This window comes from Pholcus phalangioides, unplaced genomic scaffold (genome assembly GCF_987345545.1).
Source record: "Pholcus phalangioides strain wild (caught in Gottingen) unplaced genomic scaffold, Ppha-v1.0 ptg000017l_1, whole genome shotgun sequence".
In the NCBI taxonomy this organism is placed as follows: domain Eukaryota; kingdom Metazoa; phylum Arthropoda; class Arachnida; order Araneae; family Pholcidae; genus Pholcus; species Pholcus phalangioides.
The window spans coordinates 5,504,431-5,616,208 of NW_028301610.1; the positions used below are offsets into that span (position 1 = coordinate 5,504,431).

At 35.9% G+C, this 111,778-nt stretch overlaps 5 protein-coding genes across 8 annotated transcripts; 2 read left to right on the forward strand and 3 right to left on the reverse strand.

Annotated features, from left to right (window-relative positions):
* Positions 1–3,942: 3,942 nt before the first annotated feature.
* LOC149072146 (uncharacterized) lies at positions 3,943–15,964 on the forward strand. The gene is made up of 5 exons (XM_089246726.1): positions 3,943–4,146; positions 9,513–9,654; positions 11,093–11,138; positions 13,074–13,160; positions 15,765–15,964. The coding sequence occupies exons 1-5, from the start codon at positions 4,009–4,011 to the stop codon at positions 15,862–15,864; spliced, it is 513 nt and encodes a 170-aa protein (XP_089102852.1). The 5' UTR covers positions 3,943–4,008; the 3' UTR covers positions 15,865–15,964.
* A 33,909-nt stretch (positions 15,965–49,873) lies between these two features.
* On the reverse strand, positions 49,874–67,503 carry LOC149072147 (uncharacterized). 3 transcript variants are annotated; one of them, XR_016194340.1, is made up of 8 exons: positions 67,324–67,495; positions 66,523–66,666; positions 63,113–63,296; positions 61,952–62,088; positions 58,707–58,832; positions 54,909–54,987; positions 54,164–54,276; positions 49,874–50,772 (listed from the first exon to the last, which is right to left on the reverse strand). XR_016194340.1 is itself a non-coding variant. In XM_089246214.1 (7 exons), exons 2-6 carry the CDS (start codon positions 66,634–66,636, stop codon positions 54,910–54,912), a joined length of 639 nt encoding a protein of 212 aa, XP_089102340.1. In that variant the 5' UTR covers positions 66,637–66,666; positions 67,324–67,495; the 3' UTR covers positions 50,365–50,772; position 54,909. The 3 variants fall into 3 exon arrangements, 1 of the variants encoding a protein (XP_089102340.1); XR_016194341.1 differs by having other exon boundaries at positions 50,365–50,772; positions 67,402–67,503; XM_089246214.1 differs by lacking the exon at positions 54,164–54,276 and having other exon boundaries at positions 50,365–50,772.
* Positions 67,504–68,981: 1,478 nt separating this feature from the next.
* LOC149072148 (uncharacterized) lies at positions 68,982–85,986 on the forward strand. The gene is made up of 2 exons (XM_089246499.1): positions 68,982–69,119; positions 82,126–85,986. Exon 2 carries the CDS (start codon positions 82,207–82,209, stop codon positions 85,474–85,476), a length of 3,270 nt encoding a protein of 1,089 aa, XP_089102625.1. The 5' UTR covers positions 68,982–69,119; positions 82,126–82,206; the 3' UTR covers positions 85,477–85,986.
* Positions 71,628–72,179, reverse strand: LOC149072149 (uncharacterized). The gene has a single exon (XM_089246759.1). It carries the CDS (start codon positions 72,177–72,179, stop codon positions 71,628–71,630), a length of 552 nt encoding a protein of 183 aa, XP_089102885.1.
* A 722-nt stretch (positions 85,987–86,708) lies between the features above and the next one.
* On the reverse strand, positions 86,709–104,066 carry LOC149072150 (uncharacterized). 2 transcript variants are annotated; one of them, XM_089247171.1, is made up of 2 exons: positions 99,248–104,066; positions 86,709–92,934 (listed from the first exon to the last, which is right to left on the reverse strand). In XM_089247171.1, exon 1 carries the CDS (start codon positions 103,989–103,991, stop codon positions 99,273–99,275), a length of 4,719 nt encoding a protein of 1,572 aa, XP_089103297.1. In that variant the 5' UTR covers positions 103,992–104,066; the 3' UTR covers positions 86,709–92,934; positions 99,248–99,272. The 2 variants fall into 2 exon arrangements, with proteins under 2 accessions (XP_089103297.1, XP_089103298.1); XM_089247172.1 differs by lacking the exon at positions 86,709–92,934 and adding an exon at positions 92,953–93,426.
* Positions 104,067–111,778: the final 7,712 nt, after the last annotated feature.

Consider the following 111,778-nt stretch of genomic DNA (forward strand, 5'->3'; position numbering starts at 1 on the left):
CACGGTGATACGATAAGTCATCCATCCAGTTTTTCAAACATTTTTTAAGTATGCGAGTAAACAAATAAAGAACGAAATTTTGCAATTTTTTACTATTTCAGAAATTCGTTTCATTCCTTAGACAACATTCATGAGCTGAAATGAATAGGGATGGTGCTGGAAGCAGTGCCGTCTTAACGCATGGGCTCACCCGGGCACGGCCCGGGGGCCTCAAGAGAAGAGGGGCCTCACAAAAATGGGAACTAATTGGAATTTTCGAGAGTTTTCCAAGTAGGGCCACAGAAAAATTATTGGCCCGGGGGCCCATGACGTTCTTAAGACGGCTCCAGCTGGAAGTTGTCAAAAGTTTAATCAAATTTCATTGTGTGATTTTCAAAAACCTCCATTAATGTTTCCTTTCTAAGCAAAATGGCTGTTTTGAGAAAAAAATGGTTAATCTTATTGCGAGGGAAATTTCAGCTTAACATGCAAATGATCTTATACATCTTACCTATATATATAAAGCAATACAGTATACACGTGTTTCTGGTTAAAAATCTTGAACCTGTGAGATGCCTCCAAAACTGGAGAATTCAACAAAAGAGCGAATAGTGGCATTATAAAACGCTGGATATTCAATGGCTCAGATTTCCAGTATGCTGAATATCAGTAAGTCGACGGTGCATTTATGGATTTGTCGGTAAGCATATATACTTTTTTTAAAAATGATTTAAACTTATTTTAATGCGTGATATGTTGTGGCGAAAATCAAAATTTAAAAGCAGTAATACGTGTGTTTTTTTAATCTTTTAGACATCGAGATACTGGTTCTTTGGGAAGACGGGGTGGTGTCGGCCGATTACATGCATTGAGTCATCAAGAGGCTCAGGCTGTGGTCGCTACAGTTGCTGTTGAGAGCTGAATCTGCCGGTATGATTATTCTAGATTTTCAAAAGAAGAAACTGCTACTTTAATAAAGTATATACAATACAGGAGTAGTATACTTAATGTGTGCGTCATAAATGCTTTCTAATTTTAATATTTTCCATAATCCAGCAGTGGTTAGAAAAATTGATATTGTATAGCCAATCACTAAAATGTTTTAAAAAATGAAAAATAATGCAGATGGAGTGCTTACCGTTTTCATTTAATACGGGAAATTTATTTCTTTTTTTAGATTTAAAAATATAACGCGCTAATTGTAAAATAACAATATGCGTTAAAAAAATATACCGTATTTTTTAAAATAGTAAAATTAAAACTGATTTAAAAGTTAAAAGAAATACGAATTCCAGAAATGGTATTTAAATATTTGAAGAATCATAATCTACAATAAACCCTTGTGACGACAAACATCATTTCAAACAAAGAACATTGGCTACAATAGTCTAGTTTTGCTTTAGAAGTGGTTGTTGATTGAAAAGAATTTCTGAATGAAAATTAAGCGAATAGTCTAGGCTACATTTTACTTTCTCTTACAGGTGTATCCAAACCGTAAGGAATACTTTGAAGGAGGCATCTCTCCATAGTTACGTTTCTGCCTGTACGCCTGCGTTGTCAACTAATCAAATACAGCAAAGGCTTTTGTTTGCCCAAAGTCACATCCAATGGACTGCAGCAGAATGGGAATCAGTTCTTTTTACTGACGAAAGCTGCATCCAGTCTTTCTATAGTAATAAGCAGAGAGTACGTCCAAAGTTTGGGACGTAGTGGCAGAAAATCTTTATCTGTATGGTCTTGTTTTTGTGCCCACAACATCGGCCCTCTGCGTCTTATTTCAGAACGACTGAATGCATATTCATATTGTGACATTCTAGCGCACAGTATGATTCCCGAAGTATTGGATATCGCTGGTGCGACCGAGCCTGGTCATGCTCGGTTCATTTAGTTTAGTCTAGACAGCGTTTTCTATAAAATTTTATTTGCATAGTATTTATTTTGATCAAATTTCTAAAACAAATACCATTTACCGAAAATTTTCTTATTTAGAGAAGAAAAAAAACCTCGAATTTCAGTTTTTGTTACTTCTGAGGTATGGTAAATACGGGGTGATTATAAAAAAACTATCCCGACATATGGGCCCCTAACTATCATACCGTTCACAGAAACTGAATGAAATTTTGGCATAAGGTATTTTGAGGTATGCGCTCAAGGATGATATGGAAAACAACAGTGTGACTCTAACAGTTACGGTTACAGTGAGAAAATTTCGAAAATATCAAATGGCAACACCAAGTTTTTTGTATTGAAATGCGATCTCCATACTGAAAAACACTAAATAGCGTTGGAATGGCAGCTGTAGCACGAAAATCCCCGGAGCTAGGCAAGGAAAAAGTAAAAAGGACTTTGCCGTGCACCAGAGCATTAATGTTCGTTTCATTCGGCTGAGATCCCAGCCTGATTAGTCCTCCACAAGGTCATGTGGAAAATTTGTGAAACACAATAAAATGCTTTATTTTATGCTGCTTCTCTGTCCTTATTGGTTGTCCTCACTTTTAGCCTATCTACCGCCGGTGATTTTCATGCTACAGTTGCCGTTCGAACGCTATTTAGGGTTTTTCACAGTGGAGATCGCATTCCAATACAAAAAACTTGGCGTTGCCATTTGATATTTTCGAAATTTTCTCGCTGTAACCGTAACTGTTAGAGTGACACTGTTGTTTTCCATATCATTCTTGAGCGCATACATCAAAATACCTTATGCCAAAATTTCATTCAGTTTCTGTGAATGGTATGATAGTTAGGGGCCCATATGTCGGGATAGTTTTTTTATAATCACCCTGTATAATAAATGTGCAAAGAATTCATAAATTAATATCATACAATTAGATTGATGTTAATGTTTATGGAGATGATAATCAATAAATAACTGTTCTCCCAATAGCATAGTGAGCGCCAAGTTTAGGGTAGTGGCTATTGGTGGAGTCGTCTCTGCTAAAACCACGGCATTTCGTTTCCTCCGAATTTTTTTTTTTAGTATTATTAAAAATTGGGGAATCGCAAAATAAAACAAAATTATGATATAAAATAGTGCAATGTTCGACGGAAAATTCTTATACATTTTTTCTAAATTGATGAAATTGTCACAAACAATTGCTTTATGACACATCATTTCAAATAATTATGGTAATCGAATATTCGTTCAATCACGGAAGTCACCAAAATGAAGAGTAATAAAAAAGTTTGTTTTTAACCTCCATATAAAATAAAAACGATTTATTTTTAACAGCACTAAATCCAAACATTCGCGTAGCATATGGAGTATTTATCGTTCGAAACTTGTTTAGTGTGTGTTTTTCCCCCTGCAATCAACCTTCAAATTCAGTTTCTCAATGTTTAAAGTGTCCCCAAACACATTTTCAGTCATATCTCTCTCATTTTTATACTTAGAGCGATGAATTTTAGGGTAAATGCAATGCGATAAATCAGATAAGATGGAAAAAAATAAGGGTTTACATTGAAGACTTTGAAGTTTGAACAATACTAAATATGTAGATGACCCTCATCAAGACGAATTGCACATAGTCGGGCAGAAAATCACAAACCATAATTTTTGGTGAAAACCGCTTCATTCTACAACTTTTAGTAGAACCCAAGATATCGCCATCCGTTCGGTTAAAAGTTGCGCGTACTGTACATTTAGTTTTTATAGTTACATTTTTAATTGCGGGTTGCTGTATTTTAGAAATATATGACATCCATATTTGTTATGGGCATCTTTTTCTCAACCACCTCGTTGGGTATTTTGCCTGTTGTGGCCTTGTATTTGTATTTGTTTGTATTTGTTATAACGAGATATATTCACTGTATTTATACTATAATTCCATTTCACTTCGTGGGGTTGGAGATTAATCGGATGGCAATATCTTGATCATTATTAGACTACATGACCTCATAAAGCGTTGCGAAGTTACCAACACGAAAACTTGAAAGCTCTAACAGAGCGTGTCCAGTTGCTGCCGTTCGCGAAAACAGTTATTAGGTTTTTTCTTTTGGAACTTCTTGATTTTGGTTTGTTGTTTCGCAACTATGACAACGATCAGGCGTAAGACTAAACGCTATGTCCCCAGCACAGATGCCGGCTACGACGAAAATTTACCATATGGAGGTAAAGTTGTTTTGGCTAAGCGTAAGAAACCACCATCAGCTTTTATAATCTTTGCAGAGGTAAAATAATTTTCTCTCAATTTTCTTCGGGATGATAACAAATTTCCATTTTTATGCGCAATATTACCTATATACAGTGCCGTCTTAAGACATGGACCCTCCCGGGCACGACCGTGTGGCCTCGAGTGCAGAGGGGCCTCCTGATAATGAGATCTAGTTACAGTTTTCGAGAGTAAGTACGTAAAAAGTTGGCAGTTATTCCTAGCCAGGTTGGGGGGCTTCCAAAAAATCGATTTGCCCGGGACCCTATGATACCCTTAAGACGGCCCTGCCTATATATAAAAGATACTGTGTAACTATTTATGAATTCAATATCATGGTATTACACGACAAGAGTTTGTATTATAAATTCGGGGTATGATTTTTGGTGACTAACGTTAATTGGCAGTTTTGTTGCATTTTATTTACAAACTGAAAAATCATTTCATATTTTGATGTAGCTTTGTTATCAAAATGTTACATGTCACGTGTGTGATTGCAACAGTTACATTTAAATCAATTTTCAAACTAGTTCAAAGTAAATGCGCAGAAACGCCGGTATCATAATTAATAATTATTAGTCACGATATCCGTTATAACGGAGGCTTCGTAGGTTTATATACCAAAAATAGTACTTTTCTACACATTAAAAAAACCAGGTCTTTCAGTCTCAAATGTATGACAGCATTAGAGCAGATGTCTTCAACCCTTTCCAGTCGCGAGCACTGCCTGTACCCATCATAAAAGAAAGATTACCCTTACGGCAAGTTTGACATATGAATGCATGAAATCGGGATAATTTCAATCCTTAAATGCAATGTGTACGAGGTGTTTAATTGGGAAGGCTGATCAAGTGCTCGTGAGCACGAAATAGGACACTCGTATCGAGCACTCTGGGTACTTTAGGGAGCAGCACCGTGGTGCTAGCGAGCAACGGGTTGAAGATGCCTGCCTTAGAGAAACCTGCCATTTGCCCTCCCCCTAATTTTCAACTAGGCTCACACTATGAGTAGAATATCAGGCCATATCCGGGCCCTCACGAAATATTATAAAATGATTGTTTCCTATGGAATCACATGGTTAGTCTATTGTACTTTGAGTCATTTCATCTTGATAAACTTTCGAAGAATGACGGATTTTTTTAGGGATCTTTAAAAATACGTTTTGATTTACGTTAATGTTTATTTTTACGTTACATTTTATTCAATTTTTTTCTTTTAAATCTTGGCACTAGTTATGTTGAGTTGTGTATGATTGCTCCGTAAAATTGCCGCAACTTGGTATGAAAACAGCAGCAACAAAAACCACCAAAATCATTTGATTTCGTGACTAATGTGAAATGGTCGTAAATTGGCCGATTTCCGGGTTAACCGTAAATGAACCAACCGCAACTGATCTATCATTCAATTATTTTTTATCATTTAAATTGTATCAGTTATTTGTTGCTGCAGTTTATAGCTCTGACTGATTCCGAATCTTCTGTGGGGTACTGATTGTAAAAACGGACATTTTTTTAAAATTAATTTTGAAATAAACCTTTTATTTTAATTTCATTGATTTAAGAAAAAAAACAAGAAGTTGATCACTCGATAAATTGACCGTTTTAAAAAAACCGATACTCGTGATGGAAGGTCCTTTTATCCTTTTTTATAACGTTTATTTTTAATTATTTTTGTTAATGCGGAGACAATCAGACTGCTTATTTTATGATTATGAAATTGAAATTTTATCAACACTCATGCAGACGAAAGGAAAAAATAGCACTCACAAAATAAGAAGCAATACAACGAATACGATATTTTAACATCACTACAATCAATATACAGTATTTTTCTAATTGAAACCAAGCCTCCTTGGTCCGAGTTTTTGCAGTTACATTTTGTTGTTCTTTGTGTGATTTTTCATTACGTTCATTATTCGGTTTCGTTTAAACACTTTATATACAGGCTGCCCCAAATTTTTTGAACAGCAGATATCTCTTAACCGTTGACTTAAAAAAAACATACTTTCAATTATAAAAAGTTTTCAAATGACGGGCAGTTATTCAAAATCTGAAAATTTATTTTAGGGGTCGTACACATAAGAAAATGATGGAATTAACTTTTTACACAGTTCCCTCGTGTGCTCAAAAACCCAATGAGAAAGTTGTTGCCCGGTCTCTTCTGATGACAACAAAAAAAAACCGCGTTTCCAAGTGCAATATTCACTGAGATATTCGAATTAAAAAATGGGAAAAACAGCGTTAAATGCGGGTAAAACGATTTTTCCACATTTAAAGCTGTTTTTTTTTTCCAAATTTCCTCCGTTTTTCGAATTCGAATATATCAGTGAATAGTACGCTTAGAAATGGGAAAAATTTTCTGTTGGCATCAGAAGAGACAGGGCAACAATTTTATAATCGGGTTCTTCAGCACACGGGGACGGTATAGAAAGTTAATTCCTTTATTTTCTTATGTGCACGACCCCTAAAATAAATTTTGAGATTATTGAAATTAAATAAATTTGATATTGTGTAACTGCACATCATTTGAAAACTTTTTCTAAAGTTGAAAGTATGTTTGTAAAGTTAACGGTTACAGAGATATCCACTGTGCAAACAATGTGCGACAGCCTGTATAATACAGTCGATATATAACGATACTCTGCGGACGAAGAAAAAATATCGTTGTAGAGGGACTATCGCTGTATCGAGAGGCAAAATTATCATCACGTCATAAAATTTATGCTGTTGCCATCTTTTTGAAATCGGCATTGTTAGTACCACTAGAAAATACGCTTTTATGAATTTATTCGCCTCAAAAAATTGTAATTTATTAGTTGATTAATAAGGGATTCAGTTCGATGTACAGCAATTTCGTGTCATACACAGAAAGTTGCAATACCTATAACTTCCTTCAACTTTCGGTGATCCTGTGGCGCAAAATATCGTAATAAGACGTATTCAGAAGAACGAAAACAAATGACGAAGTTAAAATAAAATTCAAAACGATTTCGTGCAAATTATTAAAAAATATCGTGGTAGCGATTTTCAAAAAAATCTCAAAAAATATCGTTACAGAGGGATTTATCGTTGTAAAGTATATCGTTGTATCGAGAGGAGTTTAACATTAGACTAAAGGCAATTCCAAACAAGATTTGAAAAAACATCGTTGTAGAGGGGATTTATCGTTATATCGATAATCGTTGTAGCGAGGTTTCACAGTATATGCAGTCAACGTTCGTTGGGGCCATTCGAGTATTACGTCAGCATCGATACGGGGGGGTTTCCGATTTGCTGACTTTTGATGACAAGGGGGATGGGGGTTTGGGTAATGCTTACGTCATTAACCACCCTTTACAAAAATATGAAATATTCTGAATTGCATCTTATACTCGTTGCACCAAAAACGAGAAAAACCTCTCGCTAGTTTGTGGGCACCTGAACTAACATTCTCCCTATTGATAAGTCCTCTACAGAGCCACTTAAGTGATCTCTGAATGTTTCGTGGATCCTAATGATCTGGAAATGTGTCCGGGCCGCTTAAGTGCTCTGGAACTGTGCCACGCATCACTCAAGTGACCCATAATTATGCCATTTAAGTAATCTAGGAGGGCATCACTGTCCCCACGGGGACTCGAACCCCGTGGGGACAGAGATGAATTTTCTTCGTTGTACCACAAATAACCAGTCTTTCACAATGAATCTTGTATTAACAAGTGCGGAGGACATTTCTATATGCAAAGGTTATATTGCACAAATTTAACTGATGAACCTTGTCAGTTTTGCAACCAACTAAATAGCCACAATGATCTTTATCACCTGCTTAAGGAATGCACATTTTTTGCCCTTCAAAGACATACATTTCTAAATACCTCCGCCGTACCCATTCCCGATCAAACTTTTATTTCAGTTTTAACAACCCCTCTTATCCTCTGTGTGAATTTTTTCCGATTTATCGAGGACATATCGAAAATTATATTTTTCTTGCAACCGCGGTTTTGTGACCCCCCCCCCCCCTCCTCCTTCCCGTCTGTTTTCATTTGCTCTTCATTTCTGCCCGTGCGCCCAGGCAATATTCTTTTTTATGTAGCATTATATTTATTTAGGTAACATTTTATTTATTCATCAATTGTTGTGAAAGGCCTTGCAAGGCTCTAATATAATCTGGAACATGCATGGGAAGAAATTTATTTGGGTGTGTGTGCGAGAGTGTGTATATTATATATGTATATCCTCTGTGTTTAAACTTCATTGTATTTATATCTGTTTTGTGTGTGTGTATATCTCCAAAAATTCAATTACTAAAAAATATTTGTACTTGCCATCCACTTGATGTATTGATAGGCATGATTGTTCAGTTTTAGTTTCAGTTTCCATGCCCCCCCCCCCCGAGCGTACGTCTCTGCTGATCCTATCAATATGCGTTAAGAGGTAGGGGACAGAGCTGACGAAATTTTTCTGACGGGGGGGGGGGGGGAGGGGGGTCAGAGTTTTGCTGACTTTTACTGACAAGGGGGTCAAAAATGTCTAAAATTTGCTGACGTTATACTTGAACGCCCCTTAATATCGACCCCGAGTTATAACGACCATTCCATTATAACGACTGGTAAGCTAAGTCCCAAATGTTTTGATAGAACGACAATCATTTATGTTTTACTTTCGATATAACGGCCCTCCCAATATAACGTCCGTTTTCGACGGAACGAAGAGGGTCGTTATATCTAGCGTCAACTGTACATATAAAATAACATAACATGTCCTGACTGACTGATTCATCATCGCCGAGCCGATACCGCTGAAACTATAAATATGAAATTTGGTCAATAGTTCCATTTTATGTTGTAAGTACTCACTAGGAAGGAGTTTTTCTAAATTCGACCCCTTAAGTGGTCATGGGGGGGGGGGGGGTTCAAAGGTTATACGGAGCAATCATCGCTGAGCCGAAATCGCTGGAGCTATAAATATGAAATTTGGTCAGTAGTTTTATCTTTTAATACAGAAACTCGCACTATAAGGAGGGATATTTAAAAATTCAGCCTTTAAGGGGGCTCATGGGGGGGGGGGGTTTCAAAGGTTACATGGAAAAATCATCGCTGAGATCACACTGCTGAAGCTATAAATATGAAATTTTAGCAGTAGTTTGTTTTATTTTATAATACGTATATAGACTCCCACTCTAAAATGGGATTTCTGGCAATTCAACCTCCAAGAGCGATGTTATGAGGGGTTTAAATGTTATACTGGGGAAAATCAACGCCGAGCGATTTTCAGATTACCAAATCCCCGCTAGCGAAGCCGCGGGTGAATGCTAGTATATATGTACATAATTTTCCATTATATTTATTCAACTTTTTTTTTTAATCTTTCCCATAATTTTTGCTCATACTCAATTATGATTCATACTCAGTTAATAGGTTTCGCTGTGACGATCATCATTCTATACTGGGCTTATTTTCATTTCGACCATTTCCATTTCCACGTTACTAGTATCTATGCTCATCTTGGACATCCTCATGCACAGCACGCAATCGGAAATCGGTACTTGAAAGGTGAGACACAGTTATCATATTGAATTCATGAGACATGAGAGACAGGTTTAGGGTAATTAGACGTCCAGTCAATACCTTCTAGAGCAGCTCTACTCTAGAAGGTATTGGTCCAGTGCACATATGTTGCGCTTGAATGGCGTGGTGGTAAGATGCTCGTCTACCACCGTGAAGGTTGCTGTCACGATCCCAGGTTCAAGCGCGAGGAAGGATATATAGATCGAAATTTCTCGGAAACGAAGTTTCCCCCCCCCCCAACCTCTGGTGCCCCCTCCAAAGGTCAATCCTGCGTATACCCCTGATGGTCCCGTATTTTAATATTTGTGAGAAGGAATCAACGAAATAAAATTTTTAATTCGTTAACCGTTTAGAAGATCTAAGCATTTTTAATGCTAGAATTGGTCACACTGTTATACAGGGTGATCAGCGAATAAGCCCTTATTTCAAAATTAAATATATCTACAACAAAGATCAATAGAATTATGGGGTAAACGGTACGTTTATTAGCAAAAATGTAAGAATGTTGTACAGAAATTTCGAAAATTTAGATATTGGGGCTCCGAAAATCCTCATTTGTGTGAAGAGAAACCACTGCATTCGCCTAAAGTTACTGCATGGGCTGCGGTATGTGCCAGAGGCATTATCGGCCCCTTCTTCGTGCGAGAAACGATTACTACTGAACGTTACGTTACAATTTTGGAACAATTTGTCAGCACACATGGCGCATACCGCAGCCCATGCCCCAGTAACTTTAGGCGAATGCAGTGGTTTCTCTTCACACAAATGAGGATTTTCGGAAAACCAAAATCTCCAGTTTTGTTTGTTTTTTTTAAATTTTAAAAAATTAAAAAAAAAACTAAATTTTCGAAATTTCTGTACAACATTTTTACAGTTTTGCTAATAAACGTACCGTTTACCGCATAATTCTATTGATCTTTGTTGTAGAGATATTTAATTTTGAAATAAAGGCTTATTCGCTGATCACCCTGTATATGTCAAGTGTTATATACGTTACTCGTGCTTCGTTTTCAAATGAAAAACTCATTTTTAATTTATGAATAGCTTAGAATAGCTTACCCCCGGAGGTAGTGAATTGTAACACAATTGACACGTTTAAAAAGAAATACGATAAACATGTTGGGGTAAATCGAGAAGCTATCCATTCTTAGAATAAGACAACCATAAGTATTCTTTATGGGCATTGTATAATATTTTATCATGTGTATATATTGTTTATAATTTGTGTTAATTGCATTTTTAATTGGGTTGCTGTATTTTTGAAATATATGACATCCATATTTTTATGGGCATCTTTTTATCAGCCACCTCGTTGGGCATTTTGCCTGTTGTGGCGTTGTATTTGTATTTGTATTTGTATTTATCCAAATTCAAATTTTTTGCAAAATTTCTTTTTGCTCATAATAAAATTTATTTCTTGTAGGAGTTGGAGTAAAACGGAATGACACGGCAGCCTTCATTTGGTTCAGGTCTGTGCGCTTTTTTTTTACGGTGGTATTTACTTAACTTTTGATGAGTATCCATGTGTATATTGTATCTATGCTAAATTTCAAGATTTACGAATTTATCACGAAAACTTGAAACGTCTTTGTACATTGTGATGCTTTATAGAGAGGCCTTCTCGTGTTCGACTGATAGTAGGTAAAAATGAGGGCGTATCCTCTTTTCAGATGCAACTTGAAGTAGAATTTCAGTAGTTTTTAACATTGTTCTATTTTTGTAGTTTAAACAATGTTTAAACTACAAGAGTATATAACTATAACTGTACAAACTATATTCTTGTAGTTTAAATATATATATATATTGATGAAACTGAATATATACAGATGTTTATAAATAAACTGACACTACTCACACTACTGACACTACGAAGTGTTACGATAAATCATTCAATCATAACACTTCACTCATAGTTAGAAAAACTGGTGGCAGATGGCAGCACTACACATAACGGGCATTACAGAGAAACAAAAAAACTTCACGTCAGGTTTCACTACACGTACACGCACATTCCCGCATGTACCGATTCGTTGGGGGTTCCGCGGGGAGGGGTGTGTGGGCGGGGTGCATGTGTGGTGTAGCAGTAGTAGGTAGGGCTCGGGGATCCATGATGTTCTTAAGTCAGCCACCTCGTTGGGCAATTTGCCTGTTGTGGCGTTGTATTTGTATTTGTATTTGTACTTAGACGTATGTAGCACCATATATAGACCATGGGGGAACAAAAAGATAGGAAGATTCAATAAAAAAAATAGTTCAATTTTTGACCATCAGATGAAAAAGTGGCGCTTTTTATCGCAGTTATCTTTTTCTCATGGTCGAAATACCGTATATACATACCAAGTTTCAATGAGATACTTCCACCACAACGGGCACTACATAGGTCGGAGTTGTATCAGTTTAAATATACTGAGTTTTAGCTATATATATACAAAGTGGTGCAAAATGAACGTTATGGTTTATATGCTTTATAATTTTTCATTCAATATTGAATTTTTTCTTTTGCTTCAGAATTTTGTAAAGAAGGCTTGGGGAATTTGAAATGGAACAGTACACAATAGAACAACGAACAAAAATCATTGGATTTTATTTTTCAAACGGAAACTCAGTTATTCTGACGCAGCGTGCATATATATATCGTCGATATTTTAAATCAATAACTGCAAGGAACACAATGGTTCTGTTACGGGAGATCTTCGGCGAACACATTACTTCGCGTAGGAGCGATTTCAATTCGCCGTCGCGTTCGCCAGATTTGACCGCTCCAGACTTTTCTTTGGGGCTATTTGAAAGAGAGAGTATACGTCAATAAACCACAGACCATACCTGAACTGAAAAACTATATTCGCAATGAAATCCGTGCCATAACCCCTGAAATTTTGCAAAAAGTCATGCAACATGTGTTGGAAAGAGCACGACTTTGTGAAGCGGAAAATGGGCGACACGTGCGAGACGTACTTTTTCACGTTTAAGTTAACAATATTCTCCATTCATATTCTCCATTTTTGACAAAATAATGTTAAAAATTTATTCAAAATAAAAAAGTTATAAAGCATTTAAACCATTCATTTTGCACCACCCTGTATATACTGAACTTAGTTTAGTTATACTGACACTACTCCGACCTATGTAGCTCCCGTTGTGATGGACGTATTTTATCGAAACTTGAATAAGTTATTTGGACCATTTGAAAAAGATAAATGCAATAAAAAGCGCCACTTTTTCACCTAGTGATCAAAAATTTAACTATTTTTTTTATTGAATCATTCCTTTCCCCCATATGGTCCATACATCCTATATACCAAGTTTCATCAAAATACCTCCATCAGAATGAGAGCTACATGCGCTTGAGTAGTGTCAGTTTAATTATAACAACCCCCTGTTTATATTCATTTTGTTTTCAACAGGAAAGCTGCTGATCAAGGACATCCACATTCAGCGTACAACCTAGCTGTCGGCCATATGCAAGGGTACAAGACAGATGTGAAACACGGGTACGTTCATCGTCGTGTCGTGATTAAGAAATTCGATAAATAAACGAGAAAGTTCGAATCAAGTTTTATTAGATTATGAAAAATTTTAACGTAACTAATTATTTCAGGTATCAAACTTTTGATAAATTACGGATGAAGTTCATTTTATTTATGAAAGTTTTTTTACATGATAATATTGATTCTTAATCTCATTCATCATTAATCTCAGTTCCATCTCATTAACTGATAAATTAATTTTAGGCTAAAATACTGTTTTGAATGGATAACATTTTTGGTTTTAAGGATTTCCGACATGAAACTGTAATTTTATCATAACAATGTGTGTCCTCCAATTGCTGGGAAGCTTTATATACCTCATCTTAGACGCTGGACGTATAGGAATCTGGCAATTAATGGCGTCGACATGAAGAAAACATTGGGGAGGGGGTGAAAGTTGCTGGTCGTCCCGTATATGGGACTCAAGCGCGTACGCAGGAGAGAGAGGGTGCATTGCATTGCTTTTTCAGAAATTATGAGGCATTTTGGATAGCGTGATATTTTCCTCTTTCTTTGAGGGACATACAAACCATATCCAAGGCAACCAACATGGCGACTTCCTCGGCATCTCATGAAAGATTGAAAGAACAAATAAACGAGAAATGTAAAAAATTAAAGAAAATTACGAGAAATTAAAGAAATGTAGAAATGAAATAGATTTTTTTTCATTAATGGGTGCTAAATATTCCGAATTTTTTTTTTTTTGAGATTCAAGTTATCTATCTGCCTGCCCAATTATCTCAATTGCTGCGGAATTATTTCAATGTAATTTATGAGCCATTATTAACTTCCATAAAAAACTTGAATTGATGCAGTTGAATATTAAAAGGCAATAAGAGGACATAAACTTCAATTTTCCCACTCAAGAAGATATAAATAAAAAGTGAAATCAATGTTATTTCACGGATATCCAACTCAAAAGTAGGTCCGGCCAATTACTTTATATTTAATTTTCTGGGATTCGTATCTCTAAGAGAACTCAATGTTGCGAAAATAAAAAAATTCAATTCAATTTTTAAACTTATTGACGTGGCGGAAATCCCCACTAAATTTCCGCATTTCTACAGTAAAATCGACAGTTTTAACATTGATTTCTTTGGGGATCATCCTATGGAGGAAAGATAATATTCTTTCCTCCATGGGATCATCCAGTGCCTTTCCCTCAAAGTGATGCTGATGATGATTATGACCAGGGGCGGCTCAAGCTTACCTGCCGCCCAGGTACCATACGTCCTGCTTTTGAAGTAGACTTTTCTGGGTTTTTTTTTTTTGTTCCAGAACTATTTTACTATTCTTAATAATTCCAGATAACTTAATCCTTGAAACAGCACTTATTTTTGTGAGCCATCCTCACTTATCCTGTATAGATGATACATATAACGAGGTTATTTTTATTAAGAAATTTTTTCAAATTTGTTTTCCGGTACGCCAGGGACCGGAAAAGTGGAGAAGCCGAATTTTTCCTTTGCTTTTATTTGACTATTCCGGGTGAGGGAACCAAAATGCATACTTGCCCCTTGTAATAGAGTACAGGGGCAGCTCTTGGGCATGCGACCCATTGCGGCCGCACAAGAGGGGTGCTAAATCTGAGTCGAATAGGTAAAAAAAGTTCCATTGGCGAAAAAAAACAAAGAAAATGTTTTCTCTCTGCTCTGGAGGCGCAAAATCCGAGATTGAAATGGCGAATTTTTTTTAATAGTTTTTTGTTAGGAATTGTTTGGATAAGTTGAGAGGGAGGGGCATGACCCCCAAGAGTAGGGCTGAGAGGGATCCAGCTGGGGGGCTCAGGACTAAATCATTATCATTTTTCTTTTTTTCGCACTATAAATTAACTGTAGAAGATGCCCCCATGAAAAATCTGGCTTGGGTCCCGCGAAAGATTCCAACCTAGGGGGCAGACAGGATGTAGGGCTATGGGAGAGGGAAATAGGTAGGAAGTGCAAAAAATAAGTCCCACGAGGGTACAGATTTTGCCTCGAGCCGTCCCGATATCTCACCCTCAAGTTTCCTCAACGTTTCTGTTGTCGAGGTATGACTCAAAAACATGATGTGTGTCATGTGAATTTTTACCGTGTTAAATTTTGGGGTCTTTACTAAAGTCTACGCTGCCACCCCTTACAACTTGCCGCCTGGATGCGCCGCACCCCTTGCATCGTCGCTTAAGCCGCCCCTGATTATAACGTCTATTCAAAAAGCCTCATGGGGGGGAAGGAGGCTCAGCCCCCTTACAAAATTTATTAGGGGGGGGCACAATGGCCTCAGCCTCTAGGTTCCAGCATCGATGCTATCAATATTTAAAAACATCCAGTGTTTGGACTATTCATAACAAACAATGGCAAAACAATTAATGGTAATGCATTTTAATTATTCAACTCTATAATAAATTCTCTCAAGATATTGCCCGTGACGTTCAAAACGAGACATACTTTCGAGCATAAAATGGATTCAGGTTCTTAGTAATATTTTGACTATTTTCTAATGCTATTTATTTTTTTAATAATTTACTCGCATTGATTGAAAATTTTTCTGATTTTTTAAATACTTGGCATGTAATGATCTATTTCACAGAGAAGCTCAAGAACTGATCCAATTTGCAGTGGATAATGGGGTAGAAGAAGCACATCATATTCTACACAGTGTCTGCTCTAAAGGACACTGTCATCATTAGAAGAAAATCAAAAACAACCTTTAATTTATGAATACATTCGGTATGTGTAAGCCTCCTAGGGAATGTGTGTATCGTAATGTAGATGAATAAAATTAGATATAATGCGATGTATAGTGAGTGTTTCTTTGTGCAGAAAACATTTCATTTATAAACAAAATACCGAACAAGTGCCGGGTGTAACGTAATTTTTGCTCAATTCCTTCGTTGAATTAAGATTTCTTCGTAATAATTTTCATACTACATAGAATCTAATTTTCTTTCAAATAATTGAGTTGTAGCCAACTACTGATTGTACAAGGCACAAGGTCGAACTCTGTCTTCCGGAATCGGCAATAAATTATAGGTCCTGATCTAATAAGCCCTCGGATGCAGAAAATGACCGTGATGCGACAAAAATTATTAACAAGTTAAGGGATGTACGCTTTTGATAAAATTGGGATTAAGAGAACTTTCTACAATAGTCTAAAAGCGTACGCGCGCCTACTGCAGAAAGTTCCAGCAGACAGCGTTTATGACGCAAATGGGAAATAGAGAACCTTCTGGAACAGCCGAGGAGTCTACCTCGAATAAAAGGGAACCGTATGTGCATCCGCGTAGTTAGTCTAGTATAGGTGTTCAGTCTGCACGGTACTGTGGTATATCGAAGACGTTTCTATTGCAGTAGAAACTCAGATGAAAAACATGAAAACGGTTTTAGGTTTGGCCATTTTCTTCGTTAGCGTTTTAGCCATTGTTGGTTGCGAAAACTGTAAGTACTAGGCCTAATTTTGTTTTCAAATTACGTTCATGATTCATTATTAGCATCTTGTCCCTTGTCGGCCTTCGTCATGTGAACGTTGAATTTCCCGATATATATGGCAGGTGTTCACGTTAAAGTCTGGCGAATATTTTTTATTATCAATTCAGTGATTGAGTATTATGTTTATATGAAGACTCAGCAATGTGCACACGTCATACATAGGTTGTAATGGAACTCACAGAACTCAAACGAGTTACTTTTCTAGAAGAATAGAAGTTTTCTTATTGATTGCAATTATTAAATTTTGTGTTCTAAATGGCGGACATTTAAAAATTACTTTCGCGTTAGTAATGCAAGATGATATTGAATTAGTAAGTTACCATATCTAAAAACGGTGATTTTTTTAAGGTGAGTTACTATTGCTGACCATGAGCGATGTGTTGTAATTGGTATACCTATTTAATTCAAGTTTCATCTAAAATCACGGTCATTTAAAATTAGGAGATTTCTTAATTAATTTGATTTGTTCAGTCACTAAATATTCCAATTTCATTATATTACATAAATTATATAAATCATATTGATTTTTTTTATTTAATTATGCCAAAATAATAGTAATAAAGTATGGCACAAAAAATGAAAAATGTACGCAAAATGAAAAAAAAAATTCATTTGAAACCTGACCTGTGCCTATTTCGGCGGTGCCGTTGCATCTAGGCAACTCTGCCTCACTTAACTAGTGGGCCAATGTGGTGGTCATTTAAAAGTGCCGAAAAAATAACAAATATTGTAAAAATATGCATTTAAAAATGCCGAAATATGCATGAAGTAAAGAATAGGCCTTGAAAACTCTTCAATATATATGCCTTACATTATATATATAATGTGTATGTATATATATATACACACACATATATATATACAAAGTGGGTAAAAAGTCCGTAGAAACTTTAAAGATGAATAAAAACCGGAAAAATAACCGAAATAAAAAACGGTTTGCGGGGTTAGCATTGCTAGGTCACAAGAATTTTTTTGACAGGGGAAAAATAACTTAAAAAAAGCCGATAGGTGGCGCTGGTACGAACGACCTCGGTGGAAATATGCAAATGAGACAGTTATGAGAACTTAACACACATACACACACACTCCTAATCCACAATCAGTTCACCGTTGTAAACCGTGTATGTGGACCTGCTGCACTCTGCCGTTGTTGGATTTGTGACTCGCCTGCAATGTGCTATCCCCTGTGGTGGTGGTCATGTGGAACAAATACTGCTGTAATAAACGATTTGGAGGCATTCTGTTCGTTATTTGCGTATCTTTTCTTTGACTTGTGTACGTCAGCGCCACCTATCGGCTGTTTTTTGAGTTTTTTTTCCTGTCTTAAAAAATTCTAGTGACCTAGCGATGCTAACCCTGCAAAGTTTTTGTTTCGGTTATTTTTCCCGTTTTTATGAATTTTTAAAGTTCCTACAAACTTTTTACCCACCCTGTATTTTGATAGTACACATGTTAAAAAAACAACCCAAAAGAATATATCTTAAAATGTGATATATAATATATCATAAATTAATTATTAATTATTTTAAGAATTTTAAGTTTCTACGGACGTTTTGGCCACCATATATATATAATATACATATGTGCATACGTCCCATACAACATACATATATTGAAAACTATACGTGAAAAAAAGTTAGAAAAATTTACATTTAAAAATTCCCAAAAATATGCCCTAAAATGAATACTACTCAATGGCAAAATATTTTCTTGAAAAAATTAAAGAAATTTGATTAAATTTGAAGAATGGGAAGATAAAAATAATTTTGCAAACATTATAAGTGCAATGCCATCAATAGAAAAAGTGATAAAAATATGCACTTATTCTAAAATGTCGATTATTTTATGCACTACTATAAAAATTGCTAAAATATGCTTTTACATATACGCCTATTGCGTATAATCATACGCATATAATAATCCAGGCTATACTAATTACTTTATTTTCGTGGAATCCCTCATCCCACGTGTCTTCGGTAGTCCCCTAACCAAATTTCGTGTCTTCCCGCATTTTAGATCGAGCTATATAGGACTTGAAAGTGCTAGTGTCAATATAAATTATGAAAATTGTGAATTACGGAAGTACACATTGGAATTTGAATCTTTCACATCATGATTGGCATCGTTGGCCGTCCTCCAATTTAAAAAAAAAATTTCTATTATCTATTACTAGTCTTACGTATACAGGGTCCTGCAAGTCCTAATGCGCCCTTTATCTCATCCACCGTTAGTCGTAGAGATATGGTTCTAATTTGAAAAATGCTCAAATTGCACTCAAAATCACCCTGTAAGAGTTTTGAGTGAAAATACAGTGTGTCACAAAATAAGAAATTTAAATTTTTATATGGACATTCTGTCCTAAAAGACCCAATTATATAGAAAGTGGTTGCCCTGCCTCTTCTGAAGCTATAAAAAAAAATTCAGTCACTGAGTGTAATATTCACTGCGATATTTGAATTCAAAAATCTGAGAAAAGTTGGGAAAGAACAGCATAAATGAGAAAATAAACGTTGCGACCGATATTTTTTATGCTGTTCTTTCCCAACTTTTCTCCCATTTTTGAATTCAAAAATAACCCAGCGAATATTACACTTTGAAGCATGGGATTTTTCTTGGCCTCTGAAGAGATAGGAAAACAACTTTCTAATAGGGATTTTGAGGACAGGAGTGTCCCTACAAAAATTTAGATTTTTTTATTTTGTGATGCACTGTATTTTCACTCTCAAACTGGTACAGGGTGATTTTTTCAACGCATTTATAGCATTTTGTTTAAATTCGAACCATTCCTCTACGACGAACGGTTGATGAGATAACGGCCGCATTAGGACTTACATGACATCCTAGCTAACAGCACGCACAGCAAATTACTGGTGAACGGTTGATCTTATAGGCATACTTCCAATTAGAATATTGCAAGGGGTTTAGAGTTCCAATAACAATGCTGCAAGGGTTTTTTTTATAGTTATTAAAATAAAAAAAAATTAGCTTCTTATACTGACACACTGTGCTCAAAATCGCGATTATAGAAAGTTTTTACCCTGTCTCTCCTGAGGCCAACAAAAAACATTCCACGTTTGTAAGTGATATTTCGCTGAGATATTTGAATTCAAAAAACGGAGAAAAATTCAGGGAGAACAGCATAAATGCGGATAAAACGCGTAAAACCCCAATTTATTTTGTTTTTATCATAACTTTTTCGCCGTCTTTTGAATTCAAATATCTCAGTGAATATTGTACTTAGAAACGTGGAATTTTTTTTTTCGTCCTCAAGAGAGACAGCGCAACAACTTTCTTATCGGGTTTTTGATCACAGGGTGTCCGTATAAACAGTTATTTTTTTTTAGTTTAATAACTATAGAACCCCTTGCAATATGAATGACTTATCTGAGCCCTACACGTTATTTGGATTCTTTTTCTAATTGTATTTGCCTGTCATACAGTTCGTCGGTAATTAACGGTGAGTGCTGTTAGCACATGCATCCTATATAATATGTAATGGAGCTCTGTAATTGATTTTTCAATGAAGTTGAGGACATTGTGTAAACCAGATGTTTTCTTTTAAAAATTCCACGAAAATATCTTGTTAATGTATCGGAAAAAGCCTTTGCAACATCTCTCTATTCGCTTTCTGATTTCTTTTATACCTTACTTGCATGCAGGGCCGCAACTGGGGAGGGGGAGCAGGTGGATCTGGTGCCCCGGGCACTGCACAGGGGAGCAAATTTCACCCTTTAACCTTTTCTTAAATATTACAAGGGGGGCGAGGCGCCAAAATACGTGCTTACCCCGGCCGACCAAGCATCTAGTTGCGGCCCTGCTTGTGTACATTTGATGAAAAAAAATGAACTCCTGTAAGTGATGATATCGCATACTAATTATCATCATTTATATAAACGTAGCGAAGGAACTGCCTGAAAGAAAACCTGACCGTAACGAACCTGGTGCTGACTTGCATATAATTGATAACGAGCAGAATTTCAAAGCATGGCTCTTCAACAGATTTCGCGTCAAGGACGTGGATTTGGGTAATTATTTTGTATTGTTACAGTTATTTATGCTGACTAAGTTTTTTGAAGTGAAACTTCTTTAGCCAGGGAGTAAGTTTTTGTGAATTAAAGGAAATTGATTACAGAAAGTGAAGCCTTTCTTTTTCCGCAAAATCCGTTCCGCAGAATAACTGATTGTGTCATGAAGTTCCAAGAAGCAGATGGGTGTGATGATGAGGGGGGATGTCAATAGAGATTCGGTATTGTAAGAAAATAAAGCTGCCGGGGTGGTTGGTTTGGACGGTTTTGGTCGGACAAAGACAGTTTACCTTTCCCTACCTCCCGTGACGCCACACCTTCTGGCCATACGAGAGTATATTTCGCATACGAAAGCAAGTTTTGTGGTGTCACAGCGCCAGCTCCTAATTGTCTGTGTTGTCATAACGCATAGCCATCTGGGTACATGTCCTTATTCCAGTTGCCTAGCACAGACTACTACTAAACCAGACATGCATCTCGGCCATATTTCTTACGAATTGATACATATTGGAACGTGTGTGTATGTATAGTGAACCTTCCGTGAAGTTTGTTTCTGTGTAATGCTTGTTATGTGTAGTGCTGCCATCTGCAATCAATTTTTTAAACTCTCTTCACTTTTTTTCTTTTTCTTACTCTTCACCGATGTTGCCGACTTGGTTATTTTCCAACTAGGTCTGGTCTTTTTCTCGGCCATTTAGTTGGAAAAAAATCCATCTAGTTGTTGTTTTTTTTTTTGTTGTACTAGTTGCTTTTCTAATCTTCAAAAAAAATTTCCTGTATACTAGTAGTCTATTATTAAATTACGTGAAAATACGGGACGTATGATCACTCCTGTACTAGACTTGCACCACTGTGTAATTGACTGTTTTTAGGAAATATTTACAATAATAAATACCATCTCAATTTATAAAAGCAGATGGGCCATGTGTTGTGTGTGTGTAGACTTTTCTTTCTTTCTTTAAAACCTAGCACAACTCTGGTCTATCGCCACGGGCAATTTACTACCGACTGAGTTGTGCCGGAAGTGTAAGTGTCTGTATACCTAACAGTCTCAGTGCGTATCTAGTGTTGTGTCTCATTTTTCAGTGCTGCCATCTATATTTCAGAGAAGTGAAGTGAGTGAATTGTAATGATTGAATCGAGTGTAATGATTGTATCATTGTAGGCCTGTTGCTCTCTGTGGCAAGATTATTACTTTTGCTCTCCTCACGGACCTGTGCCTCCGCAAAACCATTCTATCAACAATGACAACTTAACCAAATAATACAATGTCATTTGATATTTGTTTATTAAACTATTATTTTGGTGCTTGTATAATCGAAAATTTCACTTTCCTTTGTGCGTAACATTCTTTTGTAGACGTTTATTATGACATAAAAATTACAGTCCCAATAAAAAGCCCCGATCGATTTAGAGCCAACCCCAATTATCTCCAGAAATTTTTGGTGCACAAATTTGCCACAGATGGGATTTATAGCGGGTTCAATTTTGATTCCATATGACGCCAAACCAGTGCCATCTTAACGCATGGGCCTCAAGAGAAGCGGGGCCCGACAAAAATTAGATCCGGTTGAAATTTTCTAGAATTAACCAGGTGGGGCCTCAGAAACATCACTTGGCCCGGGGGGCTCATGATGCTCTTAAGACGTCCCTGCTCCAAACTCGTTAGAATTCTACAGAAAGGATGGTGTTTTGTGGATAAGGAGTCAATTAGATCAAGGGGGTCAAATTTAAGGGGAGGAAGGTTTAAGAAAGATGAAGGGTCAACAAGATCAATCTTAATTAAAATTAAATTTTTATTCAATTAAGGTGATGTCGGCCTATTTTATCAAGCAAGCTGTTTTTAATGCATTTTTGAGCTTAATTTGGTATAGGATAACACACATGGCATAGGATAGCATATACCATAAAAAATATGGGTAAAAAAATTTGAAACAAATCAATGATTAAATAGTATCTTTAATGATATTTCTACTAGAGCATAGTTTTCACCATGTTAAAAGGTGCGAGACCCCTTAGTTTAGAGCCCGGATAATATGCAAATGCTTATGCATGTGCATATTTTGCCTTTTGCAGTATTAGTGCATATAAATGCATAAATTTCAAGAATATGATGTGTGAATTCCAATACTATCGACAAATATAGTAAACTTACTAACAATTTTCGAAAATTGTCATGACCCTCTCTCGTAAATTTTCACGTTTAAAAGTTATTCACCCAGTTTACTAGAATATGCAATTGCTAATTCTGTGTTGTGTGTGACCGGTACAATATAATCCCCTATTGTCCATTTTTCTGCAGTTATTTCCTTCTCCCGCTTCACGGCCGTGAGTCCGTAGCCTTTTAGTATGATGGGTGATGCTCACAGTTTGGAAGAAAAGAAAATTGGGTTAGGGTGGAGTGGTTGTTCCGACAGACCAGTCACGACCCAGGCTCTGTCCCTCCCGGGATATAAGCCTTTTACCCTTGCGGGTTGGGTCGCGCTGGGGAGAGTCAGGGGAGCCGGACCGAGACGCCCTCCGGAGAGTGTCCGAAAGGCGCCCCTTCCCGGCACCCCCAACCCTCTGTCTAAGACCCTTGCTGCAAGCGCAAGGCCTGGTCTTTAGGGTGTTCTGCGATCTACGGCAGCGTCTCCCCCACCCAGGCAGCCATCCCGCCACCGGGAGGGGCCCACAGACCCGAGCGACAGCCCGGGGCGCCCCCACCCAAACCCCCGAGACCCGACCCCAAGAATCCCCCAGACAACTGTTTATTTGTTCCAAAAAAATACAATTTGTACAGTTTTATACATTTTTGTTTCTTCCCCCACAACCGCATTCGCGATAATTGACAACGTGGGGAGCGGTTTTTATGATGGTTTCTCTCGACAGTTTCCCGCGTCGAAGAGCGGTTTATTCCTTGTGTCCCTTTCTGGGTCTTCGTGGCCAGCCCCGGTGCTGGGCCACTGCTTCTTCCTTTGCTGAGTGGCTCTAGTGAGCCGTTGCTGCGTCTCCGTGGCCAGCCCAAGTGCTGGACCACCGCTTCTTTGGGTGGGTGTCTTCGGTGAGCCGTTGCATTCACTACTTCGGTGAGTGGTTGTTCCCGCACACATACACAACACACGCTTTGATATCTTATGACCAGATAAAAGATGTGAGGCGATGAATCTTAATCTAGTCCCATGTCAAACCTAGACGTTTCATTTCTATCGCACGAGACTCTTACGCAGAAATAAGAAACCGATAGAGTGGGTGAACAACGACTAATGGTATCTACTGTATGTCATCATTGATCACAATCTTAAATGGAAAAATCATGTCGAATATTTGCAAAAAAGACTACGGTACCCCCCCCCCCCCAACTTATAAATTTTACTATCGCAAACCTTACTTGAATCAGTCTTTTTTAGTAACTGTTTATTACTCCTTGTTTCACTCACTCCTAATATATGGCCTTACTGTTTGGGGTTCTGGCTATCTTTCAACCCTTTTCCCTATAATCAGCCTTCATAAGAGAACAATTCTAATTATCACAAATGATATGAATGTTCAATGTAGTTTTAACGCATGGGCCCACTTAAGCACGGCCCCAAGTGCGGAGGGTGTCTCAAGAAAATAAGATCTGATTAAAATTTTAGAAAGTAAGCATGTGAATTGGTAGGAAGACATTTATAGTCAGGCGAGAGAAGCCTTAGAAGAATCACTTTGCCCGATGCCCCAGGATGCTCTTAAGACGACCTTGTGGATGTTAGCCTGGCAAGGTCCTCGGTAAGGCGATGCTTGAGGGCCGTTCTCGCTAGAAATTTTCCAATTCAGATTCGGAAATAAGATTGAAGACACTATTGTTAGAGCAACCACGATTCTGTAAAAAAAAGTTAATTTTGCTCAGTTTATTTCCTGAGTGCCACAAATTAAATGACATGAAAAATAGTTAATTTTTTTCTTTTTTAGTAAAGCTATGTCTTGCCAACTTTCTGTTTCAGTAAAACTTATTTGTCGTCTCCAATTTTTATGGGGGCTTTTTCTTCTATAAAACTAGGTACTGTAACTCCTATGACGAAAATAAATGGTGACGACAGCTTCAACAACAAAGATGACTTTACTAGATATAAAGAGAGAGAAGATATCTTGGATTCGGGTAAATATTTTCAAATACATATGGAAATATGGATATGGTTTTTTATGCTGCTTTATTACGTAACTTGCAAATTGCCCAACTAAAAGTGACTGAAAAAAATAAGATTAAAGTATAAAAATAAATTAAATAAATAGAAAAGAGAGAAATAGTAATTAATTTAAGAAATGAAAGTGTTGAAAATGTTCATAATTCCATCCAAATGCTTTCATCATGTCACTCTGTTATCGTAAGTAGATATCACATACTATTAGATTGCAGACGCTCACGCAAAGGCCGCTGTGAGCCGAAAAAGTTTTAGAACTACTGTTCAGGAATATCAAACAAATTGGTGTGTGAAGGATAATGTCTTGTGTTATAAATATATGTGTGTGTGCATAATGTATTTTGGAGTGTCTGAGGCAAGTTAAGTGTTTGACGTGCTACTTACTATCCATCTTCCAAATTGAAAGTGGAAGGATGGATTGTAATAGTCCAGGCAACAACTGATTTTTTGAAAGAGTATTAAATGCATGAAATATCTCATTCCAAGATTATTTTGCTGAAATTAATGTTGAAAAAAAAAATTAAAATTTTCTGTCTTTTTTTCTTTATAGTTCTTATTTTTGTTTTTTTTAGGTAATATTTTAAACTAAAAATATGACCCTGGGCTTCAAATTATACCATAAATTGATTTTTTATAAAGCATTTTCTATTAATTTTTGTCATAAAAATCCTAGTTCTAGTTAGAAGAGTAAGATCAAACTAAAAATATTGCGGGTATTCTCTTTTTCTGATACGGTATATTTCTTCGGCTACGTTTTCGTATGATTGTCATTGTTTTTATAAGGTCTGACATAAGCGCGAGTCTAGTTTTAAAAGACCCGTGACTGTTGAAGCAGTGTTTTGCAACTTTTTTGATTTCGGGAAGTTTTTTTCTTAATTCTTCATCCGTTTGAAAACGCTTGCCAGAGAGAAGAACCTCTTCAAAAGCAGAAAGACAGTAATCTCACAGGTTCTCGGTCGTACATCTGGGCTGCATTGGTGAACGCATAGGCATACTCAGAATTTTCTCGGGGGGAATGGGTAATTTAAATTTTTTTCCTTTTGAAAGGGGGGTTTGCGTTTTTTCCTGCAAAATACCACTATAATGTCGGTTTGGGGAGGGGATTAGAACCCCGAAACCCCCCTTTGCGTAGGCCAGTGGGTGAAAGTGTTTGATTAAATTCCTGTAGGACAAAACATTTCATTTATAACAGCCGTATGGGGGATTCGCATTTGGCAAGAAACAACAGAACTTAGCAGACGGTACACCGTAGCGTTTATTTTGAACTGAGAATCTCTGCTATAGAAAAGCGATGAATAATGCAATAATATTATTTTAATTTGAATTTTTTTCAACTAATTAATGGGAAGAGGGGTGTAGGTATCACAAGTTGAAAAAGTCATCGGTCATTACCCATTCCTGGGATAATTTCCCCTTACTCACTTCACTACTGTATGGGGCAAATAGTTAATTGAGAAAACACAGTATGCAAAAAAAAAAGTTGATTCTGAGAAAGTCACTTTTTTAAAACACCAAATTAATCAATCAACCAACTGGGACTAGGCACGACCACCTAGATAACCTAGACCACCTAGATTATATAGGAGGTCGTGGACTAGGACGTTCTAATTATCGCACAATACAGATTGCTGTCATTTCTTCTTCTCATTCTCTGCATTTAAGGAGCTATTATCGCCATTATAGTTTTTTTTCACTTAACCCATCTTCAACAAAAAAAAAATCTTCCAGGTTCTAGAACCCGATTGTGTTTGATTTTGGTTGTTTTGAGCTCAAAATCTCAGAGTTACTTTCCCCTTTTCCTAGTAAGCGAAGCTGCCTAACCATACACAAGCTATAGTTCGTTTCAGGTTAACTTTGCAGTAGAGAGTGTACTCCTCCGCCGCAAAATAAAGTTCCCATAAATCGGAGTTTTATGATGATCATTTATACAGAATATTTCAATTTTTTTAATGATTTTGTGAAAAAGAAAGGAAAAATATCGTTTTGAACCGATGTTTCTTCGTTTGAAATTTTTAAATTAGAAAAAAATATTGGTTACCATTATCCAAAAATCTATAGCAATCACAACGACATTTTCGCGGTATCCTAGAAATCGTCCATACCTTACCCAGGCCGCGCATCGATACATTGGTTAAGAGGCTTTTGTTGCCATAGCAACGAGTGATGAGGTTCCCTCTTCACTGCAAAGTTAACCTGAAACGGACTATATTAGTTCTAGCTAAGGCGCCTGTGTATAAAGTGGTATTTCTAATAGATCTAACTCTGGTCAAGGCGCCTGTAGATAAGTAGGTATTTTTAGTTAGTTCAAAACTCCAGCTATCACTTTCTAAGACTGGTAGTCACAATTGGTTTCCGGTAGAGGCAGAGATGAGTTTTTTCCTTCCTTAAAAAATTAACATCTCAAATAATAAATATCTTCACAACATCCAGTCTTCCGTATATCTTGTATTTATTACTTTAGCTCGATCGCATCAATTTTATAATACATACCTTCTATTTTACGAAACTAGATACCGGCAATGCGGAAAAGATAACAAGTAAAAAGAAAAGAAAATCGTGTGAGCACGTGTTTCATGACCAACAGTATCCTGAATGGCTACAAAACATATTAGATCGTGATCCCCGAGATGCCGCTGGTGAATATTTCATAAACATTCAGTGTTTTTGTACGAATCAATAACGATCATTTTATAAGATTTTTTTTTCGCGTATGAAAACCTCAACGTGAATCAAAGGCAATGAATGAGTCATTCATTAATAGTAGGGTTACAGGTTTTTCAATCCGCAAAGTACAAACACCCGTGGGTGGTCATATTTCGTTGAGCCGAAAGGGGGACATCTTGCAAATCATCAATTAACCCACAGCACAATTGGGTTTTTATTCATTTATCTATTTATTAATTTTGTCAATCGCTATCAAATCTCGCAAAACAAATTTGGCGACACAAATTTATTTCCTTTCTCATTTTCGATTGATGTTATAACAAAATGCGGACATTTCACTTATTTTATGAAAGTACAGTATGGACATGAACAAAACTTTAAAATACGTACGTCTGATAATCCCAGTATTCGAGGATTTACATCACGCATCTTCAATTTGTTACTCGAGAGCACCCAATGGTAAGCATATGTGTGTACTCGATGTTTATGTACAATTTCCTACTCATGGGGGCATTTTTTATTGACCGGTTTCCATTCTACATATTCCAAACTCTTTAAGACCAATAACACCAATGAAACCATCATTCTATTAAAATTCAAAATTGAAGGATTAGCTATATGCTAACTTGAAAACGGGTGTTATTGCTGTAACTGTTACGGAAATAACAGTACAGCGTATCATTCATATCGTATCATAACATTCCTACTTAAAATGTTTTCCTGCTTATTACAATTCATTCTCGTAGTCCCAACTATTAGTCATACTCATTGAGGTTACCCGTTTCTCTTTGGGGCTAGGTGGGTTAAAAACTGTCCCACCTTTTGCTTAGCTTTTTATGCATGGTGGGATATATTTTAACCCACCTCGGAAAGTTGAATTTACTCATAGTCATACAGTTTTAATATTTTATTTAAAGTTTTTCATTCAGTTGTGGGGGGGGGGGGGCAATGCTATGCTGTAAAAAAGGACTTATTGAAATGTTATTATTATTATTTTCTTATTTTTAGTAATGTTTTATGTTAAATAATCGAAATGAATGGTTTTTTTTTCATTTTTTTTAATACAATATAAAAATTCTGTGCGACTAGGGTTTTTATTTTCTTTACAAATGAAGTCTTCTAAGAACTTAAAATTTCTTTTTAAGAAGTTCATCGTGGCCCTCTAATAGGGTTGTGAATAAATGGAATAGCTTACCCTAGGGTAGTAAATTCTAACACAATTTACACGTTTAAAAAAGAAATACGATAAACATATTTGGGTAAGAGAGATATAGATGGCTTTTTTCTCAGCCAGAGATATCAACGAAACAGTAATTTTCCGGATATTATGCTGAGGTGAGCTCGGAAAGAAAAGTCATCACGTCTCCGCCGGGACTCGAACCCAGGCCCTCTTGCATACCCACCCGGGGGCCATTTCCTGAAGTTAAGAGAGGCTACTAATGCCTCTACTTCAGCGCCTCACGACACAGTGCGTGAAATTTGGAAGGCAGATTCATGTGTCTCCAGGGGTGTAGATGGTAGCATGCTTGCCCGGTATGCAAGAGGGCCTGGGTTCGAGTCCCGGCGGAGACGTGATGACTTTTCTTTCCGAGCTCACCTCAGCATAATATCCGGAAAATTACTGTTTCGTTGATATTTGGGTAAATCGAGAAGCTATCCATACTTAGATAAGACAACCATAAATATTTTTATGGACATTGTATTATATTTTATTATGCATATATAGTTTTTAGTTTTTTTTAATTGCATTTTTAATTGGGGGCTGCTGTATTTTAGAAATATATGACATCCATATTTGTTATGGGTAGACTGGCCATATTTCCTCGAGAGAAATACGGGAAATTGGGATTCCAAATACGGGAAAACACGCGAGATCGCCAATTATCTCCAAAAGTAAACAAAGTTGCAAAATATTGCTGAAATTACGGAAAAATCACAATGTTGGGAAATCAAGCATTACTACAAATTGCAGTGGATAATATTAATTCCACGAAATGAAACGTTCACCAACACATATGTGGGAGATTTATATACTTATTTACAGTTGTAATTATCATAATATAATTTTTGAACTAAAAAATAATTTCAATCCTTGACTTCAATAAAGAATAGAAATTAAAGTAAGCTTCGTGTGAAAAACAGGAAAAACCGGAACACTTTTGCCAAAAAGTAGGGACGGCCAGAAGAACAAAAAACCAGGACTGTCCTGGGAAATGCGGGACGTATGGGCATCTTTTTCTCAGCAGTCTAAGAACTTAAAACTGTTGGACGTTTTTTTTTATTGTAGAAAAAAAAAAATTCAAGCATAAAAGATACATATATACAATTGAAGGAGTTATACCCAAGGAGCCACACACAGGAAAGGCTCATACTGGATATTTAATACATAGACAAATCGACTAACTTAAAGTATAAATGATACACAAAAAAATAATTATAGGACCTGTTGGGGCCTTGTATTTGTATTCATGGCATAAGTAAAACGTGAATTTATGACCTTTATATTTACGACATTGAAATACGTCATACACACACAAAATAACTTTAAATAAGTTTTTCTCTGATTGACGCAAGTTGGATAAAATTACCGAACTTCCATGTCAAATATCGCGTCAGGCTACTACTTGGGTTTCTGCCCCAATGTTACGAAGGTGCTCTATCTGTTGAGAAAACACATTAACTCATTGTTGGAGTTAACTTCATCTAGCACCAAACGGAGGAAACTTTTTTTTGAACAAGAAAGTGGACTTCAAAAAGTTGTGAATCAAAAGTTCAAAAAATGGAGCTAACCCCTTCTTGCTGTAAGCCCTTTAAATATATACCTACATGGGCCCCATCAATTCCTGCGATAAGGGGCTTTGTTCCCGTGATCATCTTGTATGGCAATATACAGTATTTCACAAACCATCGTGACCAGACCGTGCTCTGGTTGCGCCTTTGTTGTAGACGAAACTCTGGAAATTTTCTAGAAGTTAATTACAAATCGAGAGAAAATCGTAAAAATTAACCACGAAAAATAGATTTTCATCCACAAAATTCCAATCGAAAACTTGTTTTTCTTCCAGTCAGGTTTACCTTACTGTGCAACCCGATCTTAAATGGAAGAAACGAAAGTAAGTTTAGGTTTTTTTTTTGTCTTGAAGTCGGTTCCGTGTTTTTTTTAAATAAATTTAAATTATAATTAAAACTTGAATTTTTTTGTTTTATTTTACAGATGGCCGTTGTGTGAAAATTAGACGGAAGCAGCTAGAAATTGACGATTTTTGGGATGCATGGTTTAAGGTGAGGGTATGAAATTTTATACTTAATAATTAAGAGTATGAGTTGTAATTATTATAAGATTTCATTCTCACCCTAGATTATTTTTGCTTTGCAACAAATTAGTACAAATTACTAATATCTATAATATATATTCACGATTTCGGTTATGAAACGTGATAATGAATTCTGGAATTAGAATATAGTGCATATAAACTGCTTATAATCCAGACTCATAATATAGGCACATTTGTCGCGCAGGCTATGCTCCTGTTTTTTCTTCTCTTTGATAATTTTTTTAAACATTTGATAATTTTTTAAACCCAAGATCAGTTTCATCTGTTTTTGTAAGCTCATTTTCATTCTTGTACCTATTGTTTCTTATTTGAACGAAAACAATGAGAAAATATTTTTAAAATTCTTCATTCTTGTTTTCGTTCGTAACTTAACGGCAATCCTGTTGCAGCCCATGATTACAGGCATTCTCCGATCAACGCAATTTTGTTAAGAGCACTTTCCTTAACAGAATACTGACTCTCGTCAATCACGCTGAAAATAAGCAAGATAACGTCAAACTGGTGAATATGAAATACTGGAGCGTTGCTCAGGCTTTTTTGGGAAAGTGTCACTTCAAGGAATAAATACATAATATACTGACATAATGTATGTAAGGTGTATATATACATGTATATACGACTTCATCACTTGGAAACAACCACGTTGATGCCAATTTTGATGTTTCCACCGAAGGTGAAACGTGTAATGAATACCGAAATTTCAATATTTCGTCAGCAGTGAAATAAACTTGAATTTAGAATATGATGGTGTCAGAGAAATAAGGACATCGATAATAACGAGCAGGTTTTTAAAAATAACAGGACATGAAAACAATGTGACAAATGGTTTGAAATCTAGAAGTGATTAATTTAGGAAGTGGCGAAACATGGAAGTGATAAAGAATGCTTTGGTGCATCGAAATTATGTGGATCTCGTGACTTACCGACCTCATATTGTGTCATTTAGTCAACATTACGGCATCGCGAAAATCCGGGTTCGAACCCCACCGTCGACACAGTGGTGGTCGGCTGAAGTTGGTTTTCTGTGATTCCCAACTTCGAGGCGCAAATGCGAGCCGATCTCCCTGTTAAAAAGTTTTGCCACAGAAAGCAACAGGCCCACAACGGTACAATTATTCAATCATTACACTTTACTCATGAGTAGAAAAATGTATGGCAAATGGTAGCACTACAAATGACAAGCATTACACGGAAACAAATTTCACGTTAGGTTCAAAACACGTACACGCACATTTGAACATGCACCGATTCGTTAGAATTTCCGCAGAGGAATATAAACGAGGTGCATGTGTGATTTGTATAGTAGTAGTCAACATTACGTTAGAGCTCTGAATATCACTCTAGCACCCTTATTTTCAACGTAGGACCCCCAAGGGGTCAGGTTGCCCCTTTTTTAGGGGGCAATTTGATTTTTTAGTGGGTGTAATCAGGTTTAACGAGAATTCATGAGGAAAGATTCATATTTCATAAGGAAATAGTTTACGAATGAACGAAAATTCATATTTAATGAAACATATTTTCAGAATTAATGGAAATTCATATGTAATGAAAATACATTCAGAATTAATGAAAATTAATATTTAATGAGAAAATACTTTTTCAGAATTAATGAAAATTAATATTTAATGAGAAAATACTTTTTCAGAATTAATGAAAATTAATATTTAATGAGAAAATACTTTTTCAGAATTAATGAAAGTTCATATTTAATGATCTCAGAATAAATAAAATTCTCTCCAAAATATAGGGCTCACTATTTGACTCGTAACCCTTGGGCAAACCTGATAAAATGCCACTGTGTCAATAGAGATACCACAGTATGATTTATTAGTCATTGGGCTTCATGGAATTTTTTTTTTGCCTCGCACTGTCTCAAAAGTTCAAACCACTGCTCTGGACCAGGTTGATGAATTTTTTACTTTCTTCACGTGTGTGTGGATAGGAGATCACTTTTCAAATAATAAACCTACAATAAAACCTCCCTCAACAATCAACAAGCACTCTTACTTTAGCGGACACCTGATAACGGATGCTTTTTCTTAATTGTGTCTACGGACCGCAGTGTATATTTTGCTATTCATTAATAAGCACTCAATAAAATTGGGTGTCTAGGACAAAACCTATTTGTCCCTAACCCTAGGACAAAACATGTTTCAGCGACAGAGTAATAAAATTGGAAATTTTTTAAATAGTTTTTAGTGACTGCAGTGCGTAAAATGAAGCATAGCTCTATTGACATTTCTTAATAAAAATTAAGATTTAAAAAAAAAAAAACTCCTCTATCCTTCAACAGCAAAACATTTATGAAACTGGACTGCATTTTCTTTATTTGTAGGACGATGATAGGTATCCTGAAGATGAAGAGGACGAGGTTGATTAGGTATCAAAATCGGAGTGAGTCAGCACAGTTTTTGTTCTGTTGAGTAAAATTTAAAGAAATATTTTTTATTGAAGTTTATTGAATTTTTCTTGAAAAATCCAATAAACTTAATTTAGTTCCAATTTCAATGCTATTTTTAAATATCAAGAGCATTAGTCATGAAATTCCTTTACACCCTTTAGCTTTTAGAGACTAGCTAGAGGCATTTTATGTACTAGACACGTGATCATATAACCCAGTGTTTCTCTAACTTTTGAAATCAGCGGCACCTTCGTGAAAATAATGATAGTGTAAATCTAGTTAACTCTGGTTACATCTAACTACTCCAATAGGACATACATCAATATCTTCGACACGACGTATACATTGAGAATCACTACCTTAAGAGCTTAACCCTTTAAGCGGCATAGCAGAAGTCACTGAAACCGCTTCAAAATGCCATTATCTATTTTTAATAAAGTGGGTTTTCTTCCGATTTTCATCAGGTGCAAACTAAGTAGCATAGGAAAAAGTGTTTCAGAAATCAACTCTAAAAAAATATCTGGGCTTGTCAATTCTAAGATGAGGACATTCAATGAGGACATGTCAATTCTAGTGCTTTTAAGGAGGCGAGATATCTCGTCAATGTGCCTCTTAAAGGGTTAACTCAGGCACGAAGAAATAAAAATTTCAAAACGTGATGAATTCGATAAATGCATAAGAATTTCGCTTGATCGGGAATTTAAGGGAACATGTCAGAAACAGGTACTTCGGAAATTTACATAGAAACAGCAATGCATAAGGAAAGTGTCAAAAATGACTATAAGTGAATCAAGTACGCTGACATAGGATTCAGAGATTTGAGAGGTGGCCTGCGATAGCAAACCTCTCAGTGCCTGGATAGCTTACAGTGTACGATCCGTTCACGTCAGTGAATACAGGAAGAAAAGCTTGCGTTAAACCTACGCAAAACGCAAATATTTACAGAATCCGAAACCAGAGATGCACCACTCTGTGTGTGTCCATAGATTGATTTCACATTGAGTGCAACGATAAGCAAGATTAATGGACTTTTACTGCGTGCAGTTGAGCATGTTTAAGACCCATGTGACAGCCATGTTGCTGCTTTTACCTAGGTTGCTGTGTATAATCCAGCTCAGAAAAAAGTTAAATTCTTAATGCCCTAATTAATCTACTGATACGGACAGTACAATGAAATTTTTTCTAATCCAGAAATTTTACTCGAAAAAATGTATTTACTTTTTACTCGCCCTTTGTACCTTAGGGTGTGAACACATGATGCGTCCGTATTTCCGATTCTGGAAACCCGCGTTGGCTCCGATTGGTTAAAAAACCCGAATTTCAAGCTAAAAAAAGTTGAAATTCAGGTTTTTAACCAATCGCAGACGACGCGGGTTTCCAGAAACGGATTTGGAAACATGATATTTAAAAAAAAATTGAAAAAAATCGCCCGTCGGGTGACGTTTTATGACGTAGCCAGAGGTCAACTCAGCGTGGGTGGACAATACATTGTGTCTTACCGTTGTTTCATTGGGTTCTAAGCCATTTACCCTTACCTCCTTATTGAAAAATTGAGGAAGAAATGGCACAAACTTGCAAATACGGACTATACAGTGATGTAGGCTATATACTGGAGAATTACGATACGTACTCTCTAAAAATTACACCAGTGCAGTAAAGTATTTTAAAGCACTAGTGCAATACGTTGTACCTTAACTGACTGATGCTCTATTGAAAATCACGGCTTTTCAAAAAATTATTAGTAAGTTTCTTAAAATTTATCTCTAATTTTATTAAAACCAGTGAGTGAAGAGAAAAATATTTTGGAAATTCACTTTTTTATGTTGTGTGAAATCTGTGCAGATTTCTGAAATTATGGGTAATTTAATGCGTAGATAATAATCATTTTTAATTTATTTATTTGTAAATTTTTATTCTATAATCCGTAATAAATGATTATAATAATTCCTTTTGCAGTCAATTTCAAGAACATCACTGGCTCGGACAAGAAATCCTAAGAATTATCGACCATGAACTTTGTTCGTGAATATTTTGTAATGTGACTAATAAAATGTTTAATGAAAAAAATACGTGCTGCTAACTAATTACTTGTCGAAGTTGAACATAACTCACGAGCAAATCTGACAAGAAAACACAAATGAGATAAAAGAAAGATGGTGGATATTCAAGGCTAGTTTCAATCTGAGACAAAAGAACAAATATCTTTTGCCACCTCTTTCTATGTAAACAGTTTTGTACAGGGGATTTATAATTATACAGAATGCATAGGTAATAGGACGTATGGCATTTTACTGGAGAATCGTTGATCCTACAGTTATACTTCCAACTAGAAAAAGGATCCAGATAACGCGCGTGTATAGTACTCAGATATATCATTCATGTTTCATGGGGTTGTATAGTTATTTTAAAGTAAAAAAATGACTTTTTATAGTCTCCGTGTGCCCAAAAACCCAGTTAGAAAGTTGTTGCCCTGACACTCCCGTTGCCAACAAAAAAAACACGTTTCCAAGTGCACTATTTGTTGAGATATTCAAATTTAAGAAACGGAGGAAAGTAGGAACAAACAGCATTAAAAATTGGTAAAACAGTTTACCTGCATTTAATGCTGTTTTTTTCCAACTTTCCTCTGATTTTGTAATTTGAATATCTCAGCTAATAATGCACTTAGAAACGTGGAATTTTTATTGTTCTTCTTGTTGGCAACAGAAAAGTCAGTGCAACAACTTTCTAACTGGGTTTTTGGGCACAGGGTGTCTGTATAAAAAGTTTACATTTTTTATTTTAATAACTATACAACCCCTTGCATAGTTGAAAAATTGGTTGCACTTACTCCATCATCTGTTTCAATTTTAGTTTAACTTGGATAATACTGCAGTTATTATAGATCGATTTCATGCCAAAAATAAAGTGCTTTTAGTCTCTGAGGATTAGGTTGATTCCAGGTCCTGTAGAGAAAATGATCGTGGACTCCTTCGAGTTGCGAATAATTCTCGTTTATTTGTCGGAATATTTATTTATTTATTTGGAATAATCAATTATAATTTTTGTAGTTGAAACACCGCTACCATGTTTTATTTTTATTAAAAAAATATGACTTTTTTCTATGTATATTACCACGTATGTGGGACTCCATCAAGCGTGGGACCTAATGTGGTCGCACCTGTCGCACACTGCCGAGGGTGGCTCTGGTGAATTTAATTGAATACTGAATATATGTATCTAAAATAGTCATAGTTGTGTATTTATGTTGTGTAAAAAATAAAATAATCAAAACAACATGAGCCCCGTCAGCTCCTACTTCACCCCCTGTGAGCCATGACAGCAGCCGATTACCTCGTGGGACAGTCATCGATCAGCTATACATATACAATGCAGCCCAATGCGAGAGCAAGACATAAATCATGAGTGACTTCTAATTTTTTCATGCATTTGTCTGAAACAAAAACATTCATGTCGAACACCATCCGGCCAAAGCAAAGTGAATACATGGCAACATCAAGTTTTCTATCTCTCTCAGGCGCTTACACTACACCTAATCGTGTTTAAATGAGGCTGGAGAAGGTGGGACTTCTGATAATAATTAATGCTACAAGTTGGAAATTTTAAAAAGTATTTTTTCAAGTCCTCAAAGCTCAAAATATCCAAGTTTTACAAAATATGGCCTATGAAACTTACGAATAAACTTAAAATAATGTTGAAATAGGCATTTATGACATGAAAAATTCAAAAAGGAGATTGTACAAAAAGAAGTTCAAAAATAGGCAAAAAAAGGGCATTTATGGCATTTCGTCTGAACTTCCGGACTCTAATTATAATTGAAGTTGGCGTGTTCTGTGAGTTGTCAACATCTTTAGCTACCCATCAGAAAGCTATAAAACTCTGGGAACGTCTCAAGAAAAGGATCGGGAAAAAATTGAGAGCAAAATAAATCAGTTCTACATTCAACACAAGAGATATTTTAGTGCAATTTTAGTGCACATGCTAATTTTTTGCAAACATGTGATCGAGTCGTTTAAACTTAGGCGGTGTATCTAAACATCTCCAGCAGAATCATTTTTCCATTCTTATCTCTTCACTAAAAACATTGAGTTCACAAGAACGTGCTTTGCTAAAGGAATTCTTTTAGGAACTCGATTATTCCGCACAAAAGCTATGCAGAGATTTTTGTGGCTTCTAAAAAAATTCTCCTCTTCTCTTCATCAAGTCCTTCCAAAAATTTCATAATTTTCTAATGAGTAGGTGAAGCTGTAGACAGTTCAGAATGTCGACTTCATTTATAGACACCCTGTACACTGCTTTTGGCGATACGATTTGCAGAAAAATCAAATTTATTCATCATTCCAAATTGCTTTCAAAACAAAGTAAAGGAATGGATTAATTAGTCAGTCCGAATGACTTTCGTACAGGAAAATGAACTACTTGAAAAATAAAGATGTTATTATTTATATTTGAATATATAACTCTCTCTCTCTTACACACACACACATATAAATCTCGGAGATTGACTAAATTAAAAAAATGTACAGCTGGTGTGTTGATTAAGAATGTGCGTACCGGCCATTTTTTTGGTGATAAATTGATGTGGCACAATTACTCCCTATTCCAACAGTTCAAAATTTGTACAGGGTGTTCACAAACTGATTAGAAAACATTGGAGGGGTGATAGTAACCCACATCCAGACGAACAATGTTTACAATGGAACCCCCATGGCCGTAATCCACTGCAGAGTGTCAGAAAAGCGGAAAGTAAATTAATTGTCGACGTTGATGTTCCGACAGTGAAAAAAAAAAGATACATAACGAAATCATAAGTTCCACAATCCCGTGCAGATCAGAGAAAAGCCGCTGTGGTGGTCGAGTGGTCATAGTGACGGACTCGCATCACGAGGTCGATGGCCGGATTAACCATTAAGCAAAATAAGCACGTGCTTAGGGCATTAGGAGAAAAGGGGCACCACGAAAAATGATCAGTGTATATATTTTTTTAATGCACATTTTTCACCCAAAGTCAACCCCCCGGTAGAAAAACCCAAAATTTTAAGAGCACTTTATTGTGTACAGTTGAAAATCGTTATCAAAAGGTTGACCAGGGCCCCACAATCAAGGAAGGGTAGGAGATGTGGTGCTCCGAGTGCTGGACCACGACCACCTAGATAACTTATATATAGGAGGAGTTATATATAGGAGTTATATAGGAGGTCGTGGCTGGACCAGGAAGGGCGCTGAGTTTACTTGATTTCCGTTAAAAATTACGGGAAGGGGAAAATATATACTCCCCCCTCTCCCCGCCACAGGTCTGAACTAAGGGGGTGCGAAAAAGGTGCGGTCGCACCGAGCCACAAAATTTCAGGAGCCGCAATTTTTCCAAAAGAAACCCTTTCCTTTCTCAGCAGATGTTTTGCAAATTTTTGATTAAAATTTAATTTTTTTTCCCCTATTTAACTATTAATGATTTAGTTTATTAGTGATTCAGTTTAAAGCTCCTATAATATCATTTTTAGTGTCATTAGGTGTGGCATTAGCTTATTTCAAAGAAGAAAAGAGTGTATATATATGCAGGTGGTCGCACACTGAAAAAAGTCGGACCTTTCTTTCTGCATTAAAGAATAACATGCTTAGGGCATCAAACGAAAAGGGACATCACAGAAAGAAATCTAGTAATTTTTCCCCTTTCGTTTTCTTCCCCTCTCGTTTTGGTTACCATCTGGTTTGGAGGGAGATACCAATAGTGCGCACAAGGTGATTCTGCGGTGCTTCCCCTATTGATAGTAGCTTGTAGCATGGGCACCTCTAGATGATGACTGCGCCGGAGCGAGGCAACTTCCACTGCCCTTCCGAGTATTAAGTATTAATTGCATGCCTTCCTGGGAATTTCTGAACGGTCATGTTTCCCTAAGGAGGCTTGAGAACTTCTTCGAAATTTTCAAACACCACCATCTGAATCACATTCTCTCATATATTCTGGAAAATGGGTTTACAATTTATAAATTCTAAATTTTGACAATTTTTACTACTGAACTTCCGAAAAAAAAAAAGAAGAAAGATATAAGACGTCTCTCTCTCAGATTTTTTTCCCCAATCTAATTACTCATTTAGCACACTACCGACATTAGAGATATTTTGTTTCATGAACAGAGATTCATGCATAAAACATTTAAGAGTGCAAAGGTCCGAAAATTTAAGATGTAAGGGCTACGTTGCTTGCAGACCCGGCAAGCAAGAAAATGTGTTTGCCAACTATTAAATAAATTATATTTGAGGTTTAGGCTGATTTTGCAGCTAGTGTTGTTAATATTCGGCAACCTATATCAGGGCGTCTTTTTGATTTTCGAATTTGAATATTCTCAAATATGAGATTGCAATCTTGAATTGTATTTGTGGCAAGAAACTCTTGGTTTTAAACAATAATATTGAAGAGCTCATATACTGTGAGTCCCACTTACAGCGTTTTCCAAAAATTCGTCATAAAAAACGTTGTAAGAGGGAAAACGCTTTAAACGGGAAATTTCGATAAGTGTTAGTAAAAGTTAGGATTACGAAAATAAGTCGTACTAAGCGAGAAAACTTTCTAAATGGGAACGTTAAGCGGAATATATTGTAGTAATTTTAAATTAATCTACATTTTCAAATACAGTTCTAACTTGTTTCAGAATGTTTTTCTTTATTTTTCTCAATTTTCGGATTGAGATTTCGCTCAATTTCCGTAAATTAAGCCCAGAGCCGTATGAGCAGCATTATAGGCGATCGGACAAAACATATTTTATTGAGGCCCCACCCCCTACCTAGTTATAAATACCTGCTTACCAATTTGCCTACTTACTCTCTCTCCAAAATTTCAACCAGATCAAATTGTCATATGGCTTCTATGTCATTTACCAACCCGTAGCATTATAGGCACCGGGAAAAATGATTTTTCTGAAACCCCCCCTAACCTAAAAAAATATCTGTTTATCACTTTACCTACCTACTCTCGAAAATTTTAAACAGATCTAATTGTCATGAGGACCAGGGTCATGCGTTAAAGGGGATGGGGACACCAAAATCATTTGCTTAGGGCCTTCATATGGATTAATCTGGCCCTGGCGAGGTCCCGGGTTCGAACTCCACCGTCGACACAGTGGTGGTCGTCTGAAGTTGGTTTTCTGTTCTTCCCAACTTCAAGGCGCTAATGCGAGCTGACCTCCCCTTTAAAATACCAATACCACACGTGGTCAAATTAGGGTCCCGCTATTGCCGCTGCAATAGCGGCCCATGCCCCCTTCATCAGGTATCGCCATCTGCTTAGAGCGTTGCATGAAGCCATAGCATTTTGTGCAGATTAAATAAAAATAAGATACTTTCCTTGTGAAAGTTGGTGCCAGCGAGGGCTTAGCATTTCCGTGTTACTCGACGCCTTTCATCATAACGTAGAGAATAGCGTAGAAAAATGACACTCGACTTTCCGTATAAATATGTTATCGTTTGTTTTCGTTATTTGTTCACTCCAGTTGTGGGGAAAGAACGAACTTATTTCGTGAAGAGGACATTGTAAAAACAGACTCTTCTCAAGGGCCAACAGTACCTTCGTACTATCATATCATTTTTTTACAATTATCATATTATTTACATAACAGTATTTATTCATTTTCCCACCACTAAAAGAAAGGAAAATGGAAGAAAGAAATTAAAGGAGAACTATAGTTATACATTGGCGATAGTGATTATGTATCCCTCCGCCGTAGATACCATTATCTACACTTGGCCAACACCAGCTGGAGCCACGACCACCTAGATACCACCTGTGATTTAGGAGGTCATGCTAGAGCCAAGGAGGTAGTATATATTCTAGAAACCTTGGGTTGTAATCCCCTTGTCATTCATTGCTCCATGGGCTCTAGCTGGTGTTGACCAAAGCTGGTTAAATCAGCTGGTTTTGACTTGGCAATGGCAGAGATATCATGTGACATCATCTTGCTCTTCTTAAGACGCCTTCATATACGTTAATAAAGGGTATAAAGGTATAAAGGGGTTCTAGCTTTTCTATCTTCCTCCCAGCTGATATTTCCACAGCTGTGTATCAGCACCTAGATCTAGTGGGCAAAAGATTTCTTACTGGTGAGTTGACAATCACGGGGCTCGTGACAATCATACATGACGACATTATCGTTGTTTCCCCCATAAACTGCGCGGCGAGGCCGGCGATGATGCAACACTTGTTTTTTAATCGAATTGCTTTTAGTTTCGTTTTTGCGATTGTGTTTCTACCTGAAGTACTTTGTGTTACTTGTCAGAATGCTAGAGATAGGATAGGTACGATGGTCTTTGCAGGTGCAAAATATTTTTCGGACGTCTGCGGGCCAGAATTTCGCTACTTTCGCTGTCTGAAATCTGGCGGAGGTGTTCTAATTCTGAGTCGCTGATTTTATCGAAAATTTTGTTCGCAAATTTTTGAATAAATACGAATATTGCTTCTGTTTGAGTGCCTTATCTCAGGTTTAGGTTTCTTATAAACCATTGTGCTTTTAGTGTTTTCCTGGTATATTTACTATTTTGTTCTCTTTCTACTTTGATCATTATGGAGTCACGGTTGTAAAACCATACAATGGCTCCATAAGTCATAGTGCGTTTTATGATCAGTTTATATAGTATAATTTTGTTCAAGGGAAGTTCCATATTGGCAAATCCTTCTCATATTGTTGGTTGCTATCACTGCTCGTCGAACTGCTTTTATGCAGTATGGGATGACAGTCAGTGTCTTATCGAGGATAACGCCAAGATATTTGCCCTTTTCTGAAGGTGCCATTCGTGCTCCGCCGACCTCAAGTTATATTTGAGGTGGAAGGTTGGCTGCCCTTACACCAGTGACCCACATGAAGATCGCTTTGTTTGCGTTCAGTTGAACTCTACTGTTCACACACCATCTCTCTTGCATTTTCTTAAAGGGCTTGCAATGCTCGCAATGGGCTATAATGACACTGGGCGACCACGCTGTCATCAGCGTAAAGTCGTTCATGTGGTAATTATGAAGTGCCGGTCCGAGAACGCTTCCTTGGGCTGTTGAGGCCCAAATTAAAGATCCGGTGTATCATTAATTTGATGTATCATTAATTTGAACTTTGAAGGTTCTTCCTTCAAGATAATTTTTGAATGATATTGTTTCTTCAAAAGCTCATTAAAAACTCTGGTCAAGATTTTTATCATGTTCGTAGGTAATTCCTAAATTGCTGTGTTGCTGAATGCATCGGAACCTGGATTATGGTTTTTTGACCTTTTAATGATATTTTTCACCTCCCCTTCACTTGTTGGATGGAAAGCCTCGCCCCCCTTTAAAAAGTCTCACCCCAGAGAAAACAGACCTACAAATGTTACAAATGCAATTCAATCATTACACTTCATTTCTGAAATATAGATGACAGCACTGAGAAAAAATCAGACAACTCTAGATATGCATTCAGACTGTTAGGTACACACACTTACACTTCCGGCACAACTCATTATGTAGTAAATTGCGCATAGATGGGGATAAACCTGAGTTGTGCTCGGTTTGAAAGAAAGAAAAGAAAGATCAACGAAAGACTCAAAGGAGAAGTTCAAAGTGGAAGACATCCAAGAGTGCCATTGTACAGTTCACATCGGCGAATGAAAGACTGACACCCACTCCAACACTCCTGGTATCGTATTGATCTTGTCCAATTGACAAGAATTCTTGGGACGAGATCTTCCGCAGAGTCTAAAAATGTCTCGTACCAATGCTTTCATGTGCCCCCCACAGTGGCGTCAGAGACGAGTTTGTTGTGGGTGCTCGAGCACCCACCTAAGTTTGTAGAACGGGTCCGAGTGCTCACAGAATTGATTCAGAAATCGAAATTTCCTACATGAAACTCAAGACGTGCACCCATAGGTTCGAAACATTTCGCCTTTGTCCCTACAAGAGGAAATTCCTCTGAGGAAGTCCAGTAGATTTAGGTCCGGTGAGTGTGGAGGATTCGCCATAGATCTACCATGTCCAATCCATGGTCCGGGATATATGACATTCAGGTCATGTTAGGCAGCGGTGCTAAAGTGTGCTAATGATTGGTGGTTATGTTCTGGACATGCGGGTTTTCCGGCAAAACGACGTTAGAAGCATAAGTGCCTTAATCTGGAAGCTGAGGCAATTTCAGCCCCGTCCCCCTCTACCCGCCAATTCTTGAATATAAAATGGAACGCACTATTCCGCCTCCTGCGTACGGGCTTGAGTCCCGCCTATACGGGACGAATGGCGATTGTCAGCTCCTTTAATGTTTCTTCATGTCGTTGCCTGTGGTTAGAAGTGAGGACTTGTACTTGTTGGACATGTTTCTAAGGTGCCTACACACACTACTCTGACCTGACTTGGTCCCACTTCATGTTAGAGTAGTGTGTAAGCACCTTTAGTTTCAAATTTTTGACACTTTGAGTGGATTGCCACCATAGGTTCCTTTGTAAATATTGTTCATCTCGATGGGTACTATCACCCTCCAATTTTTTCTAAACAGTTTACGAAAAAGGAAATAGACATTTTCTGGATATTATGCCGAGGTGAACTCGGATATAAAAGTCATCTGGTCTCCGCCGGAAGGCAACCCCAGGTCCTCTTACAAACCAGGCAAGTACGCTAAGTTTACGAATATGCTATATAAAGTATATTGTATTTCTTGCAGAACTTGTTGTAGTATGTTGTTTCAATGTTTACCCCTGAAAACATTCCACACCATAATGCCATCTCGGAGGATAACAAAACTCTGCAATCACTGAAACCGGGAGCGCACAAAAAATAAAAATTAGAGTTAACGTTGGTCATATGTGGGCCTTCCAATTGATTCTTGCCTTAGTTGGAGGATATTGAAGGAAAAAAAAATGATAAGCAAAAAATCAGTGTTCTTACAAAAGGTTAACCGGCTCCGTACCCTTTCGGGTCAATTTTTCTAAGGCCGGGATTACACTATAAAAGTTTGACAAAAGTTCTTTTATAAAACTTGAAAAATCCAACTAATAAGATTATTGGTTACATTCCGGTGACCTTATTGGCTGCCTTTTTCAAGTTTTATAAAAGGACTTTTACCAAACTTTTATAATGTAATGGCCTTAAAATAAATATCTTTTCCTCAAATGTTTATATAGAATTAACAATGTATCTTGAGAACGAAATTCGAAAGACTGAAAAATGAAACATTTTCCATATTAAAACTAGGCAGAAATATCCTTGAAAAAAAAAAAAAGGACGAATCACAAGTATCTATTTCTCACAAGGATGGTAGCGCAACCGAGTCGCTGCTTAAGAGACAAGCACGTGATAACTCGAGTCCAGGTAAATATTTTCGAATGCCTATATATTGTTTACGTATAGCTAGTACATAGTATATACTGTATAATAATTTGAAAACGTTTTCCGAGTTTAAATACGTAACAAACATAGAAATTTAAGGATGTCAGAATGCCCGTGCACGGTATAGCTATATTCGAAGAAAGTTGGGAATTGGGACACGGCCGTTTTTCGGTGCTGATTTGGGTCGCATAAAAATCCCCGAATTAAATATGAAAAGCCTCAAAAGAGATAAAACGTTGTCAATATGTGATTATTGATTCCATCTTTTTTGTGGACCATGCCAGAGGAGCTGTAACTGTAAATATCAACCCCTAATCAATGCCGTCTTAACGCATGGGCCCGCCCGGGCACGGTCCGGGGGCCTGAGAAAAACTAGAAGTAGTTGCATTTTTTGAGAATTTTCCAGGTAGGCCTAAAAAATCACTTGGCCCGGGGGCCCATGATTAAGACGGCCCTGCCCCTAATACGAAATTTTGCAAACTTTCTTCATCTCAGAATTACAGAGTAATAACCGGATACCGTTTGTTTCAAGACCTTAGTTTTCTAAGTCTTTTTTAAATCGTTTGATTTAAAGTCTGATTTCCCTCTTTGGTGACTTGACTTTCCTATTCCACTCCTCAGATTTAACAGCTCTAGATTATTCCCTGTGAGATTATCTGAATGTATGTGAGAGTCTTTGCTCTCATTTGCAATTCATTGCTAATTTAAGGAATGCTATCGCCCGTGCAAACGCATTTTTTCAGAGGGTATGTTGAAATTCTCAATATGGAAGCCTTCACACATCACCCCGAAGAGTACGTCTGAACAAGATACAGCATATGATATATACAGGGTGTCCTGTAAGTGCTAGCACGGCCTTTATCTCATCAACAGTCCGTCGTAGAGGTATGGTTTCCAATTTAAAAAATGCTCAACAGACGTTCAATAATTACCCTGTACCAAGTTTTGAGAGTGAAAATACAGTGCGTAACAAAATAAAAAAATTTAAATTTTTATACGGTCCCCACGTGCTCTAACTTCCAATTAGAAAGTTGTTTGTCCTGATGCCAACAAAAAAAAAATCCATGTTTCTAAGTGCAATATTTACTGAGATATTCGAATTCGAAAACAGGAGGAAAGTTGGGGAAAAAACAGCTTTAAGCCCCGTTTACATGTGCAAGATTGGGGGTAGCTTTGGTGATTATTACTGGCATGGCAACTTTTTTTCCTCGTGCAGAAAAAAAAGGTGGGACGGAGATCAGTCAAAAGAATTCCATCTTTGTTGCGGAATAATGGTGGGTGACTTCGACCTCACATAAATGGCATATAAATGGGTTGTAGTGAAAATCCGTTACCGGGAACTTCCCGGGATGTTTTATTGCACATGCAAACGCGGCTATAAATGCGGAAAAACCGTTTTACCCGCATGTAATGCTGTTCTTTCCCAAATTTCCTCCTTTTTTCGAATATCTCCGTGAATATTGCACTTAGAAACATGGAATTTTTTTGTTGGCATCAGGAAAGACAGGGCAACAACTTTCTAATTGGAAGTTAGAGCACAGAGGGACCGTGTAAAAATTTAGATTTTTTTATTTTGTTACGCACTGTATTTTCACTCTCAAAAAAAAAACAAAAAAAAAACAAGTACAGGATAATTTTTGAACATCTGTTGAGCATTTTATGAATTGGAATCGTACCTCTATGACTGACGGTTGATGAGATGAGGGCTGTGCTAGCACTTATAAGACATCCTGTATACTGTCTATGTGTGGAGTATGAAAATAATGTACTTTTAATTAATGATTTTTTTTTAAAATAACATAACAGATCCTGAAACGCTTCAAGTCCGATACGATCCAGATTCGGGAGTTATTCAATATATATATGGAGTTCAATTTGATGATTATGAATGGGGTAAATATTTCTTTAGGTCTATTTTTATATTTTTATATAGATCTACATTTTGCAAACAGGTCCTAAAAAATATGGACAATGTCGTTTTGAATATTTTTCCTTACTAGAAAATTATTTCTGAAAAAAAAATAAAAATATATTACGCAATTTTTTTTATACTATTTTACTTTATTACACATTAGACAGCTTTCTCACCTGTAATGCCATATTCATAATGTGCATCGTATGAGATCTTAATTTCATATTGTGTAATTATGCTTGCTTACTTGTGCTTTTTTTAAGCCTTTCTCTTAATCTCCAAACTACCATATACACTCATGTCCATAAATTAAGGATAATTGACGTGGTGGAATTATCGGCCGCGTGGAATGTGGGCGTACTCAGATGGAAGTATCCGAGGAACTTGGAATTGCCCAAAGTGTCATCTCTAGGCTTTGGCAACGATTCCAAGATAACGGAAATGTCAGTAGGCGTTACAGTACAGGTCGGCCCCGAATTACAACGCCGAATGAAGACCGGTATTTGGCAGTAACTGCCAAAAGAAGCAGACGGAGCACAGCATCCGACCTGTCTCGTCAGCTATCTGCAGCCACGGGCAATACAGTTTCAAGGTAAACCGTGTACAGACGTTTGGGAGATATTGGTCTATATGCTCGCAGGCCTGTCAGATGTGTTCCGCTCACGGCAACTCACTGTCGGCAGCGATTAGCCTGGAGTAGAGAACATGCAATGTGGACATCGTCACAGTGGGCTTGTGTGATGTTTTCCGACGAGTCCAAGTTTAGCTTGCAGTCTGATTCACGTCGGACTTTCATATGGAGAACGCCAGGTACCCGTTAACACCAAGACAACATCATTGAACGACACCGTTACGGTGGTGCAGCATTGCTCGTTTGGGGTGGAACTATACTGGGTTCCAGAACAGATCTGCATGTTCAAACCGGAACCATGAAAGCCCAAATTTATCGGGACATCATTCTGGAACAACACGTACGTTTGTTTAGGGGTGCCATGGGCGCAGAATTTGTGTTTATGGATGACAACGCCCGTCCTCACCGAGCAAACATCGTAAACGAATGCCTTGAATCTGAGGATATAGCCCGTATGGTTTGGCCAGCATTCTCACCTGCCTTGAATCTGATAGAGCATGTGTGGGACATGCTTGGCAGATGAGTTGCAGCCCGTCAACCATTTCCTACATGTGTACCGGAACTTTGGAGAGCATTGCTTGCTGAGTGCAGTGATCTTCCCCAAGATCAGATTGATAATTTGATACTCAGCATGCCTAGGCGTTGTACGGACTGTATTTCATCGCATGGGAGACATACAATGTGTTAACCATCATACCAACCATGTAATAGTAAGTTTTTGTAAAGGAGATATTTTTTACAATTGCTCCAGGGAGCAAAAATCATAGTTTTTATGAATGGTATCATACATACACCATCGTTTTTGCTCTTTATCTTTTGTTTAATAAATGGGCTTTATGAATAAATAACGTTTTTTTTTTTTTCTGAACCTTTATTTGCCGGAGCTGGCATTATCCTCAATTTATGGACATGAGTGTATATGTGGTATATATTAGTTTTCTTTATTCACTCAGATAATGATGAGGAATACAAAATAGATGAGGATTATTCACAAGATGCTTCGGAATTGGGTGAGTAGTGTTTCGGATTGCAAGGGACAAAAGTGGTTGGAATAATTTTTGTGTGATATCAGAGAAGGCACAGATATATACGAATAAAAAAAACGATTGCGTTAGGGTTGTCATACATCCCATAAAAAACAGTGTAACTGCATGCACGCGGTGAAGGGACATGCGTTTATGCACTATGCATTCACGATTGATTCCAATATAATGTATTTCAGTCGAACCTCGCTATAGTTAACCCGGGATATAGTGAAAGTTAACTCTCAGTTATAGTGAACTTTTTCAGTGGTCCCAACTGAACACCTATTTAACTAATTTATTTTAAACGCTTATAGTGAACTGAAATGTTCCTTCCGCAAATTTTTTTTTCCAGTTTTTCAAAGGTAAGTTTACACATATAAGGATCCCGAACGACAGCATTTTCCTCGACTTCCGAGTCAAATCCCACTTTTTCTTGCTTATTCTTGCAAATATTTGTCTACTTAAGAAAATAATTTATTAGTAAATTGCGTGTCATCGCAGTGAATGTTTCCACAAAACCACCATCAAATCTAAGAAATATCAATGTTTCAACAAATTTGGATATAGTGAACTTTTTATTGGGTCTGCAGATGGTTCACTATAACGGGGTTCGGCTGTACTATGATGATACAAACTTCCGAAATCAAAAAATATATTTCTTACAATGCGAACTTACACATAATTTGGAAATTTCACGTTTTGTCTTATTTGAAATTCATAACTTATTCAAAGGTTTTTTCCATCAACAGTTAATAATCAGTTTTCTTTTTCATTACAGAAAAGCCTTATTCAATGTGTAAGTCCTTCTATTCAGAAAGAGAAGGTGCAGGTAAGTTTCATTTTCAAATTATCACAAAAATTAAAAAGGAAATTTAAATTTATTAAATTAAAGTTGAAATTCTGTTTTATTTCACACTTTCAGGATATCCTTGTACTCTAATGAGAGAGAGAATCAGGCAAAAGCCTGATGGTATCAACATATTTACCAACACCTGGAAACAGAGTATGTATATTTTCCTTGTCATTCTATTACTTGTATTATCATATTACTGTGCATACAGTATAACATAGATTTTACACACTTTGATTCTACAGACTTTGTATCTAAATTTATTATTCCAGCCATTATGATTATATATATTACTAATAGACATTGAAATTTCTACATGCATTCGCAATGCATACTTGTGATTTGTGCTTAGAAATATTCTATTAACCCCTTGAACTGAAATGACGAGTCCAGCTCACCATAAAATTGTATGTCTGAGCAGTGCCGCCTGAAAATAAATTGCAGTTCAAAAATGGATTAATTTAACATAACTCTCTCTATTAGATTTTCCGGATGTGTTTCCAGATCAACTAGCACGATTGTTTGGATTCTTTGAAAGAGTACCAGATGATGCAGATTACCCATGGCTGGTTTACTATGCAAACTTCACGTAAAAGATGCACTACCATTATTTTTGCTGACAGACTATACAAGCATTTTAATCTGAAAATAAAGTTTCATGTTTTTTGTTAGCCATCTATTCTACATTTGCAAGAAAGGCTATTATAAACATTGTGAGGGAGGACACGCATAATTTTTTTTTTTTTGTGCATGAATATTTTCCTTTTCAATTACTCAAATTTAAGCTAAAATATTTCTGATTTCTTCTGTAGCATATCATTCTTTAAAATACATTATTGAAATAGAATAGGGATAACTGTAAAAACAATTAAAAAGAAACATTTTTTCTTCTTGAATATTTTAATTCCTTATTCTCACTTCTTTGGCATCAAAATCTTGTATTTTAAATGAAATCATACATATTTCAAGTCAGAAACTTCACATCATTGTTTTTTAACTACATCAGTGTTGGCAGCATTGTTTCTGCCACTGATGATCATAAAAAGGTATGTACATCATTCAGATTTTTCATTTTGAATGTGAAGAATGTATAAACTAATTAAACATTAACACACACAGGCTGTAGAAAAACCAAACTGTTGATTATAAGTTTCCCCCCCCCCCACCGCTTTCTTTTGTTTAATAGAGAAAGAAAAAAAAATTTCTGAAAAATTAACCATTAAAGACATAAATCAGCTAACTAAAAAATTAAGCAACAAATATGATTACAAAATGCATCTCTATTTAGGTCAATAAAATCATTAATAATTTGGACATCTGGATAGAACAGATTCTTTTGTAATAAACATAAAAGTAACAAACAACAATTGGTGAACACATAGAAACACAATTTTATTCCATTCTCTTTTAATAACAGAACAAACATATGTAAGAACATTTTTTGTCAACCACACACAACTTGGCAAAAAGAAACAACACAATTTATACCAAAATAAAATATGAAAATATTGAAAAACATATGGAATTCAGATATTGCATTTTATGAATTTTTTGCAAACATTTTAAACAAATTTGAAGCAAACAATTACTAATTTTCACCAATAAATTTTATTTAGTTCAAGGAACTTTTCAATTCACAAGATTGATTTTCTCCAACTTAATTTGAAAATAATTGTTTGTACTGATCAATTGTTTTGAAAAATAACTCCCAGTATATACAAAGAAATTCAAAACCCAATCAAATCCTGATCAAATAGCTGCTTCAAAAGCTTGATAAAACCTGAAAAAAATCGAAACTTTAAATGATTTTCAAATATAAACATGTATATATTATAATATATAAAAACCCCCAAAATGAAAAATATTAACTGTAATGATGCAAACATTGATACATTGCAGGAGACTAGTCCTATACTATGCTTGAGTGTAATTTAGTTAATTAGTGTAATTGTAATTTTGTTATAGTTTAGTTTAAATACACAATGCCACAAACTGAAGAATTGTTTGATTTTTTTTAATATTTTTTTTTATCGTTCATTTCGAGACATCTAGAAGAGAAAAGAGCCAGAATAAGGTGAGTGAAGATATTCTTTCTTTGTTAACCAAAAGCTATAATAAAGGCATGATTACACGCTTTGCATTTCTTGCATCAGAACATAACAATCACACCAATAACCCTATTACCATAACCCAATGCTCCAATACTAAAAGTATCCAGATGTGATCAAATTTGGTGTAGCAACATGTCAATATTACACCAAAGAGTGGGCTGAAATATACTTTCATCATCTTGTACAGAATTTTCAGTTTTTTAATATAAACAAAAATACACTTAAACATCTTATATTTCTACATAATTACACAATAATTGAAATTCAAAAAAAAAATTGATTTTATTCCTCCAAGAGATTTCCCTGGACTTCCATAGCCAAACTATATGGGTTGATTTTTTAATAGTGGCAACAGTGCTATAGCGATGCCATGAAATGCAGCCAGGCCATGTCATTTATATCAGAAGTTAAGTGTGTGCCAACCCTCTCTCAGAGCAAATGAAATTGCCCCCCTGCCCTCCATATTTAAGCACAGTGATAATAGGAACAGAGCAGTTGCGGACAAGCCAGTTATAATACTGTCACAATATTTTCAAAGCAAGAGCAGAGGAGCTGGTTAAAAATTGAATATGTTAGAGGTCGCAATACACAACCTGTCACCAATGACTACTACTAAACCACATAGGCACCTTGTCCATATGGAATTTCTAACGAATGAGCACTTTTGGAATGTGCATGTATGTATGTGTTGTGAACCTAACGTGAAGTTTGTTTCTCAAAAATTGCTTGTTGCCTGTTAAACTAGTGCTGCTAGTGAGTAATCTTCTAAATTTGGAAGCAGATAACTTGTGTCACCAAGGGCTGCAAGGGGCTTGCAATGCATCACCTCACTGAACAGTAGTAAGGTGGGCAACAGACTTCAGAGAGAAACGCGAAAGCGTGTAAGGTAATAATTCACTCTGCACAATCCAAAGATTAGGCAGTGACAAAGGAATCCAAAACTGCTAGGAACATGTTGTACTCAACACTGGTGGTTACATCGCAAAACTGTAAAACTTAGAACCTTGTATGAATACTACATATCTAGAAAATAAATAGTTGTCGCTACTAAAAATCAATCCATGTATATTCAAAGGTATGGTAATAATATGGTATAATAAATGCTGCTAATGTGGCAGCTAACATTAATTTATTTGATCATTTGATTATTTTTGTCGCACCACTGTCATTTTCTGCACATGAGAGCTAATTAGACCGGGACCTACAATTTATTGCCGATTCCGAATGGCAGGCTTGTTTCTTATACTCAAGAGATTGGTGTGCTATGGGGGACTCCCTGCGGTAGCAATTTTTATTAATTTATTAAAAACATGTATAACGTAATGCAGAACAAAACATTTAAGATTAACTAAAAACAGACATTGCTTCTCAAGTGACCAGCACTGTGAATTGAACAAAGATTGGAAACTTGAATGGAAGTAAAGAAAAAGATCTTCCTTATACACAGTGAATTACGATGATGTCAGCAGTCAATTAGCATATCAAATTACATAATATACCAATTTGCATATCAGATTGTAACACTTCCACACACACACATTTACCTACATTAATCTTAAAACCTACAACTGACGAAGAATGGGTATTAGAACAGTGTACTAAGCACGTTACTTAAGCCCGGTGCTTTGTTCATGGTCACATACACTTTTTGATGTTGTGACCATTCTTCTGTTCTAGTCATGTATATCCATCAGTCTCCAGCCAGTAGAACAAAATCTTCACATAAGCATTTTTCCTCATACTTGGACTTTTTTAGGAGCAATGGAAAAAAGTTATTGTATAAATTTAATGTCTGGAAAAATTCCACTTGTTAACCAATTCTTCGTTCACTGCTACAAAAGAGAGGCATAAACATTTCATATGAAATAATATGCATAAGCAATAAAATTTTTCCTGAATTCCATTATGGGAATGTTTTGTAGTTCGTTATGATACGAGTATTAAAATATTACAGGTTTTTTACTAAAATACAGGCATCCCTCGCTTTACAAGGTTTCATTTTACATGATTTTGAAAAGTTAATCTTAGACTCACAACATTTGGTCTGCAGTGTGATTTTAATCCTGGAAATAAGCGTGCAAATTAAAAGGTATGACATAATTAAAAATGCAAATGAAAATGCATCTACATGAACAAATCCAATTGCAAAATCAATTGGATTTGTTCATGTAGATCATAGTTTCCCAAACTTTTTTGTTCCATCGCCCCCTTCTTCAGAAACTTTTTTCTCTCAGCGTGCCCCAACTCAAGCGAACCCATAGGATCCTATGCTATATCCTTAGCTTCTATCGCCATCCTGGACCATTCCATCGCCTACCAGGGGGCGATATTGTCCACTTTGGGAAACACTGATGTAGATTATACGAATATGGAAGAAATGCTCAAATCCATCTCACCAGATCGCACTAATAAGTATATTTTGATAACACAATGAAAATGCCATCAGGATCAACAAAAGCTATCCTAATGACTCTAAAATTTGTAAGGGATTTTGAAAATTTTCTAGCTTTTGCATCTAAAGTTTTTATTGAGAGATGAAGAATGCTGCTCGCGTCAGCTGAATCTTGACTGCTATCAGATTCAGGTTAAGTATGATAAGTCTATCATATCAGGCTCTTCAGGAAAGAAAGCATCCACACTCACTAGAATCAATATTGAAGACAGAATTAAAAAGTGTTAAATTTAATCATACAGCTAAAATTGATGAGATTTATTTATATAAGTTTGTGTGAATAATTAATTCATTCAAAAAAATTTATTTTGCTGCTGGAGAAATTGGGTTTATTTTTTTTTCTTATCCTTCTGAAGAAAACCTAGGATTGATGCAAAATGTCCATAAATTACTCTTTTTTTCCAAGTTATCCCCTTTCAGAATTTCTAACTAAAACTGCATCTTTGACTATCAAAAGTGGGAGTAGCTTAGAAAAGCAAAATAATTAAATTATGGAGAATTGCAACAATGAATACAAATTAAAAAAAAAAATTTAATTAAAAAACATCTGGTCATTGCTTCATACTATGTATGTATGTGAATGAGGGCTAATTGGACCCAAGACCTACAGTTTAAAGCCAAATCCAACCAGCTGCTCATATGCCTCCATGCTCAAGCCAGGATTCAAACCAAGCCTGCTGACCATGAGGTTGGTGCTCTAACCACATGGCTGCCAGGTGGCCTATAATTTAAAATAAAAAGCTATTTTAAGCATAATTTTGAGATATTTATAGAAATAAGCTAATATAGAAGGAACAAACTGTGTTGTACATTGAATGGTGTCCATAATACAAATACAAATACAATTACAACGCCACAACAGGCAAATTGCCCATGTACCCCCCCCCCCCCGCGGAACCCCCCAACGAATCGGTACATGCGGGAATGTGCGTGTACGTGTAGTGCAACCTGACGTAAAGTTTGTTCCTGTGTAATGCTTGTTATGTGTAGTGCTGTCATCTGTCCCCAGTTTTACTAACTATGAGTGAAGTGTTATGGTTGAATGATTTACCGTTGTAGGACTGTTGCTCTCTGTGGCGAGACTTTTTAACGGGGAGATCGGCTCGCATTTGCGCCTTGAAGTTGGGAACCACAGAAAACCAACTTCAGCCGACCACCACTGTGGGGTTCGAACCCGGATCCTCGCATCACGAGTCCGGCAATATAACCACTCGACCACCACAGCGGCTATAATATGCTTTATAATGTCTTTATAAAAAAATGTTCTCATTAAAAATTTCAAATCATTTAAAATTTAAAGAAAATGATTTATTCATGAAACTATAAAGTTATTGGGAATGACAAAAACTTTACCTTAGTCGTCATCAAGATTATCATCTTCATCTAAATAATTTTCTCCATTATCAAAATAATTCTCAGCATAATCTGTTTCCTAGAAAACAATGAAGGCATTTAAATTCTTTTTAAATTAAAGTCAAGGCCATATAAGACTGAATAAAAGAAGGAAATTTGAAAGTAGAGACAGGGTTTCAATAGAATAAAAAATGTATTCCCTGAACACGGGAGAGAGAACCTCTAGTAAAAAAAAAAGCTTCACCAGGGATATAGTGTATGTAAAAAAATGAGCTGCTTCGAAACATACTTGCAAACAAAAAATATTAGTGCAAATATCCCTGAAAATTCAGTTTTGGTAAAAGTGAACAAACATTAAATAATAATGAGAAAAACATTGATTCAAATGATACAAAAAAACCAATAATTTGCAGAATTTTATAAGTGCATTAAGGCCCACCTAAAAAGTCTATGTAAAATTTTAAACAAATTGACTAATTTTATTAATGTGGATTACAAGCACATTAAGAGAGATATGTCTCTTCTCCCCCTCACATTTTTATTAAGACATATTTTGATGTAATAATCAAACTTGATTGTTTCGTTATACTGTCCATGTATAATAGAATAAATTACATTAATGGTTATCAAAGTTGTTTTTTTTTCGATTTAGTAGTTCTCCTAACATGAGCTTCCAAAACAAATACAGTAGTCTCGATAATCCAAGGTAAACAAGATTGAGACCATCTCAGATTACTTAAAACTTGTATTGTCTGAAAATGTAATAGAAAACTACTTTTTAAGTTTGGGGGGTACCTTTTCCTACTGGTTTTGCCCTAAAGGCCTGTTTACACGCGGTAAGTGATTAACTTGGTAACTAAATTTTAAGTTGCCAAGTACGTTACAATGTATGCAGACGATAAGGGCCATTTACACGGCTTTAGTTGACAAGTGCACCAGTGATTTAGTGGTTAAGTGAAATAAAAACGGTTCTATTTTTTTCGGCTAAGTAGACCTATGTGCATGTGTCAGTGGGCGTGACCTGCCGCTCTGGAGGGGTCTTTTTGCTCTCTCACAGAGGGGTTTATTTTGATCTCAAGCGTGAACCTGTTTATGCTCCGTCTTCTACCATTTCGCTAGAATTCCACAGAAATACAAAATGGTGAAGTCGCCAGAGGACATAACCTTAAAGTTTGCTGAACTATAGAAATGAAAACTACCTTAACAAACAAGCTAAAAATTGGTCGATGTTGGAAATAGTAGAAACTGGAATATTCTGTCAGCGTGCTGCCAGGAGCTGGTGTGGATTATATATTAAAAAATTAAAAACTTGACGGGGGGGGGGGGAAATATTTTTCTCATCCAGAACGAATTTGCTGTCATCTATTGCAAAAATACATAATCAAATATTTAACAAAGATAGCATCTGCATTAAATTTACAAAAATAAAATTTCAAATAATTTTTGTTTAATGGATTTTTATTATTTAATTTTTAACCCTTCGAATTTCCTACAAACGCCAAGAATCTTCTCCCATAATCTTTTCGGCGTACATAATTTATCTCCTCTATAACTTCAATTAAAATATCATAATCGATATTTACATCAGTCTATAATATGTTGTGTATTCTTTTTTCCCCTCTTGTATAAGTGAAAGCGAATAAATGTATTATTAAAAAAAAACAATGCGGCTCTGATCACAGTATTCGTTAGTTCTACCGGATCATCTTCATCCATTGTTGCGGAAGCTATGAGCTTCGAAAAAAAACACCTCTTTGAATGCCAGATATATAAAAAATCATTATTATTCTCCCGCAAGTTGCGTCTCTGTCTCTCCGTTGATTCGGAGTCGAATGTAGCGCGCATGTGCCAACTGCGCTCGCCTCCGTAAAAATTATCCAATGAGCATCTACTTACTACTTATCGTGTGGACACTTTTCTGAACAATGTGCAACTTAAAACTTAGTTACCAACTTAATCACTTACCGTGTGTAAATGGGCCTTAAATTCAACAGTTTAATCCATTATACAACTGTCAAGACCCGTCGACTCTGCATAAAGGAGGCTGGCAGGGGCTGCGGCCCACGAGGCCCAATATAAATGTTATTTTTTACACTTATAAATTTACTACAGAAGCCTGTGAAAAATTCTGGCCTGGGAAACCACCAGACCCCTGTCAAAGGATTAAGACCTCCTTTAAACTGGAATTACTTGCATTTGGGGAAAAATGACTCAAAATTAAAAATTTTCTTGGTGAAAGTTTTTTTTTCAAAAAGAATTTCGAAAAATTTGCATCTTGGATTATCAGGAACCTTGAATTATTGAGACTCTACTGTACACCACACTCCTCATATCCTACTCCTATCAAGACAATGGTTAAAAGTTCATTATCAAGTTGCTGTAAAAATTCAAAAGTTTTCACGCCTCCACAGCAAGAAGCATCTCCGTTCATGATCACTGAATTTAGATATTTTAATAACACACAAAAATGTGAGAACATAAACAAATATTTGCTTGAACAGTTGTTTTTAGTTGCTACATTCTAGAAATTTAGCAACATAAGACAGGAAAATGAGTGAAAAATAAAGGATAATGAATACAAAATTATAAGGTTTTGACAGGCCATCAAGTCTTTCATTCGACTTGTAGAGTTGTCTGTTTATTGTGATTAGTAAGACCTATATTATAATTGCCTGGTTGAAAAAATTCAATATATTATCAACCCTTCCTGGCTTTACCTGAGCTGAGCTCTGGCACAGGAGATCTCTCATTATAGCCAATATGAGGTATAACTTGAGAGCAGAGAAATCTTATATTACTCAAGTTGTCTGTCTGAAATTGTTTTGTATCTGTATTATATTCACTTTTTGTCACCTATCTAGCTAACAGATGGCAGCAACATTAACAACTCTGACATTTTAGGTGAAAATGTTTTTGTGCAGGAAGGTTGCAAACATATTTTTTAACTATTTCTTTTTTTGTTATTTTATTAGCTTTCTGTCATGACTGGTATGTAATTTTAGCAATTCTGATTTGAGTGAATGTGATTCAGATAATGTTGAAATGAATATCATTGATATTTCAGAATCATGTTTTTCAAATTGTGTGAGAATTCTGAAATGTAAAGCTACTCTAGTTCTGAAGGTTTATGTGATATGCACGCGGGTCATACCTAATTCAGCTCAATAGTTACATTTAATGATAAGGAGATTTTGTAATTATACCGGAAAGAATAAAATGTGTTCAATGTAAAACTACATATACTGTAATTTTTAAGTGGAAACTAAAATTAAATGAGGGACTTCAAGCAGTGTAGCTAGAAAGCCAACTTTACAGATGAAATTTTTTTTCTAAGTAAAAAAAAAGTTTTCACAAAAATCTATTTTTTTACCCTCAAATCCAGAATGAATTAAACCTGGAAAGGAATGGGTTAAGCGGTTCATTTTTGACACGCCACTGTCATTTAATGTACATAACAGCTATTCAACCAAGACGTAAAAGTTACTGCTGATTCTGAACTGGGTTCAAATATTATCAGCATTCTATTTTTGTTTTTTGTCTCGTAGAAAAATTAGTGCTCCAACCTCCATGGTGGAGAAACTTTTTGTAATAGCAATCTAATCTGTGGGGACCTCTTGACAGTTTTTTTTGTACCTCCATTTTTTATTGAATTAAGGACACTCCTTAAAATCTTTTGGTACAGTATGAGAGTATCTTATTGGCCTGGGCTACTGTCCCCTTCCTGAAGGGGGGGGGGGTATCTAAAAATTTCCTATAAATCACAAAACATTAATAACCACATGAATAAAGTTTTAGAACCTCTATCTCTTCTTCAGAGTCCACAGCAATTTCATTTTCTGAATCCGAATTCTCATCATCACTGCCTTCTGCTTTCTTCTTAACTTCTGTTTCTTCGTGGTCGATTTCTTTTGAGTCATCTAACACCTGAATAGGCATTTAAGGATTAACTATATATATATACTTTATAACTTTGATTTTAAAATAGTGTTTTATTGTCTGTATATACAGGTATAAAAATACAGTTGGGCTCACTCATAATGAAATCAAAAGAAATTGCAAAAATATTCATTATAAATGAACTTGGTCATATGTCATGGTAAAACCTTGAAAACTGGTAAATAAAAACCAATCCATAAAATCCCATTTTCTTCAGAAGCAATTGGACACATTTTTGCAAACCTGTTATTTATTGATGATCACCAAATTATTCTGACTTAATGCTAAATATTTATTTATCATGTCATAATTAGAACTACTGTGGCGGTAGAAAGAAGGGGGGTCGATGACGTTGACAAATATATTGAAATCTCTCCGCGAACATAATAAAATATTTATTTGAACAATTAATACGATGAAGATAAAAAAAAGGTAATGGTAATCGAGAACATACGAGCGAGCTCTACTGGCCGTGTCAGCTACACGGTTTCATATATAAAACTGCTTGGCTCAATTATACAGGTCATTCGGCTCTCTGGGCCGAAACATGCTCTTTAGTAATAATACACTGGATCCCCACACTACATCATCAGACTACCAAGTCTATCTCCGACTATGCCATAGAGTTTAAAAATACACAATTACGCCACAATAGTTTAAAAAGTGATGTGCTTAGATGAAATTAAACCTGATTTGCATGCAGGATACACTAGTTTATTTTCCAAAAAAAAAATTAAAATAAATAAACGATTTTAAAATTAGGGAATAAAAACTTAATTAGCTACATTCTTACAAAACTGAAAATACATTTTGTAACAAATGCAATAAACTATTCTTTCATTAATTCATCATTGGATAAACTCAATATCATGAATAATGAACTCTGCTGTGTCACAAATTTCTTTGGTACATCACATTTAGTTATCTCAGACATTTTCTTATACAGTGCAGCGTTAGAATTGAAAAATAAAGTCACTGGTCCCATGGGGCAAGTGAATCCAAGACCCTACTGGTCCACAGACATGAGTGGTCTGGTAAACGAAAAATCTTTGCTGGCTGAATAATATTAATTCATTTTCTGAAATATATTACCATTTAAAAGAATGATATAAGTGCAAAAAACAATTTGATCATTTTGATCATTTTTGTCGCACCACGGTCATTTTCTGCACACGAGGGCTAATTAGACTGGGACCTACAATTTATTGCCGATTCCGAACGGCAGGCTTGTTTTTCATACTCATCGAGAGGTTGGTGCGCTAACCCCTCGATGGGAGACTCCCTGCGGTAGCAATTTTTGCTGCGGTCAAGTCGCCGTTTTTTGTTGTACCCCTGTGTCAGGAAAGTTTTCTGACAAGGACGAACGAACTGGGTATCGAACTCGCGACACCTCTAAACATCCTTTGGCACTTTAGGCGAGCATCTTATCGACCAGGCTACCGCGCCCCTGCAAAAAACAATTAGAACTGCAATCAAACCTTATAAAACCACCCCTGTTGATTCTATGGCTATATTGACAAAACAATTGTGAAGATTTAAAGAGGCATTCCCCTTTCAGAAAACATCCTGCAAAAGATATTTGCTTTGAAGGCCAGATTTACACTATAAAAGTTTTATAAAAGGTCTTTTTAGAAATTTTACAAAAACAACCAATCAGCCTATTGGTTGCATATTTCAAGTTTTATAAAAGAACATTCTTAAAACTTTTATAGTGTAATGCTGGCCTAAGAAAATATATACGGAATGGTTTGCACTAAGATTCAAAGGACAAAATTAAGAAATAATTAAAACTCATAAATGCACATTTTTATTTTTATCATATTCAGCAAACAATAAGACATTTTCAGACATCGAAGCTTCCAATACAGACAAAAATAGATAGTTTATGCATCCTTTGAAATAATGGGGAAGGGAGTGGAAAGGAACCATCCCCACATTTTTGTCCCAGATAGAAAAGATAAAATTCATTAGATGGATGTCAAAAGGATTGAGAAATTATATTCTAGTACAATATTAATTTTTATACAAAAAATTCAATAAAACAAGAATAAAAAGTAATTTTGTGTTTCAAGCAAATGATGAAATTTGAATGACACAGATAAAAGAGCATATACAGGATTTTCTCGGAGGAATAATTTTTTTTTCTTTCCAGAAGTTCGTTTTTCACTTCATAAAAACACAATCTCTGCTCAGGGGTCCCACTTCCCCCTGCTGCACATGCCGGGCAAACAAATATTGGAAACATGATGATTCATCATAAGAAGACTACCTGAAATGTGTGAATGAATGCATTTTCAATCAGATATGCATTTTTGGCAAGATTAAGATCGCATGCAAATGCTGGAAAAATATTGATTCATCGAATGAATGCTGAAGGATTGAGGCACTGCTTAGTACACATACTGTATACAGGGTGATTCAAAACTGAACGTACAAACTTTTAGGAGAGGTAGAAAACAAAAACAAAACAATCACATAGGAATGTATCACAAAAGAATTTTCTTTTGTACATAACTGTGGGTGGTAAGAACTTTGAGCACTTGTTGTGGAAACTTAACATGTACACATACTGTCCTCATGTAAAGTATAGCTAAATAGTTTTTCCACTCATTATTGGCTTGTAATTTCTGCATCTTCGTTTATTATCCAGTTGATCAGGTTGGAGTTTCCTGTCATACACTCCTATGCGATTCTGTTTTGTTTTTGTTTTCTACCTCTACTAAAAGTTTGTACTTTTGAGTTTTAAATCACCTTGTATAATGCAGCATATCAAAATCAGTTGTGTTTTGAATTTGGCAGTCAATTTTTTTCAATTTCTGCAGAAATATAAAACGACAAGCGAAAATATAAAACGACTGCTTGTTGCTGATTCTCCATAGTAGATTCTTCCATGATCAATAAATCACTGTGGGGAAAGGGGGCCAAGTTTTTTGTTACTTAAGAAACCCGCTCAAAAACAATGAATTACTGAACGGATCCAACCAGCAGCACATGGCCAGATTCTCGAGTGTACTGTATAGCACAAGTAAACAACAGCTATGTTTCTCATAATTACATTAGTAAATTGTATGAAAATAATTGAATTTGTGATCATTTTTAAACCCTACCTGGATATTACTCTCCTCAGTACTTTTTGCTCTTTTTTTAACAGGAATTTTTGGAGGCACTTTCTTGATGTTTCTCCTCTTTTTTCTCTCAGTTGCATCATCATCTTCAAACAACTCAGCAGGAAAGAAACTAGGATCTAAATCAATAAAAACACCTTGCATTACACATAAGTTGAGCAAAAATAATGCACGATTCATTTTAATCCCAAGAAGAAAATTTAACATTAAAAGAACAGAATTTCAAGATTTTAATACATAAAAACAAACAATTAATACTCTCTTAGGATAGAAGTGGCATATACAGGGTGAACGCAACATGTTCTGCCAAATGAAGGGGGCCTATAACTTCTATTTGAATTTGAATCTCCAACAGTTGCCCTATTTGTCGAAAATATTTAAAAAGTAGATGGAGATATGCCATATTTTTAATATTTTAATTTGCTCTAGCATAAACTTCAGAAATAACCTTACATTTTTCTTTAATTGAAAACTGTTTCCTTTTTAGGCCATTCATTATAGAATAAATATGAAACATTTCTAATGCATAGCACTGGCTTACCATAGATCTTATTTCTTTTTCATGCATCATATTGGCTAAAGTTTCTTCCTGTACGCCCACAAGCCATAGAACAATCATTCTTTCCTAACAGTTAATTCTCTGTTAGTTAATTTGCAAGTAGAAATCACAAGTTATAAATATAATTCTTTGAAACCGATTTTACGGGATCATTTTTAGAACATTCTGTACTCTTTTGCTGATTTTCATTTCATAATATTGGAATTCGCAATGCTTTGTTCTTATGTAAACTTATTTAAGAATTGGAAAAAAGTCTTTACAATGAGATTTTTGCTATAACAGCATTTGTTAAAACAGGATCCGACTATACTAAAATATCATTTAAATTTTCAAAATCAATCAAAAAATTAGAATTTAATCAATCAAAAACTAATTTAATTTTTAAAGATGAACTAAAAGTATAAAATAAATAATTTAATTTTTTATTGAAATACTTTCTAAATTCGTGCTTAAATCCAGAACACAAAAAGGTGCCTTTCCCAATTTAGCTCTCCCACTGACATACGCTTTGCAATATTTTTGGTACAAAAACTGTATTCCATTCAAATTTATAAGAAATATTTTAGTCCCATATATGCACTCACCACATTCAATATATTTTGATTGCTTTTGTACTTTGTATTTATCTGAGTATTTTTCAATTGGATTCTTCTCGGGTATATCTATGCAGATATTCTCCCTGTTCCACTTCTGCATTCTTTCTTTGATCTTCACCATATATCTGATCTCTTCATTATCCAAAGGCTGCAAAGGTTTGACTCTCAGGGGCTAAAATTTTTCAAAATTAAACACTGGATATTATGTTTATTTATGGTAAGAATTAATACTATACAAAACAGCAATTTTAAACCGTTGCCAAATTATATACACTCATGTCCATAAATTAAGGATAATTCAGAATCACACAGAAATCGAAATCTAAAGTAAAAATTTCACCTGTAGAATTATCACACACATCTGCAAGAATGATATGCAAATTTCAGGAAGCCACCAGATGATGCGATAGTATGTCACAATGACGAGAGTGTAAGAGGGGGGTATATAAGGAATGGTGGCAAAGAAGTGAAATTGTTCACAAGAGTTCTGTAAGGCGCTCAGTGCCATAAACGAATAGTTATGACACAGAGGACGCTTGTGGATGATTTTTTACGTGGTGGAATTATCGGCCGCGTGGAATGTGGGCGTACTCAGATGGAAGTATCCGAGGAACTTGGAATTGCCCAAAGTGTCATCTCTAGGCTTTGGCAACAATTCCAAGATAACAGAAATGTCAGTAGACATTACAGTACAGGTCAATGCCGAATGAAGACCGGTATTTCGCAGTAACTGCCAAAAGAAGCAGACGGAGCACAGCATCCGACCTGTCTCGTCAGCTATCTGCAGCCACGGGTACCACAGTTTCAAGGCAAACCGTGTACAGACGTTTGGGAGATATTGGTCTATATGCTCGCAGGCCTGTCAGATGTGTTCTGCTCACGGCAACTCATTGTCGGCAGCGACTAGCCTGGAATAGAGACATGCAATGTGGACATCGTCACAGTGGGCTTGTGTGATGTTTTCCAACGAGTCCAAGTTTAGCTTGCAGTCTGATTCATGTCAGACTTTCATATGGAGAACACCAGGTACCCGTTAACACCAAGACAACATCATTGAACGACACCGTTACGGTGGTGCAGCATTGCTCGTTTGGGGTGGAACTATACTGGGTTCCAGAACAGATCTGCATGTTCAAACCGGAACCATGAAAGCCCAAATTTATCGGGACATCATTCTGGAACAACACGTACGTTTGTTTAGGGGTGCCATGGGCGCAGAATTTGTGTTTATGGATGACAACGCCCGTCCTCACCGAGCAAACATCGTAAACGAATGCCTTGAATCTGAGGATATAGCCCGTATGGTTTGGCCAGCATTCTCACCTGCCTTGAATCTGATAGAGCATGTGTGGGACATGCTTGGCAGATGAGTTGCAGCCCGTCAACCATTTCCTACATGTGTACCGGAACTTTGGAGAACATTGCTTGCTGAGTGCAGTGATCTTCCCCAAGATCAGATTGATAATTTGATACTCAGCATGCCTAGGCGTTGTACGGACTGTATTTCATCGCATGGGAGACATACAATGTGTTAACCATCATACCAACCATGTAATAGTAAGTTTTTGTAAAGGAGATATTTTTTACAATTGCTCCAGGGAGCAAAAATCATAGTTTTTATGAATGGTATCATACATACACCATCGTTTTTGCTCTTTATCTTTTGTTTAATAAATGGGCTTTATGAATAAGTAACGTTTGTTTTGTTTCTGAACCTTTATTTGACGGAGCTGGCATTATCCTCAATTTATGGACATGAGTGTATATAATTATGCTAATGTTCGAGTCAGGTCGAATATGATATGCTACCTTAAAATACCTTCGTCAGAGCAAATACCGAAATGAGTAAAAAACTGTCTTAAAATAATGCTTCTTGGGTCTTAATGACAACTTTTAGAATGTTTACTTTAGTTATTGTGGTTCCTTAACAATGCATTTCAGACATGTAGGGGAAAGTAGCCTAAATTTGACTACTTCGCACATTTTTGCTAAATTACTGTAATACTATTCGTCAAAAAATCACCAAACTGAGTAGGATGTTGGGTACTATATTTATGTTTAAAAATATGGTTATTAAAACTTTATATCTCATTTCATACTTGAACGGTATTGTGAAAACCAAAAAAAGTGAAATTGGTCCAAATTAGGAAACTAGTTTCCTAATTTGGACCCATAGTTTCTCAAGTTGGACCAGTTGTAAAAGTTTAAAATCAGTATCTTTAAACTTTGCTTTGATAAAAATACATTATTTTCACGAAGTTCATCACAATTATGGAAAATATTTAAGGGGATTAAGATAAGATTTTTCTAAAGGTATCACAAAAAATACAACTAAAATTATGAAACATTTCTGAGAAAAAAATACTGAAGAGGAGAAACATTGGGAAATTAAACACCAGAAATATTTAGAAAAACGAAAACATTAAAAAACTAAAATTTCAAATGTAAGAATTTTAAGAGGTAAAAATATTTTAGAGAAAAAAAATTGTTTTGTTTAAGATTTCAACAAATTTCAAAATTAAAATCAATTCCAAAAGACATAAAATTGTCGTTACTTTCAGTGGTGTGTCAATTTCATTTTTATGTCATCTACTGCCAAAATATCAGCCACAGCAGGAAAAATGAATAAGTTCATCACTTTTACTCTCTAGTTGACTATAAAATTTAATAATTCTGTTTGAATATTTGATGAAAGAAAATAAAATATTTTACCCAATTTTGGATTTTATAACTCAAGAGGTACATTTTATGCAGTGAACTAAAGACTGTCATTTCCAATCATTTTACATGGGCTTTTAGATTTTTTTTTAGTCACACTATGCGAGGGAGAACAGGCAACTTGACTTGCGCAAGTTCAGACGACGATGACTCAAGATCAATTTGAAAGAGTATCCTCGTGTGAGGAGGGCAAGTCACTCCAGGCAGTTTTTTGGAAATGGTGCTCAAGGGTACCTGGGCCACCTAGGCTCCTATGTTGTGATCTTGTTATAAAGACTTCTACTATATTCGTGAAAATTATGCACGAGGAAAAAGTGATGCAAGTCACATTTTCAACAATTCTGACCATAGGCGGAGATAGACTTGGAAGTCTGGGGGAGGCAGGATGATGATGTCAATTCATATAAACATATATACATTAGATCAGTCGACTCCACCTTTGATGCTGGGGGAACAATGCCTCCACCCGTATCTCCGCCCATGATTCTGACTCAAGTCTAGATATTCAATCTAGAAGTGCTAAACTGTAGAAAGAAAAAGTAAACCAAGTCACAGCTCCAATAGTTCGTTCCCCGCACAAACTTGTGACTTGGGAATTAATTTCAATATTCTGTGATGTGGTTTGTTTCTCAAAATCAGAACCCCCCCCCCCCCGCCCTTATATAATAAAGAGAATTTACCGGATACAATGGTGGAGGTTCAACAACAGTTTCTGTAAGTTCGCCTTTAGTAATTCCCAAAGACTGGAGATCGAACGTCAATGAAGGTCCACGACCTCTTCCTCTTCCGGCCATGTCATCTACTGGACACGCTCAACAGTTGAACTAGGAATAAAAATGCAAGTTTAGTTTTCACAAAATGATTACAAAAAAGAAATTAGCAGTAATTAAGATCTATTAAAGATGCCGTAACCATGCCCACCCTACATACTAGATCAGGGCCCATAGGCTAGGATCTTTGGTGGGCATGGGGGGGGGGGGGATTGCTTCCCCCAGCATCAAAGGTGCAGTCGACTGATCTAATGTATATATGAATTAACATCATCGTCGTGCCCCCAGACAAGGATGTAGCGGGGGAAGGGACTTGGGGGTCTGGTCCCCCCCCCGAAATGTGAGAAAATGACCGAAAAAAGGGAAAAATATGGAAAAATTCATTGTTCTATCACTTTGGTTCCCCCCCCCCGAACGAAATTTCTGGCTACGCCCCTGCCCCCAGACTTCCAAGTCTATCTCCGCCCATGTTGGGGGGCATGCCGCCCCCCCCGGGCTGACAGGGCTTTAGCCCTGAGGCACCGGGACGGTTATTATTTTTTTGCTTTTTCACGCGACAAATTAACTACAGAAGGGGCCCGCAAAAGATTCCAGCCTAGGGGCCATGTTGGTGGGGCCCCTTCGATATTGAATTTATAGCGTGAAAAAACAAGAAATGATGAGAATTGTCCCGGGCCATGCCGGTAATAATCAGGAATGTCAATAACTTACTCCAATGGAGAAAAAAAAATTATTGTTCGAGTTATATACTGCCAATTAGAAAACCTTTCAAATTAAAAATGTATTTGCCTTCGTTACACTCGTGCTCTATCTCTCTGTCCCTAATAATACGAAAAATACTCGTGCACGTTTCCACTCGGGGGAGCCCTATAACCCGTTCTCTAGCTACTCTTTTCGGAAAATCAAGTGACGTCACCCGATTCATCACGTGACCCTCTCCCGTTGAAACGAAGTAAAATTACTGTTTTTTGATTAATTTTTTTTTGCAATTCACAAAACTTTTATCATTTTTTCTGAGAATATGCCACAAATATACTTCTGATTATCAAAATATTTTGTTTTTCAAATTTTTTTTGAAAGTTATTTTATTTTTGACAGATTTTATTTTTTTCGACCCATGCATGCAATGTTAAATCAGTGGGAAATATCTCCGTTTGTAAAATCCGAAGGGGAAACGAAAAGGGGTCATTCAAGTATTACGTCAGCATCAAGTGGGGGGGGGAGGTTTCGGATTTACTGACTTTTGATGACAAAGGGGAAGGGGGTTTGAAGGTTGCTTACGTCATCAATCACCCCTTTCTGAAGATATGAAATATTCTAAGTAAGCTGACCATATTTGCTCGAGATAAATACGGGACATTGGGATTCCAATGCAAATTTATGCATTGAAAGTAAACTTAAATATTCAAACAGTTAAATGAAGATAACGACTTCAAATTTCTGAAAATGTGATAGAAAATCCTTGTAAATTTTAGTAAAAAATTTCTCCAATTTATCACTGCATTTTTCGATAGTAAATCGACTAAAAATAACCCGATAAATTATAGTATGAAAAAATATATCGTGCATGTTAACAATCGCAAACAACTATGAAATATTTAAACATCTATTTAAATATCAGAACTTTAGAAGAGTATAGAAAGATATGCTAAAAGGAATTACATTTTTTAGAGCATTATTATTTGTTTTAATAATTTTTTCTACATATTTTTGGTCATAATATTTAATTGATTTATTATATACCAAAGTTTTAAGATTCGTCAAAATATAAATACATTATAAATTCGGTACAAACTGAAATATTCAAAATATCATCTTTTCAAATTTTAGTAAAATATTTCTCCAATTTATCAATGCATTTTTCGACAGCAAATCGACTAAAAATAAACAGAAAAATTATTGTATAAAATATATATATATTATGCGCGTTAATTAGTCGTAAACAGCTATAAAATATTTAAAAATCGGAACTTAGGAAAAGACACTAAAAGACAACTACACTTTTCATAACATTATTGGTCTTAATTTTTTCTCCATGCTTTTGTTATTAATATTCAACTGATTTACAGTACTTGTATTTTAAGAGTCCGCAAAATATATTGTAAAATGTATTGGGTCAGCAAAAAGAGTTAAAATGTTTAAATCATTTTCTGACGAAGAGTTTAAAAAAAAAATGGATAACTTTCGCGATTCGAACCTTGGTCTTCAGGTTCGCAACCCGATACACGGTAAAGAAAGAACCACTTGCCTAAAATTTTTCGTGAAATTTTCATCGATTTTTATTTCTCCTCTAAGGAAGTTTTAGCTGTTTCAAAGGTCCTCTCTATTTGGGTTTTTTTCATAAAGATTAGTTGTTTACTTTTGGCAACACTGCAGAGCGACTGAACAGCTGTTGTGAGGTAAAAAGTCCCGTATAATTGAAGAAGAGGTAAAAAAGTAAACTGACGTTTAAAAGGACTTTTTATTCTGTTTGGTATCGTGAGAAACACATGAGTAATTGAATTCCGGTAATTATGATTTAAATTTACATTTTTATACGCTGAGACTGTCATTACCAAAATTATACCAAGATAATTCATTTCATGTTTTATGAATTATGTAATTTTTTTTCGATTATTAAATTGAATATCGATATCCGAAATGGTTTCCAGAAGCCGGAATTGCTCAATTTCTTTCTTGAATGAAAAATTCAATTAAACCAAACTATTTTTCGGTATTAAAAATGTTTTATAGTAATTTTAATTTTTGCTTAGGAACTATTGTAATTTGAGAATTTTTTTTTTTTGAAAATTTCAATTTTATTAATCCGTACCACTTTTATCTAAAAGCTAGTTATTTTCTTTACTGAGATTAAATTTCTTTGTAGATTGAAGCAGGGCCACAACTAAGGGTCAGTTTTGTTTTGCTGCCAGGGACAGTTGCCCCCTTTCCATCCCTGGGAGGAAGTAATTTAAGCGGGATTTCCTAGGAGCAGGTTTTTGTGTAGCATGTGAATTTAATACGCCTATTTCTCATTGGCAATAACTTTATCACACTATGCATATGTATTTTCCTAGCCTGGTGTATCATCTCTTCTGTCAACTGCATATCCACATATTATTGTTACTTTTTGACAATTTTTCTTAGTTTAAAAATTGAGCGAAAATTGAATTTTTCACACAAAATATGTGAGAAGAAGCTTTAATCAACCAAAATATAATCGTACACAAATATAAAAATCATTAACCTGATGCTGCATTTGTTTTTTTTCCACACACTTCACTGTATGTAAAAGAAACCAACATAGAAGTGATGTCAATTTTTAATATTGTACTATCTAATCACTATTATTTTTATTGACCACGAAGCAGCTATGTGATACATGTACAGTACCATGCACATTTTGCCATGAAAAATAATTTAAGTAAACATGAAGCATATTATAAAAATTGTCAGTCTTGTAATGTTAGCTTTACTTACATACATAATGATGACTCATTTATCGCATTAACCATGTTTGATGATTATGTATAATCTACAAATATGATAGATTTACTGTACATGAACAAAATTTATCCAACTTATTGAAATGGCCAGTGATTATTCATAATAACAGCTCTTTATCATTTTCACCGTAAGATATATAGCATAACACCCCACCCCGCCTTTCATAGAGACTGGCAGGGCTAGATCCCAGTGAACATGGAAGAAAACTTTCATAAATCATATTGGATAATTAAGTATGTATGTTTCAGTTTTCTACTGCAACATGGCTCAAAAAGCATTATGTATTTATCATTTCTTCGCAACAATATTCATATTTCCTTAAGTAAATTCCACCATTTTTTTCAGGCTAGCGTTGTTCTAAAATTTCTTTTCCTCTCCCCCATCTTATCAACAACACATTAATTTTTATCAGGGCTGATGGATCAGTGGTGAAATTCTCCGAAAGAGAAATTTTTCCGCTTGACTGTCACCACATGACCTTAAGAATTACCTTCAACAATTACATCGTGGTTGCATTCAGACCTAAATTCACTTTCACTGCCTCCATTCTGCTGAGGTGTGTATGGAGCTGTAAGTCTTTGGACAATTCCTCTCAATTTCAGGATTGCACACACATCTTCATTGTCAAACTCGCTGCCATTATCACTGACACTGTGATTTTTTTTACTGAATGTCCTGTTGTATTCGCATGGTGCAAGCATATGTTCCAACACATCTTTGACTTCTGACTTTATTTTAAGTAGGTAGCCATATCGAAACTTGGTGAAGCTGTCTTTGAACATCACCAGATACCGTTTCTTTTGGAAAGATTCCTCGAATGGGCCACAAACACCAGCGGACATAGGTTCACCTGGCTCAGAAGTTTTCTTTCTGGTTCCAAATAATAAACGGTGTGCTTTGCCATAAACACATGGCTCACACAGTTGTTTGTCGAGGCTCACTGTGATGCCTAACTCCTTCTCGTGTCTTTTTGATGTGGTGTTTGTCTTGGTGCCCCCACCTCTCAAGGTATGATTGTAACAAGGAGCTGTCTACTGCAAAAAGGAACTTCTATCTCTTTTCTGGGCAAAATCGGTTCAATAGCTGAATAAACTACCATTCACACTGTGTGATCCATGGAGCACTACTTAATTGTTAACTTTTAGCCAGCATTCTGTGGGAGTCAACACAAATACACTGTTTTGATTCCAATCTTGCGCTACGAGAACAGAAAATAAATTTCTACTAATTTGTGGAACATATCAAACATTTTTCAAAAGAATCTCTTAGCTCTTTCTGCCAACAGTTGTTTTGACTCTGATGGTGCCTTTCCCTATTGTGACTAAAGTTTCACTTCCAGCAGCTTTGATGTCACAAGGATTATCAAATTTCACGAAGTCAACAAAATACCTGGAACAGTTCATGACATGTCTCGTTGTCCCATTATTGATCCAATATGATGTTGAACTATCTGCTACATATGGATTTCTTCAGAGACAGACATCAACGCTGTATTTGCTGCAGCTTTATGCACTGGTGTATCACTTGTTTTATTCACTGGCTTTATTCTTCGGGGGTCTCCCATAAGCGATCCACAGCCTGCATTCTTTTATCCAGTGTCCTTTGCGTTTGCAGTAGTTGCATATTCCTCTTTTCCAAGGTTTCGGTTTGTTTTTACCACCATGTTTCTGACTTTCTGCTCTTGTCGCTATTAATGCCTCCTGTACACATTTGCCACTATCCTCTGCCTTGGTGAAATTTCTCTCAAACATGCACAATTGCACTGACAGCTCTTCGAATGACTTCTTGTCATCCTTAGCCAATAGCATCCAACTTGATTTGAAGGTCTCGAATTTACTTGGCAAAATGTGCAAAATCTTGCAGACTAGCATCAGGTCCGGTAATCTGGTTTCACTTCTTGCTTCAAGGACATTATTCATTTCATTCCAGAGACTCTTTAGCTTTGCTATGTGTGTGGAAACATCTGGAACCCAACCAAATGCAAAAAATTTGGTGCATATCTTGAATAACTGATCCTTTGCAGTTGCCTCAAACTGCTTCTTCAAAGCTTCCCATGTTTCATAGGCTGAATCATTGTCCATGATTTTTTTTATACACACTGTCGGTGACCGTGCTTGCAATCATTGACTTAGCATAGCTATTTGCTTTCCGGAACGAGTTACAAAGTTCTTTGTGCTTCCTAATTTCCAATCCATTTTCATTTTCACCAAGAGGCTCTGGCTTCCTCAGCTTGCCATCAATTGCACCCTCGTGATAATCGAGCAAATCTCGTATTTTCTTTTTCCATATCACCCGGTCACCCTCTCCAGTCAAAGGCTTGATGCGTCAGCTCAAATCCATTTTCTTTTCTTTTTTATGAGAAAGCTTCATAAAAAATCAGTCTCGAAACGCTGTGCCGAAATTCAATAGTAAGAAGAATTTTCACGCTATTTGAAATATGATGATGATAATATGAATGCCATTTTTCTGTAAACTTTTTCTTATAATAAATAAACTTTACTCATGCAATTTGCATTTGTTTGATAGGCACACATTAAATTTTTTTTTAAACCTTACTGTGGCAACTCATCAAAAAAAGTTATTTTTTTTCAAAATATGTATCCTTTAGTCAATCCGGAGGCAGAAGATGATAACCCATTCTTAAAAAAGTTTATGTGAGCTACAGGTATCATTTGGCACCCTTTTCGTGTTGTGCTAGATAGAAATTTAAAAAAAAAAAATTACATAGAGAACGGTGACCCACCCCCTAATGTAAAAGGACCCAGAATCTCAAATTTCACAACAGAAAGTAACTCTGTTGATAGTTTGGCGTTTAAATGATCCACTCAACCACAAAAATTAATGATCCATTCATTTTTCACATGTCAAAATAAAATTGTTTTTATTTAGTTTTAAAAAACAGTAATCATATTAATCAGTATAGTAATTATCTTATGAATTAAGAATAACATGAATAACATGAATTATTTTATTTATTAGAATTTTTTTTCAAAATAGCTGCTCTTGGAAGTCTGGGGGGCACAATCATGTCAATTCATCTATATAATATATGCATTAGATTAGTCGACTTCACCTTTGATGCTGGGGGAGAGGGGGCATGCCTCCACGCCCCCGTATCTCCACCCATGTATTGATATAATGAACAAAATTAAACAGGAAAAAAATATATTTTTGGTGTATTTTCTGTAATAAATGCCACATGTAAGGGAATTAAGTATTTTTAGCCACGTGTAGTCAGAAATTTATTTCAGAGGGGGACCAAAAGTGATAGAATAATAGATTCAACTATGTTATTCCATAAAAATCAGTCATTTTCTGAAATTTTGGGTGAGGGGGACTGGACCCCTCTGTCCCCCTTTCACTATGGCCCTGATTTTTAGAAATGAGTTTAAACCAGGTAATTAACTGACAATTAACTGACTAAAAGTCCTGAAGTTACAAGATCAGAATCAATACTCACAAATTCATCATCGATATAATCACCAAGAGCGTAGCGAGGGGGGTGGACTTGGGGTCTGGTTCCCCCCCCCAAAAATGTGAGAAAATTACCAAAAAATAGGAAAAAGATGGCCAAATCTTTCCCTATCACTTTGCCTCCCCCCCCCCCCACGAACGAAATTTCTGGCTACGCCTCTGACAATCCCCCATAGTGTTATTTATGCTTTCTTCACACTTAATCTGGGAGGAACCTTCAGGAGAAATAATCTTTTTATTTTAATTAATTTTGGTTGCAGAAATAATCATTCTCCAAAGACTCGGAACAAAAACCAACATGACGGAAGCAGTTCCGAATCATGGCACTCGTGCCTGAGTTCCATGCAGAATCAATCATTTCAACTGCATCTAAAACAGAAATTTTTGCATCCATTCTAACATCCACAAATTCACAAATTTTTTGTCTGTAATTTTCTGTAAAAAGTTTTCATACTTAGGATAATTCCTAATTTCCTTGATTGAGATTTTTTGTGAAATCTTTGGCTTTCTCTTGAATTATTGATCCTGATAATGGGATTGAGGGATTTGAACCACAAAAGAGTTGCTTCCTCTACATCGCTGCGTGAATTCTGATTTCTTATGCGTTTTCTGCTTGGTTCATAAGAAGATTCAAATGAGGAAAAAAAGTTTCCCTCAGTTTTAGCAAATGTTGAAATGGATTCCGTGCAACTCCATATTTTTCGGCGAGTTCACTCTTCAGTTTTCCCGATTCTAGTTTTTTGAAAATTTCAACTTTTGATTTTGATGTTAAAGTATGAAGCTCGCGTGGAGCCATTGCATTCACGGCCGCCGATACTCACAATGATAAGCAAACATATTCAATGATAACCAAATGACATATTCAGTCGGTTAATAATTCATAAACATGTGTCGAGTTAGAGAGTTTCCCCTTCATTGAAATTAGTATTGGGCCAACCAAAGGGAATAATAGATGTCAAATTATCTGGATAGTCGAGTTAGCCATGTGTCGAGTTACCGAGAGTCTACTGTATATTGGTAATGCAACAAATTCTTCAAAAGAGTATGGGTAAATATTCAGAGAAATAGAAGAGGGAAGAGATTCTTAAAAAGGAGGAGAGAAATATAGAAAGCTAGAGCAGCCATCTTCAACCTGTTGCTTGTGAGCTCTATGGTGCTCCCTGTAGCATCAGCAGTGGTCAATCAACACCATCCATAGCAGAAGGTCACCGAAGATCATCTCACCTATAGCCATTGGTTATATCACTACAAAAAAGGGTAAACATGGCACATGTGTCTGCCTGCTATATCCAATGGCTATAGGTGAGATGACCTTCAGTGACGTCACGAGCTTTGCATGGAGGCCTTCTGCTATAGATGGTGTTGTCCCAATGTTTGTGTCCAATTTCATATTTGCGAATATTTGATCAATGCTTGGATTAAACACCTTGTAAAAATTACATCAAAGGATTACAATTATGCAGCTTTCAAGCGTACTTATGTTGAAGTTGCCATAAAGGTGCTCGTCACTTGATTTTGGGCATAGGCAATGCATGCGACTCAAGAACAGTTAAAGACCGCTGAGCTAGAGAAACAAAAATCCATTGAAAAAGCCAGGAGAATCTGGGGGGGGGGGGGGTTCAATGTTGTGTGCTGCACCCAAAATGACTGATGTAGGCCTACATGGAATCACATTCTCAAAGGGCAAGTTTTGCTAAAACTTTCTTATAAAACAGGGTATTATGATATAAAAAATGGTTTAAAATGTATATTAAAATTGCAAATGTTTCTGTAAAATTGGCTTTGGTCAAACAGCTTCCTTCTTTTGTGTAACGGTACTTCACAGAATTCGCAAAATGATAATTTCAATTTCTTGAAAACAATGCTTATTTTCTAAAAAAGAATTTTCATTTCCAGATTCAATGTATTAAATTTACTGTGCTATCAGTTTGGTTTTATTTCCCTTTCCCATGTCCCCCCACTAGTGTGGGAGCTGATGGGCTCCAGCAGATTCTTACTATTTTGTTTTTTAACACTAGAAATTCATCATAAAAGGGGCCCATAAAAGATCCCAGCCTAGGAGTCCTACTCCAGGATGTGGGGCCATGCCCCACCCCTGGAAAATAACCGGAAAATAACTGTTTCCTTGATATCTCTGGCTGAGAAAGAAGCCATCTATATCTCTCTAAACCGTCCCACCCGGGGGCCATTTCCTGAAGTTAAGAGAGGCTACTAATGCCTCTACTTCAGCGCCTCACGACACAGTGCGTGAAATTAGGAAGGCAGATTCATGTGTCTCCAGTGGTGTAGATGGTAGCATGCTTGCCCGGTATGCAAGAGGCCTGGGTTCGAGTCCCGGCGGAGACGTGATGACTTTTCTTTCCGAGCTCACCTCAGCATAATATCCGGAAAATAACTGTTTTCTTCGTCAATTATGTTCTAATTTGATTGAAATTTCCATATACCGCACAAAAAACGACCGCACAAAAACAGGTTTGAGTGTAGTTTAAAAAATTCTGAACTTGAAAGATAATTTTAAAACTAATTTATAGAAGAAAAAATTCACACAAGTATCAATGCAACAAAATTAGAATTGTTCTACATATCGATTTTTATTAATTTGTTATAGTTTTTTTCATAACAACACTGAAATTTAGATTCTTTCTTTTAAATGGGGGGCCTACCCACATATTATCACTAACATTCAAGTGATTTGTGGTTTTTGTTTTCATCAGCTAAAGTTATTTTGTAAAGCAAACCCATTTTGTAAAGGTAGGTGGTAGCCAATGGTAAAAGTGGTTGTAAAGCCGTCTTCCCTAGTTTTGGAAATGATTTCAACTGAGCATATATATATACAAAAATTGTTCTAAATCAAAATTTCGAAATTCCATTTTAATACGTGCACTTGCTCGCATTTCAATGGAATCACCTTGCACCTCACCATCATTCATGGAATTAAGATTGAAAAATAATCTAGTACTGCAAACAGAGTAAAAAAAAAAAGAAACTTGGCAAAAGCATGTGAAAATTGCATACATGAGTATACCTTCTGAATCCCTTCAAACTACGATCATTTAGATTTCACGCATCACATTTTTGTGAGCAAAAGCTAAAAATAAGGTGTGAAAATGTAGGTATAATTCATATTTTGAATTGAAAAATTTAATTTTTTTTAAATATTATTTTGGATCTGTTGCATGGTTCGTACTCTTCCAACGAAAAAAAATTCAAGCACTTTTCAAGGTAAAACTTAAAAATTCAAGGACTTTTTTTACAAACGCATATTTTTCACATGAATAGGCGCATATTTAATTTTTATTAAAACTTTCAGAGAGATTACATTTCTACCTACTTTATTTCACATCATCTGTAATGAATAAAGGAGGCCACATACCAGGGCCGTAGCCAGAAATTTCGTTCGGGGGGGGGGGGACCAAAGTGACAGAACAATAGATTTGGCCATCTTTCTCCCTTTTTTCGGTCATTTTCTCACATTTCGGGGGGGAGGGACCAGACCCCCAAGTCCCCCCCCCCCTCGCTACGCCCTTGCCACATACACATATATATATCATACAAAACATATGACACATTGAATAAGGGCGTAACACAGGCACGAACACAGTTCCTGCCTGTCAGTTTCCTCATTGAAATGTAGTTTAGTCTCGAAATATTGCAATTAATTTTCTTTTAAAGACTACAAAAAAGAACTCTTTTAAAGATCGAAAAAGATTAGATTGTTTCTTTCATTAATTCTGAATTTATTTATTTCATCAATGCTGAAATTCTTTCTTTCATTAATGCTGAATTCTTTTATTGATTCTAAAATTATTTCATTAATTCTGGAATTCTCTCATTAATTTTGGAATTATCTTTCATTAATTCTGTAATTTTTTTCTTTCATTAATTCTGTAATTTTTTCTTTCATTAATTCTGTAATTTTTTCTTTCATTAATTCTGTAATTTTTTCTTTCATTAATTCTGGAAGGAACTATCTCTGATTAATTTTGGAATTATCTCTCATTAATTTAGGAATCATATCATCGATACTGAAATTATTTTTCATTTATTGTTTTAAACTCCTTTAAACAACTATGGATGCCATTAGAGAATAACGTAGATGCGCCGACATTCAACGCATCACGTGATCTTCCAACGAATTATGTAGACCACTGACGTCATACTAGCGCCGGTACTAGAGGGCACGGGTGGCAATTTTTAGGTGAACACCGTTATAAAATTATCGAATTCCGAATTGGTGGGGGCGGCAAGACAATACAAAAATCCTAGTTATGGCCCTGCGTCATACTCCCTCCAGTAATATAAGCTCAATTTATTTCAGCGCCGATTCACCCATTGAAGCACAGCTTGCATTTGGCGGCATTTTTGTCTGGCACACTCAGCAACCAATCTTGATAGAAGGGATTTTTTAGAAACAATCAAAAGTACACACTTGCTACTCATTTTTTGTTTTCTTTCTTTAAAGAACCTTGTACAAGCACGGAGATACGGGGGGGGGGGGGCAGCGTGAAAGGTGAAGTTGACTGATCTAATGTATATATGCATATATGAATTGGCATCATCATCATGCCCCCAGAAATAATGACCATGCCCCCACAGTAGGCTGACCATATTTCCTCGAGAGAAATACGGGACAACGCCAATTTTCACCAAAAACAACGCCAAAACCAAACAAAGTTGCCAAATATTGTTGAAATTACGGAAAAATCACAATGGCGGGAAATGATGCAAATTGCAGTGAATTACAATGTATTTCACGAAAGACAAACGTTCAAGGCAAATGTGGGAGATTAGTATTCTCATATATAGTTGTAATTATCGTAAAATAATTTATGAGTTGAAAAATAATGTCAGTCTTTGACTTCAATAAAGAATAAAAATTCAAGTTGGCTTCGTGTAAAATACGGGAAAAACCGGGACACTTTTGCCAAAAAGTCGGGACGGCCAAAAAAACAGAAAATACCGGGACTGTCCCGGGAAATACGGAACGTATGGTCACCCTACCCCACAGACTTCCAAGTCAATCTCCGCCTATGGTTGACAGTAATCAGAGGAAGCTTCGCTCCCTTACGGACTGCTGAAATTATTTCGGCAAAAATTATGAAACTTTTTTTTTTCTAAGATATTGATTTCTCAAGTCCTCCAGAAAAAATATCTAGTACAAAAGTTTAATGACTTCCAACGACGCCAAATACGTCTACATACGATCACAGGATACATGCTACCATAAAGCCGGGTTTTCCTAGAGAAGTGGGTTGTTGCAATACCTTCTAGAGCAGAAGGACTTCTACTCTAGGAGTAAGTATTGGTTGTTGGGGGCCAGAGCGTGCCGACTGAGCTGAAGAAAAAAAACAACGAACGGAAGTTCATTTTGAACTCTAGCTTTTATTCCATAAAAGTTGCAAGAAAAAAAAAAGATCATTTACGATCATAAAAAAATAAATTAATTAAACGGCCGACAAACAACAACCGGCAATCTCAGGGAGAAAAAAAACAATCCCGACATACACACGCGGAAAAAAACCAGCCTACAGTATAAAGCCGAGCTCCCGTGAGGGATAGAGCACGCCGCCGGCGATTTACATATTGCGTCGGGCCGAGCGGTTCCACGTGCACAGAAAATAAAAAGAAAAAAAACATTCCAACATAGGTTTTTGGCGCCGCATGAAACGAACTGTATCATTTCGCGTCAACAGAAACGTGTTACATAATCACACTACACGTTGCGACATCCCAGCATAACTACCCAGGATTCTGGTCTGGCGAAATTGGTGCAATCGATACACAAAGGAGAGAGACAAATGATTTTTAAGAAATTTCTAGTTTTTAACAAAAGTAAATTTATTAATTCTTTAACAATTAAATAAGTTACGAATAACAGAATTATTTCTCAATTTTCATACCGTACATCAATGCAAGTCCGTTGTCTCATCAATCTAGTCCGACTGCAGGGGTTAGGCGATCTTTATCGGATCACACGTGCCGTGAGGTCATCGACCTTCGAGGAAGGTCACGATCCGAGACGAAACCTCACGTGGCGGGAAGAGCTGCAAACAACGGCCGAGATGACGATCGGAAGCAATGATCGATGCGGAACCATTCATCGACCTTGTCGGAAGGTCACGACCCGAAGCGGGAAGAGCTGCAAACTCGACGATCGGAAGCGATGCGGAATCATAAGACGGACGGATGAACGATGACAGGAGCGACAACGATTGATTAGAGATGTGGCATGATGGGTCCGGAACCAGCCGGCGATGTAATAGCAACAGAGAGACGAATTATTTCATACTTCAGATGACTCACCCCAGGGGCGTAGCCAGAAATTTCGTTAGGGGGGGGGACCAAAGGGACAGAACAATGGATTTGGCCATCTTTTTCCCTTTTTTCTGTTATTTTCTCACATTTCGGGGGGGGGAAACCAGACCCCCCAAGTTCTCCCCCCCCCTGCTCCTACGAAAACCCGGCTTAAGAATAATGGGAAAAAACGTGATTTAAATACAATTATACAGGGTTATTGGCTGCTAAGGCTTTTTCCCTGTGCTTTGCACTTTAACGACGTCACTTACGGAGTAAAAAAAAAGTGGCGAAAACTATTTCAGAAAAAACAAATTTTTCAAGGACTCTCAAATAATTCTTAAAAAAAATTTCTTTTTCAAGGACTCTCATGGATTTTCAAGGCCTTGAAAATGAACTTTTTTTTTCAAGGACTTTTCAAGGTTTTCAAGGACCGTACAAACCATGTGTTGATATATCCTTATTACTAATGATGTGTGTGAATGTAAGTAATTATAACCAGAATATTCAATTGAAGACAGACACATATTTAATAGAGATTTAAACACTTAAAGTGAGAGACAACATCTGTTGCTGTTCAGACTTGAGCAGCCATGTTTTCTGTGCTGTTGCCAAAAACCTGAAACTAAATACTTGACTAATAATGTGTTGCCAGATACAAAAACCAGAAATAAATTGTCCATTAACATAATATTCTAACAATTTTTCTCATTTAAATTTCCCTGAATAATCAATCAGCACATTACAATTTTTTCTCCATCATACACCCCCAAAACTCTGGTTAAAACCACTGCCCTAGACCATTCCATCACCCACCCGAGCGATATTTCCCACTTCAGAAAATGGATTTAGAGGAATGAATGTGCTATTATATTAAAAGGAGTTAATGGGCTCTGCCATGTTGTCTGTAAAATTACCCACATCAAATTATATATGTATAAAATACATTGAAATAATCATTGGTATTATATAAAATGTCCATCTGACAGTGTCGTTTTGCTTAACACTACGTTGTGAGCAGGGAGGTTGATTGGCATTGCCGATTTTTGGGCTAGAAGCTGATCGCAGTTTTATTGGGTAAAGTTCAGTCACTTTGGTGGATAATATAAAAATAAAGTAAAACTTTAGGTTATACAAACATGTAACCTGAAGGGCCCAGGAGACTTCCTTGAGGAACTCCACTAGTGACGCCTGTCCAATCAGAGAATTCCCCGTTCACCATAACCCGTTGTGATTTATCTCTCAACCACGATTCTATCCAATTCAGCAAGTTGCCCCCAATCCCAATCTCGTGTAAAAACGCTTCGAGAGTTTACCATGTTGGACACAATCGAATGCCTTTTGGAAATCAAAGTAAACATGTTGCAACATCTACATTTTTGCCATTACCCAAAGCCTCAGTCACGTGATCATAAAAAAAAGAGGTGAAGGTGAGTAGGTAATTTCTCATGGTACTAAAAATGCATTCAGAATATCAAAAACAGCATAAATCTAGGTTAATATTATGATACTGCCTCTCAGTATAATGATAATCCTGCAGAATATTGTATCAAGATGTGACTGTATACAGGCTAAATAAAAAATACTATAATGATGTGTAAAAAAATAAATTATTGGGGAAAAAATTCTCTTGTGTATTTATGAAGCATTGTGTATCAATGAGAAACTGAAGAAAAAAAATTTGCTTATTTATAAATTGATAACATGTATGGCAAAAATGAGTATTTAAAATATTTCATGTATAAGAATGTGGAACAGTGTGTATAGATAAGATCAACTCACAACATGGTGCAAATTTCATTCAATTTGTAGTTTCTGTAGTGATCTATGAGTTGAGGAAAAAAAACTCAGTTTAAAAAATTGATTGTGCAGATGGTAGCACTACACATAACAAGCATTACACAGAAACAAACTTCACGGAAGGTTCACATACTTACACCCACATTCCAACATGTACCAATTCGGTAGAGGTTCCACAGAGGAATATGGATGAGGTGCGTGTCTGGTTTAGTAGTAGTTTCTGTAGTGCCAGAACCATACCTTTGTAAATTAACCTGAAAATGTTGCACTGCAGGTACTTACTTAGGTTATACTGGAATAGAGACATTTGCATGACTTATTCAGCATTTATTTGTTTCATTGCACAACATTTTATGCAGTCTGATGGGCTAAATAAAGGTGGCCTCTAAATTAGATTTAGCTGCATGATTATTGTACTTTTTGTCATGCAACTATCATAAATCTTTCATTTATTTTCAGAATACATCAAGCTGCTGCAGAGAGTTTTCTATCATCGAGATATTCTTTTTTTGTTATGAGTACAAATTAGAGTAGAAAAACATGGAATTAGATGAAGATCTTTCAGATGATAAAATTATATGTATATTAAGAGGTGATGACAGATCTGAAATACATAAATGTCTGTCTGAACTGAAGCAAAAGAAGGATAATGTTTGTGAAAAAATAAAACAACTCATTCATCGAGATATAATCAAGCTTTTATTTTCTTATTTAGATCTACCAGAACTCTGTAGAATTTCATTGAGTATCTTATGTAATTGTTGTTTAGATTCTACTCTTTGTACAGAAGTGATTCAAAATAAAGGAGTAAAACAGCTTATCCGGATTACTAAAGGGCAAGCAAGTGATGATATTGTAAATCGAGCTTGTCTTGCACTTGCAAATATATCCCTCACCAAAAGTCATGCTATAACCTATGTACAGAAATGTAAAGCAGTCCGTGCTGTTGTCAAGTTCCTTTCATCTACAGATAGTACTTCATGTCAGCAAAATGCTGTCCGCACATTAGGAATCATAGCTAAAGACACAAAAACTCATAATGCATTTTTGCGGGAAAGAGCTTACTTCCATATTTCTAAACATTTATCTTCAGATCATGTAGCTATTTCCCGTTGCTGTGTGAAAGCTCTTGCTGTTCTTACCCAAAGCTGCAGTGGTGCTGTTGCTGAACAAATAAGTGATGAAGTACTTTCAACTTTATTGCTACTTTATGACCAAAAAAATTTGGAAATAAGTGAACATGCTTTAATATGCCTTGAGAACCTAGCATATGTGCCAGAGTTAAGAATTCATTTGCTAAATGTTGGTGCTGTAAAACTGTTTGTTGACATAGCAAAAGACATTAACGCATCTCCTAAGAAAGTGAAATTAGCTATTTTGGCTATATGTCAGTGCTGTCAAGATTATAGTTGTCAAGCACTAGGTAAACCGTACCTTGTTCCATCTTTGCTTATTGCTTTATCTGATGCATGTTATCAAGATATTCATTTAAAAATATTATGTACTTTGAATAGTTTTCACTTTGTTGTAAAAGATAATGCAATGTTTAATGAAATAAGAATATTTTCAAAATTGATTGATAGATTACAATGCTTCATAGATGCAAACAGAGTTGATCATATCGTGAAGTCAAGTATTCCATTTTCCGGTGAAAACAGTAATTTATTAGATTGTGACAGCTATGGTGTTCCAATAGCAGAAATGGAAAGCAATTACAATGAGGAAAATAAATCGCAAAAAGCCATCCAGCTTCAGGTAAAAGACAACAGTGAATCAGATAATGAACATTCAGACTCAGAATCTAGTGTTTCATCTGGTCAGACGCAACCATTTTATAGTATCCATAGTCCTACTTATCAAGGTCTTCAGCTTTCTGAACTTACAGCTGCCAGCAATTCTGCATCATGCACTGGATTTACTACAAGTCCTCTTAGAGGAGCATTTCTTTCATCACCAGAGTACAGTCTGTATGATTGTTCACCTGGCTCTCCCTTTTCAAATTCAAGCATATTGAGTCCATGGTCACCCAGTTCTTCTTATGCTGATGACCCAAATGTTTGTTGGTCTCCAGTACTTAGTTCAAGATCTGCTTCTCCCGAATCTCTCTCAGAGAAGGATTATGATGATTCAGTAATTTCTACTGTGGATGTTAATGAATACGTTGTTTCAACTGACAAGTTGGCTTTCAGAATTTCAGAAACTTTAGATTGCACATCTAAAAAAACTGATCTTTCATCTGATTTCAGGCCACAAGGTGCAGCTTGCAGCACTAATGATGGTAATAATGATTCTAATGATCAACGTCTTTCAAATGAAGTGACTGCTGACTGCATTAAGGCTTCAAATAATGCAAAAAATAGTGAAAAATTGTTTCCTAAAATTTCTTGTGACCCATGCTGCTCAAAAGAGAGCAGTGATGAGTTTGGCAACACGGATAGTTTTTCCAATAAAGATGAACTATCTGATTTCTCATCTAACACCACTGGACCAAATCTGCAGAAAGTTGTAAAACACAAGCTTCCCTTGTCAGTTGATGACATTAATGAAACTGATCATTCCAAGATTGTTTCAGAAAGTGAACCACCTTCAAAACGTAAAAAAATCACTGAAGATAAAGAGATTGGTTTACTAATATTATCTCTTCTTTCAAAAATAATATCTATAATGAAAGAAATTAATGTAAATTTCATTGAAGGCAACAGACAATTCTGTATTTTAATGGAATACCTTGTAGCTATTGATGTTAAATCTGAAAAAGCAGCTAAAATCTTTGTGAGCTTGGTGAAAAACTATAATTTACTTGAAAAGTTAGTGATTTTTAATTTCTTTGGTGAAATGGACAAAATAATGGTTACCTCACATGATTTGTCATCATGTGAGCATTGTGCTAAACTTGCACGTGTTAAACATTCCATCATACTGGCTGCTAAACCTGTAGCTGAATCAGAGTACGGAATGTTCAATTTAGAACGGATCCTTTTGAAAGGAGAGATATTGCACCAACTATATTGTTTATATGCTATTAATAAAGTTCTCAATAGACCCTACAAATGCAAGATGCTTATAAAAATGAATGGACTTGCAATAATTTATAACGGTTTAAAATCAGAACAAAAAAATGTTTTTGAACTTGCAGCCAACACCCTATCCCTTTTGTATAATGGCCTTTTAGAGTATGACAAAATTCCTAGAAAATTGTTATTTCAGTGTAGTTTAAAATGTAAATATATGTCTTTTCCTTATGATGTCGAATTTCATCTCGAGGATGGCTCTAAGGTTTTAGCTTCACGTAAAACATTGATTGAAAATGCTCCATACTTTGATAGACTTTTGAGTGGTTACTACAAAGAATCTACTCAAAATATAGTAACTATAAAAGATATTGATGGGATTCATTTCCAAATAACCATGCATCTTTTGCATGGCTGTGGAAAACATGGATGCCCTCACATATTAAATCTATCATTGAATGATATACTGAAAATAATAGCTGTAATGGAACGTTTTATGATGCCTGTAAAAGAATTTGAATATTTTGAAGAACACTTGAAATCATTAGTGTATGATGCAAAAGATGCTTATCTTGTATACAAAAATACAGCAGGATTGCATTTTAGTTCTCAAGTTCATGAATTTGCATTGTCATCAATTTTATGGTTTGGTACGCAAGACAGTTGTTATTATGAGTGCTTACACAAGTTGAAAGAACTCCAGGAGTTTTTTTTTAATGACATAGAAAAACTTTTTGAGCAAAGTTGCATTCATTTTAAAATTCCAGACAATGTATCTTCTATTTCCCATAAAAAATAAAGACTTTTCAATCAAGCTACTTAACTGCTTTCATGACTTTAAATTGTGTTAAATCATTAAACAAATCATGTCATTTCATCATATCAAGTAGATATAACATTTTCACCGAGGCCACCATATTACTTGTATTCTCAACTTTAGAAGTTTACAAGAGTTGCAGTGACTGTGTTTGGTTTACATATATATATATTCATGTGTATATTCAATTAAAATTAATGTTGAATGTATCTGCTTTTCATGATCATTTTTTCCACATGATGGTAATGCATATGAAGAATTAGAAAAACTTAAAAATAAACAGATTCTGTTTTACTTTCTAATTTTCTTAACTGAATTTAAAACCATGAATGGACTTTCTTTGATCTGTTGGTTGATGTGCCTGATAATGATGTGCTACTTGGCACATTATCAATACCCATTGTTTTTTAAAAATTAATTTCTATTTTACAGAATCAAAATCATTTGAACATGTATTCTTTTACATATTCCAATAAAAAGCCTGAATCTCTACATTTGTTTTACCAGTTTTATGTCTTTCAAAATCTTTTCTGCCATTACCAATGAACAAAGTTATGATGAGATGAGGTGACCAGTAGGGAATATCTATATTTTTCCTAATGAGCTTAAGGTGACCACTGATAGATGGTGCCTTCATTTCCAACCTAACTTATTAACATTGCAGTAAAGTGCAACATAGTGATATGGCCAGAGTTGGTGTTTGGTGATGTAGTAGGGAATATCCAGAATAAAATTAAAATCGGCTTGAGTGGGGAGAGAAAATTATCTGAATACCATATACTGATTTAAAATACAAAATGTTCAGGTTTGCTTTTGATTGATTCAACATTTGGAAGTCAGATTATTTTTTTAAATATCAAAACTGAATTTTAGATCATTCCAGATTTCATTAAAAAGCAAATTTTGTTAACTCTTCAACGTAGTATGCTCTCTTTTCAATGAAATGTTATAAAAAAACCTCTGCAGAAATTTATTAAACATTGAATCTAGTTTTAAAAAAATTTATCATGATCAGATTAAAACCTTTTGTTTCATTCCATAGCTGTCAATAAGTACAACTTCTAATTTAAAGACAAGCAGAAGAAAAGGAGCTTTGAACAAAAATATTCCATTAAATCTTTCAAATTCAGTAACTGAAATCATAATATGACATGAAAACTTTATTTTCATTCAAAAAATTCTTTATTGAACATTAAAAAATATAGAGATAAAAATTAATGAAACAATACATATTAATCTTCTTTGGAAAAACACAAAATTTATGAGCACCGGGAACATCAATTAATATAAAATTTTCCTAATCACATGTTCTGGAATGAAATCTTGAATGTTTTCTAATACGAATTCTTCCACGAAAGTTAACACATTTTGTGCATTATATTTCGTGATAAATATTTAATTTAATCTATTGAATCTTTCCATTGAATTCCCATATCACTGCGCATCATTTTCTTTTCTCCCACGGTGATAAGGGACATTCGCCATTCATAGATTATCCCACTTACAGATGCAAATTGATTGAACTTTCTTGCTTATAATTAACTTGAAACAATCAGTGAGAAAAAATTGTTTAAGCAGAAGAATAATGAAAATATTTTTATATCCAAATTGACACGGCAAGATAGCTGTTCCTCTAAAGCAAATAATTAATACTGCCCAAAAATAACCTTTTAACAAGGGATAAACTGTTGAAACTAACTTTGAGCAGCAATAATTTAGTTAATGATTAGCTGCAGAAAAACTTGAAATCAAAGAGGGAAGAAAGGTCTGGAAATGATACAAAAAAAGAGAAACTTATCGGAAAGGAAAGCTAAAACAAATAATAGAGTTCTGTGTAAATACTATATAAAAATTCTGTTAAATTCCACAAAAAATTATTTCACACTTATAAATATGTTGAGTTGTGCAATCAATCCAATTGAATTTCTTTTTCTTTATGCGTACATGTATAACTCAATATTTAAGCTCTTATAATACATACACAACATAACTTGTATCAGAAATGCATCAGACATTTATATCAAAATATTTGCATATTGGGTCAGCGTAAACAAAATTTTTATCACAAAATATAGCTTCAGAGGATCCCTGCATCAATAAAACAGAAGCATATATGAGTTTAGATAAATCTGTTGAACCAGCTTAAGAAGCAATAGTACCAAACTTGGAGTTCAAAGTTATCTTTATGAATTTAAATTGGGCTCTTCTCCGCAGTTGCCACTGGAAACAAAACAGTAAAAGAGAATTTCTAACAATAATTTGAAAAGCTTTGAAGCAGAAATACCAATCTGTGTAAAATAAAATTTATTCACAGAGCTCTTGCAATTTCTGATCTGCTAAAAGTGATTGAAGCTCTAAAACAGTATTTCCCAAAGTGATCAGTCCCCGGTAGGTGGTGAAAGCTACGTATTTAACAGGATCCTATGGGTTCACTTGAGTCGAGGAGCGATGAGAGAAAAATTTCTGATGAAGGGGACGACGGAACAAAAAGTTTGGAAAACTATGCTATAAAATAGGTTGCAAGATATCAGAAGGTGTCTACAACAGTTGATCACAGTTTGACTGCACTGGGTAAGGTCAAAAAGCTGGACACTCCCCCACAAGTTATTTATACAATATTATTGGCCCCAAGTAGGCTTATACAAGAGAATTTGGTTGAATGTGACATAGATATTGTACAAAAAACTAGTGACAGTTGGGAGTCAACAATAGAGCTGAGGGGTTTGTTCCATTCACCAATGAATGGTAGGAGGAAAGAAGCTGTATTTAAAGCAGTCAGTAGAAGCAAAAATAGGTTTTATTTTAAGGGAATGGTTGAGTCTTCTGGAGATGTAGGATGATATGGCTACAATACCAAAAGTATCAAAGTTGAGATGACCATGGAAAATCTTATAAAACAGGTTTAGTCGAGAACTAAGACAGAAGGAGGAGATTAAGTTCAGAAACAAAAAGTGACCAGCAGTTGTGGATGAAATGGGTGGATTTATTTTGGACTGATTTGAGTTAGTCTATATTACTGGAGGTGTAGGAAAGTATGGGAGAGATATAAGTTTGTGGTAGCAGAGTAGTCCAATATCCTGAGTGGAATGTTTAAGGTTGCAGCGGAGAAAGAAAAGTTTGTCAAGACATTTCTGGAAGACGTAATCAACATGTTTATTCCAATGTAGAGGTCAGCTGAGATTATGGCGCCGAGGTATTTAATTTGAGAAACTTGGGATATGGTTAAATTATTGATGGAGTAAGAGTATTCAAAAGGAAGTAATTTACAGGTAACTCTCATGAGAACAGTTTTTGAAATATTGATAGGCATCTGCCATAATGAACACCAGTCAGAGATGGAAGCCAGATTATGTTGAAATTCTTGATCGGACTGTTGGTAAATGATGCAGTAAATTACGCCGTCATCTGCGAAGAAACTAGTAGTGCAGTTGAGGGATTCTGAGAGGTCATTAATGTAAATTAAGAATAATTATGGGGAGAGGACAGATTCCCTGAGGGGTACCAGACTTTATGGAGACTGTTGGGAAGTTATGATCTTTTAAATGGACAAACTGTTTGATATTTTAGGAAAACCTCCGCCCATTTAAGCAACTGTACATTGAGGCCAAGATTATAGAGTTTAAGGAAAAGTTTATCATGGGGAACTCCATCGTAAGCTTTAGAGAAATCTATGAAAATAATATCAATTTGTAGGTTCATATCTATGGTTCCCAAGAGGTCATGGATGAAGAGGGCCAGTTGAGAGGGATTGTCTGAAGCTGTGCTGATTGGGGAAAAAAGTTGGGGTGTGAGTATGGATTTCTTTTGCTACAATATGTTCGAAACAGGAGGTGGTGATCGCTATCGGCCTATACTTAAGGGAATCAGAAATTGAGATGGGATGAATATTCAGCCTTTTTGCTAAATAATGCTTAGGTATTCTGCCGAAAATTTACGTAAATCTCTAAGTACATCAAACTAATTTTTAAAAATTATATTTATTGGAATTTTTTCAAAAATTAAAAATTCACTGATTATATTTTATAGTATGGTGTGTATATCCCTTTCTCTGAAAGAGGCTATGTCAGGGTGAATTTCTAGGATAAGGAAAACATGAAACTGAAAGCAAAAACCTACTGCAATAAAGTAGAAGTGAGTAGCATGAATATACAGGGTGCATAGGTAACAGGCTGTATGACACTTTACTGGCAAACCATTGATCCTAGAGAAATACTTCCAATTAGAAAAAGTACCCAAATAACCTGTAGTACTCAGATGTAATTTATGTTTCAAGGGGTTGTATAGTTATTTTAAAATAAAAAAAATTGACTTTTTATAGTGTCCCCGTGTACACAAAAACCCAGTTAGAAAGTTGTTGCCGTGACTCTCCTGTTGTTAATGCACTTAGAAGAGTGGAATTTTTTTTTTTTTTTTGCTGGCAGATTAGGAACACCAACTGAAATGGGAACATATAGACAAGAAACATATCGAGCTACTGAAAGAAGTAAATTGCAAAGAACATCCAAAGAGGAAAAATTAAGAAAATCAAATTTTATGATGCATTACTAATTGAAAGTAAATAACAGCTGACATTTTCTTAATTAGATATAAAGTTGGTAACATGTTTTGAAAAAAAATTAAGTGATTAACATAAATATATCATTAAATTTGTCAGTATCATGGCAATAAAAAATCAATTACCAGTTTAATTAATATAAATTATATAATTTAAAATTCAATATCAATCATCTGAAATTATGAATAATTTTATTTATAATTGTGATAAATGTTAAGAAAGCTTATATATTCGGTATAATCACTATTCATCTCATCCCCTAATTGGAAAGTGGGCCTGATTTGTGGATTGGAATAATTTTATTGATTTTAGTTGTTGAGTTAGCAGTGTTTAAGGAAACACTGAACAAAATTAAAAGATAGTCGGAGACTTAATCAGCAAAAAATTTACGAATGGAATTTGGGATGTTGTCAGGGCCTACAGAATAAGAGAGGTTTTCATTTTTTCAATAATTTTATAATACCCTCTTTGGAGAAAAATATTGGGAGTGACTTGTGACGAATCAATAAATGAGTATTGAGGAGGGGAGTCTATTGAGAAAACCAAGCAGAACGCCAAACTGAATTCGGCAACCATCTTTGAAAATATATCTTTTTATTTGAACTTTTGAGGGAAGTGGGCCAACATATTTAGGTCTAAGGTAGCTTCAAAACTTTGTAGAATTTGTTTTTAAATAATGGGGTAGTGAATGAGAAAGGTATTTGGTCTTTTGGGCAGAAATTATAGATTTAAGTGAGTAGGATTTGTTTTTATATTTGAAAGCGATACAGCAGATTTTTCTCTTTAGATTAATAATAATTATCTCTGGTGATCCACAGATTAAGAGAATACTTGGAAGATACTTTTTTAATTGGAACTGTAGCTAAATATCTGTCTATAATACATTTAAAAGTGGTCCAAAAAGTGTGAATATTGTTAGAAGAGGATATGGATAGAAAATCATTGTAATGGGAGGGAAGAATATTTTGGCATTAGTGGGTAATTTGCTTTGCTAAAATTATGTGTAGGGCCGAGTTTGTAGGAAGAGATGTGGAATGGAGGAGGAAGTCAATGAATGGGATTTTATGGTTTGAGCAACTCTCGAAAATGGATGTGTTAAAGATTGGGATCCGATTGGAGGTAGCAATATGGTCTAAGGTAGAACTGGAATGAATGGTGGTTCAAAATAGCTAATTATAAGAACATGCATTTAGAAATTTGAACATTGCTACTTTTCCAGAATAAGCAAAAATGTCCATTTATCATCACCTGAGACAGAAAAATTGGTCCTGTATGAAAAACAAACAATTCTGTATAATACAGGACTGTTATAATTAAACTAACCGTATTGCCTTACTCAGCCCATTTTGGTTGACATATGTTGTTCAAATTTTGTATATACGTAATATGGACCATGGGAGAAAAGGAAAATGCATTAGAAAATAATTGTTTAAATTTCGACCATCAGCTGAAAAAAATGATACACAACAAACGCAAATTGAAAGCATAAAACTTCATTTTACTCTTTTTCAATGTGCATTCCATTTCTGCCAATCATATGTTCACAAGTGCTTTATAACATGCTCAACAATAGCACAAAGGGTTTCTTAAGAAATTGCAGCAACATGGCGCTTTATGTTTGCTTTCAATTCACAATTTGCTTCATCCATAGATACAACTTTTGTGAATCTCTGCAACCACAAGTCCGGAGAACAAGGAGGTAAAGCATTTGGGAAACTTCCCAAAATAACTTGAACATTTCCAAAGTGATCATGAAACAGTTTCTTCACTTGTTGGCCATCTTTTACGACTTTGAGAGCACTCCTTAAAGCTCTAAGTCTGAAATAAACAAGCAGACTCTGCCTGAATTAAAAACCAACATAAAATGCCATATTGCTGTAATTCCTCAAGAAACCTTTCGCGATACTGTTAAACATGCTATAATGCACTTGTGAACATGTGACTAGCACAAATGGAATGCACATTGAACACATGCTGTGATTAAATAAAGTTTTATGCTTTCAATTATTTTTTTCTTTAGTTGCAACTGGCAGTCAAAGTTTGAATAATTTTTTATTAAAGTTTTGTTTTCCCAATGGTCCATATAATGTATATACCAAGTTTCAGTGAAATCTGTCAACCAGAACGGTATGTACATAGGCCTGAGCAGGATTTGTTCAGTTATATAACAACCTTGTATATATCAAGCATAATCAAAGTCTGAGAAATGGCGAACTATATGCCCATTCACGGGAAATCATTTTAAATAGGTAAGATTTACTTTTCAGAGTTATTAACGTATAATGGTCATTTGCAGGATATTTCATTTATACTGACCCTGTACTTGGTTAAAATGTGGTGAAATCTTGCTAACAAGTTGTCAGGGTTAAAATATGCAGTCAGACCTTGATATAATGTCTATCCTTGGAGACCAAATAAAAATGGCTTCATAAGTAAGGTGACAAAGTCTCATTAAAAAGCCCAATTTGCTAATTATGCTGCAGAGATGTTTTTATGATGTTAAAAGTGGCAGATGCTATACCGAGGTCTGACTGTATGTACATATCCTTGGTATGACATAACTCAAAAACAAGAGAGCTAAAAACTTTTCCCTGTAAGAAATAAAAAAATTTTTCTTCATTTACAGTATCTTTAAAGATTTTTTTCTCTATTTACAATATCTTTAAAGACTGTCCATTTATGCATTGCCCCAGTCTCGTGGATATGATGAAATAATAAATCTGACAAGATGGAAAACAAATACATGAGTAAAGATAAGCTAAGATTATACAGACTATTTTACACACATTTGGCAAAATTTACATTTTACTCTTGCCTGCCTTGGTACCTTGCTGAGGATGTTTCTTCAAGTAATTGAGATAATAAATGGAATTTTTTTTTCAGATCTAAATATGAGAAAAAAACCAAATGTAAGGATTTTCACAATAATTCAACCAATCAGAATAAAAAGTTCTTTGCTAATTCAAAAGCATTAGGAAAAGAAAATGTAAGTTACACATCCACAATCAGCCTAAAAACTAGGCTAGTATGAAAACCATTTCCAATTCATTTACAAGAAAAAGGAAAATAATATAAGTTGAAGCCAGTGTTTCTCAACCGCCAGGTCGTGAGTGATTCACTTTTCCCCATTTACTTCCCATTAGTCGTATGATCGGGCCTTCCACTCACAAAAAAAAAAAAAACAATCAACCCAGCTGCAGGCATCCCAAGGTTGAGAACCACTGAGTAAGGCTATACTTTATGAGAAAAATACTTTAGGCATTGAAAAACCACACCATATTTACTCACATATTGGATGAGATTTTTATTGAAATTTCATTACTTCAAAAACCTAGGTCATCCTATATGAGCGAGTGAATGTATAAACAAAAATGTCACTAAAAGACAAAAGAAAAAAAAACTATGAAAATTGGGAAATAATTTAAAAAATAACTCCAGAACTGATAATATTTTGACTGATGGTGATTAAATAATGGTGAGATTCAGGATTCATTGAAAATTAAATATTGATGAAAAAATTAGAATCAGAGTAAAATCAAAAACTAATAAGTGAAATAATTTCAGAAAGTTTTCAATACTTTTAGGGGCCACCATTCGATTTAGGGCATTGGGCCAGACAGATTCCAACAGTGGTGTCAGTTCTGGGGGTACTGAAGCACCCACAGTATTTTGCAACACACACTATTGTAAGCAGCCCCCAGACTTTATTCAAAAATCCCCTGCGTGTGTGTATCCAATACGTCACATCACCCTGCATTTACATCATCTTGCCCTAAAAATCTCATATTATCTGTGAATAGATGAAATAAGGAATTAATAAATCTAGTTTACTTTATTTTGTCTCTAAAATCATACCTCTTATATGAGAATGAATATGGTATACCAAGTACATAGCAACAAAACATATTTTTTTCTCAGAAATTTATTTCCATCTAATTGTTGAAAATCTTATATAATTTTTAACCTTAAAACTATAATTTTGTTCCTGAGCCCTCAATATCAAAAACACTTTAACATGTTAAGATTCAACCTAATTGTTGAATCTTATACTATAATTTTGTTCATGAGCCCTCACTGTCAAAAACAAGTTAATAACCCAATGTGAATTTTTTTTTTTTTTGGTTCAAAACAAAAAAAAAAAACAAGGTAATATATTGTAATTGTTTTCCCACAAAAAAAAAGTTATCATTACAGCATTCAAATATGAAAGCTTATCACAGTTGAACCTTGAAGGCCGTTTACACGCAGTAAGTGATTAAGTTGCCAAGTACGTTACAACGTATGCAGACGATAAGGGCTGTTTACACGACTTTAGTTGGCAAGTGATTTAGTGGATAAGTGAACGGTTCTATTTTTTCCGATTAAGTAGACCTATGCGCATGCGCCAGTGGGCGTGACCTGCCGCTGTGGAGGGGTTTATTTTGATCTAAAGCGTGAACCTGTTCATGCTCCGTCTTCTCCTACCGTTTCGCTAGAATTCCGCGGAAATATAGGATGGGGAAGTGGCCAGAGGACACAGCCTTCAAGTTTGTTGAAGAATATCTTCACCATAAATGTTTGTTGAACTATAGAAATTAAAACTACTTTAACAAACGAGCTAAAAATTAATCGATGTTGGAAATAGTAGAAGCTGTGGAATATTTGGTCGACGTGCTGCCAGGAGTTGAAGGAAAAAAAATTGAAGATTCAAAAATATATCGGGTGTGGAAGATTTATTATATATTAAAAACTGGATGGGGAATATTTCTCTCATCCAGAAGGAATTTGCTGCCATCTATTGTAAAAATACATAATCAAATATATAACAAAGATAGCATCTGCATTAAATTTAAAAAAAAAATAAAATTTCAAATAATTTTTGTTCTTTAATTTTAACCCTTAGAATTTCCTACAAACGCCAAGAATCTTCTCCCATAATCTTTTCTCTCGGCTTACATAATAAATAATTTATCTCCTCTTTAAATTTGATTAAAATATCACATAATCGATATTTACGTCAGTCTATAATATATGTTGTATATTCTTTTTTTCCCCTCTTGTATAAGTGAAAGGGAATAAATGTATTCTTCAAAAAAAATCATATAATGTGGCTCTGATCACAGTATTTGTTAGTTCTACCAGATCATCTTCATCCATTGTTGTGGAAGCTATGAGCTTTGAAAAATAAACCCCTTTGAATGCCAGATATACAAAAAATCATTACTATTATTCTCCCGCGAGTTGCATCTCTCTCCCTCCGTTGATTCTAGTCGAATGTAGCGCGCATGTGCCAACTGCGCTCGCCTTCGTAAAAATTATCCAATGAGCATCTACTTACTACTTATCATGTGGACATCTTTCTGAAAAACTTAATCACTTACCGCTTGTAAACGGGCCTTGAGATGAAGTTCAGGAAAGAACAAAAATATAACTAACTAAAAATATTATGTAAATTATATATAATATCATATACTACAAATAGAGGGCAGGGATCTTCAACCTTTTAGACATTGCAGACCATATTCCACATATCAGAGAAGCCTGTGGGCTACCAAACTATACTCTGGTATCTAGACTGTTACTTTGACCGAGATGCTTTCCAGATTCACAATTAATGCTGTGCATTTCATAGGAGTGGTACTTAAAAGTATACCTCCCTCCCACCAGAAGAAATGTAAGGAGATGAGGCTCCCTTAAATGTATAAAATCTACCTCACGTCCATCCTTGAATTTCATACATGTGGGCTATCTAATGACCCTCCCCCCATATCAATGCCTCTGGTGAATTTTATACTTTGTATAAAATAGCATAAAAAGGAACAAACCCAGCTTTGCGCAAATAGGAGTTGGGAGTCATTCAATCAGTATGTGAGTAAGGATTATTTAATGCACAAATAATAACAATATATATTATTATTTTTACAATTTCAATAAGAGATTTGGCATTGCTTTTCCTTGACTAGCGAGTTGATGTTGGACATCACTGTGTGGCGAGTATTTTCGAGATGTTCGCCCATAATCTGAATTCTTGTGCTACACTTCGCGTATATCATGCTGGAGAAGAACTGCTCATGTAAGTACGTGCTTCCTAACAAAGTACACAACTTCAAAGCATGCTGCCAAATATTAGGGAATGCATCCTCAGTAGTCTCCGTAAATTGTGTGGATCAAGGACATATACTGAATGGGTTTTTTTTTTCAAGGAAGAATTATTTTGAAGTTTGAGAAGCCCATTTGTACTAAGGCTGGCATTTTGGCTGCATTGACACTGAAAGGCATATACAAAATAAATTTAAAAAGACTTGTTCATGAAAGTCTCAGAATCTTTCTTTGAATTCCCTTTCAACTGGGCTAATTTGGCGACGTGTTCGTCAAGAGACAAACAACTGGACTTGGCGAGAAGCTGAAAATGAGTCAGGTTCTTTATTTTGAGTTCTGCCTCCCAAAGTTTTAGCTTAACCACAAAAGCTTTGACATGATCAAACAATGTCAACATGGCCCCCACATACTGGAGCAGGGGCCCCTAGGCTGGGGTCTTTTACGGGGCTTTCTGTATAGTGAATCTATAGCATGAAAAAAACAAAAATGAAGGTAATTGTCCGATATGGAATTAGTTGTGTATGCTGTCCACCAAATTGTTGACGAGAGGTTGAAGGATTTTGTCCCTTTCATCCTTCAAGGTGATTTTGGGTTCCCGTACGGTTTGAGGAGGGTTATGTCTTTGAGTAATACGCCTGCCGGGTGTTGAGAGCTGTGGGAGGATCAGCATATCTCAAGAAGATAAATATGTCAGCCTAGTCAAAAAAATAAACAAATTCCTCACCTGGCAGATAGCCACAGACCTTGATAATGGTACTGCCACTCGCAAATTTGTGAGAACCATTTCTCAGCTATTAAATAATGTTGGCTTATATGCAAGGAAATCTTTAAAATGCATTCCGCTACACTTCAAACTGACGAACTCATATTACCTGTCCTTATTTTCAGCAGAACTAACACTTTTTTGTTAACAGTTTACAATTGCTGTGTTTAAAGAACTTGGATGCCTTCAGGATGTCTACTAAAAATGTGCCAAGTTTCATTTCTTTGAAGGATGTCTATTGTTAGGTATGATGAAAAATAACACTGTTCCTTAGCATTTGTACACTTTATGGAAAAGTAGATCAATTTTGCCAAAGAATATTAAGAAGTCACCAACAAATAAGGCAAATGAACGAAAAATACAAAAATTCCTAATGCACAATGAGTGTCGTCTTCAGAGGAAAAAATATTTTGCCACTAATCCCGCTGATTGAAGATCCCACTTGGGGTGGATACCAAATCTAAATTCTTGTTTGCTCAGCGGAAAAAAGTACATCTGTTCACTTCAAACGTTGTGGTCAGAAACAGTCGCAGTCATTCTGACCATGACGTTTGAAGTGAACATATATACTTTTCTCCGTAGCAACAGAGAGTTAAGATTCGGTATTCAGCCCATGTGGGATTCTTGGTTAGTGGTTAAATATTTTTAATAATAATATATTAGTGGTTAAATATTTTTTCCCCTGAAAATGACATCTATTGTGTGTCAAAATACATTAGGAATATTTGTATTTTTCGTATATTTGTCTTAATCATTGATGACTTCATGCAAATGTTTTGCCACCAATATGCTCAAGAGCCTCTTCGAATATGAAAATGCAAATTACAACCATACTGTTAATTTGTACTTTTCAACTCGAGCATTTCACAAACTGCTCTTGTAAATTTCTGGGGGTGTTCTAATTTTTTTAAACAAATATGTACATCACGAAAGAAACATGTTGAGCATGACCAAGATACAAGATGAATATTTACAGACATGATTATTGTAATATAATTAATAAGTTATGAAAATTATCTCAACTCTTACAGCGGCAACCCAGAGCAGTGGCGGCTCATGGTTGGATATTCCGGGGGGATGCAGATTTCAAAATATTTACTGCCATCTATCGGTGAAAATATGTAATCAAGTATTTAAAATTATATAGTACTGATTATATAGTATTGTACTGAATTCAAAAATTTAATTTTTGTTTATAGAATTTTTTTTCAAATTATCTGTATATCTATGCAGTACAAAAATAATAATACTCTATCAACGTAACATTAACGTAAATAATTTGTGCAGTGAGCCTAATCGATCAGTTGACATTGGAATGGTTTTTTGCAAATTGTGAGAATTCATACTCTTCTTTCAATATTATAATTTAAAAGGTATATTATAGTTTAATAATAAAGTTATAAATATATATTATTTTTTTATACTCAAATATATTCTAATTTAAAAGATACAACAGATTTAAAAGATAGTTGGCGGCACCAGTATCCACAGCGGTTTTTTTAGAGCAGCCAAACCGAGCATAATAACCTGTGCTAACAATCCCCTTTCTCCCTTCTCTCGTGTTTCTCAGTGCTAAAGAAGTCTCGTATCGGCGCAGGACGGGAATTGCCTAAAGTGGAAAGAACACTGAGCTATAAGGAAAGTTTCTCTATAGGGAAAGAATAATACAGAGTTCTCTCCATGGAAGGCTCTGGCAAAACTTGACCATATGGCCCGTACTTTATGAAACACTTTTCTTTAATCAAATATTTCTTTTCTAATTTATCAAATTCATTTGAAAATGAAATTCAATGGTATATTAAGTTGGTATCAAATACATTTGAAAAATTAAATTAATGACACGAAATTTTCAGGGAACGGGTGTGCCTCTTTCACAAGCCGCCCCTCACACAGATATATCTTGAGTTCTTAGAACGCTCTCATTTCGCCATTGACTTTTTTCTTCCATTGAGAAAGTTTTCTTCTTTATCATCTTTATTAGCATTTATCAGCTCTCAATGGAAAAAAATTCTTCTTGAAAATAGGTGGCAATTTCTAGAAGGGGGTTTAGTAATTTCTACTATAGCAGTTATATTACAGATCGGGAAAATTTTGAAAACCACTTAAAGGGTTAATCAACAATCTCAGTACATATTAAAAGTTAAAGTATGCTTCATCATTGGCGTGAAGTTATTAGAAATATTGGGGTAGGGGGACTCAAACCTAAATATTTTTATTGGTAGGCCATTTTTCTTGGGATAGCAGCAATATTAGGGAGGCACTCAGGCCGATAAGCCAGATACAAGTTTATGCTTATGAGCTTAGAAAAAATAGGACATTTTAATTTAAAAAACTGTTGGGATGATGCCTGATCTTACCTTGTTCTCATTACCCTGTAGACATTCAACGACGTTGTTTACCCCGCTTGAAGTATCTAACAAAGTATTTTGTGTATGGAGCATAAGGAGGTTTTGTATAATCATTAACCGTTATACAATCCACTCGATATTTATCAGGCTCACTTCGAATCATCCACAGATGACAAGACTTTAACATGTTTGGTGTGACATACCTGTCCAACCATACTTTGTGAAAAATGCCAAACTTTTCACTAGCCAGTTTACAAACTTTAGCAAGAGCTTTTCTAGCTCTAAACAGTGCTCCTTTTCTATATATGAGATCCCCCGTTCCAACCGCAAAACGTTGCTTGTAAGTAAAAGGATATAACACTGCTACAGTATTTTCCTCAATAATCATATTCTCGCATGCCATTTCATAACATATAGTCTCCCAGTAATTAGTAGTCGACATCTCTGCCAAACCAGGTTTCTTACGAGTGATATCAAGGTGAGAGTCATGTCCATTTTCTACAGTATTTGATGAAGGTCCATCTTTAGATAACTTATCAATTCCAGAGGAACAGGCCGGTGCAGCAGTTTCACTATTTGGAAAAGGTTGCTCCACACTATCAGTACTGAGTATGCTATCTTGTTTAGACGAGCTAATTTCAACAGAAGCTGCAACCTCTTGTTCTGCTGGAGCAATGCAGACAGACCCAGCCTTAATTGCAGACAGTTCTTGAAAATTGTCAGTGATATAGCGAGGCGAATCTTTACTTCCTACAACAGAATTATTAAAATCAGTAGCAAGACCATGTATATCTCTAGAAGCAACTATTCTTGGTTCATTACAAGTCCTAATTTCATCAGAGACTTGAAGCGTCTCACCGTGATTAGAAAATTCAGAATTTTTAAGTGAATTAATTACTGAAAAATGATCGTGGCTTCTAGACTCAAGTTTCTTGGATGATTTTAAACAAAAGCTTTCGGAATAATGCTCACATAAAGCCATTCCAGTTTGTTTTAAGTGAAAAAGTAAATCATCTGCTGATATTTCAATTGAGTCTTCATCTTCATCATTATTATTAGCATCATCAATGGTTTCAGCTATTTCACTTTCATTCTCTTGCTTAGACACAGTGCTAGTCTCAATAACCATTTTATTGTTGTTTACATTTGGTTGATCATCTGAAGTTTGGTGAGATGAATTTTTTTTAGGTGATTCTGTCTGATTCTTAGATGACTTGACAGCATTTCCAGCAGCATTACCTTTCTTCTTGCGTCCTCTTTTAGTCGATACTTTTTTTGTTTTCCTTGTCACTGGTATCGGAGATATGATGTTTTTAGGTTTTTTGGGGTCTCGTGTACTTTTCTCAGTTTGGGTTGGTAAACATCTCTTTCTTTCCACAGCTTTATTGTTTCCAGAATTATCTTTATCGCTGTTGCTTGCAGCATCGAGTCTATCGAGAAATCTCACTTTCTTTACCGGTTTTTCAGGCAAGTTTTTCATTGTAGGTAAGGACTTTTTCTTAGCAGTCTTTTTAGGAATAGATGATATTTCTTCAATAGTATTTTTCTCTGGAGAAGTCTCTTTGACAACCTTGGGTTTTCCTTTCAATGGAACCCCTTTAACTCTTTTGCCCTTTCCTTTACTAGAACATTTATTAGCTTCTGGTTCTCTTTTACTTCTTTCATTCTCTATGTCGTCTTTGGTTTTCATTTTCTCTTCTCCCAGCAATTCATTTTTTCTTTTTTCATATCGATTCCACCAGAATTTTTTTCCCTTCTTCAGGTTTCTGTTAAGAAAGGGAAGGCGTATTTCAACTTCAGTATCATGCACATCCACATTTATATAATTATCAACATAATCAGAAAATCTTTCTACTACAGTTGGATCGTCATACATTTCTTTAACAGGATCAAGTAGTTCAATGGTGAGCAATGTCTCTGCATTGTGCCAAACCACTTTATAACAGTTGTCATCACCAATTATTCGCATCACTCGTTTCTTGTACGATTCTTCTAGTTCTCTCAGTTTCCAAGGACATGATATTCCCTGTACAGAAACATTATAAACATGTTCAATACATTGTATGGCACACTGTTTAGAAATATCCTCTATACTCAACTGATGCATTTGTTTTATAATATTTTGAATAACTTTATCAAAGGTGTAACTGAGATATGCATGAGTACCCAACAATGTTCTAGCTGTTTCTTCAAATGAGGATGAATCCATTTTGCCTGCAAGTAATAAACTAATCTTTCCCAAAAAGAAAGGGTAAAGTGGTTGTTCACCAGGATCGGTAGAGGTGGAAGGTGAATCCAGGTTTATTATTGATCTTCTATCTTCTCCTTCTTTTTCCATCTTCTCACTATGTCTTAATAATAAAGCCAGTCTGTTAACAAGTATGAAAAACAAACGAAAGAAAATATACCATGCATTGTTCACAAAAAACAGAGAATATGGCAAATGTGTTCGAGCTGACTTTTTAAAAGCAAACTTTCTATTTCCTTGGCAAGTGTTGGTATTTTGCTCTTCAAATTTTCCATTTTCACTGTCTTTGATTATTTCCACATCATCGTCACATTGTCCATCAGTAGATTGAGAAGAAATATTGCCATCTTTCTTTATGTCAGATTCCTTTATAGAACTAACATCATAATCAATCCCAAAAACATCAAATATAAAATTTGTAAGCAAATCTCTGATTCCTTGTCTGTCATCTTTATAAATACCTGGTTGACGTTTAATATGGTGGATAAGAAAATTAATTGCATCTTTGAAAACCATTTGATTTCTCAGGCGTAAAACCATATGAGGGCCTGGAATTCCACCAACACTTCCTTCTTGTATTTTCTGTTTCTTCTCTTCGTATAAGGTTTCTATTTCATTGAGAAGTGTTTTAGCTCTAAGATTTTTACTGTCTGCTTGTTTAAAACTAATGCCTTTATTATCAAGAGCTCTAGGATAAGTGTCTGCCACCTGAGTTTTCCAAACAACATTGAACTGCTTTTTTACATCTTTCCAACCTTCCTCACGAACACGCAATCTGTTCAAAACGATAGGGACCGCAACCACTGGATTTCTTTTGAGTCCTTCGATAAGCTCTTTAGTTTTTTCCCCATAAATACGCTGAAGAAACCTTCGTACGAGTACAGCTGAACTACCGCCTAATGCATCATTCAATGAATATTTGCTTTTCTCCTCTTCAGTCATTTTTTCCATCTTTTTTTGGATTTCTTCTAGTAACTGTATGCCATAAGCATTTGTTTGAATCGCCATGTCCAGCTCAAATTGTTCATCCTCAATACGATACATTGATTCTTCATACTGGGTTTTTACAGATGGGAGGCAAGTAGATTCTTCTGACCAAGTGGGAAAAGACACCCATACATCATTTAAAACTTCCTTACACATAGGTGTACGACCAGAACATTTTTCGGGATGCATTTTAGGAATTGCTCTGTAACTAGCAACTTCTTTCCTTCCACAACAATAGTCAATCTCCATGGCAGTGTCTGGATCAATTTTCTTCAAATTTACATGTTTATGTGGAAGAGATTCAATATATTCTCCAGATTCTGGAATCCCTAAAATGTCTCTGAACTCCTTCAACAATGTAGGAAATTTCCCAAGAAATGGGGTTATACTCTTCACTAGCTCAGTACGAGTTATAACATCCTCATTAAACAAATTCAAACATTTCATAAAATTGTCATAAACTTCTTGATATCCTAATGCATCCTTAACTTTATCGAAAAACCTCAGCTGTTTGAATGAACCATATTTAGAAATTGATGCAATAGAATGATCTCTGAAATGTTTAAATTTCAGATCATCTTTTTTTTCTGCGTTATAACATCCTGTAGTGGTAACTGGAATGCCTTCAATGTTTTGTTCCATCTCAGCATGAAGAACGTTCTCTTCAGTTTCGTTTATGGTTTTACCAGTTTCTACTCTAGATGTTTCACTTTGATTTGTAGCAATAGTAAAAGTTTGTAATTCAGCCGAACCCAAAGAGGTTGAAAGGCCTTTACTGGAACTAGAAGCTAAAGAAGATGACCCAAGGTTGGATCTTGAAGTTTCTTGAGATGGTCCAGGGTTGGATCTTGAAGTTTCTTGAGATGGCCCAGGATTGGATCTTGAAGTTTCTTGAGATGGCCCAGGATTGGATCTTGAAGGTCCTTGAAATGGTTCATTGTTGTGTCTAGAATATTCTTGAGAAGATTTACTGGCATTTCTCCAGCCAGATGGTCCTGGAAAAGACGATCCAGTGTATCTGGATGTACTAGCACACTCCAAAGTAGAATTTCCTTCCATGTTGATGATTTCATTGGCATTTGGAGTCTCTGTACTAGTAGAGTATTGTTTTTCTATGGCATTGTTCAATCTATTCCTTAAATCATCTGAATGAAGAAGGTATATTAGCGAGGGAGGTACAAGCATCTCAAAGCCTTTCTTCAGATCAGGGTATGCATGGAACAATCGATTGATTCTGACTAGCTTGATAGGTATATTTTCGCTTCCCTCTAGCTTCATGATCGCTTGAAATTCATCCCAGTAGCTTGGTAGGTGGCCAATTTTCGCCTTTACCGTACAATAATATGCGATTAGGGCTTTCACTGAAGGTGGTGTGCGTTTCTTATTCTGCAAAGCATATAATTTTGCTTTCACCTGTTCCTCAGCTATTCGAAAATGTTCCCTCTGTTGTTGGTAGAAAAGTTGTGCCAACTTTTCTTGATCTTTACATGCCCAGATTTCATAATCTGACATCTCCATCTTGAAATATTTTAATAAACCATCACATATTAAATAGTTATTATAGAATTTTTTTTTTCTTGTCACAGTTCCAATATTATCGAGGACCACTAGTCAACAAACGCACGTGAACAGCGTTTGTCAAAACAGCTAACGGAACGTTATAGTGAGACTGACCATATTTGCTAGAGAAAAATACGGAAAATTGAGCTTCGAAATAAGGAAAAATACGGAACATTGCCAATTACTGCCAAAAATAAGCAAAGTTGTCAACTCGTGCTAAAATCGCGGAAAAGTCGCTAATCGTGGGAAATGAAGCTCCACTTCAAATTGCAGTGAATTAAAAAAAAAGACAAATGTATATGAGATGAATATTTTTGTTCGTAGTCATAATTATCGTAATGTAATTTCTGAGTTGGGAAGATAATTTCAATGGTTTATTTGAAAAATAAAAAGTCAAGTTGGCTTTTGAAAATACGCGAAAAACCGAGACATTTTTGCAAAAAAGTCGGGACAGCGAAAAAACAGAGAAAAAAACTGGGACTGCCCCGGGAAGCATAATTCGACATGCGTCTGCACAGCACTCTCTCTGGGAGGTGCTGGTCTGCAGCCTGCGGTAGACCCAAAACCAGCAACCAATGAAAAAGCAGCATTTTATGACGTCACCGAAAGTGCAGGTCCCCCTCCCTTCTTCGCTTAACTGTGACTTGTCCTGCTTAGGCGACTTGTATCGTTTCTAGAATATATAAAGGACTTGTATGTCATATTGGCGAGAGCAATTTGTGGCGTCTATGAAAAGGATTTCAAAAATAAATTCTCCTATTAAGGAAACACGTGAGAAATGTCCACAAAATTTCATGTGAAGGTTTTATTTCTTGCGTTGAAGAGAACTGTTCTGCAAAGTTTAGAACATTTTTTTAGTGATTACAGAGAACATTTGAAAGAAGTGCATTCTGTTAGTAAGGATATAAATACGGGGTGATTATAAAAAAACTATCCCGATATATGGGCCCCTAACTATCACACCATTCACAGAAACTGAATGAAATTTTGGCATAAGGTATTTTGATGTATGCGCTCAAGAATGATATGGAAAACAACAGTGTCACTCTAACAGTTACGGTTACAGTGAGAAAATTTCGAAAATATCAAATGGCAACACCAAGTTTTTTGTATTGGAATGTGATCTCCATTGTGAAAAACCCTAAATAGCGTTCGAACGGCAACTGTAGCATGAAAATCACCGGCGGTAGATAGGCTAAAAGTGAGGACAACCAATAAGGACAGAGAAGCAGCATAAAATAAAGCATTTTATTGTGTTTCACAAATTTTCCACATGACTTCCTTCACACACGATGACACTTTGCATGCGGCAGATGGTGGATAGCACTGCAGCAAGTACCATGGCAATAGGAATCTCTTGAATCGCAGTTCTGATGGCATCTTTCAAATCAGATGCAGTTTGCGGACGAAACTGATACACTTTGGATTTCAGATATCCCCACAGCCAGAAATCCATTAGTGTGAGATCAGGAGACCTTGGTGGCCACGGAAACGGGAAATGACGGGAGATAACTCTGTCACCAAACTGTTGACTTAAGACACGTTTGACTGAAGACCCTACATGTGGAGGAGCGCCATCTTGCATCCACACAATTTCAGATAGAGCATTTTGCCGTTGCAATGCGGGAATCGCGTAACGAGTTAACATGTCCAGATAGCGAGCACTCGTTACTGTACATGTTTGCAGATCACCGGCAGTAACCTCTTCAAAAAAGTAATGGCCGAGGATGAACGTACTCGTTATACCACACCACACAGCCACTTTTTCCTCGTGTAATGGACGTGCAAGCACATCATGTGGATTATTGTCTGCCCAGTGCACACAATTTTTCGAATTCACGTTACCAGTTAACGAGAAATGCGCCTCATCTGTCCACAGAATGCGTAAAGGCCAGCTGCTATCTTCATCGTACCGGATAAGGAATTGATTCGCAAAATCCAGCCGTAATTGATAGTCTCCCGCTTCCAACATCTGGACACGCTGGAATCGATACGGAAACATGTTTAGAACAGAGCGCAGAATCTTGCGGACAGTTGAATTCGGCAGATTCAGAACACGTGAAACACCGCGTGCACTTGCGGGACGAACTGTGCTTATCGTCTGATGAACTTCTGCAACAGCTTCCACGGGAACGGAAGGTCGTCCAGACCGAGGTCGATCGCATGTGCAACCAGTTTCTTCAAATTTATGAATCAAGTCCCGTACAGCTTTGACAGTGCACGGGCCTCACCGTAATCCATGGTTTCTGCGGTAAACACGCAATGTCTCTGCGGCATTTTGTCCACTCAGGTAATAAATCTTTACGATTTCCCCACGTTCTTTCCCTGAAAGCGGCATCTTGTTCGGAATGGCAGAAAGCAACATACGTGGCTCGCATTTCGCAGTGCCTTTTCTTTCACCTAGCGTGACGACGTCAGTCATGACTGTGTCTTACGTAGAACCCGAAATTTGCATTTCTTGGTTTCTTCTTCTCGTTTTGTGGAGGACTAATCAGGCTGGGATCTCAGCCGAAGAAACGGTGTGACGAATGAAACGAACATTAATGCTGTGGTGCACGGCAAAGTCCTTTTTACTTTTTCCTTGCCTAGCTCCGGGGATTTTCGTGCTACAGGTGCCATTTCAACGCTATTTAGTGTTTTTCAGTATGGAGATCGCATTCCAATACAAAAAACTTGGTGTTGCCATTTGATATTTTCGAAATTTTCTCACTGTAACCGCAACTGTTTGAGTGACACTGTTGTTTTCCATATCATTCTTGAGCGCATACCACAAAATACCTTATGCCAAAATTTCATTCAGTTTCTGTGAATGGTAGGATAGTTAGGGGCCCATATGTCGGGATAGTTTTTTTATAATCACCCTGTATATCAAGAACAAATGAGTTTTCCTCCCTAATAATAATTCCTGTATACATGCTTTAGTTCATGAGTTCATAGTGTCTTGCTATTGCATATGCAGCTACCAAGCTCATCTGTGAGAGACGTAATTACGTTATTTTTACCGATAGCAAAGCATCACTTTCTGCTTTGAAAAATGTAAATCCCCGTTCCCATTCTGTAACATTATTGACACATTCCTGTCTTTGCACATGCAAAAAACATTGCAAATTCAATCACTTTGGTGTGGACTCCTGGCCATAAGAATATTTTATATAACGAGATTGCCGATAAAGTAGCACGACTTGCGACAAGAAATAATAACTTAAACTTTCCTTCTTTCACTTTTATGGAAGATATTCTTAATCGTTTTGAAAATTGTTTTAAAAACAACGTTGATCAGCATTTTACTTGTCAAAACGAATATATCTACGCAATCGACTTTTTCAACTGTGTTTAATTATACTCACGCGATTTTTTCACAGTCGAAAATATGAAACACTTTTTTATCGTTTACTTACAAACAGAGCACCCACCAAAGATTATTTACATAGAATAAATCAGATTTCATCTCCGATCTGTGACCATTGTTCAGATCCTGAGACCAGCATCAGAATTTTTCCCCCATTCCCAGCTCCAAAGGGCTGATACACAAGAATCCGTAAAGGAAAAAACATGTTTACACACTTTGTACAGTCATTTATTAGCATCTCAAATTTTCCCAATGAAGATGGAAAATTTGTTTTGACCTTCTATAAATTTTCCTCCGTGCGTTGGATCGAAGCGGAGGAGTTTCATCATAATTGATAATGTTTTTTATATGCTGAAATTCAGAGTTATTCATTAGCTCAAATTGGTTTTTATTGAGCTGTTTTATGTAAGAAAAAATTTTAAGATCCTGCGAGACTTCACTGCATTTCATGTTCATTTGTAAACATTGGATTGAACAACGCCGTCAATTTGCTATTAGCCTCTCGATTCCCAATGTCAATCGTTTGTCTTGGATGAATTAATTAAAGGCGAATGCTGAACGATTTGTTCATGCTTTTGAAAAATATCTTTATGCATGTAACAGATTTTGATTTGCGTTGAATTTTGATTTTTTTCTGTTTCTGTATTCACATCAGATGTGAAATGAGATATTTCCTATGTTATGTATACCGCAGTTATTTATTTTTTAGAATGTGAGAAGCATTTGAATGGAAAAGAAAATTCGTAATTCTTGTTTGTGTGTGGGTGTTTTTTTTTTAATATAATCTCTGAAATTTTATATTTTGCTTTCTCTATGTGTATTTTTTGGTTAGAATTTTCAAGTGTGATTTTCCCCCATCCCTATCATGTAAGATTTGTGCAAATTCTACCATCTTTGATGTAAATTTTGCATTCATGTATTCACATTAAGTATATGTACTCACATATTTACATGTATATTACATAGTGTAAATTTTTGTTTTAAAGCGGTCCTAAAGCCCTTGTAGGTATAAAGGACGTAAAATAAAGTGTCATGTCATGAGTTTTCCTTCAAAAAAATTATAAACAGGGATTTTTTATAATTAAAAAAAAAGTCAATCAAACGGAAAAAAATAAATTTTATAAATAATTTCATATTAGCTATTCATATGAAATCTGCGTTAGAACCCTTACTTTTTTAGTTTATTAATCACCTTTGCAATTTAAATATTAGGAAACAATTAAGTTTTATGTTTTTTCTATTTTGTATTTTTTCCAGGAACGTCATTTCAACTTTTTCCTGGGGTGGGGCAAAGAACATGTACTCAATGTATGTGTATATATATATATACCATTTTTATAAGGGACCATATTTTCAAGTAATACGTCACCACTCGTGGGGGGATGGAAGTTTCGCGTTTGCTGACTTTTAATACAAGGTTGGGGGGAAGGAGTTCGAGTGATGATTGTTTGAGAAATAGAGGGGTACGAAAATATGAAATTGGGTTATGGTATTTGGTTGGTATATATTTGGCAGGGGCGTAGCCAGAAATTTCGTTCGGGGGGGGGGACCACTTTCATTTCGGGGGGGGGGGACCAAAGTGACAGAACAATGGATTTGGTCATCTTTTTCCCTTTTTTCGGTCATTTTCTCACATTTCGGGGGGGGGGGGGAACCAGACCCCCAAGTCCCCCCCTGGCTACGCCCTTGATATTTGGCGTACACAAAGGTGGGTTTTGGGGTTCTGACCCCCCCCCCCCCCTTGAGCCAAGATTATAGTGTTATTTTGCAGAAAAAAAAAGTAAACCCCCCTCAAAAGGAAAAAAATCTGAAACTCCCCAGAAAATTCTGCGTATGCCTATGTATATATGAAATCGTATATATTATTTCCGAAAGTAAAGTATTTATGTAAATTAGGCCTTATACTTCTGGTACTTGCAATAATGTAGTGGGAGCCCTATAACATCACTCGGCTTTGGGCCTCATGATGCTCTTAAGTTTTACAGACATGGGTTATAGCAAGATTGGGGTTGGATGGAGCAATGAAGGTTACATGTCGTGGGTGACAATCTACGAGTCCACAAATTTTAGGGGGCGGGATTGTTTCCAAGTTTTTCTTTGGGGAGCCACACTGGTGCATCGATTTTTTTTCAATGGATTAAGTTCCATAAAATCAAAAGTTGTATTTCAAGAAAAAGTCCGAATCTTTGAAGTACTATTGCGAGAATCGGCTTCGGGTGTGTTCTGACAATGCGATAGCTAGATGGCGATCTCTAGCTTTAGATAACGCTCTGGTTCTGTTCATTCTCATATAACCACTCGAAGAAGGATCGACGTAACTAAAGATTTGTGTCAGAGTTCCTCAGTCTTTGTAAGCCAATGCGCCGTAGTGTTGGTCGATTTTCAACTTCGAGTCCTGGATGCGAGTCGATCTCACGTTAAAAAGTCGCGCCACTGAGAGCAAGTCCTACAACAGTACAAATATTCATACGCTTCACTCACAATTTAAAATATTGATGGCAGCACTGGAAAATCAGACACAACACTAGATCGACACTGAGACTGTTAGGTACACGCCCACATTTCCGGCACAACTCATTCGGTAGTAACTTGCCCATGACGATAGACCGGAGTTTTGCTGGGTTTGAAAGAAAGTATTTGTAAACGTTAGATCCATGGCTCCCTTGTCTCAGTCAACGGTTTACCCAAGGCTCCCTTAATTCTTGAATTACTACTTGAAATCACTGAACAGTTGTACATCAATATAGACAGCTCGCCTCTGATGAAGGCTGGTGACTCACCCCTAGAAGCTGCGACTCACACTTTGAGAAACACTGACTTGCAGAACACAGGTATTAATATTTTATTCAAAAGCTACGTGAACATTTTTAATGTTTGTGACACACACAGACATACGTAAATATTTTCATTTTAATTTTCTTAAATTTTTAAGTCTGTTCGAAGACCACCTACCTCTTCCATCATCGCGAATAGGTTGAGGAGTGAGTTTTCCTCATTAAACTCGAATATTTACGTTGTATGTGTTTTCACGAACATCGGATCTGTCGAATGTTTTTCTCGTGCCACTTCGCTATAACAGGGCTCGACTGACACTGGTTCATATTGATGATACATTTATTTCATTATCATCTGAGATAGTTGACAGTGAACCAATATCAGGTGGAAAATCTTTTATCAAATATTGCGTGTAATTTGTGTGTAAATTTTTGGATTAAAAAAAACTTGCGTTTTTAACAATAAATATGATAGAAAATTAAGAACGTAACTAGGCTGGGGTAACTGGGGCACTGTCCCAGGGCTCCGAGCCGAATGTGGTCCACAAAAATTTACACTTACCAGGGGTCTGTTCATCCAAAATTTGGGTTCGCTTTCCAGACCCTTCACAAAATTCCGGATCTGAAAAACGAACCCTTCGCGAAATAAAACAATAATGAATCCATAAATTTGAAATTTCATTTCTTTTTGTGATAGATCAACTAGTTTATTTCGCTTCTTACAAAATTACTCATTTCTCACAAAATTAATGACACATTTCACGAAAATAAAGAAAATTTTCACAAAAACAGGACCCTGCAAAATTGTCTGGGCAGACCCCTGCTTACCCCAAATAGAAGTCTGCCCCGGGCCCCGTAAAGGCACAATAAGGGCTCAATGCGTGGAGAGACGGATCAGTGGAGGAAGCGTACTAGGCACCCCGCGCGTCAGCGCGTGCCATCATGACGAAATAAGTTTTACTGAAATACTTATTACTATTAATTCATCTATAAGTGTCATTCACACTAGTAATTATAATTATTGAACAATTATTAATTAATCAAGATGGGTGGGGGAACTATTAAGTTAATGATGTTAAATTAGTTCATTTAAAATGGGCTTTAACTGGTAGGAGTAAATTAATTATGAGCATCTATTACTTAAATAGCGTCCAAAACTCATCATGGTGATTATTTCGTTTGTTAATTCATTATTTGTTTATAATTATTAAATTATTATTCATAAACTATAATCAGCATCAGGAACTAATAAGTTCATGATGATTAATTGATTCATTTAAAACGGACTTTGACTTGATGAAAATCCGAAATGAAAACGTTTAAAAGCGTTTTTTGGATTTTCACCAACTCACTTTGGTAAAACCCGAGTCTGGGATTTTACCGTGACATAAGACGCAATAAGTAATATGATGAAACACGGGCAATTCAGGTTATCAACTTCTTGATGACCTGACATATTCATTATTCGTTAAGTTGCGCTCCCAGCTAGATGTAATGCATCAAAATAATTATTTTCTTCCGCAAATTATCCATCCACATAAGTTTCATGTTTTTTGAACCCGAAGCCCTTACAGAGGTTGCAAATGATAAATTTCCCTATAGCAAATGGTAAAAAAAATTTC

Coding starts and splice junctions, on each gene's coding strand:
- LOC149072146 (XM_089246726.1), top strand. CDS start 4,009: ATGACAACGATCAGGCGTAAGACTAAACGCTATGTCCCCAGCACAGAT. Junction 4,147..9,512: donor CTTTTATAATCTTTGCAGAG/GTAAAATAATTT, acceptor ATTCATACTCAG/TTAATAGGTTTCGCTGTGAC. Junction 9,655..11,092: donor CGGAAATCGGTACTTGAAAG/GTGAGACACAGT, acceptor TATTTCTTGTAG/GAGTTGGAGTAAAACGGAAT.
- LOC149072147 (XM_089246214.1), bottom strand. CDS start 66,636: ATGGCCGGAAGAGGAAGAGGTCGTGGACCTTCATTGACGTTCGATCTC. Junction 58,833..61,951: donor CTGAGGAGAGTAATATCCAG/GTAGGGTTTAAA, acceptor ATGCCTATTCAG/GTGTTAGATGACTCAAAAGA. Junction 54,988..58,706: donor ACTCTGAAGAAGAGATAGAG/GTTCTAAAACTT, acceptor ATTGTTTTCTAG/GAAACAGATTATGCTGAGAA.
- LOC149072149 (XM_089246759.1), bottom strand. CDS start 72,179: ATGGACAATGATTCAGCCTATGAAACATGGGAAGCTTTGAAGAAGCAG.
- LOC149072148 (XM_089246499.1), top strand. CDS start 82,207: ATGGAATTAGATGAAGATCTTTCAGATGATAAAATTATATGTATATTA.
- LOC149072150 (XM_089247171.1), bottom strand. CDS start 103,991: ATGGAGATGTCAGATTATGAAATCTGGGCATGTAAAGATCAAGAAAAG.